At 47.2% G+C, this 116,125-nt stretch overlaps 2 protein-coding genes across 13 annotated transcripts; both read left to right on the forward strand.

Moving 5' to 3' along the window:
- Positions 1-6,137: 6,137 nt before the first annotated feature.
- Positions 6,138-27,548, forward strand: LOC123350936 (PILR alpha associated neural protein). Its single transcript, XM_044989912.1, has 8 exons — positions 6,138-6,162; positions 6,684-6,794; positions 7,681-7,801; positions 21,407-21,475; positions 21,711-22,276; positions 22,455-22,536; positions 22,854-23,081; positions 24,195-27,548. The coding sequence occupies exons 1-8, from the start codon at positions 6,138-6,140 to the stop codon at positions 24,214-24,216; spliced, it is 1,224 nt and encodes a 407-aa protein (XP_044845847.1). The 3' UTR covers positions 24,217-27,548.
- Positions 27,549-46,094: 18,546 nt separating this feature from the next.
- ZNF384 (zinc finger protein 384) lies at positions 46,095-84,049 on the forward strand. Of its 12 annotated transcripts, none has more exons than XM_045000678.1 (10): positions 46,219-46,233; positions 47,624-47,813; positions 50,884-50,954; positions 51,100-51,340; positions 51,737-52,049; positions 77,428-77,652; positions 78,384-78,566; positions 79,349-79,427; positions 80,330-80,488; positions 80,664-84,049. In XM_045000678.1, the coding sequence occupies exons 3-10, from the start codon at positions 50,889-50,891 to the stop codon at positions 80,934-80,936; spliced, it is 1,539 nt and encodes a 512-aa protein (XP_044856613.1). In that variant the 5' UTR covers positions 46,219-46,233; positions 47,624-47,813; positions 50,884-50,888; the 3' UTR covers positions 80,937-84,049. The 12 variants fall into 12 exon arrangements, with proteins under 12 accessions (XP_044856614.1, XP_044856613.1, XP_044856586.1 ...); XM_045000677.1 differs by lacking the exon at positions 46,219-46,233 and adding an exon at positions 46,302-46,316; XM_045000676.1 differs by lacking the exon at positions 46,219-46,233 and adding an exon at positions 46,622-46,671.
- Positions 84,050-116,125: the final 32,076 nt, after the last annotated feature.

The following is a 116,125-nucleotide window of genomic DNA, read 5'->3' on the forward strand; positions in this document are numbered from 1 at the left end:
AAAATGCAGAGCCCCCGGGACCAGAGGCCAGGACCCGGGAAGCGTGAGTGCCACTGAAAATCAGCTCGCGTGCCGCCTTCGGCACCCATGCCATAGGTTGCCTACCCCTGGTCTATAAGCACCTACATGGGGAACAAATCTTTAATAATAGGCTCTTCAATCTAGTAGAGACAGGTATAACATGAAGGCAGCTAGAAGCTGAAGCTAGAAAAATTCAGACTGGAAATAAGGAGTAAAATTTTAACAGACCAACTAATCAAGAATCGCGTGGATTCTCCATCCCTAACAATTTTTATTCAAGATTGGATGTTTGTCTAAAAGATCTGCTCTAGGAATTATTTTGGGGAAGTTCTATGGGCTGTGTTCTACAGGAGGTCAGACTAGATCAGGGGTGGGCAAACTACGGCCTGCAGGCTGGATCTGACCCATCAGGGCTTTGGATCTGGCCTGTGGGATTGCCACCCCCATGAAGTGTCCCTGCGGCCCCAGGAGCTTCGGGGGAGGTATCCACAGGCAAGGGCAGTGCGTGGAGCCCTTTGCTCCCCCTCCCCCAATGGCTGCAGGGACATGGTGCTGACCGCTTCCAGGAGCAGCATGGCATGTGCACCGCTGCCATTCCGGAGACGCTCCAGGTAAGCGGCACTGGGCTGGAGCCCATACCCTGAACCCCTCCTGCACCCAGCACCCCAACTCCCTGCCCTGAGCCCCCTGCTGCCCCCTGCCTGCACCCTGCAACCCTGCCTGCACCCCAACCCCCTGCCCCAAGCCCCCTGCTGCACCTTACACCCCTCCTTGCACCCCAACCCACTGCCCTGAGCCCCCTCCCACACCCGCACCCCTCCCTGCACTCCAACCCCCTGCCCTGAGCCCCCTGCCACACCCCACACCCCTCCCTGCTCCCCAACCCCCTGCCCCGAGCCCCCTGCTGCACCTTACACCCCTCCTGCACCCCAAGCCCCTGCCCCAAGCCCCCTGCTGCACCCCACACCCCTCCTGCACCCCAACCTGCCCCCTCCCACACCCGCACCCCTCCCTGCACTCCAACCCCCTGCCCTGAACCCCCTGCCACACCCCACACCCCTCCTGCACCCCAACCCCCTGCCCCAAGCCCCCTGCTGCACCCCACACCCCTCCTGCACCCCAACCCCCTGCCCTGAGCCCCCTCCAGCACTCCGCACCCCCTTCTGCACCCCAACGCCCTTCCCTGAGCCCCCTCATACATCCCTCACCCCTCCTCTGCCCCTACCCCTTGCCCTGAGCCCCTTCCTGCACACCACATCCCCTCCTGCACCCTGCACTCCCTCCTGCACCCCAACCCCCTGCCCCAGCCCTACATTCACGGCCCTGCATGCAATTTCCCCACCCAGATGTGGCCCTTGGGCCAAAAAGTTTGCCCACCCCTGGACTAGATGATCACAGTCATCCCTTCTGGCCTTGGAATCTATGACTTTTGATACTGTATAGTGCCAATTTTTTAACCAGAATGTCATGAAATACTAAGTCAAACACCATACAAAACTCCAAGTCTATTACATCTACACAGTTACTTTTATCATCCAAACCTATAATCTTATCAAACACTGAAATCAGGTTAGTTGGATAAGACCTATTCTTCATAAACTATGTTGACTGGCATTCATTATATTCCTATCCTTTCATCCTTCATCAATTGAATCCTGTACCAGCTTTTCTATTATTTTATCCAGGATTAATGTCAGGTTAACTAGCCTATGGTTATTCAGGTCATCCTGCTTGCCCTTTTTGAGTACTGGCACAACATTAGCACTCTTCCAGTCATATGGAATTTTGCCAGTATTCCAAGAGTTATCAAACGTTAACATCAGCAGGCCAGAGATCTCCTCAGCCAACTCTTTTAGGACTCTTGGGTGCAAGTTATCTGGGTGCTAATTTAAAAATGTTTATCCCTGGTAGAGGCTGTTTAACATCCTCCTTAGTTACTAATGGACTGGAAAGCAGTTAATCTGTTCCTCAAGTGATATGAGTACATCATCCTGCTCCTTTCCAAATACAGAATAGAAGTATTTATTAACACTTCTGCATTTTCTGCATCATTAACATTTTTACCATCTCCAGCTAGCAATGTGTCTATATCACTGCTAGGTTTTTTTGTTTGTTTGTTTTGTGGGGGGTGGTGGTTAGGATATATCATTGCCATAACAGATAGGGCATGAGCCTGATCTCACAGTACCACTATCACCCTAATCAATACCTTAATCTCACTCTGATCCTTTAACCTTTACACTACCCTAAGTTTAACCCCTTCCAAGTAATACTCTGTGCATAATGTCACCCTATCCACCTTCTCTAAACCCTAAGACTTAATACCTCATCCCAACCCCTTCATCCAAACTTCACAGTAACAAGCCCCTTCACCAATCTCACCCTAATCCCTTACTCTGTTGTCACTATAACCTTCTCACCTTAATCACACCGCAACCCCCTCACCCAAAGCAATCCCCTAAACCAGGGCCAGATTAACCTTTTGTGGGCCTGGCTCCAAACATATTTGTGGGCCCCCATGGAGACAATGGTGCATGGCACAGGGAGATCAGTCCCCAGACCGAGGGGCCAGCCAGGGGCAATGGAGCATGGCATGGCAGAGACCTCTGTGCTCTGCCCAGCGCAGTGTGAGGGCACTATTTACAAACCAGCAGTTGCCAGACACACAGTGGCCCACCCAACCCTGTGCTGCCAGCATGCCCCTTCCCTGTGGGGGCGGGCCCATGCCATGCCACACACATCCCCCACACCACACAGCCCCCACCCCCATGCCCAACACTGGAACCCCCCAACTTCCTTTGGCCAGAGCCCCCCTGGACCCGCTATGTCCAGTGCCTCCCCAGACCTCCTCCACAAATGTACAGCACCCTACACAACACCGCCCCTGCCCAGCACCCCCCTGCCCACAGCCCCACCACAACTGCCCAGAACCCCACACGGAACCCCCACTCCCTAGTGCCCCAACACACAAATCATCCCTGCCCCCTCACAGTCCACCCCCCCCAGACTCCCCAGAGACCCACTCCCCCACACCCTGCCTCCTGGCCGCACTCACTGGCCCTGCTGGGAGATAACTGTGTCTGCCTGGCTGAGCCGGCAGCGCAGCCAGGGCTAGTCCCGGGGTGGGGAATCACTCCGGCCCCTCTGGAGTGGCACAATCAGCCAAGCCAGAGTGCCTGCCCCAGCCAGACTCCCTCAGGACCCACTTGCCTGGAGGGGCCCAGCCAAGCCCCCCATACTGTCCCCAGGCATCTGCACCAGTCCCAGGAAGCTCAGCTCTGGGGAGACGGGCGGGGCCCCATAAATGATGGGAAGCAGAGACTGCTTGCAGCTGGAGGTGCACTGGGGTCTGCCCAGGGGGCAGAGATGCTGGGTGGGGGCCAGAGGGCAGATAGGAGCTCTCGGCCGGGCGGTGGGCAGGCCGAGAGGAGCAAGTGATGGTTGGGGGTGGGAAGCCAGCGGTCTGGCGGGGTCTCGGAGCGCAAGTGGAGCAGGCCGGGGTCTCTTCTGAGCATGACGGGGAGGGACAGCTCAGTGGTTTGAGCATTGGCCTGCTAAACCCAGGGTTGTGAGCTCAATCCTTGAGGGGGTCACTTAGGGGTCTGGGGCAAAATCAGTACTTGGTCCTGCTAGTGAAGGCAGAGGCTTGGACTAGATGACCCTTTGGGGTCCCTTCCAGTTCTAGGAGATAGGTATATCTCCATTAGTTTAAAAATTTAATTAATTTATTTAATTTTATGGGCCCGGCTCCATGGCACCATTGCAAACCCGGGACTGCCCTAACCTCCCTGGGACCTGCCCATCCTTCCCCCTTAAAATAAAAAGTCCCTTAGCCAGACATTAACTCCCCAACGCCCATCCCCTAAATTCACCATAACCCCCTTCAGCCCAATCTCACCCACATATCAGCCTAGCACCCTCCTGTCCTTTCTGCCTACCCCCCTCATCTGTCTGTCTCTCTCCTTTTCTTGACACTCTTGCATTATCTTCACCCCAGGCATGGCGGAGGGTGGGGCTTGCTCTGTGTCTCCCATTTCTCTGGCTCCTTCCTCCTATGTTTTTGCTCTTGGGGGGATTTTCAGTCTTTGCATCATTTGGATCTTTGCCCTTTAACTGACCTTTTTCCTGATTGAATTTTCTCCTCTCCTTTGTGCTTCCCAATTATAATAAATGCATTCACCAGAATTTGAAAAGGTCAGCAGGAGCCTGAGTGGCTGGTTTAGCCCCTTCTGGAGCCTCATACCCCTTAGTTAACTCCTAGGTCAGGAAAGGGGAAGGTAGGAGTGGGAGAGAGGGAGAAAGCATGCAGTCTTCTCCTGGCTAACATGCATAGGGTTAAGATGTCCGATTTTGGGAGAAGTGGTGGTGCCATGTCCCCCACCCACAGTGGGGTGTCCCTGGTCCTTTATATATTGCTGGCTGCATAAAGCAAGCATGGTGAGGATTAGCAGAGTGAGGGTTGTACAAATCATTTGCACAAGTCCCAGGAGGGCTAAAGGTAAAAAGGCTGGAGAATGGGAGAGCAGCCTAGTGGTTTGAGCAGTAGCCTGCTAAACTCAGGGTTGCGAGCTCAATCATTGAGGGGGCCATTTAGGGAACTGGGGTTAAAAAAAAAAGTCTGGGGATTTGTCCTGTTTTGAGCAGGGGGTTGGACTAGATGATCTCCTAAGGTCCCATCCAACCCTGATATTCTATGACCCCCCCACATAAAACCATGGGGAGGGAGGAGAGGTAAGGGGCTCCAAGGTACACATATGTGGATCTCTCTCCAGATGTACACACACTAAAATTCTCCCAATGCAAACACAAATCCTGACCTCCCCACCACAACATACACACTGACATCCCTCCAAACACACAAGACCTTACCATCAACCACACATGCATGCTAACACACACTCACTGATTCTCCAGACACAAGAAACACACACTGACTCTCCTAAACAGGCATGTTAAAGCACACACCGACCACATATACACACATGAAATAAACATACTGCCACCCTCAAACAACTGACTATGCTTTATTGGCATGACAATCTATAGAAGTGTTGACAAAGTGTAATAGACACAGTCTGTCAAAGGTGGGTATAGTCTATTCCAGGCTTCACACAGTTCTTGAGGTTTGATCCTGTGTGTCTGCTTGTCGTCAAAGTCCATTCCAAATGCAATGGCAGGTTGCTATATAGTGTGATGCTGTCCCTACCGTTTCTGTCTGTCTCCCAAAGTCAGGAAGAGTCTTTCCTCATCCCTTAGGAGATGAGAATTTGAGGAAATGGCTTTCTTGCTCCCTCATATTTCAGAGTCTGGAATGGAAAATGTCCTTCTGTTTTAGTCTCTCCTCTGTCAACTGTTGGTTGCACAGTTGCTCCCCTCTGGATTTAGACTGTTTTGTGTTTAGTACTTTGTGGAGAAGAGAATATTTGCCTGTTGATACCCAACCCCTCGGACACACACACCTGACCCCTCTAGCCTCAAACACAAGATTTACCGAAAACAAGCACAGATGCTTCTCCCAAGCACAGCTTTTCCCATACAGAAACAGCCAGGAATTGATCCAAATAACAAATGGACATAGGGAATCAAACACCAAATACAGGGTGAAGCCCTTTCCTAGGCAAATCATACTCTCCTCTGATGGACACCTGTCTCGATACATTTTGGCAACACTTGTATAGCTTGTCATGCCAACAAAATATTTAAAGTACTACTAAATTGGCACACACAAACACATTTTCATACACGGAAACATAAACATTTCCACAGACATCCCCAAATACACAGAGCAACACATCCAAATACACACTCAGACGCACATACACATTGACACACACAGCGTGGACACTGATGCGCTCCCCCAAACACACACTCTGACACACAATATATCTGTCACCCACACACCCTGCCATGCATAAACACCCCCAGACACGCAAACAATTCAATTCACTACTTCAGAAGGATAACAACTGTTGCCCAAGTTTGATGTAGAGGATGACAAATAGATTCTGAAGATCTGAAGTTTGGGGCAAGGGGAGTCCAGTGAGGATATTAGAGAGAGGAAGATCCCAGTGGCATCAGAAGAGATCTGAAGTGGGCATCTGGTAGAGGAAGAGGGTATGGGAGAGTGGCAGTCCTGTTCTGGTAGGGCACTATGCTGAAAGTGTTGGGTGGAGGGTCTCCAAAGAAGGGCTGCTGCAGAGAGGAGGGGTCCAGGATTTTAGAGGAGATATTGGGGAAGGGGGAGGGTTCCAGGGGTGACTCTTGGGAGGGTAATCCCTGGGTAATTTCTGCATGAGGCAAGGATCAGAAGATTCCAGAGGAGGGGAATGTCCTGGAGGTGGGATATTCTGGGTGGGTGTTGGGGGTCTTTGGGGAGAGAGAGGAGATTACAGAGGTGCGGTTACAAGATTGGGAAGGGGGAGGAGATTTGGGAAGGTTTATGGGGGAGAGGGCTCGAGGGGGCAGAGATGCTGCGAAGAAGTGAGGCCAGCGGGAAGATTGTGGAGAGGGGCTTTCCAAGGAGTGGGTCGGGGGGTTCTGCATCCCTCCCCCCAAGGACAGACCTTTCTGGCGTCTGACTTCACTGGCTAGCGCTCCAGCCACAAGCGACGGGTCCCTTGGAGACACCTCTCTCCATAGCAACGTAATCGCTTCCCGTTAAGATCCTGACAATAAGCAGCAAGATGAGCGGGGGAAAGAGACAGACAGACTGAGCCCGGGGAGGGGTCGGGTCTTGCTGCAGGGAGCAGGAGGGCTCGGCAGCGGGGGGGCAGGTCTGTTGGGGGCCAGAGGGCGGGGGGTGGCTGGGATGCGCGGGGGACAGGGGCGGCTCAGTGGCGGGGGCTGGGGGGCAGTGGTCGCTGGCCCCGGAGCAGGGGCTGGGCGGGGGCACCGGGGGGCGGGAAAGGGGGGAGCTCAGGGGCCGGGCGGGGGCCCCGGGGGGCGGGAAAGGGGGGAGCTCAGGGGCCGGGCGGGGGCCCCCGGGGGGGGGGAAAGGGGGGCGCTCAGGGGCGGGGCGGGGGCCCCGGGGGGCCGGGAAAGGGGGGAGCTCAGGACCAGGGCGGGGGCCGCGGGGGGCCGGGAAGGGGGGAGCTCAGGGGCCGGGCGGGGGCCCCGGGGGGCGGGAAAGGGGGGAGCTCAGGGGCCGGGCGGGGGCACCGGGGGGGCGGGAAAGGGGGGAGCTCAGGGGCCGGGCGGGGGCCCCGGGGAGCGGGAAAGGGGGGAGCTCAGGGGCCGGGCGGGGGCCCCGGGGGGGCGGGAAAGGGGGGAGCTCAGGGGCTGGGCGGGGGCACCGGGGGGGGCGGGAAAGGGGGGAGCTCAGGGGCTGGGCGGGGGCCCCGGGGGGCGGGAAAGGGGGGAGCTCAGGGGCTGGGCGGGGGCCCCGGGGGGGCGGGAAAGGGGGGAGCTCAGGGGCTGGGCGGCGGCGGGCAGAGGCAGGACCGAGGCTCCCGGGCTCCAGTCGCTCTGAGCTGCCCGCGGGGCCCCAGCCTCGGTTCTCCCGCCTCAGGCTCCCGCCCCCCAGCCCTGCCTGCACAGCGAGCCGCGGCGGGCCGGCAGCCAGGGGGTTAACGGCGGCCGGCGAGGAGAGACAGAGGCAGGACGGGGCTGGCCCAGCCCTCGGCAGCTGTTTATTTCCAGACGGTCTCTGCTCTCCTGCAGCCCGGGCTCAGCCCCGCCGAGCCGCCCGGCCATGCGAGGCACCGGCCGCAGCCGACCCAGCCGGGCCCCCCCAGCGCCGGGCCCCTTCGCGCCGGCTGGCCCTCGGGCGTCCGCCCGCAAGGTGAGCTTGTTCCCGGGCGCCGCGGGGATGCGGCTGGATGGGCGGGGCTGGAGAGCATCCTTCCTCCCCTCCCCCCTGGTCGCTGGCCTCCCCGAGCACCCCTCACCTGGCTCCGGGGCGGGGGCCTCTCGCCCCGTCCAGCACCCCCAGCCCTGCGGCCCCAGCGCACGCCCGGAGACCTGTTGTGCTGGAGCCGGCGCTGGAGGGAGCGTGCAGGGGAGACCGGAGAGCCGAGGATTTGGACATAGGGGACTGGGAGGGAAATAGGAGAGGCGGAGAATCAACATACTTGTTACACATGGGGTGGGGGGGATCATCACAACCCAGCCCCTGGGTGCCCGGGATCCGCACCCGCAGAGCGCTACCATAGGGGCTCACACTCCGGGCTCCCAAATGCAGATCTACGCCCAGCGCACAAGCACTGCCTTCATACCTCTGGCCCCAAGCACAGGGAAATCCATCCCCGAAAGGCACACCTCCCCAATCGTTCCCCCAGACAGTGGGCACCTGGGCACACTGGGATCTGTGCCCTAGGACACTTGCATTGGAGTTCCCATTGCCAGTCACTGAACGCTTCAGGATCCTTATCCCAGTGCATTAACATTGGGTTAACACTCCCAGCACCTCAGCACCATGGGATCAACACGGTGGGGTACTAGCACAGGATTCACAATCTCAGCCAGCACAGCATCCACAGACACTCATCACCCTGGATTCAAACTCTCAGCCTCCAAACACAGCTACATCCCACAGGATGAGGGATCCAAAAGTTCCCAGCCCCATGCACAATGACAGTGGAATAGCCCAAGTGCATTAGTACCATGATTTCAACATCCCCCTAGCTCCCCAGGGCACTAGCATTTGCAATTCACACTCCCAGCCTCCTAACCCCACCCAAGTGCAGCAGAATCCACACCTTAGGGCAAATGCCTCCTGTCCCAGTTCTCTAACACTGGGATTCACACTTCCTGCCCTAAAAACCAGAGCAAATCGTACCTTGAGCCACTAGCACCAGGTTTTGCACTCCTACTGATTAAGTATGGTGGGATTGGCACTCTGGCACATTAGCCCTAAGATTCACACCGCCAATGCCCAGGCTCAGTGGAGTCTGCTGCTAGACACTACCACTGGGATTCACAGTCCCAGACCCCAGTCTATCGAGGTTCTTATACTGATGGCTGCCACCACAGTATCTGAACACTTCTCAGTGACGCCATGATATCACTCTCTTCATTGCTGATGGGTGGGTGGGTCATGCTCAGTTTTGGTTTGTCTTTTTAAATTATTATAAAGAGGAGGAATTTGGAGTGGGTCAGGCTGGGCAAAGAGGGAGTTTGCCTTTAGCTCTCAATGAGGTGGAGTTAATAAGGAATGTTATTTTATCTGGTAGTGAGGTCCATAGTCTTGGCCCAGCTCCTATGAATGTTCTGTTCCTCATAATCATGAGCCTTCTCCCCCCCTCCCACCCCCTTTGACAATTCCACTATTTCAGTGGAAAGTATTTGTCATGTGAAGCCATAATTGCAGAGGGAGAGGTGATGGAGTGCTCATGTCACTGGAGTCAGTCCCATGGAGGGCTTTGAATATCAGGATGGAGAACCTGAATTGGGCTCTGTGTTCAATGGGGGCCCTGCGTGGGGTGCAGAGAACCAGGGTGATGCATTCCAGCAAAATGTGTTGCTGAACAAACAGGCTGATGCATTCTGAATTAGCTGAAGCTCTCTGAAGGTAACGTGCTTCATTCCTATATAGAGTATTGCAACAGTCTTATTTAGATGTTACAAATATACAGATCACTATGGCCAGAGCCAAGTCAGATAGAATTAGGTGCAATCTTTAGATCATCCCTGGCTACCTTCTTCCCACTAGCATGACCTGTCTTGTTTGTATTCAGCTTTAGCCAGTTGCTCATCATTCAGATGTTGTTCACTGCAAGACATCAAGAAAGCTGTGAGATTTATAGTTTCCAAGGCCACAAGGGACCATTGTGATCATCTCACCTGACCTCCTGTATAGCATAGACCATAGAATTCCACCAATTTTATTTCCTGCATCAAGCCCATAGCTTCTGGATGAGCTACAGCATATCTTTTAGAAATATATCCATTTAAAGACATTTCACCACAGTCCTAGGTAAATTGGTCTATTGTGGGATCCTTATTGTTAAAAATTTGCACCTTATTTAAATTTGTCTCACTTCAACTTCCAGCAGTTGGACTGTGCAGATAACAGCTGATGCAGAGTTGGCTATTATCTGCTTATTGCTGGCACCTCAGCCCTTGCCATCTCCCTAGTTCTCTCTACAGTTTTATATTGAATAGGAGAGCAGGGAGAATTGAGCGTTCTTGGCTCCCATCCATGAGAGGCATTGGCATGATAAACAGTTGTCCATAATGAGTTTCTGAGTTCCAACTGCATGCAACAAGATCTGCACTTCAGGACACTAGCAGTGGGAGTCATATACACAGCATCCAAGAGGAGCATCATGTCAGGTTCAGCCTACTAACACAGGAATGCACGCTTCCAACCCATGAGTGCAGTAGACTGCCCAAGGCATTAGTGCTGAGAGGCATATTGCCAGTTCCTTGGCACAGTGGAATCCATGCTTTGTGGCACAAGCACCAAAATTTACACTCCCGGTTTCCAAGAACTGTGGGATCTCTGCCACAGGAAACCAGAACCAGTGAGTGAATGCAGCTGGCTACACAACCCAGAGTAACAGCACTGGGATTCATGTTCCCAGCCTCTAAGCACAATGAGATCTGTTCCTAGTTAGTACATTAGCCCCAGTATTCACAGTCTAAGTCTGAGTGCATAGTGCGTGTAACGCTGCCTGCAGTGACTCAAGAGCATGGTACCAACCTCAGGGCAGATTGTTAAGAACCCGGGCACAAACGCCAATTCAGTTGTGAGTTCCACACTTAGATTTCAGCAACCGAGTGTCAAGTGGAAACTCCTCAGGCACTTTAACAGCCGTATCATGGAGTCACAGACAGTCCCCTTGGGTACACTGATCTATCTTGCCACCCAAGTGAGCCTACCTCTGTGATAGATGGTCTCTTACACCAAGAATCACAGCAGTATTCAAGCTACTGTCAGTCCCAAAGGACCAGTCACTTACCCCAGGTCAGTTGCACATTAGATCTCCCACCAAAGACAGCACTTGGAGCCAATCTTACAGTAAACTATATACAGATTTATTAAATAGGAAAGGGAAATTAAAGAGTTATTTACAAGGATAAAGCAAGTAAACAGATACACAAGTGAGTTACAATCTTACGTTTCATCAGGTAATAGAAGCTTCTGTAATAAGCAAACTCTATATGTCTGTTAGGGCTAACCCAGGCTAAGCAGCTGGGGATCTCTTGCTTATGCCTAGAAACACTGCCCCCCGTGAGTCCAAGCTGCATAGAGATCCCAAGTTCCTTTTATTTGGGGTTTTTATTCCCCTACTGACATATGCTCTGAGTTGCAAATTTAGCTGATAGAAGGAGTCCACTTGCATGACTCTTCTTCACAGGGAGAAGGGTAGAACAGTAAACGTTTTTTATCCTTTTGTTGATGGTACACAGGGAAATTACAGTCTCAACATCCCATAATAGTCCATCTGGTATCAATGGACCTTTCCTTTTGGGAAGGCTGTAACACTCTTCTGTTGAAGATCAGCAGCTTACACTAATTGATATCTCTCTCCTGTCTGGGGATTTACACAGTTCAGAGGTTCACAGTACAAATGCTCAAATATTGCCTAACAATATGGGTAGGGCCCTACCAAATTCACGGCCATAAAAAATGCATCATGGACCGTGAAATCTGGTCTGCCCCCATGAAATCTGGTCTTTTGTGTGCTTTTACCCTATACTAAACAGATTTCACAGGGGAGACCAGCGTTTCTCAAATTGGGGGCCCTGACCCAAAAGGGAGTTGCAGAAGGGTTGCAAGGTTATTTGCGGGGGGCTCATGGTATTGCCACCCTTACTTCTGTGCTGCCTTGAGAGCTGGGTGACCGGAGAGTGGCAGCTGTTGGCCAGGCACCCCGCTCTGAAGGCAGCGCCCCTCCAGCAGCAGCACAGAAATCAGGGTGGCAATACCATACCATGCCACCCTGACTTCTGCGTTGCTGCCTTCAGAGCAGGGTGGCCCAAGAGGGGCGGCTGCTGACTGAGGCCCAGCTCTGCAGGCAGCAGCACAGAAGTAAGGGTGGCAATACCATACCATGCCATCCTTCCTTCTGTGCTGCTGCTGGCAGCAGCTCTGCTTTCAGGGCTGGGCTCCCAGCCAGCAGCCACTACTCTCCAGTTGCCCAGCTCTGAAGGCAGCACTGCCAGCAGCACAGAAGTAAGGGCAACAGTACCGCAACCCTCACCCCAAATAACCATGCAACCCCTTCCCCCCCCGCAACTCCTTTTTTGGTCAAGATGCCTACAATTACACCACCTTGAAATTTCAGGTTTAAATAGCTGAAATCATGAAATTTATAATTTTTAAAATCCTATGACTGTGAAATTGACCAAAATGGACTGTGAATTTGGTAGGGGCCTAAATATGGGATACAGATGTTGTGAGATTAATTAATGCAGCAGCTCACAAGCATTCAATAGAGACTAAACATCCTTATAATTCTAATAGTAGTATTTTAACAATACTAACACACAGGTGAGCCAGACTGATTCCAGCGGTGTGTTTGTCAGTCTTCAGGTGAGACAAGGGGACCAGGGCATGAACTAGAACCTGATCTGCCAGCATCAGAGTGGGATCCCCACCAGTGGTTTCCCCAGGAATTGAAATTAGGGGGGGGTGTTCGAATTTACAGGGGGGGTGTCAGGACCAAAGAGATATGAATAAAGTAAATGTTTTGTTAGGATGATGCAAATTTAACATAAGAATAATGCAAGTTACACCAAAACGCATAACAGGTCTAGATTTCTAAAAAAATATAAATTTAAAAAAAATTTAATTTAAATTGACTTTTGAAAAGTAAGCCATCATGGGATAAGAGGGAAGTCTTCTCATGGATCAGTAACTTTTTAAAAGATCAGAAACAAAGGGTAGGAATAAATGATCAGTTTTCAGAATGGAGAGAGATAAATAGTGGTATCCTTGAGGGGTCGGTACTGGGACCAGTACTGTTCAACATATTCATCTGGAAAAATGGGTAAACAGTGAGGTGGCAAAATTTGCAGATGATACAAAACTATTCAAGATAGTTAAGTCCTAGGCAGACTGCGAAGAGTTACAAAGGGATCTCACAAAACTGGGTGACTGGGCAACAAAATGGCAAATGAAATTCAATGTTGATAAATGCAAAGTAATGCACATTGGAAAACAATCTCAACTATATATACAAAATGATGGCATCTGAATTAGCTGTTAACACTCAAGAAAGAGATCTTGGAGTCATTGTGGATAGTTCTCTGAAAACATCCACTCAATGTGCAGCAGCAGTCACAAAAGCAAACAGAATGTTGGGAATCATTAGAAAGGGATAGATAATAAGACAGAAAATATCATATTGCCTCTATATAAATCTATGGTACATGCACACCTTGAATAGTGTGTGCAGATCTGGTCACCCATCCTAAATATATATATATTGGAATTGGAAAAGGTACAGAGATGGGCAACTAAAATGATTAGGGGTATGAAACAGGAGGAGAGATTAAAATGACTGGGAATTTTCAGCTTAGAAAAGAGATGACTAAGGGGGATATGATAGAGGTCTATAAAATCTTGACTGGTGTTAAGAAAGTGAATAAGGAAATGTTATTTAATCCTTCACATAACACAAGAACTAGCAGTCACCCAATGAAATTAATAGGCAGCAGGTTTTAAAAAAACAAAAGGAAGTATTTCTTCACACAATATAAAGTCAACTCCGGGAACTCTTTGCCAGGGGATGGTGTGAAGACCAAAACTATAACAGGATTAAAAAAACAACTAGATAAATTCCTGGAGAATAGGTCCATCAGTGGCTATTAGCCAGGATGGGGAGGGATGCAACACCATGCTCTGAGTGTCCCTAGCCTGTTTGCCAGAAGCTGGGAATGGGCAACAGGGGATGGTCACTTGATGATTACTTGTTCTGTTCATTCCCTCTGAAGCACCTGACCTTGACCATTGTTGTAAGACAGGGTACTGGGCTATATGGACCATTGGTGTGACCCAGTATGGCCATTCTTATGTAAAAGTTAATTATAATAATAAAAATGTTTAGTACAGAAACTCCCCAACATAATGACCTCTCAAGATAGCAACAATGTGAGATAACAACCTTGGCAAATAATGCATTTTAAAAATCTTGGCCTACTAAGAAACATATTTATATAAGTTTCCATTCCCCGTCACAAATCTAGCATTCTGGAGCAAAGTGACTAAAATATAGTCCAACAAACAAATGTTTATTTAATGTGCCCCTCACTTTTCCCTCCACCGCACTCCACTCACTGGTGTTGTCCTTGGTCAGAGTTCAGAGGTGCTTTCACGTGAGTACACCTTCCAGGTGGGGTACAAGAAGGCACCTTGCTTGTTCCTCCTGCTGCTCACTGTTCACTCTTCACAGCTGTTCGTTGTGCCACCGTTCACTCCACCGCTCTGTTGCCAATGGCCCTGCGCAGTCACCTTCTCTTGCCACCTGCCACTGTGACCTCTGCGAGTTGGTCTCTTGAGGTTCCACCACCTCTCAGTGATTTCAGCTGAGCTCTCAGTGGGGAAACCTCACTGCTAGTGCAATCTGGACTGTCTCTTACACAAAAACGTTGTACCCACAGGAACACTGTCCCCACAACAGGACTAAGCACTTAGACCTGATTGTCAGTGATTTCAGCTGCAGTGGTCACTTAACAGAACAAAAGACTATCTATTGGAGCCTAATCAGCTCTGTCTTTAAACAGTGGAGAGGGACAGGTCCCCACCCTCTCTCTTGATGCCTTCAAATCATCACAGACTAGTTCTACTGCCCTTTACTCATATAATAAGAACAACATTTCATCCCCCATTCCCCCCACATTCAAGTGGTTTGTAACCCAACCCCAGCCAAAATCTATCACTTGGACAACACAGCTCTGTTTGCTGGATACCTAGGTAGATTAGGTGTGAATGTAAATATAATCTGGCCCTGAAGCCTTTCCCCGCAGCCCCAGCTCATAAGAACATAAGAAAGGCCGTACCGGGTCAGACCAAAGGTCCATCTAGCCCCAGTATCTGTCTACCGACAGTGGCCAATGCCAGGTGCCCCAGAGGGAGTGAACCTAACAGGCAATGATCAAGTGATCTCTCTCCTGCCATCCATCTCCATCCTCTGACGAACAGAGGCTAGGTACACCATTCTTACCCATTCTGGCTAATAGCCATTTATGGACTTAGCCACCATGAATTTATCCAGTCCCCTTTTAAACATTGTTATAGTCCTAGCCTTCACAACCTCCTCAGGTAAGGAGTTCCACAAGTTGACTGTGCGCTGCGTGAAGAAGAACTTCCTTTTATTTGTTTTAAACCTGCTGCCTATTAATTTCATTTGGTGACCCCTAGTTCTTGTATTATGGGAATAAGTAAATAACTTTTCCTTATCCACTTTCTCAACATCACTCATGATTTTATATACCTCTATCATGTCCCCCCTTAGTCTTCTCTTTTCCAGGCTGAAGAGTCCTAGCCTCTTTAATCTTTCCTCGTATGGGACCCTCTCCAAACCCCTAATCATTTTAGTTGCCCTTTTCTGAACCTTTTCTAGTGCTAGAATATCTTTTTTGAGGTGAGGAGATCACATCTGTACACAGTATTCGAGATGTGGGTGTACCATGGATTTATATAAGGGTGATAATATATTCTCAGTCTTATTCTCTATCCCCTTTTTAATGATTCCTAACATCCTGTTTGCTTTTTTGACCGCCTCTGCACACTGCGTGGACATCTTTAGAGAACTATCCACGATGATGCCAAGATCTTTTTCCTGACTCGTTGTAGCTAAATTAGCCCCCATCATGTTGTATGTATAGTTGGGGTTATTTTTTCCAATGTGCATTACTTTACATTTATCCACATTAAATTTCATTTGCCATTTTGTTGCCCAATCACTTAGTTTTGTGAGATCTTTTTGAAGTTCTTCACAATCTGCTTTGGTCTTAACTATCTTGAGAAGTTTAGTATCATCTGCAAACTTTGCCACCTCACTGTTTACCCCTTTCTCCAGATCATTTATGAATAAATTGAATAGGATTGGTCCGAGGACTGACCCTTGGGGAACACCACTAGTTACCCCTCTCCATTCTGAGAATTTACCATTAATTCCTACCCTTTGTTCCCTGTCCTTTAACCAGTTCTCAGTCCATGAAAGGACCTTCCCTTTTATCCCATGACAGCTTAATTTACGTAAGAGCCTTTGGTGAGGGACCTTGTCAAAGGCTTTCTGGAAATCCAAGTACACTATGTCCACCGGATCCCCCTTGTCCACATGTTTGTTGACCCCTTCAAAGAACTCTAATAGATTAGTAAGACACGATTTCCCTTTACAGAAACCATGTTGACTATTGCTCAAGAGTTTATGTTTTTCTATGTGTCTGACAATTTTATTCTTTACTATTGTTTCAACTAATTTGCCCGGTACCGACATTAGACTTACCGGTCTGTAATTGCCGGGATCACCCCTAGAGCCCTTTTTAAATATTGGCGTTACATTAGCTAACTTCCAGTCATTGGGTACCGAAGCCGATTTAAAGGACAGGTTACAAACCTTAGTTAATAGTTCCGCAACTTCACATTTGAGTTCTTTCAGAACTCTTGGGTGAATGCCATCTGGTCCCGGTGACTTGTTAATGTTGAGTTTATCAATTAATTCCAAAACCTCCTCTAGTGACACTTCAATCTGTTTCAGAGTAGCAGCCGTGTTAGTCTGTATCCGCAAAAAAAACAGGAGTACTTGTGGCACCTTAAATGAGCTTTAGCTCACGAAAGCTCATGCTAAAATAAATTTGTTAGTCTTTAAGGTGCCACAAGTACTTCAATCTGTGACAGTTCCTCAGATTTGTCACCTACAAAAGCCAGCTCAGGTTTGGGAATCTCCCTAACATCCTCAGCCGTGAAGACTGAAGCAAAGAATCCATTTAGTTTCTCCGCAATGACTTTATCGTCTTTAAGCGCTCCTTTTGTATTTTGATCATCAAGGGGCCCCACTGGTTGTTTAGCAGGCTTCCTGCTTCTGATGTACTTAAAAAACATTTTGTTATTACCTTTGGAGTTTTTGGCTAGCCGTTCTTCAAACTCCTCTTTGGCTTTTCTTATTACACTCTTGCACTTAAGTTGGCAGTGTATGTGCTCCTTTCTGTTTGCCTCACTAGGATTTGACTTCCACTTTTTAAAGGAAGTCTTTTTATCTCTCACTGCTTCTTTTACATGGTTGTTAAGCCACGGTGGCTCTTTTTTAGTTCTTTTACTGTTTTTCTTAATTTGGGGTATACATTGAAGTTGGGCCTCTATTATGGTGTCTTTAAAAAGGGCCAACACAACTTGCAGGGATTTCACTTTAGTCCCTGTACCTTTTAACTTTTGTCTAACTAACCCCCTCATTTTTGTATAGTTCCCCCTTTTGAAATTAAATGCCATAGTGTTGGGCAGTTGTTTTCTTCCCACCACAGGGATATTGAATGCTATTGTATTATGGTCACTATTTCCAAGCGGTCCTGCTATAGTTACCTCTTGGACCAGCTCCTGCGCTCCACTCAGGATTAAATCTAGAGTTGCCTCTCCCCTTGTGGGTTCCCGTACCAGCTGCTCCATGAAGCAGTCATTTAAAGTATCGAGAAATTTTATCTCTGCATTTCGTCCTGAAGTGAAATGTTCCCAGTCAATATGGGGATAATTGAAATCCCCCACTATTATTGGGTTCTTAATTTTGATAGCCTCTCTAATTTCCCTTAGCATTTCATCATCACTATTACTGTCCTGGTCAGGTGGTCGATAACAGATCCCTAATGTTATATCACTAGCTTTCAGGGAGAGCTCATTTAGACTTGCTTACAAATCATCATTTGAAATTATTAGGTTGGCCAACATCACCGAAATGAATGCACTGACATCATAAAAAACAACAGCTGTATAAGGAAGCAAGGAAGCTAGTCTATGTTCATACTTTTCAAATCTATTATACTTTTTCAGATACACATATTTTATCATACACTGTATAAGCTTTTGAAGTGTGTATTCATGTTTCAGTTTAAATTCAGATTTCCAAACAGTCACTAAATTGGTATGTAACTAGCTCACAAAACTGGGGGCGGGGGGTGTTGGGGAAATTCGGGAGAGGGGGGTGTAGGGAAATTACTGATCCCCACCCAAGGGCACCAGAACTCCTGCTTCCAGCCCCTGGGTAAAGCAGGATTCAGACTCCCAGCTCATGAGCACAGGAAGATCTGCACCTGAGGGTACCAGCCTGGGAGTCACATTTCCTGCTGCCAGAGGCAGTGGCATCCACACCCCCAGGACATTAGGGCTGGAATTCACACTTTCATGCACACAGGTACTGTGCTACAGGGTGCAAGCACCAGGATTTGCATTCCCAGATCTTTAACACAGCCTGAGGCATTAACACACAAATTCAAACTCACAGCCCCTAAGCACAGCAGGATCTGCATTAGAGGGCATTAGCACTGGGATTCATGCCACCTGCACCTAAACTCACTCATGCTGGGATTCCACTCCCAACATCCCCTCCCAAGTATAGGTGGAATGACGCTTCAGTTCACTAGCACAGAGATTCCCACCCCCAGGACAATAGCAGTGAGATTCCTACTCCCAGCCATTGAGCGCAGAAAGATCTGCACCAAAGAGCACTACCTCTGGAATTCACATTCCCAGCCCCTAAACACAGCACGGTCCTTATTCTGGGGCCCTAATGTCTAGTGCAGTCTGGGCAGGTGGTAAGCTGCACCTCAGAGGACTATTGCTAGGATTCACACCCCAACCTCCTGAGCCTGGTGGGATCCACACCGCAGGACATTAGCACTGGGTTTCACACTTTATTCCCAAAATACAAAGGGGTTCATACCCTGGGGCACTAGCATCAGGGTTTGCTGCTAGTCTCTCAAGCATGTTTAATCTTCTAGGGCAACGTGATAATAATCCAGATAACCTGGGTCCTGATAGGAATCCTTTGGGCTCTGCAGGAATCTCACCCCGTCTTTGGGCTGAGCTGCATTTAAACTCCTTCCATGCGAGTACTAAATTCCCTCTATCCATCACAGCTTGGGAGTAATATAACCCCTGCATCAATGAGATGCAGTGGCAAGAATGGCTACTGATCTCCCCCATTTTCATATCCAGGGGAACCAGGGCCGGCTCCAGGGTTTTTGCCGCCCCAAGCAGCAAAAAAAAAAAAAAAAGCTGCGATCAGGTCTGCCGCCGCTTCAGTCTTCGGGGGCAATTCAGCGGCTGGTCCTTTGCTCTGAGAGGGAGTGAGGGGCCCGCCAGCGTTGGCAGCCCCAAGCACCTGCTTGCTGGGCTGGTGCCTGGAGCCGGCCCTGAGGGTAACCCCAGGTTCTCTTCACAGGGTGATCCTGTCACGTGTGGGAGGGGGAGAGGTTGCATTAGCAGATGGATGAAATTTTTTTTCCTCTGTGAACCTGGTTTAAATATTTAGCAGAAGCGACCTAAAAATATCTCCACTTAAAACATCAGGGAGGGCATCTCCCTTGCCCCACAGCTCGTGTGACACTTGTTACCTACCAATAGGAAGGGACTTTCATTTAAAAGGGTGGGGGGGGGAGGTTGCTTTTAATTAATGATATGCCTGGGGGAGACTAAACAGGAGGAGATGGCAAAAACCTCCGAAGGGCTCTGTGGAGCTTGGGCAACAGATTGGACCTCGAGTCAGCCCTGGCAGGACATTCTCCATGCTCAGTCATTCATGAGCTTCACCCAGACATATGCACACACAGGCTGTTTTCCACCCCTCCAGAGGGTACCAAGACAGAGCATCAGGGAGCTATCAATGGGTCAGTCTCTCTCTCTCTCTCTCTCACACACACACAACTAGGGTGACCAGATGTCCCGATTTTATAGTGACAGTCCTGATTTTTGAGTCTTTTTCTTATATAGGCTCCTATTACCCCCCACCCCGTCCCGATTTTTCACGCTTGCTGTCTGGTCACCCTAACACACACACACACACCCATTGACCCTGGGGTTACTATTATGTAGCTACCACAAATAAATTCGCAGAGTATTCATATTGATTTTCTGTGTAAAGGTTTTGCTTTATAACGGACACTCAGTGTCAGGCACCTCCTCACCCCCCCATCTCAGAAAAGAGTCTGGGACTCCACTGGGCACTGCTTAGAGGGAGGGGCCTGAGAGATGGAGCATCTCAAGGGCATGAAGGGTAGCAACACCATGCCTCCTAGTGCCAGGCTAGAATGTAGGGAGAATGGGCATGGCCAGACTATAAATCCAATCAACAAAGTCAGCCCATAGTTTACTATTATCTATGCTAGGTAACAATATTTTAATAGAGAACGTGGGAAAGAGCGGCAGAAAGGAGTGTGTGTGTGTGAGAGAGAGAGACAGAGAAAGAGAAGAGACCTGGAACAGAGTGTATGGAAAAGCTAATTTCATGTTAGCCAATGGGAATGTAAACACTAAATATTTGATGGGCACACTTTTGCTCTTAAATTCTTTAGCAGGTCTGGACTTTTGTAGATGATTCACTCTCACTTTCATAATTTTCTTTATCACTGTTGTTTTTTCCCATTTTCTCTTTCTTTCTCTGACACACAATGGAAGAGTCTCTTTTGTTTAATAAATGCATTACTCACTCCACACTATAAACAAACATAGGAATGAAGATTCCAACTTGTTCTAGTGACAAGCGAACAAAGATACTGAATTCCTCTCTTGACCTTCAGACACAGCAGTCCCTGGGGAAACTGTGTGGTGTGTGTGTGCACATGCATGAGTGTTTGTGTGACTAAGTGTGTGCATATGCCCTTGTGTGTATTTTTGTGCAGTGTGTGCACATGTGGGGGAAGGAGGGTGTGCCTATGTGAGTCTGCAGCTTGTGTGTATTTTCAAGATGGGTGCCTGTGGGCTGTGTGGACTGAGGAGCCTCAGCAGAGCTGTTTGTTGGGGCCCAGGCCATAATAGCCAGGGATGATTGAAGGCTGCACATCAGTCCTGAGGGACACCAGGAGTGGTGGAGATGAGCTTATTTAGTCTGCGGAAGAGAAGAGTGAGGGGGGATTTGATAGCAGCCTTCAACTACCTGAAGGGAGGTTCCGAAGAGGATGGAGTTTGGTTGTTCTCAGTGGTGGCCGATGACAGAACAAGCAGCAATGGTCTCAAGTTGCAGTAGGGGAGGTCTAGGTTGGATATTAGGAAACACTATTTCACTAGGAGGGTGGTGAAGCACTGGAATGGGTTACCTAGGGAGGTGGTGGAATCTCCTTCCTTAGAGGTTTTTAAGGTCAGGCTTGACAAAGCCTTGGCTGGGATGATTTAGTTGGTCTTGGTCCTGCTTCGAGCAGGGGGTTGGACTAGATGACCTCCTGAGGTCTCTTTCAACCCTAATCTGCTATGATTCTATGATGTGCACTGAATCTCCTTTTTTTTGTCTTTTAGTGAAGAATATGAGACGAGGTGGTTGCTGAGTGAAGAAACTGTTGCCTCTGCTATGGAGTCAGGTACCTGGTAAGTTCACAACTTCCAAAGTTAACTAATAATGTAGAAGGCACAACACAGAATGGGAAAGGAGCACTGGCTAAGTGGGGAGCTCCCAGATACTTCCGTCACAGCCTTTCCTTGCAAGAGCCACCGTAGGAAGGGGGGTAGGAATGCTGGCTGTGGTGGGAGCTCTCAGCAACTCCAGTCCTGACATCTCCCAGCAGGAGGTGCTCTTCTGATCTCTCTCTCTCTCTCTCCACAGTGTAATGCTCCCACTGGTTTCCTGCCTCCACTCCCTGCAGCTCTGGACCGTCCTGCTTGTGGCCTTAGCAGTCTCTTCACATGGTGTCTGGTCACTTCGTTCCCGGAGTCCCCTTGCTCCTCGGCCACTCTGTGCCCGTCGCAGCCCCTCAGCTGCCAGGCCTGTTTGCATTTGGGACAAGATCTCACCGTCAGAGAGAGACTCTCGCTTCATCACACTGCGCCAGCGATCTCTGATGCCACGGGACGGGGAGCTGCGTCATGTGATGCGGCTGAGGCGCCAGGCCCCAGGGGCCCGGCCTGCCACCCCCTCTGGGTTTGAGGAGGGGCTGCCTTCATCCCAGTACCCCTGGGCCATTGTATGGGGCCCCACAGTGTCAGATGAGGATGGAGGTGACCCCAACTCAGCCAATCCAGGCTTCCCACCTCTGGGTTACACCTTTGTTTCACCACATGGGATGGCGACAGCACAACCCAACTCCCACTCACTGCTGCACAATGCAGGGCTCAACCTGCGGGAGACCCCCGCCACGCTGAGGCCCTTCTTGTTTGGGCCCCGGGGGGAAGGTAAATCTGCTCCACATCTCTTTCACCCTGCTCCTTATGGCACCTCCTGCTGGGAAAGGCCAGGAGTGCACTGGGGGGGGGGAGGGCTCCACACACCAAGCCCTCTTGCCCCTTCCCCTGCAGTGCCTTTGGCTGGATGCCAGATGTGGCTCTCACACACTCTCTCTGTCTCTCTCAGGTGTGGATCCTCAGCTGTATGTTACTATCACAATCTCCATCATTATTGTCCTAGTTGCCACTGGGATAATATTCAAGTTCTGGTGAGTGAGGTTTACGGGTGTGGATGTCGTCCGCTTGGGCATCTGCAAGACTGCTCTGGGAGTGAGTGGAATCCACTAGTTCTGGGGGCTCACAGGGCCAGAGACACTGCTTGGACTTGGGGGGAGGGGCTTTAGGGACAAGGATCTCACTGTGCTCAGGGGCTGTGTGCATGAGGAAGGTTTGGACATGGACCCCACTGTTCTCAGGGTTCTGGGTGTATCAGGGGCTTAGGGGCACAGACTCCACCGTTCTCAAGGTTCTGGGTACCTTAGGGGACGAGGCCTCCCCCCGTCTCAGTGACCCTCTCTCACTGCAGCTGGGACCGTAGTCAGAAGCGTCGTCGTCACTCTGGCCAGCGGAGTGGGGTGCAGCAGCAGGAGAGTCAGCAGCCACTCACAGACCTGTCGCCCACCACAGTCAGCATCCTGGGACCCTACGGAGACACACTGGTCCCGACACCTGAGACAGAGGAGCCCAGGCAGGTCCAGGAGGGTGTAGAGAAACTGGGGGGCCAGGGGAAAAGCAGGACCTTCCAGCTCAACCGGTGAGTGACAGAAAGGAGGAGAGTGAGATGGGGGTAGAGACAGGGGAAGAGAGGGAGGATGAAAAGAACGCTGGAACAACAAGAGACAGAGGGAGAGAGAGTGCAATTCTCTGATGAATGTCTTTGAAGCCCAGGGCAAAGGGAGATTGTTTAGTGGGGGAACCAAGTGGGGAAAAGAGCCAATCTGGGTAAAGGAGCTGTCCAGTGCTCAGGGGTCTGTGAGCCCGGGTTGTCCTCTCTCTAAGGAGAGGGCCTGGAGCCCTGTCGCTTGAGATGCTAGGAACTAGGAACCTTGGGGAGAAGGTGGGAATAGGAAACAGTCCTAGCCAGGAAAGAAGAGGGCAGAGGTGAAAGTAAGCCGATACGCCCTGGAAAGGTGTACCGGCAAGAGCCAGTTTGCCGTACCGGGATGGCCTGGCTTCCCCAGGGGGCAATTTAAAGGGCCTGGGGCTCCCAACAGGGGCTAGCACCCCAGGCCATTTAAATTGCCACCAGAGCCCCACTGCTGGAGCCCTGGGATAGGGCTGCGGGGCTCTGGGGGCTATTTAAAAAGTCTGGGGCTCTGGCTGCTTCTACCGCCCCGGCCCTTTAAATAGCTGCCAGAGCCCCATCGCCACTACTCCAGGGCTCTGGTGGCTATTTAAAGGGCTGGGGCGGTAGAAGCAGGGGTGCCCCGGGCCCTTTAAATAGCCCCCGGAGCCCAGGGGTAGCGTGGGACTCCAGGGGCTATTTAAAGGGCCTGGGGCTCCAGCTGTCTCTGCCACACTGGTCCTTTAAATAGCCATGGAAGCCCCGCCACTTCCCCAGGGCTCCTCAGCTATTTAAAGGGCCGGGCGGTAGAAGCAGGGGAGCCCTGGGACCTTTAAATAGCCCCCAGAGCCCTGGGCTGCTGCTACCCCGGTGGGGGGGCACTTACCTTACAGGGTGGGTTGGGGCTGGCTCTGACTCCCTCAGCCACACCCCTTCCACCCTAGGCCCCGCCCCTTCCAGGGGCCAAAGCTGGCCCCAGCATACCAGTAAGTCACTGGACTTACTTTCACCCCTGGGAGAGGGGGACCTGAGGAGGCATCTTCCATCTCTGATTCTTTTATTTCACTCTCTTTTTCCCCCCAGGATCCCACTGGTAAATCTGTGAGAGCGGCGGAGCTGGCTTCCACAACCCCTCTTGTCACATCCAGGGAGTGTTCTGTTGCCTCTGCTACACCAGGAATGATTTGCTTGTGTCACAACTTTCCACCACCATCATTTACTTAACCATCCCAGGATGTACTCGGGCAATGGACAGACTGGGCCTCACTGGTCCCATGCCACGGGGGAGAGGAGGCAGGGGGGTAACCCACAAGATGGGGTGACAAAGGAGCGGGGGGCACAAGAGCAGTTGTTGATGTGAAATCTAAACCTCCTGACCCTCCCCCAACATATACACACGCACTTTGATCTCTGAGGATAACCCACCAGTGCATGCCTAACATGGGGGTAGGGGAGGTGGAGAGGCAAGGTCCTACCCCCAGTCCCAACCCCTCTGTTCCTTCCTGTGTCGTGTGCTTTGAAGTGTCTTTCGACTAGCTGGAGCTCCGTGGTTGCAGAATTCCCAGCCTTAGGCAGGGATTCCAATGGAGTGGGGGGGGGGTGTCTTCTGCTAAGGCCTTGACCTCTCCTGAGGGATCCAGGTGCTGGCAGCAGCTAGTGGTGGGTGTTGGGAAGACCTCACTCAGCACCTTCCCCCCATTCCCTGGGGGAACCTTGCCTCTCCCTCTGTCAGTTCTGTCTTTTTGTTTTCTCTTTCTCCCAATGTTCCTCCTTCTCTCTCTGTCTCTTCCTCTATCACCCGGTCATCATCATCTTCTCTTTCTCACTGGGAAAGGCTGCAGAATAGTTTCCATGCTCGCCCTGCTTCCAGGCACTCAGATCTTTTCGACCCCACCTCACCAAGATTTGGTCTCCACTCCAAGGTGATGTTTTCAGAAAACTTGAGGCAAAATCCTCTGGCCATTTTGTAGTTCAGGAAGTATGAAAAACAAGCCTGAGCAGGGTAACTGCCCTGCATACAATCCTGTGCAAGACTTTTATAGGGCTACTGCAAAATCAGTTGAAGCATGGCACGTGGAGATGGACGGCTGGGAACTGAGGCCTTGGCTAGGTGTTGGGTGGGGAAGTGGTTTGGATTTAACAAAGGTCTGATGATGGTTTCAGCTGAGCCTTCTATCAGGACCCAAGCATCCCAAATGGGGTGAGGAAAGGGCAGTGGAGGCAGTGAGGGACTGATGCCACAGGACTGGCAAAGAAGGGACCCACCCTGTCCATGTTGCAAAAGGGAGCAGTTCAGAGGCCACATATGGGAATGTTTTGAGGGTGCTATATACCATTCAGTTATTCCTGGACTGCCCCCAGCCCGTCAGACAGCACTTCTGAGAGATGGAGAGAAGGACAGAGAGAGGTGGGATATTCACAGGCAATTAGGATGAGGCCGAATACCTAGGACACAATGGCTATGTCATCACTGCCAGAAAAGGTGTGTTTGTACAATCCTACTGGAGACAAAGCTCTGGAGTCTCTGTCATGATGGAGCTAGTTGAGGTCAACTATTGGTTGGGGGTATAACATTGACCTCATCTACCTGTCTTGCAGTAAATAGTGCCTGTGCCTTGTCCCCACTAGGATTTTACAGTGAGCTAGCCACGAAAGCTCATGCTCCAATATGTGTTAGTCTATAAGGTGCCACAGGACTCTCTGCTGCTTTTACAGATCCAGACTAACACGGCTACCCCTCTGATACTTTTCTAGTATAGATGAGGCTTAAATTTAGGTTATCAGATCTTCAATCCATTTACTTGATGAGCTAGGGATGACTGTTATGCCTTCCCATTTGCAGCAAGAAATGACATAAAAAATGTTTGTGGCACATACTGCTAATTCAGTGCATGCTGATTGTTTTAGGGAATTTACAAGCTCTGCTGGCAAGAGGTCTGTTAGTAACTCGAGTGAAATGTTTTTGGCAAATTGTAATTTCACCAAAAATGCATTTTTGGAGCATGAAAATGATTTGCAAATCCAGTTTGAATTAAATGAATAATTTTGACTAAAAAAAGAAAAAGTTTAACCATTTTGAAATGTTTTGTTTTGACTTTTCAAAATGGCTTTTCATTTTCAAATTTGGCCAATTTGAGAAGGGTGAAAACATTCTGAAAATGGCCAAATAAAAATGAAATGCCTTACCCTCCCCACAAGTATATCATTTTGAGTCAACTACAGCAGTTTGGTCTATGCAAAATGACATTTTTTTTCAGATTTTCAATTCGACTTTTTTTTTTTAATTGGTTTCAGTCTGACTCAAACTGAATATTTTTTCTGGTTTGGCCTCCCAAACTGAAAAAATCTGTTTTTTACTCACTTCTGTTTGTGAGCTCTGCAAGCTCTCAGTATATTGATTTCCTTTATTTAAAAGAAAAGAAACAAACCTAGGAAATGCAAAAACTTTGTGACTACAATGTTAAGTTGGCACAAAAAATCAGTAAATGCGGAAGAGAAGTCTCCTGTAGCAACATTACCTCAAATATATTGCACATGTAAAATGTTTTCTTAGTCCAATTTTTCTAACTAAATATTTAGTTTAATATGCTACTGTTAGTATCATTCACTCTCTCACCTGAAACATACAGGATGTGCTATACAATCAAATTAACTGTCCTGAACAAACTTTCTCTGCTGCATTTTAGGACTTTAACTGAACAATCAAAAAATGTGTTACTAAAACTTCTTGCATTTGGTAAATAACCTCACTGAGCCTGATTGTTCCCTGCCTGGAGCCTTCTGAAGTAACCATCTTCAGCTGTGTACACTGAGGCTGAACCACTCCCACATCCAATTGTGCACTTGCTCATGCCCAGTTGGCACAGGTGTAAATGACAATACAAGGCTGGGAGAACCAGGCCTTCTCTCTCTCCGGATCTAGCAGTTTCCCCCTTCCCCACAGATGAGTTGAGTCCGGCAGTAGGAAATCCTGAGTGGACCCTGGCCTACGCTCCAGATCCCCTAGCACACATCAGTCAATGTTTCCTTGCAGCCTCAGCCCCCCCTCAGGCAGGCGGGGTCAGAGAGAGAGCAACAGGCCAGCTTCTTTCACTGCCTGCCAGTCCCCACTTCCTTGGCCTGCTGTTTTTCTTACCTATCTTTTCCCCTCCTCCTACTCTCACTTCACGCTCCCACCCCACGCATCTCTTCCCTCCTGCTGTTTCAGTCTCCCCCTTCTTTTCTTGTTCGCTCTCTCCTGCTCCGTCTTGTTCTGTTTCTTCCCCCACCCATTTCTCTCTATTCTTCCCTTTGTGCCTTCCCCCTTGACTTGCTCTCCCCCTCCCCCACCCCTGTGCGCTGTGATATATATTTTTGTAGGATTATCTTCTCCTTGTGGTGAAATATTCAGTTCTTGTGGGATGTAAGTTTCAACATTTTTAAATAAACCTTTACAAAATACTGAAAACAAAACTGCTGCAGCTGTGTCTGGTGTCACGGCAGGGAGCCCAAGCGGGCCATCACCCCAGGGAGACTGGGATGGGGGCATCACACATACAATCCTCTGTCCTGGGCCATAGAGGAGGCAGAATTCAACCCCATTCAATCCTGGGCTTCAGCCCTCTCCTCTAACACACATGCATTGCTCCCTGCTCTTGTGGGATCTCCTGCCTTCCATGCAAAGTGCCCTCTCTCTGCCACGGGATGCAGGCTCCATGTTCAGTCCCAGGGTTGTTGTTTTGCCTGTTACATGCAATTTCCCAGCAATGTTCATGGACTTTTCATTGCATGATGATTTCTGATTGAAGCAGAATGACAGTAAGAGGAGAGACAGAAAAATTGAAAGAAAGGGAGGAAGATGGAGATATGCTGGGAGCAGAAAACTCGCTTGCTCCGTTCCCCTCAGCTGCCTCCGCGATTTCTATTTACGGCCTTGCTACCTCCCCTCCTGGCCACGCTGCTGCTGTTGCTGGTTTCCAGGGCTGCTCTGTAATTAAGCATCGTTGTATCCTTGTACTCCCCCACTTTATTAACTCTGGCAGTGATCACTGGAGGGGTGGCAGAAGCATGTGGGGGAAGAGAAAGGCTGCAAACCACAGCAACATGTTGTGGCAGATTTAGATGGTTATTTTCCCTGGCTACTGTCCTAGGGCCTCTACCGATTGGAGATAGACCCAGGCCCACCAGTTACTGTCCTGGGGTCCCTTCCCGCTGGAGATGGGATGCAGCCCCCACCCCCAGTTACTGTCCCGGGGCCCATTCCCACTGGGGATGGGATGCAGCCCCCACCCCAGTTACTGTCCCGCCCTGGGGGGTGGGGGTGGGACACAGCCCCCCATTGCTGTCCTGGGTCCCCTTCCCACTGGGGATGGACTCCCCCACACCTCCAGTTACTGTCCCAGGACCCCTTTCCACTGGGCCATTCAGGGGCCTCCACCTGCTGGAGATGGGAACCTGGATCCCCCAGTTAGTGTCGCCATGGCCCCTTCCCACTGGAGATAGGACCCAGGCTCCCCAGTTACTGTCCCATGGCCTTAACCCACTGGAGATAGGATTCAGGCCCCCTTAGTTACTTTCCCAAGGTTCTACCCACAAGTAACTGGGGGACTTGTGTCCTGTCCCGAGTCCTCTACCTGCTTGAGATGGAATGTTAGCTTCAGACCCCGCTCCTGCCCTGCAGTTCTGTATGCTGGTTTAGGAGCAGAAGTTTACTCACTCCATGACTCTTCAGCCTCTCTGTGAAATCCGTTCCCCTCTAATCAAACACATATTAAGAGCTAGGAGCTGGGGATGCCTGAGGGGCTTCCATTGAAGATGTTCTAGATTCTCTCTCCTGAAAATGCCTCCCAAACTCAACTGTATTTAAGGATGGCTTATAAAAACCCCAGCTACCACCATCACTGCTCCAGCTCTGCCTTCTTGGGCATCAGCTGATTTTTCCCCTGTTGTCCTCTCAGCTGGAGCTAACCTGCAGGGACTCAGTGAAATATTCCTCTGCTCCATTAGGGCCTGTTCACCACAAAACAGATGCCCTTTCGACACCCTGCCTCATTCACTGGCTTATGGCTGTTCCCTCATGAGTCCTTGCCGTACCCCATCTGCACTCCTGCTTCCCCACACCTCACTTCCTACTCCACCTCCTCTCCCACTCCCTTTCTTCTTCCAACTAGTAACTAGAAGAGGAAACATCTTAAACGTGGAGGAAAAAAGGGAAGAAATAATTCTGAACATTGCACGTTAAAAAGCACACCCCAAAATCCAACCCCCAAACCTTCACTAAATTGATAAGAAGCTAAACATGCACAGAGTGTGTTAGGATGGTACACTTCTGCCCCGATATAATGCTGTCCTCGGGAGCCAAAAAAAATCTTACCGCGTTATAGGTGAAACTATGTTATATCAAACTTGCTTTGATCTACCAGAGTGCGCAGTCCCCCCTCCCCCGGGAGCGCTGCTTTACCGTGTTATATCCGAATTCATGTTCTATCAGGCCGCGTTATATTGGGGTAGAGGTGTATATAGTGTCTTCTTTAGATTTAAAGTTCCCCAGGGCACACACAGGTCAGAATGGGTCGGCTCATGGTAGCTCAGGCAGCCAGTACTTTCTCTGCTGGGTGCTTTTTATGTCTCACAATCTGAACTTCAATTTACAACAACGATACAAACATTTTCCAGAAGTGGCCACTGATCTGGGGTGCTCAACATGGGGCCTGGTTTTCAGAGATGAGCAGTTTCAGCTCCCACTGACTTCAGCATGGGATATGGGTGCTTCTAAAACTCCCCCAAACTGGGACACCTCATTTGGACTGACTCTAGCCCTAAGTTGGAAAGAAAAGCTTCAGTGTGTAACTAAGTCTGCAGAAAGCCTGAGGTTATGGCTTCACTGCAGAGTTCACTTGAGTGTCTGGACTCACATTACTTCTCCCAGGTTAGCCGAGCTCAAGCAACAACTGCCAGCCTGTGAAATAATACTTCACTACTGTGTCCATACTGGCACTGCAATCACTCATGGTTGGCACTAAAGGGTAAGTCAACACTGTCATGGCTTCACTGCTCCGGTACCCATGATAGCTATGTTATAGCCCGTGATTGCAGTATAGACATCTGAGGCACATCCCATGTTCATTAACAGTCATGTAATAAGCAGAGTCACACTATGAATTCTTTCACTGTGGAAGAATGCACTGGAAAACTAGTGACACATGCCTGCATCCACATTGCAGCATTGGTATGTTAGCAGCTGACAAAGCTGGGCTCACGCAAGCCTTAGCCTAAATCCACCTGGCCAGTCAACTTGAGTTCAAAGCACCACCACACTTGAGTTTTTTGTGTGCAGACTGGAGTCAAGTTTAGGGTTGCCAACCCTCCAGGAGTGTCCAGGAGTCTCCAGGAATTAAAGACTATGTCATGTGATGAAACCTTGAGGAACAGTCAAGCTAGGGGCAATACACAAGACATATCTGGCTTCAAGACTAAGCTTGATAAGTTTATGGAGGGGATGGTATGATGGGATAACCTAATTTTGGCAATTCATTGATCTTTGATTATTATCAGGTAAATATGCCCAATGGTCTGTGATGGGATGTTAGATGGGGTGGGATCTGAGTTACTACAGAGAATTCTTTCCTGGATGTCTGTCTGGTGAGTCTTGCCCACATGCTCAGGGTTTAGCTGATCGCCATATTTGGGGTCGGGAAGGAATTTTCCTCCAGGGCAGATTGGCAGAGGCCCTGGAGGTTTTTCGCCTTCCTCTGCAGCATGGGGCACAGGTCACTTGCTGGAGAATTTTCTGCACCTTGAGGTCTTTAAACCATGATTTGAGGACTTCAGTAACGCAGACATAGGTCAGGGGTTTGTTACAGGAGTGGGTGGGTGAGATTCTGTGGCCTGCATTGTGCAGGCGGTCAGACTAGATGACCATAATGGTCCCTTCTGACCTTAAGTGTATGAATCTATAACTCAGGGTGGTAAATTTTGCAGTGAACATGAGCCCTGAAACAAGCCTTTGTAGTATCTCAAATAATAGAACTTGAGTAGGTACCATCGTTCCATTTCCAATCTGGTCCTGTATTCTAATAATTCAGAGGTCAAAAGAACATCCTATCATGTAAATGAATTGTAAACACGGGATCTCTCCGTATTCATCTCTTTGAAATGTACTGTGAATGATGGAGGAACAAGCAAATGGCCTTATGTTAATTTGTGTAGCTAAGTACCAGTGATGAACCTCTTTAAAGTCATCCTAATTACTTTTTGTTCCCCAAGGAACTCCCAACTTGTCAAAAGACATGAAATTGTATAAAAGATCCTTGGGTCCCGATTCTGTCATCTCAGATCTGCTTAGGCTTCAACAGGGGAAGTCTGAGTCGCAAGACTGAGGTCCCAGTTATGCTGGTATGCCCTGAATATGAGATTTGGACATTGGACTAAAACCTAGGAACTGAATTTCTAAAGAAATTCTTTGGAACTCTTTGGAACTACAAAGCTCACCATCTCTGCTATGAATCTGCACCTCAATGAATTGAACTCATGTCTGTATGAATATTGATCTTTTAACCATACTCTCTCTTTTGTTTTTTAATAAATTTTAGTTTAGTTAATAAGAATTGGCTATAGCATGTATTTGGGTAAGATCTGAAACATTCATTAACCTGGGAGGTAATATGTCCAATCCTTTGGGATTCGTAGAACCTTTTCTTTTATATGATGAAATAAGATTTTCAGAAATCATCATAATTGACATAGGTACCTGGATGGAGGCCTGAGGCTGGATCACTTTAAGAGAACTGTGTTGTTTGAACTTCTGAGTAACCAGTAAGATAATAAAGAAGCTGTTTTATGCTGGCTTGGAAATGTAAGTATTGGAATATCCACCAGCTCTTTGGGGTTAAATCCCGGGCCCGGGCTGGGCCTGGGATTTAAAGGGCTCAGGGCTCCCCGCGGCTGCAAGGTAATTATGAAAAGTACAAATGTTTTCTTTCAACAGAACAGGTGTTTTTCATTTTTCCATGATTCATAAAAAAAAATTAAAAAATTGTTTGATTTAATTGAAAAATTCTTAATAAAGTATCACGCACACCCCCACCTCCAACCTTCCTTTTTAGCCCACAGCTGCTTTGGTGGGGCGGTGCTGGGGAAGGAGGGTTTGTTTCCGCAGGGCAGGGTGGCGCTGGGGCAGGGTGTTTCCGTGGGGCCGGGCGGTGCTGGGGGGGTGTGTTTCCGCGGGGCAGGGGTTTTTTGGCCCTCAGCTGTTTTCTTTGGAGTAATGTGGCCCTCGCCGCTTTATGAGTTGTGCAGGCCTGGTCTACACTGAGCATGCTCTATCTCCTTACAGTTCCTACCTGCTCACTGGACTGAATGTCTATCATCCCCACAGAGCATGCTCAGGCCCAAGACTTTCCTTGCAATTGTTGATGTGGGCTGGAGTGGGACTGGGCACTACAACTGAGAGATGGGACGATGTCTCTCCTGTGCTCTCAATGCTCCCGCTGCTGGCATCCAAGCAACATGGTGGAGAGGAATAAACAGTCTAACTCACAGAGCAGGGGCAGGGGTGGGAGCCTAGAGGACAAGAACAGAGGCAGGAGCCAAGAGGAGGGGGTGCAGATATGAGTAGGCACTTGAAGGGGAGTGTGCACAGGAGCAAGAGCTAGGGAGAGGAGGAATTGGAGCAGATGGATGGATGGGACAGGAACTGAAGTAGGATGGAGAGGAGGAGGGGACTGGGGCAGGAGCTCATGGGGGAGATAGGGATAGGAGAAGAGGAGTGGAGAGGGGCTCAGAGAACAAGGGTACCGAGAGAAGGTTACGGTAACAAAGCGGGACAGGGCAAAAGGGTTTATAATAGGGCTGTCTATTAATCACAGTTTACTCACACGATTAACTTGAAAAAATTAATCAGGATTAAAAAATTAATTGCACTGTTAAACACTAGAATACCAATTGAAATGTATTAAATATTTTGAATATTTTCTACATTTTCATATATATATTGTATTCTGTGTTGTAATTGAAATCAAAGTGTATCTTTTTATTACAAATATTTGCACTGTAAAAATGATAAACAAAAGAAATAGTATTATTCAGTTCACCTTATACAAGTACTGTAGTGCAATCTTTTTGTCATGAAAGTGCAACTTACAAATGTAGATTTTTTTTTGTTACATAACTGCACTCAAAAACAAAACAATGTAAAACATCAGAGGCTACAAGTCCACTTAGCCCTACTTCTTGTTCAGCCAATCACTAAGACAAACAAGTTTGTTTACATTTGCAGGAGGTAATGCTGCCCTCTTCTTATTTACAATGTCACCAGAAAGTGAGAACAGGTATCTGCATAGCACTTTTGTAGCTGGCATTGCAAGGTATTTATGTGCCAGATATGGTAAACATTCATATGCCCCTTCAAGCTTCTTCCACCATTCAAGAGGACCTGCTTCCATGCTGATGACGCTCATTAAAAAAAAAAAAATGTGTTAATTACATTTGTGACTGAACTCCTTGGAAGAGAATTGTATGTTCCCTGCTCTGTTTTACGCATATTCTGCCATATATTTCATGTTATAGCAGTCTCGGATGATGACCCAGCACATGTTGTTCATTTTAAGAACACTTTCACTGCAGATTTCACAAAACACAAAGAAGGCACCAATGTGAGATTTCTTAAGATAGCTACAGCACTCGACCCAAGGTTTAAGAATCTGAAGTGCCTTCTAAAATCTAAGAAGGATGAGGTATGGAGCATGCTTTCAGAAGTCTTAAAAGAGCAACACTCTGATGCGGAAACTACAGAACCTGAACCACCAAAAAAGAAAATTAACCTTCTGCTGGTGGCAGATAATGAAAATGAACATGTGTCGGTCTGCACTGCTTTGGATTGTTATAGAGCAGAACCCGTCAGCAGCATGGACGAATGTCCCCTGGAATGGTGGTTGAAGCATGAAGCGACATATGACTCTTTAGCGCATCTGGCACGTAAATATCTTGCGACACCAGCTACAACAGTACCACGAGAACACCTGTTCTCACTTTCAGGTGACTTTGTAAACAAGAAGCGGGCAGCATTATCTCCTGCAACTGTAAACAAACTTGTATGTCTGAGTGATTGACTAAACAAGAAGTAGGACTGAGTGGACTTGCAGACTCTAAAATTTTACATTGTTTAATTTTTGAATGCAGTTATTTTTGTACATATTTCTACATTTGTAAGTTCAACTTTCATGATAAAGAATTTCACTACAGTACTTGTATTAGGTGAATTGAAAAATACTATTTTTTTTTACAGTGCAAATACTTGTAATAAAAAATAAATATAAAGTGAGCTCTGTACACTTTGAATTCTGTTTTGTAATTGAAATAAATATATTTGAAAATGTAGAAAACATCCAGAAATATTCAAATAAACGGTATTCTATTATTATTTAACAGTGCGATTAATCACGATTAATTTTTTAATTGCTTGACAGCCCTAGTTTATAATCATTAAACACCTTTCTTCAGAAGCTAGGCTTCCTGTGTCACAGCATTTCTCTGCTATCAGCAAATAATCATGTAGCCCATTGTCAAAGTGTCTCAGCCACCTCTACTGGCTGCAGAAGATAAGAGCCTTCTATTGCTACCAGTCAATTAGCTCAAGTGGCAGAGACCTGTGCAGTTACTTTAAAGCAGTAGTTCTCAAACTTTTGTCCTGGTGACCCCCTTCACATAGCAAGCCTCTGAGTGTGACCCCCCCCCTTATAAATTAAAAACACTGTTTTATATATTTAACACCATTATAAATGCTGGAGGCAAAGCAGGGTTTGGTGTGGAGGTGGACAGCTCGCAACCCCCCATGTAATAATCTCAGGACCCCCTGAGGGGTCCCGACCTCCAGTTTGAGAACCCCTGCTTTAAAGGTTCCAGAGCTGCAAATGAACCATGTATGTGGGTGTCAATGTTGCCAAAGGATGGCATTTTTTGGTCAGTTTCCTTTTTTTGTTTGTTTTGTTTTTTAAACACTAACTGTGTGTCCCTCATTTTCTGAGTGCTTAACTTGAGACACCCGGGGGCTGATTTGCAGAAGTGCTGAGAACTCACAGTTGAGTCTGAAATCAATGGGAGGTGTGCTCTGTACATATAAAATATCCAGACCAGAGTTAGGCATCTCTGCTTGGGCACTCATAATTAGCATGACCTTGAAAACTGTGGCCTCCATTTTCTATGTGTAAAATGGGGATATTGCCTCCTTACCTCACAGGGTGTTGGGAAGGTGAATTCATGAACGTTGTGAAGCCCTTAGATATTACACAAATAACCCTAGAAACGCCAATGGGGAAGTCAATAATTCTGTAATCAGTTCAGGTTTAGGAAGGTCTGCAGTAAAATAAGCTTGGGGCCACATTCAATGAGGAGGATAAAAGAAACATTGAACTGCTGCCTCATTCCCTGAGCACTTTCCATCCTGTGCACTGAGTGAGGCAGGAGTTCTATTGACAAAACAGCATGTGATCAAAGGCTATCCTAATGCATACGCACAAGAGGGGCCAAATTGAAGTTGTACAGGCAACCTTAATTCTGGCAGTTTCTAACGTTCCAGGGCTTGGTGTTGCAACTTCAATGCTTTTACTGTAGGGTTTTTGGTATGTATGTATGTATGTAAGAATTATACAGATTGCTTTGGCACAAAATGATTCAATGTCTCCAAACTGACTATGCTTTAATTGTGTTTTGCCCACATAACTGCCAAGTTTTGTGCAGCTCCATGGGTGATATTTTATGCAAAATGTTTTACTGAGCTAATTTGTGTATTTAAAACTAATTTGCATATAACCATAAACCGTAGCTTTAAAAAGTTGTTTGGGTTTAGTACTCATACACTTTGGTGAATGAACCCGTTTATCTACAGGATAGCAGCTGGGGAAGCTTCCCCCCTACACTGCCTTGCCAGCCTATCTCAGACGTGATCTGCAGCGACTTCCTCTAGGAGTAGTTCAGCCTCCATGGTCCATGAAGTTCTTGGCCTCTCTGGTGAGCCTGCTAATCAGTGTAAAGCGTAGTGGTGAGGCCATCTGGGCAGGGAAAGGTCATGCTGTTTCATGGAAGATTTTGATATTTTCAAAATATAGTTCTGTTCCCATTTAGAAAAATATTTCCTGGGAATTTTTCCAAGCAGGTCGAGCTGAGTCTGTAACATGAGAGCTGGAACTCAGACCCACCAGCTCATCTCATAGAGACGCCACCAAACCTCCACTAGGTGAGAACGACTTAATCCCTACAGAGCCGGGCTGGGTCCAAGTTGGTGATTAAGAGGCAAAAGGCTCTGTAGCTCATTAGCAATGCCTGGAGACATCCAGTCCCCCAATAAATTTTCATGTTACACTTTCAGGAATAAAGCTTGCTTTCTGGAAAAATACATGTCTTAGTGCTGACCTTTCTGGATCTGACAAAGGCAGGGTCTGCTCTCTGGACACACAGGCAAAATCTTCCACACACTGTTCTCAGTTTCAATGCCCACTGCCATCCTGGAGGATCCTGTATGCTCTGGCTCATATAGCTATTCCCAGACCAAATATACTCAGCTAGATGATTTAGCCACAGCTGGAACAAGTGCAGGATTGGCTGAGTATGCCTTGGGGAGGCCAAAAGCCAGATGGAGACATCTGCTCAGAGGCAATGATTTTCAATGGCTCAGGCTACTGTTGTCTTGGCTGCCCACTGCATTTTACACAGCATTTGGAGAAGCAAAGGTGGAGTAAATAGCGAGAACTGAACCACCCACTCCAAACTTCCTGTCTCTATTTTTAGGCAGCCAGAAACATGAGCAGCAGGATTCAAGACCATGAACATTACTTGCAGAGGGTGTGCAGCACACACTGCAATGTTCTGTGCACATCTAGCGCGTGTTTATGGTGTGGATATAGGAGAGTAATAATGATGGATTTCCTTCAACGAATTTAAACCTTAATTTTGCTCCAATACTCTAGGGCAAGATTGACAAAGGGACTTAGGTGCCTAACTGCCACTTTAGGGGCCTAAACCCAACATTTTAGGCACCACTGAAATCCTCAACATCTCCACTCAACTGCTGCCTAATCCTAGGCATCAAAACTTCCACTGTTAAAGAGCCTGAAAATCTGCCAGTGAGCATACACATGGGTGCTGTTGCATGCCTAAGCCGCAGCAGAATCCTCAACCTAGGCATACACTGGGGACCAACTTCAACAGGAGATTGAGACACCTCTGTCCTAGAATACCCTGCAGCCTACTAGCTAGAACATGCTCCTGGCAGGTGAGAAACCCAACTTCAAATTCCTTCTCTACGTGAGACAGAGAGGGGAACTGAACCTGGGTCTCCCACATCCTGGGCCAGCAGGCTAACTGCTGGACTAATGGTTGTAGCACCACCTCTTCCTTGACTGTCTTTTCTTGAGAAAGGGCTGACCTGGCTTAGACACCTAACTCCAGAAGAGATTCAGAGCTGCGAATCCCAAGTAGACTTAAGGTATGTCTACACTTAAAACACTGCAGGAGTGCAGCTATGTTGTTGCAGTGCTTCAGTTTACCCAGTACCTATGCCAACAAGAGGGCCTCTCCAAGCAATGTAGGTAATCCACCTCCTTGCAAAGCGGGAGCTAGGTCAATGGAAGAATTCTGGTCTAGGCTTGGGGCTTAGGTCGGCATAGCTACATCTCTCAGGGATGTGGATTTTTCATACCCCTAAGAGACATAGTTATACTGAAGTAAATTCCTAGCGTAGACCAGGACATAGGCCAGGAGTGGGCAAACTATGGCCCGAGGGCTGGATCCGGCCTGCCAGGGCTTTGGATTTGGCCCACAGGATTGCCACCCCTGTGGCGCTGCAGGCCCCGCACCACTGCTGGAAGCGGCCGGCACCACGTCCTGCGGCCCCTGGGGCGGGGCAGAGGACTCCGTGCGCTGCCCTCACCTCCAGGCCCCACCCCCCTCAGCTCCCATTGGCCAAGAACGGGTAACCGCAGCCAATGGGAGCTTTGGAGGAGGTAGAGAGTAGAAATGCAAAGATCAGAGAGGTTATCTTTCAAAAGAAAAATTAATTGTGGCTAGCTGCCATAACAAAACAAACCCGGCATAAACAGAGAACATTGTTTTTATTTTAACAAAAACCCATGACATCAGGGAAATTGTTCTCTCCCTCAGTATGCCGTTGTGGTGAGAAGTCCTGGATCTGGTTGTGAGAGCCTATCAGGCCCTTTCTATACACTTAAGTCTTCCAACTTTTGGAGGGCATAGTACAGTGCAGGAGGGGCAGGAGTTGGGAGCCTGTTGAGGCAATACATTAGTAGTAGTACATTGGGTGTGGAAAAACCTTTGAAACAGTTGTACCCTATTTGTAATTTCTTCTCATATCTGTGCATGTCTTCATCATGTTGAATGGCTACAGTCTTACCCTCTTGGCTACAGTCTTATCCATTCCTCTATTCTTCCTCTTCCAAATATCAGGGACTAGTCTTATTCCTGAGCCATCTTTTTCTGAAAGCCCAATAGCAAGCAGATCCTCCCTGTTTTTGTGGCGTCTGCCCTGCATGGTGGTCAGTCTGACGGTGATGACACTGGTCCCAGGTTGTCTTGCCCAAAGCCTGGACTGCCAATCAGGAAAGGAGTGTTGGGGGGATTTACTTCTGCAAGCTGCGTGGAAACTTTTTAAAGACACCATAATAGAGGCTCAACTTAACTGTATACCCCAAATTAAAAAAAAACATAGTAAGAGAACCAAAAAAGAGCCACCAGGACTAAACAACAAAGTAAAAGATGCAGTGAGAGGCAAAAAGGCATCCTTTAAAAAGTGGAAGTTAAATCCTAGTGAGGAAAATAGAAAGGAGAATAAACACTGACAAAGGAAGTGTAAAAATACCATTAGGAAGGCCAAAAAAAGAATATGAGGAATGGTTAACCAAAGACTCAAAAAGTAATAGCAATTTTTTTTTCTTTTTTTTTTTTTAAGTACATCAGAAGCAGGAAGCCTGCTAAACCACCAGTGGGGCCACTGGACAATCGAGGTACTAAAGGAGCACTCAAGGACAATAAGGCCATTGCGGAGAAACTAAATGTATCCTTTGCATCTGTCTTCATGGCTGAGGATGTGAGGGAAATTCCCAAACCTGAGACATTTTTTAGGTGACAGATCTGAGGAACTGTCCCAGACTGAGATGTCATTAGACTTCAATCATATCTCCCCTTAGCCGTCTCTTTTCCAAGCTGAAAAGTCCCAGTCTTATTAATTTCTCCTCATACAGAAACCGTTCCATACGCCTAATAATTTTTGTTACCCTTTTCTGAACCTTTTCCAATTCCAATATATCTTTTTGGAGATGGGGTGTAAGAGAATGGACTCACGCCTGCGGCGCCTCCTGCTGGTCGTCCATGGGAATTAGCTCTTCCAGCATCATGGAGAACCATCTGCAGGCTGGTGATCCACCTTACCACTGGCCCCCCGTCTCCCTCCCAGGACCCCGGTGCCCCTTTCTCCGGGCTGCTGCCCTAGCAGGACCCCCACACTCTGGGTGTCCCCACTCAGGGGAACCCCCACCCACTAACCCCACCACACCTCAGTGTAAGGCTACTGCCAGTCACCATCTAGCCCCACTCCCTGGGGCAGACTGCAGTATACGCCACTCATCACAGGCAAGGTTGGGTTGGACCTGCTGCCACTCTCTATAGTTGGGCTGCCCCTCTACAGCCCTAGTACTGGTCTTAGGCCCTCAGCTAGGCCCACAGCCTGGGGCTTTCCTAGGCCAGAGCTCACCAGCTTCTCTAGCCTTACACCAGCCCTGCTCCACTCCCAGTACCCTGCTCAGCTCCCTAGCAGCCAGGCCCTTCTCTCTCTACAAGCAGAGAGAGAATCCTGAGCTTCTGGCGGCCCTGGCCTTCTTATAAGGCCCAGTTAGTCTGTTTGGGGCATGGCCCCAGCTGCAGCAACTTCCCCCAATCAGCTAGGGTTTTGCTCCCTTCCCCAGCCCTCTCCTGGGCTGTTTCAAGCCCCGCAGGGCAGGAGCAGGTAACCACCCTGCTACATGGGGCAACCACAGGGGGCAGATCTCCTCGCGGAACCCCTGCTACACAACCCCCAGCTCCGTGTGCAGGTGGTGGAGTCCCCCGCGGTGCGCCAGAGGTTGGTCCTGGCGGGAGCTACCAGGGTCGGAGACCTCCTGGACTACGACCGGGAAGACTGGCTGGATCCCCTGACGCTCGCTCGGCGGATGGGGCTCTCCAGACCTTGTACTCCCCGGCTCGTACTACAGGAGGTGAAGGCCGCTTTGCCGCCCGCTGCTCGGGCCTACCTCGACCAGGTCCTGCATGAGGGCTCGCCCCGCCCACCCCGAGCCCTCCAGACCTTTTAATCGGGCCTCTGCCCCGAGGACCCGACCGGCCCCCCCGCCCCTTCTCCGCCAGCCGGCTGCACGATCTGCAGCCGGTCCGTTTTCAAACCGCGCCAAGGAAACAACTCTACGCGCTCGTGCTCCACACCGTTCACTTCCTCACCCTCGTGTCCCGCCCCGACACCAAGTGGCGGGACCTCTTGCCACCTGTGGAGGGTGAGGAGCCCCGGTGGGCCAGCCTGTACTCCACCCTGGTCCCAAGGCCCGCCGGGGATATCAGCTGGCGGCTCCTTCACGGGGCCGTGAGCACGGGCGTGTACTTGGCGCGGTTCACCCCTGTCCCGGACACCTGCCCCTTCTGCGGCGTGAGAGAGACCCTGGCGCATGTTTACCTAGAGTGCGCCAGGTTGCAGCCCCTCTACCGGCTCCTCACCGACATTCTGTTACGTTTCTGGCTGCACTTTTCCCCTCACCTCCTTATCCATGCACTCCCTATCCGTGGCCCCACAAAGTCGCGGGACCTCCTGGTCAACCTCCTCCTCGCCCTGGCTAAAAAGGCCATCCACGCAACCAGGGAGAGGAGGTTGGCCGACGGAGACTCCTGCGACTGTGGGGCTTGTTTCCGGTCCCTTGTCCGCTCACGTCTCCGGGCGGAGTTCCTCTGGGCGGCGTCCCCTGGCTCCCTTGACGCCTTCGAGGAGCAGTGGGCGCTGTCCGGGGTTCTCTGCTCGGTGTCCCCGTCAGGCTCCCTCCTTATGACCCTTTGACCTCACTCCTGTCCCTGTTCTTTTATTAGTTGTCCCCCGTACTTAGTGGGTTTCCGTGGCCCTGTGGATCCTCCCCTTAGGCTGGGGAGGGGAACCGTTAGCATGGGGCGGGCTTCTGCCCGCCCCCTCTCCCAGATAACCCAATAGATACATGGGGCAACCACAGGGGGCAGATCTCCTCACGGAGCCCCTGCTACACAACCCCCAGCTCCGTGTGCAGGTGGCGGAGTCCCCCGCGGTGCGCCAGAGGTTGGTCCTGGCGGAAGCTACCAGGGTCGGAGACCTCCTGGACTACGACCGGGGAGACTGGCTGTCTCCTCCTGGGAAGAGGATAAGAGAGAATGAATCAAACGTGACAGATGTTAGTCATGTCCCTTAATGCACTATTGGAAGGTGCTCAGGAGTGACGAGAGTGGTATAAAAACTGGTATAGAATAAAACAGAATTCTCTCTTTTCCTCCTCAATCCTTTAGTCAGTATTTAAGAAAATGAATTTGTCTGGCACAAAGCATTTTCATAGGGCAACCCAGCTGCTCAGCTTGTGACAGCCCTCCCCCTGCAATTGACTTTCAATCTCATCCCTTCCTTGGCAGGGGAGTGGAGAGTCCCCAGTCTGGTATAGCAGGGGCTGGGGATGTGTGTCTGGCCTGAAGCATAGTAAGGAGGGTAGGCAGGAGTACCTGGCTCCAGCCCCTCTGCACAAAGATAAGATTTGGGCCCCTAAGATCCTAACTCACTTGCTGGGTCCTGGCACAGAGGGAGCAATGTCACCTTCAGGGTTGAACTGTCAAATATAGAAATAAATTACTGGATTCATGAATATTCATGAGGCAATTCAAACAACCCAAATTAACAAGGACATTAATTACCAAACTGATTAGGCTGTCAATTCCCTTTATTTAAATACATCAACAATTCCCCACTCATGATGTATCCTACTGAAGACTGCAGAAGTAATCTCAGTGTTTCCCTGTAGGAGGCTCCCTAGGGAGTATAGTGAGATCCCAGTTACTTGGGCTGTCAGAGAGCGAGAAAGGGAGTTGCTGTTCAAGTGTCATCTGTCCTTTGTACCCACTGGTATTTTTTTTCCTACATCAAGAGCTCCTTCTCAATACTGTCCCGCAATAAGGTTGCTGCGCATGCAGTCAAGCTGTCTAAGAACATGTGCTCATTCCCCTGTCCTCCAGATTCCATGTTAACAGCACAGACAGGGGAGGGAAGCCAGTTTTGCTACAGATGGCCTGCAAATTTTAGGATCTCTTGCCCACTATTCTCTAGACTCCATTTCTGCTGAGATCCCTGGTTGTTCTCTGTCCCCTATGATTTGGATTATTGCAGCTCCTTATCTGGCCCCCACTAAGATTCTCCCTTATGCCTCTCTGGCAGCCTCACCTGCCACCTCTTTTGCAGCTCAGGACCCATGTCACAATTTCAGAGTTAACAGTACCTTTGACCCCACTACTGGTCTTTCATGAGGGCACCCACTTAAGGTTTGACACTCCCAGCCATCACACCTCTTGGGAGGAGACCCATGTCTCTCTCTCTCCCAGCAGACCAGTGGGTTTACATTTGCAGTCCCTCTGCACCTCACTGATATCCCCAGCAAGTCTGACTGGAGAATAGCACCTGTAGCTACCCCTTCTTCAGGGGCCACACCAATGTTTACCAGTTACCAACCAGCCCTCACAAAGGAAGATACCTTTAAGAATAAACGTAAAAGCACTACAGAGAAAACATAACAATCAATAAAAGTTCCTCTATGCATGCTAAGAGCTTACCAGAGGTTACCAACCAGCAGTCTGATAGGGCTCTAGCAATCCAAAGTTCTTGAGCCCTTGAAGTCCTGCTTGTTTGCTGAATCAAAATGAAGCCTTGTATCAGTTTCAGCTCATCTCTTTATACCAGGACTGGCCAAACTTACAGACCCTCTGAGCTGCATATGACAATCTTCAGAAGTTCAAGAGCCAGGGCGTGCCGGCCAGGGTCTTGGGACTTCAGCCCTGCTGGGAGGCACATGCTGGGCCCAGGGTTTCAGCCTCATGATGGGCTGGTGGGGTTAGGGGCTTTTGCTGTGCAGGGTGTGTGCGTCTCGGGGCTTCTGTCCAGCGGGGCGGGGGTCTTGGTGCTTCAGGAGGTGCCCGCTTGGGCTCAGGGCTTCAGCCCCACTCCTGCTGAAGCTCCGAACCCTGGCAGGTCACCACACAGGGCTGAAGCCCTGAGACCACACCCACTCTGCTGAGCAGAAGCCAAAGGCCATGTGTGAGGGGGCCACATGGGTCATGTGCCCCCCCGGTATTTACCACATTTGCTGGCCCCATTCAGTCACATGGTGCCACTGGACCCCCTTCCTGCACCGCAGCTGCTGGAGCTAACAAGTTGGGAGCTGCAGCCATGGGTAGAGGCAGCATCAGCTGGGAGAACCACTGCTTTTGCTGCTGCCTATCCACGTGGAGCTGCAGGAAGGGTGTGTGCGCCTGTGGGGGGGGGGGGCATGACTCAAGCTGTTGGGGGAGGGGGCCCGAACCTTTAAATTGTGCCTCCCACCCACACTTTCAGTAGGCACCAGTCATCTCTAAGCCCCGAGCCACACCACTCTGCCTCAGAGCAGGAGCCCCAAGCTCCTCACAGCAGTCTGGTAGGCAGAGAATGTGGCGGGGGTGGTCTGTGAGCCGCTGTTTGGCTACCATGTTTTATACCAAAAGCCTTTGCTTAATCTATGGAAAACCCAGCTTGAACCACTAATGCACTCCTTTTTCTCCAGGGTGGTTTACAATCCCCCAGGGTAATCACCCCTACTGTTTTTAGTTCGTGGAGGAGCTGGGGAAACCTGTGGAGTAGAACACAATCATACAGAGAACTTTCATGAATGTAATACAGTGGTTGTGACAGGTTTAGTCACAGAGACCCCCATGGGATTGTCACCTGATGTGCTGAAATTACCTCTGAGCCCGTTTTCTGTGCCAGTTTGGGACTCCAGAACCCTGCTTTGTTGAGTCAGACACACTAGCCTACTGCAGCACAGAGCCAGGTCTGGTCCACGCCCCCAAAGCTACAGACTTTAATCAGAACGGCTCAGCAGGTCACCTATCTCCAGCACCCAGTTCCCAATGGGATACAAACCCCAAATAAATCTGTTTTACTCTGTATAAAGTTTATACAGGATAAACTCAAATTGTCCACCCTCTATAATACTGATAGCTGTGCATATCGCTCTGTTTGCTCCCGCAGGTATTAATCACTTACTCTGGGTTAATAAAATCACTTCTATTTATTAAGTATAAGAAGTAGGATTTAAGTGGTTTCAAGTAATAACAGACAGAACAAAGTAAGTTACCAAACAAAATAAAATAAAACATGCCAGTCTAAGCCTAATACATTAAGAGACTGTTTACAGATAAATCTCACCCTCAGAGATGTTCCAATGAGCTTCTTTCACAGACTCCTTCCTAGTCTGGGCCCAATCCTTTCCCCTTGTACAGTCCTTGTTAGTTCCAGCAGGCATCTTAGGTGAAAAGCAGGTTTTTTTTTTTTCATGACTGGGATCCTCCTTTGTTCTCTTCCACCCCCTTTTATAGCTCTGGCATAAGGTGGGCATATTTTGTCTGTCTGGATCCCCACCCCTCCTTCTAAATGGAAGAGCACCAGGTTTAAGATGGATTCCACCGTTCTTCCTGGGCTGGCTTACAGGAACACAGGAAGGTTTGCAAGTAAACAGAGCCATTTACAACCAATTGTCCTAGTCAATGGGAGCCATCAAGATTTTAAACCATCATCAATGGCCCAAGCTTTGCATAATTACAATAGGACCTCAGAGTTATACTTTATATTTCTAGCTTCAGTTACAAGAATGACACATGCATACAAATAGGATGAACACACTTAGTAGATTATAAGCTTTGTAATGATACCTTACAAGAGACCTTTTGCATAAAGCATATTCCAGTTACATTATATTTACACTCATGCGCCTATTTCTATAACACATGATGGAGTGCAATGACGCAGCGGCCCCCAGCGATATGGCTATAGCCCCCACGCTGGCTCCAGGCAGCATCTTCCCTGCCCAGCACATGAAGCCCTCGGGCCCCAAGGTCCCTGCGTACCCAGACAACCAACAGAAGAGGATCAAGTGCAGGCAGGGACGAGGCGCAGGGAGCGAGGAGAGTCCCCGTCCCTCAGTCCAGCCCTCTGGCACGTACGCAGGGCCTGGGCCCAGCTCAGGGTGTATCTCGGGGGGTGTCACGCCGGAACGACCAGACGCTCAGCCCAACCCCGGCAGGAGCCCCCGCAGGCCTAGGGGCGGCGCTGCCGGCACAGGCAGGGAGCAGCTGCAGGGCCGTGACCCGGGGGCACGTTGGCACCAGCTGCGGGGCTGCTCCGCGGGCCGCTCCCCCAGGCCGGCACCGAGCCGCCCCCCCGCCGCCGCCGGGCTGCGCGTGGGGCCGCGCCCTGCCGCTCGGCAGCGGGAAACCGGCTCAATCCGCCGACAGTCAATTATTCATGAGCCTCATGACTATTCAGCAGGTGCGTCATTCCGATAGCGCCGCCCCTAGCGGAAATGACATCACGGACTGGGAACTCGAGTTATTTCCGCTTCTGAAAGCGGAGCATCATCCGCCGTCAAAAATCGTTACTTCAGCCCTCACTTCCGGCCTGGAGTCACCCCTTCGCCGGCCTCGTTAACCACTTCCGGCCGGAAAATCTCACCTCGTCCTGAGAGGCGGCTGGTGGCTCTGATTGGTCAAAGGCGATTCCCGCCCTCCCACGGTTGGCGCTGCTGCCGGTCCCGTGCGGCGCGAGCGCCGCCTCCCTCTCCCGCGCCCATGATTAGCACTTCCGGTTTGAAAGTCCGTTCATTCATTTCCACCTGCACGGCAAAAGTCTCTGTTTATGACGTCAGTTCCGGCCTTTCTAGAGCCCCGGACGTACCAAAACACGCCCCGCCTCCTGAACCGGAAGTGACTTGCCGCTCCCCTTTCCGGTGAGGAGGTTGCCGTCGCCGCTGGAGCCGGGGTCGGGGTCGCAGCTGGGGGGTGGTGTCCGGTAATCGGCGGTGGGCGAGACTCTGAAAGACCCGGGGCAAGGGTACTTCCGGGTTAGAATGACCCGGAAGCGGAAGCGGGGAGGTGCGATTGGGTGTCGGTGCAGAGTGCCGTCAGCCTCCGGGCTCCGCCGCGCGGGGATTGAGATTCCGGATCGGTTCGGCCCCTCCCTCGGGCTCGGCCGCTGCGCAGCTGGGGCTCGGCGCCCTCTGTGCCTGCGGGGGGGGGGGGGGCGGGCTGGGGGCTCCCGCGGGGGCGGGGCTGCCCCCTGTGGGATGTGCGCGCGCGGGGGGGTGTCCCCGTTTCCCGGTGTCCTCCCCCACCGGCGCCGCCGCCGCCATGCGGGCCCCCGAGCCCTGGTAACGCGGGTAGTTTGTTCCCAGAAACAGCCCCGGAAGGAGGAGAAATGCGAGAGGCGGGAGAGTGAGAGGGAGCGGGGGTAAGACACTTCCAGGAAAACGCGAGGAGCTGCGGGTATGAGTCAGTACTGGCTGCCCCCGCCCCGCCCCAGTCCTGTAGGGTGGCCCTAGTGCCCCGCTCTGGGATCTGGGGCCTTTCTTCGGGGAGTTAGTTCCGGTCCAGGGACTGACCTGTTCAGAGGCTTGGCTATAGGGTGCTTCGCCTCTAGGGCATGACTTCCTGTCTAGCTTCAAGGTATGGGGGAGGTGGGATTGGATGTCTGAGGGAATGGCACGAAGATTGTTGACCTCTAGTGTATTAGTAGTGGTTGGGGAAGGAAAATCCAGTTCTTTTTTCTCCACTATAGTTAGGTTATTGATGGCATGGGACCAAAGATGGCTTTTCAAATTGTTACATAGAATTCCTTAATTCTTCTTCCTCAGAGCTCTGTGAAGATGCTTTTGCATCTCATCAAATGCCCTGTGTTCAGTGTGTGTTTTTCATCATGAATTGTTTCCAGCATCACATGGGCCTAAAACTTCCCCACCATGAAATCAGGTCTTGTACAGATATAATGATGCTTTAGGTACCACTCCCATGTGTCATCCTCAGGGTTTGTTTTTTTTATTATAATAAAGTTGGAAGTGGAACATCACAATAAATAAATTAGCTGTGTGAAAGTAAGGACAATTATATTTAAAGTCTACTTTATCTATTCTTGCATATTTAGCCTTAATTGTACCCCCTTGTAAACACCATTTCTCCACTCTAAGTCATTGCTACGCTTTTCATGTATGTGCCAGTGATTCAGTGCAGTAACTCCATGAAATGTAAGCCCGGCCTGTGAAGTGTGTGAATCTGTGAGAGCCATAGTGATGATACCTTGTCCCTCATGATGAGCAGTAATCGAACTATCTTGTTTGTTCAATTGTTTGTTCAGTGCATGTAAATTTGGCCTGTACATGGAAGGTATTGTTTCTGGTTTATATCAGGAGGGTACGTTGACATCTGTCTGATACTAGACTGGTGAATGGGAAGAAGGTCCCATCTGTGGCCTGTTTGTGGAAGCTGAGATGATGAAGGCGCTTCAGTGGGAACATGCTGTGGTACAGGGTTGACGCTCCATCCCGTATGTGATAGTGGTAGAGCAATTGGAAAGGTTACATGCAGAGTTCTGGTAAAGTAAGTGTGAGCTGTGTTAAGGGGGTGGGATGGTGAATAGGGATTCATATTTCCAAAAGGGTTATTAGACTACAATGGGTGGCTAGCTGTGGGTAGGAGGACAGAAGTCTGGTGGAGGAATTTTATCTTCAAATTTCCTCACTTTGAAGGGTTGGCATGCCGCTGAAATTGCATGAAATCTTCTGTTGTGACTACTCCCCCTCTCCCACACCTCGCAGTTCATAATAACTTTGTCAAGCTTTCATCTTTTAAACTGAATTTTTCCAAGCCTCATCTCTCCCCAAATGTGAAGGGTTTGGGGGGTTAGCCATATTTTGAGTACCAGTACAGTGGAAAATATACTTTTACCTTTATAAATAAAATTGTGACTATATAACGACTCTAATAGTGGACTAGTTGCGGGTAGGAAGTTATTGATTGTCGCCATCAACATTGGTTTGGATTTGAGTTTGAAAACTGAATTGCTTTTAACTATCTTCCAATTTTCTAAATGAAAGAAGGCTGTATGTTGTGTTGGGGGAGGGGGCAAAATCAGGATTTTACTTAATTTTATGAGCCCTTGTCTTCTACACCTAAAACTTTACAGGTGAAATGGTGGGACTCTGGCACCACCGTCAACTTTGTTTGCATAGTGCATAAAAACCTCAATTATTGTATTGTACAAACCCAATTTCATTTTGATTTTAAGATTCTATCTGGGCAAATAGTGAAGGTACTTAAATCTTGTGGGTTTTTTTAAAATGCCTTGATAAACTATAGAAATGCCATAGGAATCACTCAGAAGTCACAAAAGTGCATGAACTCTGCCCCCTCATATACTTGCATTATGATTATGTTCTGTCATGTAATTAGACACAGGCCCCTGCTTCAGTCATGGGCTGAGTGGTGTTAAGGAAATGAAGATGAGATGGCTTCTGTAACTCCCTCATGTTCTGGACCAGGTTATGATTGAATGACAATAGTGTAAATCCATAGTAATTCAATCAAATACAATTAATTTACAGTGAATTTATATTGGAGTAGCTAAGATCAAAATTTGGCCTTTAAGTATACACCTCTACCTCGATATAACACTGTCCTCGGTAGCCAAAAAATCTTACCATGTTATAGGTGAAACCGCGTTATATCGAACTTGCTTTGATCCACCGGAGTGCGCAGCCCTGCCCTCCCGGAGCACTGCTTTATCGCCTTATATCCAAATTCGTGTTATATCGGGTCATGTTATATTGAGGTAGAGGTGTACTTGTTGGACAGTAGGTAATGAATGAGGCAATGGGTGGGTTCACTACACAGAAAGGACGTAGTTGATTTAAAAAAATTACAAGTAATTGGGTTTATTTAAAAGTCTTTGATTTTTGGCTGATATATAGGAATTGTAGTGTGTACAGTGTTCATCTTCATTTTGGTTTTATTACATTTTTTAAAAATGTCTTATTTCTACATTATTCATTGCACACTGCTCAGCAACCTGTCTATTTAATGAGATGGGCCCTAGAGAAAAATAAGATATGGTCATGTAATTAAAGACTGTATTTCATAACTGATGTAGAACTGTAGCAAGTTGAGGCTGCACTAGTAACCTTACCCTAGACACTTTCTAACTACGAGCACCTCACTTTTCAAACTTAATGTTATCCAAACTTAGTTTTTATTGAATGGAATTTAATTATCAAGTGATCAACGTATATTTAATTATCAACATATATTTGAGTGAATAGTCTCAGCCTTCACTCTGTCATAACGCAGTTTTTGTATAGGAATGTCCTTAGTTTTGAAATAGTCATTTCATTGGTGTTGAAAGCTTTGCCAGCTGAGCATATTATCCCAGGGGGTGGATTTTTTTTATATCTCTCCCAATTGCTGTGCTCATAGAGGTGAAGCTCCTCCAGTCTGGAGAGGGCTGCCATTTGGTCTCTGGCCTGGTCTACACTTAAACATTAGGTCAGTATAGCTACATTGGTCAAGGGTGTGAAAAATCCATACCTCTGACGGACATAGCTAAGCTGACCTAACCCTCAGTGAAGATGCAGTTCTGGCGGTGGATGAATGCTTCTGTTGACATAGCTACCATTGTTAGAGGAGGTTGTGTTCCTACACCAATGGAAAACCCCTTTCTGTTGATGTAAGCTGCAGCTACACTACGGGGTTATGCTGGCATAGCTGTGCTGAGGTAGCTAGGATGGTATAGTCTCTGCAGTGTAGACATAGCCTCGGGTTGGCTTGAGAGCTGGTGTTGGGCAGCAGTGACTTAAGGGATGGTGATATATGATCGTGTGCCCAAAACATGGCTGAAGGATGGTACTAAAAGGGGGCATAGTGAGTCACTCCTTCACCCCTTTTGAAAGGAGGAGAATGTGGAAATCAGGACTCCTGGGTTCTCTTCCCAGGGGAGGACAGTGGAGTCCACTTGGACTCGGGATCCTTAGGTTCTGTTTTACACTTTCCCATAGGAGTGGGGTCCAGTGGATTAGAGCAGTAGAAAACAGGAAATTGGGAGTCCTGGATTTTATTTCCTGATCATCTGTTGGCTCGCTATGTTATCTTGGGCAAATCTGTTTCCCTCTCTGTCTCTTCCCCCCTGTGTAACACTATGCTAACATTCTCCTGCTACCTGTGGGTGAGGGGTAGTTAGTGCCTGACGTTACGTTAGGATGAAGGGGCAGGCAGGATCTGGAATTCACAATATTTGGGGGTTGGGTTATATGCAATGTTGTGAGAATTTGTTTCCACCTGTGAGGGTCATGGCTGCAGAAACAAAACCCACCCACCCCTTCCTCACAGGGGAAATTAGTCATCTTTGGGGTGGGAGACTGTAAGTTCGAAGCTTCTGTCAGGAGGTAATTGAGAGGAACCTAGTCCGGGTGAGTGGTGAGAAGCAGCCTCTTTTCCTTGCTGGGAGACAGGGTCTTGGCAGAAAGATCAGAAGAGGCGCCATGTTGCTTAGTTTAAAAAGGGAGATCCCACAAGGGTTACTGCATTAGGCTGAGCCAGTTCCTTATCACAGTCTCTCTGGGTTTAATGTTTTCCTTTTACATGTGTTTCTGTCTCTCGTCTTCCCCCCTCTGCCCAGCTAGGATGGAAGAATCTCATTTCAACTCCTCCCCGTACTTCTGGCCAGCAGCGCCCACAGTCTCGGGACAGGTAAGGGCCTCTGTATTCCACCATGGTCTGTTTGGTTCTGCTCCTTGCTGGGACCAGAGTGTTCCTGATCTATTTCCTACAGTGCCTACTGCTGGGAGGTGTCAATTCTGGGGTATTCTAAAAGAACTCTTTCACACTCATGTAGATCGAGAATACCATGTTCATTAACAAGATGAAGGAGCAGCTATTGCCCCCAGAAAAGGGCTGCAGCCTGGCTCCCCCCCACTACCCCACCCTGCTGACAGTACCCACCTCTGTGGCCCTACCCACCGGCATCTCCATGGATTCAGACACCAAGTCGGAGCAGCTGACCCCACACAGCCAAGCCCCCGTGACCCAGAACATCACTGTGGTGCCAGTACAGTCTGCCGGGCTCATGACAGCAGGTAGGGAGCACCATGGGGTTGTGGAGGAATGGAAGGGGTAGTCTCAGCTTTTGGAGGGAATGAAGTGCATAGGGTTCTGAATGTTTTCCTTTGGGGCTGTAGATTGACTCAGGTCTCGGATAGCAGATGGCATCGCAGGTCCTGGCCATACCTCTTAATTGTGCTCAGTGTACTTCTGGTGTTTCTCCTCTCCAGGTGTTGCTGAGCATTTGACGTCCAGTATTGGACAGAGGGATGGAATAGGGAGGAATAACTACTGATCCTTGTGGATCAGGGTTAAAAATGAATTTGGAGGCCCCACTTTATTGGGGTGGGGGATCTGAAAGGTGATCGGACTCTGCCCCTGATGTCTGGAGGGGCTGATGTCTGAGCTCTTTCCCCTTTCTTTCCCTGCAGGTCCTGGCCTGGTGATTACTTCCCACTCAGGTTCCCTGGTGACCACAGCCTCTTCTGCCCAAACCTTCCCCATCTCAGCCCCAATGATTGTCTCTGCACTACCCCCTGGCTCCCAGGCTGCCCTCCAGGTGGTGCCTGACCTGTCGAAGAAGGTGATAACCTCCCTCTCTGAAGGTGGGGGAGTTGCCCCTAAACCTCCCCGGGGCCGGAAGAAGAAGCGACTGCAGGAGGCGGGGCTGCCAGTGATGAGCGATCCGTTTGTGTTGTCAAACGAGGATGATGAGGACCAGCACAAGGATGGCAAGACGTACAGGTGGGGAGTAGGGCTCAACCATGGCTGTTTCACTGCGTGGGGTGAGGGAAGCGGTTACATGGGAAAGAGTAGATTTGTGCTTTCTCCCTATGAAGTCCCAATGTGCAGACACTTTCAGCTGCAGAAAGAGTTGAGATTTCATCTCCTTTTCTCTTTTAACAAATCAGGCAAATTAAAAAATGCAGATCAATCTGATTTTAAGGATTGCTGCAGTATCAGGAAGTAATGCTCCTGGAGCAGCTGGTTAATGAGTCTAATTAGTCTAAACCTCACCCGATAATGTGTGTAGTGTGCCAGCTGTACTGCAGGGTGTAGTACCACTTGCTGCAACTAGGAGCTGCAGTACACCTGCTTGCCACTGGGGTGGGACTCCTGCCTCTGCAGTACATAGACCCCAGACAGCAGAGGACAGAGGCTCAGTGAGCAAGGAATAGACTTCTGTGGGGTAATTTCAGGTAGCATGCTCCTTGATGGCTCTGCTCCTACTCTTCCACCCCAGCAAAAGGTTGAGGGATTTCTGAGCTAGGTGTTGGAGTGTTTCTGAGACTGGTGGTGAGTGTCAGATAAGGACTGGGGGAGAGTTATGAGCCCAGAGATGCACTTTCTGAGCTTGGGAGGGGTGTGTCTTTTATGTTTGAGGGATTGGTGAGAGAGGGGACTGGCTCTGAGCTGTGGAGAGGATAAGTAGGAAGAGGAGAGGGTCTCAGTCTGGGGGAGGGTAGAGCGTAGGTGTTTCTGAAAAGGTGAACATTGAATGTTGTTGAGGCCGGGGGTGTTTCTGAGCTGAGTGGGTTGGGTTGACGGGTTGAATGGGAGGGTGAATAGTGGTAAGTAGGGAGAGCTGAAAAGGTCATAAGGCTAAATATTTTCTCCCACCCTGGTCTTTACAGCAGTGTCCCAGTTCTGTATTTGGAGTGGAAGAGGGAAGAGGTGGGGCTCTTTTCCCCACTTCCTTACTAACCTTCTTTAATCCCTTAACAAAACCTGTCCTTTGGGCTTCTCCGGATAGTTTTTGTACCAATATAACTCAATTTCTGTAACTAAGCTATTTCAGTACAAGCACCTTTTGCTGTATAACTGTGTCCAACATGGGGCTTGTATCACTTTAACTATACTGATATGTGAAATTGATACAAAAACTTCATGTGAAGCCAGCCCTTTGACCAGTGTCCTAGTTTTTCACTTTGAAAATATGATCAACCTGCAGGAAGTGTGGGGGAGTCTGGTACTTGCAGCCCCACCATTTATTTTGGGCATCGACCACAACGCTATGCGACTCGAGCGTCATACGTTCTGGGTCGCTAGTTAGGTTGTTGAAGGTGTATTTATAAAGGATGCACTTGGCAGTGAACACTAGAATTAAAGCTACACCGGGACTTTAATTATAGCCCTGTTTGCTTGTAAGTCTGAAAAATGCCTCTAAGCAGGTGGAATGACTCCGCAAAAAACAACATGCAAAGTTTGGGCTTTTCTCTCACAGTCCAATGTTTAGAACAAAGGAAAAGTTGATAACCAGGTACCAGTAACCAGACTGAACTCTACAATGGGCAGATTTCTGTGGGTGTGGAACCTACCTCCTCTCCCATGTCCCAAACAGCCCTTCCTTGAGCATTTGTGCGAGGGGAGAGGGAAACTGAGGTGAGGTTCACTGGTGATCAGGTAGTAGCTCTGCCCCCTTTGCAGTCTCTTTGCTGCCATCTTCCATGCTTACTCTCAGCCCAAAGGTAGATTTTTTGAAATTTTGAGCAAAATCTTATCTTCTCTTTGACCTGTGGCAGAGATGGAAAAAATGTAACTTTTCCCTCTGTAAAAATCATATAGTGCAAATATGGCCAAACTTTTCAAGCTGGAACTTTCCAAGTGGCTCATTCATTGAGGACTCCTGGGTTCTGTTCTTTGCTCTAGAACTTAAGGATCGCAGACCACGAATTATAAAACTGTATAGTGCTCATTGCTATAGTATCAAAGTGCTTGTTAGGTATTTTACCTCTGCCTGATGAGATTCCTAGTGGTCTTCATGAAGTCTCTACTCTCCTCCTTTCCTGGTTGGAGGAAGCTTTGCTTGGGGTGTGGATGTACATGTGTGTGGTGTTTTCATAAAAACACTGATTCTGGTAGAAATGTTTCATTGTTGAGAGTTGGCCGGGTGCTCTGAAGAGGTTTAAACTAGATCAGTCTGCTGTCTAGGAGCTCATTCTATAACTCCAACCCCCTGCTCTGAGATGGCTTAATGTTTGGCTTCCATGTGTTTCTTCCTAGCCTTTCTGAGATGCCTTGCTGTGCAGGTTGCTGATAATACCTAGCTTCTAACTCACTGAAGAAGATAGAGACTAAGGCCCTGAAGTGGCAACAGAAATAGGCTGGAGCCTGTGGAGGAACCATAGCTTAGAGGTGATGTACTCACAGCACATCAGCCCACGGAGGAATGGGCAGCCTTCACCCAGCAAGTTATAGTAACTCGGTCTGAAGATGATGAATGTGAGGCTCCAGAGTGGCTAAATCCTCCTGTGGGAGGAAAGGGTGGAGTTTTCAGCAAGCTAGGGGTCGAAGGGATCATCTTGGTATTAGCACTAACTGCTCATCTAGGGTTAGCGATGAGTCCAACAGAACCCTATGGGTTTGCGTTGTACTGCTGGGGAATGCCTGCCGAGACAGAGGATAGTGTCTAAACCAGTTCTTTGAAATGTCTTCCTTTCTGAATAACGTCACTTCAGTCTTGCCTGCATGCAGTGTCAGCCAACTGTTGCTTCAGGTATGTGCTGATTTCTCAGCATTGTGACATCCTTGTGATTGTGATGGCTGTGTTCGTGGGAGATGAGCTGGATAGCTGGTTGTGGAGTTCAGTGGAGCACGTTGCTTCTCACCACATCCTCAAATGGTCTGCCGTAGGTGTTAAAAGAGAGGGAGGGCAGCATAGATCCCTGTGGGTACTGGGGAAAGAGGAGCTGTTAGAATCATAGAATATCAGGGTTGGAAGGGACCTCAGGAGATCATCTAGTCCAACTCCCTGCTCAAAGCAGGACCAAACCCCAAATGGTCCCCTCAAGGATTGAACTCACAACCCTGGGTTTAGCAGGCCAATGCTCAAACCACTGAGCTATCCCTCCATGACTACTTGGGGGCCTGTTGGAGTGGAATTATAAGAGCCATTGTAAAGCTGTACCTTGTGTTCTAGTTGTGTTATGTACGCAGTCAGCAGCACCTTGTAGTCAACTGTTGAAGTTAGCAGGGAGGCCAAGAGGTAGCTGTGCCTTCTTTCCATTGACATGAGGAGGTAATTATTTGGTGCCTCTAGGGGTTTCCCATGCTGTTCCCTAGTCTGCATAGCAACACATCCAGGATCTGGGTGACTTGGTTATCACAACTTTGTTTAAGAACGGGTGGTTTGAAACTGGACAGTAGATGAATTTCTGCACCCAGGGTTGGCTTTTCTGATCAGACTGAGATTACAGTATTTTTCAGGGAGATTGAGGGGTTCATTTTTCTGAAGGAGGCAATAATGATTTCTGTTAGGAAGGACATTTTATGTTCACTCATGGGCGGGCTTTCATTACACTGGGACGTAGATCAGTTCACGGATGGTGGCTGAAATGTTTCTCAGGGCTTCTGAGTTTCCTGGTGTGTGATATGGCACAGCTCTGCCAGGGCTGGTGAGGCAGTTACTGATGTCTGGTCCAGTTTAGTTCTCTGCCTTGGCAAGCCTCTCTTCTATGTGGCTCATTTTTCCTCTAAAATAAAATGAAAGCTCTTTGCATGTGGTGGTTGGTTCTGATGTCTGGATTGTGCAGACCAGGATGATTAGTCAGTTCGTTATATGGAATAGCTTCGCTGGTTGTGAGTTTTTTTTTTTTAAAGAGGGGGGACAAAAAAGCCTTCCCACTGTTCCCTGCCTTGGGGTCCTGTACCTCCCCCTGCCATTTCACTGGTCCCTACCTTCCATTGCTCTTTGATCAACAGCTTTCTTAGGGCTAGGAGAGATGGGCGACTGGAAAACAGATGTGCTGGGAAGACTGAGATGGGGGGACAGAGTGAGGAGCACAGAGAAATGGGGGCACAGGAGCAAGATTGACTTTGGGGGATGGAGGGAAAGTTGAGAGTGGCTAGGGAAGCCCAGGGTCCAGGAAAAAGGAGAGGACAGGGCAGAAGAGCCACAGGCTCAGGTACAGTAGTCATACAGGACTTCATGCTTGCCAGCTTCTCTGTGCCACCTCAAACTCCAAGTTCCATGTCTCTGTTCCCATCCCAAGGCTTCTGCTTGTTTGATCAGAGGGGCTAGAACCCGCAACCCAATGAACTTCTGTTGGCTGGTTGTCGCAGAACTCCTCATCTGGCTACCCATGCACATTCATCAGAAATGGAGCTCTGCTTGACAAAAGACTTTCTCTGCCAGTTCTCCTCTCTTTCACCCTGTTCGGATGAGGACAATTGCAGAGCATCAGAAAGGCTGGAGAGGCAGGAAATCCTGGGGCCTGGAACTCCCTGTCAGCTAAAAATACAAGGAAATGATAAGCTTTGTTTAAAAACCAGTTAGTTTCTCAACTGATATTTACTCGAATGCAATCCACAGAATCATTGAAACGAGTTAAGTCCTAATTTGGTGTGGACACTCTCATAAGAACATAAGAATGGCCATATTGAGTCAGACCAATGGTCCATCTAGCCCAGTATCCAGTCTTCCAACAGTGGCCAATGTCAGATGCTTCAGAGGGAATGAAAGGTATTCTATACCCCTAATCATTTTTGTTGCTCTTCTCTGTCCTTTTTGCAATTCCAGTATATCTTATTTGAGATGGGGCAACCAGAACTGCATGGTGGGTGTACCATGGATTTATATAGTGTCAGTATTATATTTTCTGTCTTATCTATCTCTAACATTTTGTTAGCTTTTATTGGTGACCGCTGAACACTGAGCAGATGTTCCCAGAGAACTATCCACAATGTCTCCAAGATCTTTTTTTGAGTGATAAATTAATTTAGATCCCATCATTTTGTATGTATAGAAGGAATTGTTTTCCAATTTGCATTTATCAACACTGAATTTCATCTGCCATTTTGTTGTCCAGTCACCCAGTTTTGTGAGATCCCTTTGTAACTCTTCTAGTCTGCTTTGGATTTAACTATCTTGAGTAATTTTGTATCATCTACAGATTTTGCCACCTCACTGTTTACCCCTTTTTCCAGATCATTTATGAATATGTTGAATAGTACTAGTCCCAGTACAGATCATTGGGGGGGTACCGATGTTTACCTCTCTCCATTCTGAAAACTGACCATTTATTCCTACCATTTGTTTCCTGTCTTTTAACCAGTTACTGATCCAGGAGAGGACCTTTCCTTTTATCCCACGACTTCTTACTTTGCTTAAGAGCCTTTGGTGAGAGACCTTGTCAAAGGCTTTCTGAAAGTCCAGGTACACTATATCCACTGGATCATCCTTGTCCACATGTTTGTTGACCCTCTCAAAGAATTCTAATAGATTTGTGAGGCATGATTTCCCTTTACAAAAATCATGTTGACTCTTGTCCAACAAATCATGTTCAGCTATGTGTCTGAAAATTCTGTTCTTTACTATAGTTTCAATCAGTTTGCCTGGTACTGAAGTTAGGCTTACCAGCCTGTAATTGCAAGGATCCCCTCTTTAGCCTTTTTTTAAATTGATGTCACATTAACTCTCCTCCAGTCAAGTAATACAAAGGTGATTTAAATGACATACCACAGTGAGAAATTATGCAGTTTCATATTTGAGTTCCTTCAGAACTCATGGGTGAATACGATTTGGTCCTGGTGACTTATTACTGTTTAGTTTATCAATTTGTTCCAAAACCACCTCTATTGACACCTGAATCTGGGATAGTTCCTCACATTTTGTCTACACTACAGACTTGTATTGATATAACTGCATCGCTCAGGGGTGTGAAAAATCCACACCCCTAAGCGACATAGTTATACCAACCTAACCCCCTGTGTAGACAGCACTATGTCAGCAGGAGAGCTTCTCCTGGAATGGAACCCAAAATTCCCGAGTCTCACCATTCCTCTGCTGTCAGTAAATATCTGTGAAACTCATTGGCAAAATGTCTCATTCCTCCTTTAGTGCTAGTCCTTACAGGGGATGACAACCTGCTCTTACTCTCAGTTACTTGGTTAGTTCAAGTATCAGAGGTCTGTGCAGTGGCTCTAATGACCCATGTGGATGGCAATAGTATGCTGCAGAGTGGAATTCTTGAGATTTTTTCAGTTTGCTTTTTAAGAAACAAAGGAAATTTTTATACACACACACACACACACACACACACACACACACACACACACACACAGTTAAAAGAAAATTAGGGTTGCAAAGTAAGAAATGCACAGGCTTAATTCTGGCAACCTTAGTGTAGAGAAGTTCCTCATCTGTAGGACCCCGTCTCGTTTGTTGCGGAAGTTGGAAGGTCTGTAGTGAATGAGGCAGGGGGCTGCGGGAAGAAAGAAGATGGTCTTATGGTTAAGGCAACTGAATGCTGTCCTAGAAAATTGGATTCTATCCTTACCCTGCCACAGCGTTCCATCAAGTCACACCAAACCTTTCCCAGGTGGTGACTAATTGTGTGTTCCTCGTTTTCTGAGTGTCAAATGTGAGACTCTGGGGTCTGATTTGCAGAAGTAGTGAGCATTCCTAGCTGCAACGGAGATCAATGGAAGCTATGCATTGAATATATATAATGCTAAGTACTCTATAGAAATCAGGCCCGTGGCGTTTCAAATTGGTGCCTCTTAATTAGTGGACATTTTTTACCTTTACCTCTGTGCCTCACCTCCAGAGAATGGGGATAATCCCTCACCTGAGAGAGGTGTTGTGAAAATATATTCATTAATGTTTGTGAAGCACTTAGATACTATTGTGATGAGCGCCCTGGAAAAGCCTGTGAGAAAATTAGTAATTCTGTTTTAAGAGCAGGATTTTAAAGGGCCACATATTAAACAATGAGGACAAAACAAAATAGTGAACACTGTTCCCCCGTATGTTGAATGAGGTCACGGTCCTTTGGAAATATGTGACAATGGAATTAAAGGCTTTATCATAATGCATATGCACAAGAGGGCAAATTAACATTAATACATCCTAAAGCCAGAAGGAACCATTATAATCATCTAGTCTGATCTCCTGTATAACACAGGCCATAGAAGTTCCCCAAAATAATTCCTAGAGCAGGTCTTACAAAAAACATCCAATCTGGATTTAAAAATTGTCAGTGATGGAGAATCCACCATGACCCTTGGTAACTTGTTCCAGACTCTTTCATCTTATTTCAAGTCTGAATTTGTGGAGCTTCAACTTCCAGCCATTGGCTCATGTATACTTTTCTCTGCTAAACTGAAGAGTTCATTATTAAATATTTGGTCCCCATGTAGGACTTATAGACTGTATAAGGTTACAGACTTATAGACTGTAACCAAGTCACCCCATAGCCTTCTCTTTGTTGAGCTAATTAGATGGAGCTTCTTGAATCTATCACCAGCAGGCAGGTTTTCTAATCCTTTAATCATTCTTGTGGCTCTTCTTTGAACCCTCCCAAATTTATCACCATCCTTGAATTGTAGACACCAGAACTGCACAAAGTATTCAAACAGTGGTTACATCAATGCCAAATACAGGGGTGAAATAATCTCTCCACTTCTACTGGAGATTCCCCTGTTTATGCATCCAAGGATTGCATTAGCTTCTTTTGGCCATGGCGCTGCACTGGGAGCTCGTGTTCAGCTGATTAGCCACCATGATCCCCAAATCTTTTCCAGAGTCACTGTTTCCCAGGAGAGAGTCCCCCATTGTGTGAGTATGGCCTACGTTCTTTGTTCCTAGCTGTATATATTTACATTTAGCCATAGGAAAACTCAGTGTTTGTTTGTGCCCAGTTTACCAAGTGATCCAGATTGCTCTGTATCAGTGACCTGTCCTCTTCATCATTTACCTCTTCCCCAATATATGTGCATCATCTGCAAACTTTACCAGTGATGATTTTGTTTTCTTTTTTTAAGTCATCGATAAAAATATTAAATAGCATAAGGCCAAGAACTGATCCTTGTGGGACCCCATTAGAAGTCTACTGGTTTGATGATGATTCCCTGTTTGCAGTTACTTTTTGAGACCTATCATTAACTCCAAGTTTAATCCATTTAATGTGTGCCATGCCGGTTTTATACTGTTTAGTTTCTTTAATCAAAATACCATGTGGTGCCAAGTCTATTATGTATCAATGCTGTTATTTCTATCGATCAAACTTGTTGCAAAGGCCTCCTTAATGCTGACATTTCCTATCTTTCAAGTGCTTGACTTTGCAGTCTCACTCTTCTTTAAATGTATTTTTTTGTGTGTAATTAGTATACTGGTTAACGTCTAGTTCCACATCAGCAGTAGGTTAATGAGTCACCATTGCCTCTGCCAGCTTCCCAGTACTGAAAGCCCAAACTTGGTACTGCATGACATTCTGATTAAAAATCTGATACAATACAAAACAATAGTGTACACATTAAATGGATTAAGAATTGGCTAACTGATGGATCTCAAAAACAGTGGTCAGTGGGGAATCCTCATCTAATAGGGATGTTTCTAGTGGTGTTCTGCAGGGATTAGATTTAGGCTCAGAACTATTCAATATTTTCATCAATGATCTGGAAAGTAAATATAAAATTACTGCTGATAAAATTTTCAGATGACACACAGATTGGCGGAGTGGTAGATAACGAGGATATTGCAGTCATACAGAGCAATCTGGATCACTTGGTAAGATGGGCCCATTCAAATAAAATGGATTTTAGTACAGCCAAATGCCAAGTTATACATCTAGGAATCAAAAATGCAGGCCATACCTACAGAATAGAGGACTGTACCACCGAAAGCAGTGACTCTCTAAAGGATTGTGTCATAGTGGACAAATAACTTAACAGGAGCTCCCAATGCAACACAGATTCAAAATGGCGGCCCTGATCCTTATATGTATGAGCAGGAGTAGGGAGGTGGTTTTACTTCTGTCTATGGCAGGGTTTGGCAACCTTTCAGAAGCGGTGTGCTGAGTCTTCATTTATTCACTCTAATTTAAGGTTTGGCGTGCCAGTAATACATTTTAACGTTTTTAGAAGGTCTTTTTCTATAACTCTATAATATATAACTAAACTATTGTATGTAAAGTAAATAAGGGTTTAAAAATGTTTAAGAAGCTTCATTTAAAATTAAATTAAAATGCAGAGCCCCCTGGACTGGTGGCCAGGACCCGGGCAGCGTGAGTGCCACTGAATATCAGATTCAGCACGCGTGCCAGAGGTTGCCTACCCCTGGTCTATGGCATTGGTGAGAATGATCCTGGAATAGTGTATCCATTTCTGGCATCTACACTTTGAAAGGGGTGTTGAAAAAATTGAGGATGTTGAGTGTTTGGAGAAAAGTCACAAAAATTATTTGAGGGCTGGAAAAAATGTCTTGTAGTAAGAGACTTAAAGAGCTCAATCTGTTTAGCTTAACCAAAAGAAAATGTAGAGCGCACCTTATAGGTAAGAAGCCTCTCCCAGAGCTTTCCCATGCACTCCAGAAATGTGAAATTGACATCTTCATAAGTTTCACTCTCATCCACTGTCACAGGCTGGGTTCTGAATAACAGTCCTGAGCTGACAAGAGTGGTGGTTAATTTCACTTGATTGTACTGCTACTTAGCAAAGCTCTGAATAGCAGCAGTGACCAGAACCAGTTGTTTGGAGATTCAGGAAAGTGACACTACATTAGTAACTTGAGTCACATATGTAAGATCAGATGGTGATTGGGGCAGTTTATATACAGAACTTGGGTGCTAGGGTGACAGGCACAACACATAGATATCTAACTTTTTAAATAATCAAGAGCTTAAATTCTGCAGTCATGGGGCCTCCTCATTCACCACTTACAAACAAGTGGAGTTGTTGAGCCTAGCAGATTTCTGTGATCAGCATCAATGTAGTGCTGTAAGTTGATTTTGACTGCTGTGTTGGAGGCTTCATCTGAGGACTTCCAGAAACCTACAGCCTCCTTAACAAAGCTAGATATGTTGGCTCACATTCTCCTGACTTTATATAGCAGGATTGAGGTCAGGCTTGACAAAGCCCTAGCTGGGATGATTTAGTTGGGGATTGGTCCTGCTTTGAGCAAGGGGTTGGACTAGATGATCTCCTGAAGTCCCTTCCAACTCTGATATTCTGTGATGTATCTAGTTGGACCAGGATGATATACTTATTTTATGACATCTGTAGCCCCAGGGAATCCAACCAAATGCAAACAGAAAAGTGTTAACGTGTTTGTAGTTTCCAGGAACTGATGTGACTGCTCAGTAGTGAGAAGCTAGCATAGGTGTTTGGCAGGTCACTGGTGTGTTTACAAAAAGCAAGCAGGTATTAGTGTTGCGGTCTTGTGAGGAAGGTGATGTAGGGTATTGTCTGGTCTTGTCAAGCCACCTCAGGTGATAGGAGGACTGGACATGGCTGGGATGGCTAGCTGGGTGTAGGTGGCACATATAGATTTGATAGTATGTACATTAGTAGGATGACTGAACAGTGTAATTAAGAACACGGATACTATACATGCCCTGCCATGTGCAGGCATAAAATTTAGTCTTTAGTTTGAATGAAGGGTGGCTTGGGAGACAGTTAAAGTTGCTTAAGCTACTTTAATTTTGCATTTCCTTTCTTTCCAGTTTTGTTCTTAGAGTAACCTCCGAGTTGTCTGGCTTTCAGACGTTATTTTTAATCTGCAATGCTCTTTTGTCCTCCTCATAAACTACTATTATGTATATGAAACCTTGAGTCAAGCCCTTCTTTTGTCTGCTGGACCATGCTGACTTCCTAAAGCTCATACCAGACCCAGAGGAACATTTAGAATCATGTAAAAACTGGATTTAATAACTAAATACAATACATTGTATGGTTAAGCACTTGAATCAAAATCCTTGCATAGCATTACTATCTGGTTCTGTTTCTGCAGGCTTCTTGCCTCATACAGTTAAACAGGGCCCAGTAAGTGAGGCAGAGGAACTGTTAATTGAACAGTGAGCAGGCAAAAGTACTGTTCAGTTGTCTCTGGGCACCAGATGAGGCAGGGGTCTCGTGGATATAAGTGTGATTGTGTTCTTGAAGATAGTGTCACAATCACCCAGATTTATGGGGACAGAGTTAAGGTTGCACATCCACCCTTAACTTTGGCATTTCCATGTTGTGAGGGCTTCTGTGTAACTACACACTGTTAAGGTGCATACTGGAAGGAGTAATTTGAACTCCTTTGACATGTTGGGAACTATATTAACCCTAACCACTCAGGAAAAAATCCTGGGCTCTACTGAGAATAAATTTTCATTGAAACTCTACAGTGTGCAGCACCAGTTAAGAAAAACAAAACTGTTGGAACACACATACAGTGCGATGAGTAATAATTTTGGGAATATTTGTGTCGTATAAAGGACTTCGCCTGCAATTTCTGGGCCTCCCTCTCAAAAAGGACATACCAAAATAGTGGTGGTTCAGAGACGGAGTGAAAATGATTAGAGGCTTGGGGAGATTGGGACTGTTCAGTTGAGAGAACAGATGAGTGAGAGGAATACAAACTAATGAATGAAGTAGAAAAAAGGTTGATTAAGTTGCCCTTATTAAACTTTTATCATAATGCAAGGGCAAGGAGACCTTCAATGAAATTGAGAGGCAGCAAATTCAAAAATTTTATAAAAGGAAATTATTTTCTTACCTAAGGTAACTTGAATTTTTTCATTATCCATATAAATAACCTATTTTGAATCCAGCTAAGCTCTTAGTCTCAATAGGATAATAAGTTCCACTGATTAATCATATATGTGTGTATATAATAAATACAAATGTATTGCAAAGGTAGATAACTCCTCTTGCTTCAGGCATAAGCCAAATCACTGCTTGGGGTTTGGAAGAAACTTCCCCTTTGGGCAGATTATTCCATAATTGTCCACTAGGTGGCTGCTTACATCTCCCTCTGAAGCATGTGGTACTGGTGGCTGTTGGATACAGGACACTGGTTTGGGTGGACCATTGGTCTTACGCATTGACAATTCCAGTTTCCAGGTAATATGAAGCTGTCTGGAATACGGATCACTGCCTTCTTGCAGAATTTCCCAAATCTTTTAATACAATTTAGAATTCCATACAAAATTGTTACACCCCCATGTGTGATACAGTAACTCCTCACTTAAAGTCATCCTGGTTAACGTTTCATTGTTACGTTGCTGATCAATCTGGGAACATGCTCGTTTAAAGTTGTGCAATGCTCCCTTCTAACATCGTTTAGCAGCTGCCTGCTTTGTCCACTGCTTGCAGGAAGAGCAGCCCGTTGCAGCCAGCTGGTGGGGGCTTGGAACTAGGGTGGATCGGCAGCCCCCCTATCAGCTCCCCGCTCCCCTAAGGCTATCAATTGCAGGCTATCAATTGCCGGCAGTTCAGCTGTCCCTCCCCGCACTGCCATGTGCTGCTCCTGCCCTCTGCCTTGGGGCTGCTCCCAGAGACGCTTGCTGTGCGGGGGGGGGGATAAGGGGAGGGCTAATGTCAGGGTGTCCCCCTCCCCCCACCCCTGCACCCCACTTACCCCTTCTTCATATAGAACAGGGAGGGTATACAAACGGAGAGTGATAGAGAGAGCTTAGGGCAGCACTTGCTGTCTCAACTTCCTGACTCCCTGACTTAAAAAGACAATGTACTTAAGAATAGGTCAGCTTACTTAAAGGGGCAGTGTGCATCTTTCTCTTCTTCCCTCCCCCCCCCCCACCCCCTCCGTCTGCCATGCTGTCTCCCCTCCCTTGTGGTCATGCTGCCTTGTGTGAGAGGCTACATCAACAACAATGTGTTAACCCTTGAGGGCTCAGCCGAGTGCTAGTTCATCATTTAGCAGCAAGGCATTCCCTGGGAAATATCCCACCTTCTTACTTCACCACCTCAACCAAGCTTCACAATCATTATAGCTATGAACAGTATTAAATTGTTTAAAACGTATACTGTGTGTATATCTATATAATATTTACACCCCTACCTCAATATTACGTTGTCCTTGGGAGCCAAAAAATCTTACCATGTTATAGGTGAAACTGTGTTATATCGAACTTGCTTTGATCCACCGGAGTGCGCAGCCGCCGCCCCCCCCCCCCCCCCCGAGTGCTGCTTTACCACGTTATATCCGAATTCGTGTTGTATCAGGTCGTGTTATATCGGGGTAGAGGTGTAGTTTTTTGTCTGGTGAAAAAAATTTCCCTGGAACCTAACCCCCGCATTTACATTAATTCTTATGGGGAAATTGGATTTGCTTAACATTGTTTCGCTTAAAGTCGCATTTTTCAGGAACATAACTACAACGTTAAGTGAGGAGTTACTGTACTATTAAAATAGTGGGAAACGGTTGTTTACAAAAACACCCAGGAATTATTTTAAATATAGCATGGATGAAATACTATCTTTAAATGGTTATAACTGCTAAATGCAGACAGATTTTTCACCCAAACACCAAAAGGGCATGTGACCTAAGGATAATCTCTTTCCTCAGCATCAAGTTTCTACCTCCCCTTCTACTCAGGTGCCAGAAAGGCTTTTTAAATAAATCACATTTTTTTAAATTATTTTATTCTGAAAATATGGCAAAATCGTTTTCAGTCTGACTTTAAAAAAACAAGCCTCCCTTGGGCGGAGACCGACTTGGAGAATTTCTGGCTTTAAGGTGAGCATTTGACAAAGTTTATAAATAATGGAAAGATTAAAGGAGATCCCTTCAGCAACCTTTATTGGAGATGTTGCAACATACTCTGACTATAAGAGATATGTTGGTCCAGGTCCATGACCGGGAGTTTGGCAGCTCCACTGCTGACTTGCTGTGTAATTTTGGGCAAGTCACTTCATTCAGCTCTGACTGCCTCAGTTTCTCTTTGATGAGGATGATACTGACCTTTCTGTAAAGCTTTCCTAGATTTGTAGATTAAAAGCCATTATACAAGAACTAAAAGTCAACTCCTTTAAGGCCATGGGCCTTGGTGAGGAAAGCAGAGCAACTAAATGAGTTTCTATGCCACACTGCTCTGATTCATAATATTTGGTGCAAAAATATTTGTGAAAACTTTTCCTAAAGTGAAAAACATCCCATTTCTCAAACTAATTAACTCTTTACGATGTCCCCACAAACTTGCCTTCTAGCCAAGGATCGCACGTACAAAATTTCCCATTGATCAGTTTCATTTTGTCTGAGTGGTAGAGACTCTTATAATGGAAAAAGAGTTTTTCCAGTGATTGCACATGTGCATCCTGTTCTTGGTGTATGTGCACACAGCACATGGCCATCAGAAACTTTTTTTTAACCCGTAGGACAGCTTGAGCACCCTCTGCTCCCACACATTAGTGTGTGCAGGTATAAAGGGCAGAGCTGCCCCTATCCTCCCTCAATTCCTTCTTACTGCCGGTGACAGTTGTTGGAGCCCCTGTTCATTGCCAGAATGGTTTTCTCTGTGCCCTGGTCACTGGGCTTCAATCAGTGCACTTCTTGCTCAAAGCCTATGCCATTGAGCGACCCATACAATAGTTGTCTTAAGTGCCTGTGCGAAGCATACATGAAAGAACAGGAATTCAAACCTAGAATGAAAAAGCATAGGGAGATGGCGTTCAGACCACCATCGGAGCTGCCCCAGTCCAGTTTGGTGCTGAGAGCTGCAGCTTCAGTGAGAAGCATGCCTGGAACATTGTCAGAGTCCTGGCACTGATCATCTTCACACATGCCGAAGAAGAAATAAATCTTCCAAAGAGGCTCTGACCAGGAGAAGATCTCCACCCTCTAAGGGTACGTCTACACTATGGGACTATTCCGAATTTGCATAAACCGCTTTTGTAAAACAGATTTTATAAAATCGAGTGCGCGCGGCCACACTAAACACATTAATTCGGTGGTGTGCGTCCGCGGTCCGAGGCTAGCGTCGGATTCTGGAGCGTTGCACTGTGGGTAGCTATTCCCTAGCTATCCCATAGTTCCCGCAGCCTCCCCCACCCCTTGGAACTTCCGGGTTGAGATCCCAGTGCCTGATGGGGCAAAAATCATTGTCGCGGGTGGTTCTGGGTAAATGTCGTTAGTCACTCCTTCCTCTGGGAAAGCAACGGCAGACAAGCATTTCGCGCCTTTTTCCCCTGGATTGCCCTGGCAGATGCCATAGCATGGCAATCATGGAGCTTGTTTTGCCTTTTGTGACTCTCACCGTATGTGTACTAGATGCCGCTCACAGAGGCGATTCAGCAGCGCTACACAGAAGCATGCTTTTGCTTTTGCATGACAGCAGAGATGGTTACCAGTCATACTGCACCATCCAAACCCTTCCATAAATTGGAACTGGTGAGGATGATTATGGCTACCAGTCCTTTTGTACCATTTGCTGCTGTCATAAGTGCCCCTGGCTGCTCTTAGCCAGGGGCGCAAAAGCCAAAATTGGGAATGACTCCCTGAGTCAATCCCTCCTTTTTGATATCTAAAAATAGAATCAGTCCTGCCTAGAATATAGGTAAGTGTACTAGATAACCACTGTATCATAGAACCAGAGAGCACAGCTGCTCTGTGTCAGATCCTGCAGAAACTTGATATGTATGCTATTCACAGGGGTGCTCCTGTAACAACCCCACCTGTTGATTCCGTTCTTCCCCCAGCCTTTCTGGGCTACCGTAGCATTGTCCCCCCACTTGTGTGATGAAGTAATAAAGAATGCAGGAATAAAAAGACATGGTGACTTGTTAGTGAGAAATGAGTGGAAGGCAGCCTCCAGCTGCTATGATAGTCCAGACAGGACATTAAGCAGTGTGGAGAGAAGCCCAGCATCCCTCTGCTAGTCCAGGGGCAACTGAATCTGTTCTTTACACATGAAGGGTGGGGGCTGATGGAGCTCAGCCCCCTGTTGCTATGATGATGATGGTTACCAGCCATACTGCACCATCCACCAGAAAAAATTAGAGCCAGGAGCCCTTGATCGACCTGACGGATGCTAGTCAGCATGGTTACTGCCCCATGTGCCAATAGGCTGATGACGAGGACGGTTACCAGTCCTTTTGTACCATCAGCCACCCATGGCAGGGGGGGAGTGAGGATGTTGGTGTTGACGGCTGCAGCATCATGTCTATCTGCAGCATTCAGTAAAGATAGGGTGACATGTAAAAGAGTCAGAGGATTGTTTTCCCTTTCGCTTCTGGGGGGTGGGGGTGGGGGTGAGTAGATTGCCAAGCTATGCCCTGACCCACCGCGGACACTGTGTTTGACCCTAGAAGCATTTGGAGCTCAGCCAAGAATGCAAATACTTTTCGGAGGCTGCAGGAACTGTGGGATAGCTTCAGTCCTCCAGTCCATGAGCGTCCATTTGATTCTTTGGCTTTCCGTTACGCTTGTCACGCTGCAGTGCGCTGAGTCCCTGCTATGGCGTCTGTCTGGAGATTTTTAAAAAAGGATTCTGAATTTCATCTTCTGTAACGGAGCGCTGATAGAACGGATTTGCCTGCCCTTACAGCGATCACATCCGCATGGTCCGTGCTGGAGCTCTTTCTTTATTTTGATTTCGGACTGCATCGCCACCCGTGCTGATCGGAGCTCCACGCTGGGCAAACAGGAAATATTCAAAAGTTCGCGGGGCTTTTCCTGTCTACCTGAGCACTGCATCCGAGTTCAGATTGCGGTCCAGAGCGGTCACTGCTGCACTGTGGGATACCTCCCGGAGGCCAATACCGTCGATCAGCGTCCACACTAACCCTAATCCGATATGTTAATACCGATACTAGCGTTACTCCTCTCGTTAGGGAGGAGTACAGAAACCGGTTTAAAGAGCCATTAAAATCGATATATGGTGCCTCCTAGTGTGTACGGTTGTGGCGTTAAATCGGTTTTACGCTCCTAAAACCGGTTTAAACGCCTAGTGTAGACCAGGCTCTAGTCTGGTAGGAGAATGAGTTGAATGGAGTGCATTTGAAATCTAAGCACTCTCCCTCCAAGTCAGTGCCTAAGTCGGCACACTTGGCTCCAGTACCTTTGAGCCCATCCACCCACCAATTTCAGCGGCACCACAGCAAGGTACAGTCTCCATGCTGGCTACCGTGGAGGGATTCACAGTGGCAAAGAATTTGCACTGCCTTTTGGTGCTGATGCTGCTGGCAGTGCAGGAGTTGGATCCCCCAGCACCAGCACTGCAACTTGCAGGATTACGCCAGGTGCTTAATTCCCAAACAGCCCAGTAGTACTGTCTAAGGGGAAGCCAGCAATGATGGTGACACTTCGTCCATCACCAGGTTCTCGGTGCTGGTCCCCAGCACCAACTGAAGCAGCCCCTCCATGGTCAGAGGAAGGGGAAACTTTGTCATCAGACTCAGAGGTTGGATCTTACATCTCACAATCCCAGAGCAGAACCCACCAGTCCCCTCTGAGATGCTCTCTCTCTGCCTACCATTGTGACCCCATGATGGGAGCTACCATGGGAATTGTGTCAGGAGGTCACTGGGGTCCAGCCTCATATCAGTGGCTTTTTTGGAACCTCTGGGATTTCCTCCATAGCTTCTAGATCCTCCCCTCATCATGCCTACTCCGTGCCCTCATCTAGGCAGGTGGTGTCCTCACACTGAGCTGCTCCATCTTCAATGTCCAGTACCAGGCCTGGTACTGAGCATCAAGAAGAGGCACTGGAAGCAGAGGAACAGTCTGTGGAAGAAATTCAACCCCCTCCAGTCTTGGCTTCCTCCTCGTGCTCTCTGGACGAGGCAGTTTCCTCGGAGGCAACTTCACCCCTCCTGGTGACTTTCAGGCTTATCCGGAATCATTAGAGGGTGGCTTCAGACTTGGGCATCCATGTTTGAAAAGGTCAGGGAGTCCTCACGTCTGACATTTTATTAGGGATACGTCCCTCTAGGGTAGCACTGCTAGTTAATGAGGCAATACTAGATTCTATGAAAGCTCTGTGGCAGACCCTTCATTGCCTCCCAGCTCAAAGCAGGCAGAGAGAGAGTCCTATGTGCCGTTCCAAGGCTTTGAATATCTTTACTCCCACCCACCTTCAGGATCATTAGTCGTTACAGTAGCTAATGAGTGTGCGTAACAGGGCATCTGGCTGTGTCCTGTCGTTCCCCTCCCCCCACCCCCAAAATCAAAGGACACAAAGAGATTGGACTTTTTTGGAGGAAGATTTATTCAACTGGGGTATTGCAGATTTGAATTGCCAACCAACAGGCTCTGCTGGGGTGGTATGATTTTAATTTCTGGGGCTTCATGGAGAGGTTCAAAGAACTGCTTCCTGAGAACGCTAGGCAGGAATTCTCTTCCTTGGTGAACGAGGGCAGGCTCTTAGGTCTGGTCTACACTATGGGGGGGGGGGTCAAACTAAGGTACGCGACTTCAGCTACACGAATAGCGTAGCTGAAGTCGAACTACCTTAGTTCGACTGACTTACCCGTCCAGACGTGGCGGGGTCGAACTCCGCGGCTCCAAGGTCGACTCCGCCACCGCCGTTTGCGGTGGTGGAGTTCCGGAGTCGACCGGAGCGTGTGGGGAGTTCGAACTATCACGTCTTGATTAGACGCGATAGTTCGAACTCCGAGAAGTCGAACTCACCGTGTCGACCCGCGCGGTAAGTATGGACCTACCCTTAGTGAGAACATTGCTGCACACTGGACTGGACGCAGCATTCTCAGCATCTAGAACCATGGCTTCTGCGGTTGCTATGTGGGAGATCCCTTTTGGTTACAGTCTTCTGGTCTTCCCTGCAAAGTCCAGAATACTATTCAAGACATGTCTTTTGAGAATCCTTCTCTGTTCTCAGACCAGGTGGACAGCAAGCTTCAAGGCTAAAGGACCACCTTAAAGATCCTAGGTTTGTACACTCCTGCTCCAGTCAAAAAGCACTGTCGACCTTAGCAGATGCTCCTCTGGCAGGACCTGTCAAAAAAAGACCAGGGGTCATAGGTGCAGGCCTCCCCATCCTGTTGATTTGGGTCCAGCTCCAGGCCCTTCAAGACATCCAGAAAGTGCCAAACAGTCATTTTGGTGGACCTGTCAAGGTCACCATACCAGTCTCCATCTCTCCAGACCCAAATTTCCCCACATTTGCAAACACTGTCCCACTTCCTTGGTGTTTGGTCCCAAATTACTTTGGACCAGTGTGTCTTGAGCACTGCGGAGGTGGTCTGTACCTTCCAGTTTGTTTCAATTCCTCCGTCCCCGTCCCTCTTCAGGGACCACTCTCACAAGGAACTCTTCCAGGATGTACAATCTCTCCTTCCGTGGGGGTCTTAGAGGAGTTCCATAGTGTCTCAGAGGGGTGGGGTTTTATTCCCTCTATTTTTCTAATAGCAAAGGGATGGGGAGCAGTTCTGCAATTTTAGTTCTGCGTCAACTTAACAATTTCTTTAAAATGATGGTGTTGCATGGTTTGCATGGTTACCTTAGCTTCTATTGTCCCCACAATTCAGGGAGGAGATTAGTATGCTGTCCTCAGCTTTAAAGATGTCTGCTTTCATGTGGCAGTCAACCAAGCTCACGGGAAGTACCTCAGATTTCTGGTAAATCAAAATCATTACCAGTTCACTGTACTACCATATGGCCTGTCACCAGCTCCCTGAGTCTTTACAAAAGGTATGGCAGTAGTAGCTGCATTCCTCAAAAAATTGGGAGTTCAAGTTTAACCCTACCTGGATGACTGGCTTGTCAAGGGCTGATCTAGACTTCAGGTACAGTGCAGTGTATAGCTCATCCAGTCAATATTCAGTGCTCTGGGACTGCTAGTCAATGCCGGCTAGTCTCTCCTCTCCCTGGTCCAGTTTTATAGGAGCTGTACTGGACTCTACTCAAGACAGAGTTTTTCTTCCAGACTAAAGGTTTCAGGCAATTTGATCAATTGTTATAGATATGGAAGCTCAGCCGGTCACAACAGTATGAAATCATTTGAAGCTCTTGAGGCATATGGCCTCCTGCATTTTCTTGGTTCAATATACCAAACTGCTCCCTAGAATTCTACAGGGTGGGCTGATGTCAGTCTTTTTGCAGAGCTGTCATCTAGACTCAGTGGTGAGGGTGCCTTCCTATGTCCTCACCTCCCTATATTGGTGGATAAGTTCCCTTTGCTGGCCCACAGCAGACACTCGTGTTAGTGATGGACACATATGCCCTTGGCTGGGGAGGCCAATCAGGGTTCTCTATAGACTCAGGGTTTATGGTCCCCAGAGGACTTACCTTTACACATCAGCATCAGAGAGCTGAAAGCTGACAGACTGGCATACCAAGTTTTTCTGCCACCTATCAAGGGAAACAGCCTGTTAGTCCTCACAGACAACACAGCAGCAATGTTCTACCTCAACACGCAGGGAGGAGCCTGCTGTTCTCTACTCGGTCAAGAGTCAGCTCTGCTTTGGGAGCTCTGCATTGCCAACTTGATAGATATAGAAGCTTCTTGCCTCTTGGGGGTCCAAAATAATTTAGCAGACTGCCTGGGTTAATCATTTACAAGTTACCACAAGTGATCTCTTCATCCAGATATGGCAGATACATCTTCCATCACGGTGAGTTTCTCTAGCTAGATCTAGTTGCATCAAGAACCAGCAGAAAAAGTCAACAGTTCTGTTCCCTACAGGATCACAGCCCAGTTCCCTGACAGACATGTTTTGCTGCAGTGGTCAGGCAGGCTTCTCTGTGCTTTTCCCCCCAATCCTGCATATTCATGTGGTATTACTAAAGATAAGACAAGATAGGACCAGGCCAGAGTCTAACTTATATCCCCAGTGTGAGACTCCCAACACTGGTTCTCCACTCTCTTGGCATTGTCAGTGAATCCTCCAATCTCCCTTCCACTAGACTTGGACCCAATCTCCCACAATCACAGTTACCTATTCCACCTGAGCCTACAATCCATTCATTTAACTGTATGGATGCTCCTGGCTAGATATTAGAGAGCGGCCTTACTTGAAAGAGATTTAAGAGAACCTGCTAAATAGTAAGTGGTGTTTTACAGGAGCTACTTACCTCTCTAAGTGGAGACTTTTTTGCATCTTGTCTCACCAGTATGTGATACCACTGTCCCGTTCTTTGGTTCAACATATTCTGGACTAATTGTACCTGAAACACGAGCTGTTGGCTGTTAGTTTGATCAAAGTACACGTGGCAGCTGTTTCAACCTTCGACCCAAGGGTGGATAATTGCTGTATTTTCTTTAATGACATATCCATAAGGTTTTTGAAAGGCCTAATCAAATTAGATCCTCAGGTGCAAGACCCTGTTCCTCTGTGAGATCTAAACTTAGTGTTATCAAGCCTTACTGGTCCCTTGTTTGAGCGTTTAGCTACTTGCTCTCTGCTGCATCTATCAACAAAGGTGGCATTTTTGGTTGCCATCACCTTGGCCAGAAGAGTAGGAGAGCTCTGTTGCCTTAATGTCTGGGCCTATCTATACTATATCCTTTAAGGACAAGGTTTACCTGTGTCCTCATTCGAGGTTCATCCCAAAGGTAGTGTCATCCTTCCATATCAGCTAGCCAATTTATTTGCCTGCGTTTTACCTGAAGCCATATTAGAGCAGGGAAAAGGAGTGTTTATATACCCTTTATGTCACGAGAACCTTGGCAGGCAAACCTGATGGCTTTTTTGATTGCATTACAAAATTATTTCCAAATGGGAATGCAGTGAATGTTGCTATTTAGATTTGATACTGAGACAATATTCATTGATTTTTTTTTAAGGTCTAAAGGGACTGTTGTGATCGTAGAGTCAGACCTCCTGCATCAAATCCAATAACTTACGTTTAAACTGGAACAGATCTGTTAGAAAGATATCTAAGGCCGGATTTTCAAAACGGCACTAAGCACACCTAAAAATTTGTCCTCCAGTCATGACTTAGACTCCAAATGACAGAGTATCTACCACATGCTTTTGTAAATTGTTTCAATGGTAAAATACCCTCACTGTTGAAAATTTGTCTTATTTCCAGTTTGTATTTTTCTGACTTCTGCTTCTGGCCTGGGATCTCATTATGCACTTATTTGCTACTTTAAAGGGTCCTCTACTATTGGATATTTTCTCCCCCATATAGTTACTTAGAGACAGTGATCAAATCACCTCTTTGCATAAGCTTTGAAACAAGCTAATACATTGGACTCCTTCAGTCTCTCAGGCAAACAGGTTTTCCAAACCGTGAATCATTCTTATAGAGTCATAGATTATCAGGGTTGGAACAGACCTCAGGAGGTCATCTAGTCCAGCCCCCTGCTCAAATCAGGACCAATTCCCAACTAAATCATCCCAGCCAGGGCGTTGTCAAGCCTGACCTTAAAAACCTCTAACGAAGGAGATTCCACCACCTCCCTAGGTAACCCATTCCAGTACTTCACCACTCTCTGAGTGAAAAAGATTTTCCTAATATCCAGCCTAAACCTCCCCCACTGCAACTTGAGACCATTACTCCTTGTTCTGTCATCTGCTACCGCTGAGAACAGTCTAGATCCATCCTCTTTGGAACCCCCTTTCAGGTAGTTGAAAGCAGCTATCAAATCCCCCCTCATTCTTCTCTTCTGCAGACGAAACAATCCCAGTTCCCTCAGCCTCTCCTCATAAGTCATGTGCTCCAGCCCCCTAAACATTTTTGTTGCCCTCTGCTGGACTCTTTCCATTTTTTCCACATCCTTCTTGTAGTGTGGGGCCCAAAACTGGACACACAACTCCAGATAAGGCCTCACCAATGTCGAATAGAAGGGAATTATCACGTCCCTCGATCTGCTGGCAATACCCCTACTTATACAGCCCAAAATGCTGTTAGCCTTCTTGGCAACAAGGGCACGCTGTTGACTCATATCCAGCTTCTCGTCCACTGTAACCCCTAGGTCCTTTTCTGCAGAACTGCTGCCTAGCCATTCAGTCCCTAGTCTGTAGCAGTGCATGGAATTCTTCTGTCCTAAGTGCAGGTCTTTGCACTTGTCCTTGTTGAACCTCATCAGATTTCTTTTGGCCCAATCCTCTAATTTGTCTAGGTCCCTCTGTATCCTATCCCTACCCTCCAGTGTATCTACCACTCCTCCTAGTTTAGTGTCATCTGCAAACTTGCTGAGAGTGCAGTCCACGCCATCCTCCAGATCGTTAATGAAGATATTGAACAAAACCAGTCTTCTCTGAGCCCTGTCCAATTTTTTCAACATCATTTTTGAAGTGTGAATGCCATGATATGACATGATATTCCAGTAACAGTCTCACCAACGCTGTATGGAAGTAATATTACTCCTACCCAGTATTCAGCACATCTGCCTGATAACTTGTACAACCTCTAGTCACATTAGCCCTCCTAGCCACAGCATTGCATTGGGAGGTTGTGTTCAACTGCATGTTCCTTTCAGCATCTGTGTTCAAGGATGTGGTGAGCCATCCTATAAGTATGAGGTAAAAATTCACCCAAAATTTCACATGCTGTATCTAAGTCCAGGGTTGAAAGTCTTTAGAAAGTTTGTGGCAAATTGGATAAAACATTTGGGTTAATAAATGAGCTTTTGGTTCTTGGAAATCATTCTAATGCTTCTTTTGGATCTTCACATCTTCAAAACAGTTTAATGTTAACATTCAAAATGTCTTCCGCTCTGTTGGTCCTGGAGGAGAACACTGATGCCTATGATTGTCTGAGGAGATATTTAATAGCGCACTCAGGTAGCGTGTGAGTTAGATAGCCGAGTGCGGTGTCAGTGCATTCTTTGGATGCATACCTTATACTAGGATCCAGAAAAAAGGTTGGATGAGAAGCAGGGGAAGATGAATGTGAGAATGACTGAAAAAAGGAGTTAATGAATGGTGGGGGAGGAAGGAGCTCTGAGCAGTGGTAGGTATCTGCACCAGGGAGGTGGGACTTCAGCAACTGGAACAAGGGCATGGCTGGATAGGGTCTGTGGAGGTGTCAGGTAAGTGTCGGATAAATGCTTTTCTGCACTGCATATATTAATCAAACTGATGCATATTTCATAACCGCCTCATGGCCTCAGTGTGAATAGGCGTGTGTGTGTGAGAGAGAGTGATGGATGGATGGGGTAGACACAAACACATGGAGGGGAAGGGATCTTCTTGGGGAGAGGGAAAAGCCACATCTGAATTTGAGGGGATGTCTGAGAAGAATGGGTTCTAATTCCTGCTGACTTACAGTATCTACTGGGACTCCTGTCACCAAGCAATTCTTAAACATTTTTTAATACTTAAGGAAATTCCCAGACAAAAAAGTCATCAATCTGAAGTGAAAGTTGGAATAATCTTTGGGTTAGTGAAAAATCCTTTAGGTGGCCTTCTAATTTTCTCAAACATTAGCCTGGAAGTTCCAAGTGCACATTCCATGGGCGTTTCATTTTGCTAAAAACCCCACAAAATATTGAAAAGTCTACAAATGAATAGTTAAGGTCACAACATACGTTACTGTGCCCCTGTAGTGGCACCCAGAAGAGTAGCCAGAGACTTAGACAGTCTTACCTTTCCATTGCAGCAGCAATCATTAAAACTTTTAGACACTATTAGACAAATGGTGTCTTGGAGCCATGTGCAGTCCTTGGAAAAAACCTTTCTTTATCAATTACTGATAAATAGCAGACAGAGGTCAATCATTTCCCCCTGTTTAAAGAGCCCATGTGCCACCAGATATACATATAACCATAGTGCTAATGTGTCCAAACTCCTAGAGCAATATAATGAAATATGGCAGGGCTACGGAAACAATAAAAGTGTTGAGGTGATGAAGTATCATGTTTGGTATTCAAGGCACATGTGAAACCAGTTATAAAAGCATTCTCTGTACTTCTCATTTTCAACATTCTACTGAAACTGTACAAGTACAATACCTTCTCCAAAGAGGGGGCAGAGTTAAGGTGGTGGTGATCTTAACTGCTTTTGCAGACATTCCAGCACTTCCTGCTCAGCTTTTATTGTGAAGTGGAACCTTAACCAGGAAATCCCAGGTTTTCTGTCCTTTTTTCACCCCCCCAACAAATAAATAATAGATGAACAAAGTTTTTTGTCTGGGAATTTTTATTTCTGTTCCCATCATACCTATCTGCTTATGCCCTTTCTAGGGTGCTGTCTTGTCTCCCATTTCTCATCCCTTCACCAAGCTAAGTGGATTTAGCTCTGACTCTCCCAAGAACTTGACCAGCCTGGTCCCTGGAGTGTGTCTGTCTCTTCTCTGATCTCCCCCAATCTGTTGCTCTTTTTCTGAGATTGAGGAGCCCACAGCTGAGCACAATATCCCAGGTGGGGTCTCCCCAGAGACACAGAGGGACATTAAGCCTCTGGTAGTGAGGACCCCACCCTGTTAATTTTGGTACATGTTGGGGCCTGCCTCATATGACACTCTCTCTTCCCCTCATCCCGGTCCCAGGTGCCGGATGTGTTCGCTGACGTTCTATTCCAAGTCGGAGATGCAGATCCACTCCAAGTCTCATACGGAGACAAAGCCACACAAGTGTCCTCACTGCTCCAAGAGCTTTGCCAACAGCTCCTACCTGGCCCAGCACATTCGCATCCACTCAGGGGCCAAGCCCTACACGTGCAGCTACTGCCAGAAGGCCTTCCGCCAGCTCTCCCACCTGCAGCAGCACACACGGTAAGGGTGGAGAAGGCTGGGGCCTTGCTCACTGCATGTTGCCGTCATCCCAGCATGCTGCAAACACACTAGGCTGGGGTAGGTTTCAGGAAAAAACGAGGAGTCCTTGTGGCACCTTAGAGACTAACAGATTTATTTGGGCATAAGCTTTCGTGGGCTAGAACCCACTTCATCAGATGCATGCAGTGAAAAATACAGGAGCAGGTGACTGGGGCAGTCACTGTGTCCCATAGGCTGGGTATCTCCTACACACACCAGTTCTGTAGTGGTGCTCCCAAACACGTGGGGACTGTTGCCACCGTGAAGGTCAGGACAGCCTGTTCTTAGGGGCATCTGAAGAGAGGTGATACTTGCTGTGAATCCTAGCCTGACATTACCAGTAGGAGTCTTGAGTAGGTATAGGGTGGTCCACTTCCCCCTCACCCCCAACACAGCTCTGCCTGTACCACCACCTGTCTTGCCACCCCTCTGCTATTCCAGTCCTGGGCTTCCCACACACAGCTCTGCCAATGCCCCTCAGTCTAGACTGTCCAGCTCCTCTCTCTGGCCCCCTGGTGCAGACAGGCCTTGGTTTCGTACACCCTGGGGGCGTGTGGGTTCAGTCCACGTCTGGAGTTCCTATGTAGCCAGGTAGCGTGGTGCTGTCCCACCCCCTTCGTGCCCTCATTCCATCCACACTAGCCAGATGGTGGTCGTGTCCAACTGCTGCTGCTCCTCCTCCTCTTCGGCAGGATCCACTCCAAGCTTCACACAGCGATTGTCAAGCCGCACAAGTGTCCTCACTGCTCCAAGAGCTTCGCCAACACGTCCTACCTGGCCCAGCACCTCCGCATCCACTCGGGGGCCAAGCCCTACACCTGCCGCTACTGCCAGAAGGCCTTCCGCCAGCTCTCCCACCTGCAGCAGCACACACGGTAAGGGCCACAAGAGGCTGGGGCCTGGCCCTGGCCCCGCCCCCCCCGCCCACCGCCGGCATGCACCTGTGGAGTACGCGCGCCGAGCATGCAGGGGGGCGGGCAGGGGATGATGCGGCAGGCTGCACCCCCAGGAGGACGCGGCCCACCAGAGAGAGGATGGAGTGGAGGCTGCGCAGGAGACACTGACCACGTCAGGGCAGAGGTTGGCACATTCTGGCCTTGGGAGATCCTTGGTCTTGCACCGTGGGGGGCACAGAGAGAGAGACATTGGTCATGAGGGATCCCAGCCTGGCACTATGGGGGTTGGGCACTGAGACTGAGTGTGTGGAAGCTTTCCCTGGCATTGCAGGGGGCGCAGAGACACAGATATCACCCTGAGAGGCAGAGATTTTGTGTGCGCCCTGAGGAGGAGCATGTCTCCTGGCACTGTATGGGCAGAGATGCACCTTAGTCATGTGGACGCTATGCTGGGGACAGAGAACCTGAACATACAGCCACTTCTCCCAGCACTGCTACAGATACCAAGCTGGCCTGTCACTCCTGTCCTGTCATCCTCTGTACCCAGCCTGATCCTGTATAATCTCCCCAGTTTCTCTTCTAGCTGGGCATAGGAGCAGAGCAGGGCCCCCTTGTCTCAGTGAGGTTAGAATAGTGTCTGCGGGTAGCATCGCACCCATTCCTGCTTGAGTGGCTATGGGATCTTGTCAGGGCATCAGGCCATGGGGATCCATTTTGACTTCTTGTTCACTGCTTCCTATTTGTGTCTTCCTCCCTGACAGCATCCACACTGGGGACCGACCCTACAAATGTGCCCACCCAGGCTGTGAAAAGGCTTTCACTCAGCTCTCCAATCTGCAGGTAAGGGTGTGAGCTTACCCCAAGCCCCAGTGTGGGGAGCACACGGGGCTCTAGCGGAGGAGAGCAGGGAAATCCAGGGAGGCTGCTCCAGGTGTGGTGGAGTTGCAGCAGAGGAGGAGACTTGCAGCATTGCCACCCCCCAAAAAAGCCCTATAATAGATTTTGAAAAATGTTGGGTTCTTTTCATTTGCTGTCTGGCTTTTGAGGTCACATGTTCAACCTTGTCTTCCCTATGATACTCTGGAGCTGGGGCTCTCAGGAAAACATCAGATATTCTGAAACGTGGTAAAGTCACAAGAGTTGGTAGCACTGCCCTTGCCCCCATGGCGTGGAGGGAAAAGAGAAGAGCTGGGGGACCAGAGGGATCAGAGACGTCACGGTTCATGGGCTGGACTGTTGGCTTCTTTAGTGCCCTGGAAGAGGGGGTGAGCAACATGTTAAGGGAGGTCATAGGCGACCCTAAATGGGGAGGAGCTGTAAATAACAAGGAGGGCCAGGAATAAAGGGGCTGTGGAGGAGGAGTTGGGTGTATAGGGTTAAAGTGAGTCAGGCAGTGGTGAGAGCCTAGGAGAGCAATGTGGGATATAAGAAAGGAGTTGAGAGGAAGGGGATGGGGGTAGGGAAGGACAGAGGAGTGGGGCAGGAGTGGAGCCTGCTGAGGGTTGGGAGATTCCCCTCTTCAAATACAGCCAATGAACCAGCAGGAGGAAGACTGGGATGGTGGGGGACAAGAACTGAGAGCTCCTCCTCAAGGAACGAGCCCAGAGCCCAATCACCTGGGATACTGGGAATAAGGAGGCCTGTGGCCTGAGAAGTAGGAGGTCATGAGGGGGCATCTTCAGCTCTAACATCCAATTCCCCTCCCCTCACTCTCTCTCCCTCCTTCCTCCACCCCTCTGCAGTCCCACAGGCGGCAGCACAACAAAGACAAACCGTTCAAGTGCCACAATTGCCACCGCGCGTACACAGATGCTGCCTCGCTGGAAGTTCACCTGGCTACGCACACAGTGAAGCACGCCAAGGTCTATACCTGCTCCATCTGCAGCCGGGCCTACACCTCAGTGAGTATCGCTGAAGGCAGGGCAGGCATGGAAGTACTCCCCCCGTGGGCAGAGGTTTAGTCCTCATCCCCGAGGAGGTGCCGGGTGGGAGAGGTCTTGAGATCTGTCCCCAGTGGATCACTGATGCCTGCTTTCCCAGGAGCTCGCTCTCACCCTGATTCCTTCCCCCCCACAGGAGACGTACCTGATGAAGCACATGCGGAAACACAACATCCCTGACCCACAGCAGCAAGTGGCACAGGCTCAAGTTCAGGCCTCCCAACAGCAGCACTTCCAGCCGCAGGGTGGTGGGGCAGCGGGGGGCCCTTCTGGAGACACTAACCCCCCCAACCCTCCATCCCATTGCTCGTTTGACCTGACCCCTTACAAGACTTCAGAGCACCACAAGAACATCTGCCTCACTGTCAGCACCAGCACCATCCAGGTGGAGCATCTTTCCAGCTCCTAAGAGCGACTTTGACCTAGGGAGCAGAAAACCTCTCGTGCATAGCCTATGCCCAGGGGCAGTGCTTGTGCAATGGCCCCTCCTTGTGCAACAGCCTCTGGCCTCTCCTTGTGCAACAGCCTCTCCTGGCAGTGTACCCTGTTAATGGCAGCCCCTGGAGTGATAGCGTGTCTCCACAGGCATCTTATGCAACAGCCTGCTCCAAAGAGGGGATACTCTCACCTGCAAGAGCCCCTTTCCTGTGCTGGGAGACAGCTCCTCACACATGAGCCCCTGAGTTCACACACACAAGAAAGGCCTCATTTTTGCCTCCTGTATAATTTTAAAACGTGTCTTGAAGGCTGGTGGAGGGGGCACCCTCTGGGCCACACATGACGGGATGGGATGGAAAGAGGCTGTTTTTGTGCAGAGGGGCTTGAACGTATGCTGGCAGCAGGGCATTGACGGTTCTGACAAGGTTCACTGTGTGGGTTTTTTTTAGGATTTTCTAATGTGGCTAAAGGAAAACATTAATTCCCCTCTCCTACTTGTGGAAGTGAGGAGGGGTCAGTTCTCCAGCCCCAGGCTAGGATAATTCCCCTGTTCCCTGGGTGAAAGGGAGAACTCTTGGGGACAGGGGAGGTGATGCGTATTCCCTGGCTTTGACATTGCCTAAGCTGTTGGAGGATGTGGGAGGGCTGCAATTTCTCTTCTCCCCTACTGGAGAACACAGGCAGGGTCTGTGTCTGGTCCAGCTGCCCTGTCTGCCACCCAGCTGTAGGAGAGAGACCACCCCACAGAGATCCAGGGGAGTGGATCCCAGGTCACTGCTGGGCCTGCCCTTTGTGGATAATGCAATAGTAGCTCAGTCTCCATCTCCCCCCAAAAGAGTCTGCAGGCAGCATCAGGAAACCAAAAAAGCAGTGGGAGGATAAGAGACTGCCACAGTGCTCATTGCCCACCCCTCCCATGTCCCCTTCCCAGGAACGAGGGGCAGGGGTTCTGACCCTCACCCTTCCTCTGCTCAGTTCAGCAGTCTGGCTTCTGGTTCCCAAAGCAGGAGGCGAAACAGACCAGCCTCTTCAAAGAGGCAGGAAAAGGCTAATTCCTCCTGCTCGTGTCTCACCATGGGCATTCTTCCAGGCTCCCTCTTGCCAAGACGGGCTGGACTCACATGGTAATGGTGGCCTCTTTTAGAAACAGGACCAGCTGGATTCCCCAGAAGGTGGACAATTGAGGGAAGGGAACAGACACCCCAACAAGGAGAGACCAAACCAATGAGAAGGGGGAGCCGCCAAGAATAAACTGAAAGCCCCTTGAATTTATTAAAAAAAAATCTATTTCCTACCCCTGGCCCGCTCTGTTCTTGCTGTAACTGTTTCTATCTCTGTGTTTATAAAATGCATTATCCAGGCAAATTTTTATTTTCAATCTTTGTGTCTTCTCCCCCCCCCCCTTTCCTCTTTCTCTTTTTGTCTTTGAGTTATTTTCAACGTCCCCTTTTTTTGGTCCATATGGTTTCTGGATTATCATGTAATTATTTGTCTGGCTTTTAATTGGATCATGAAGGCTGGCTCAGAAGAAAGAGAACAAGGAAGTAAGAAAAAAATTATTTATTGATATTAAACCCAAAACCCCCAAGACCCCAAGCTTCTGTATAAACTACTGCGAGAGGGTGGGTGTTTTACAACATTGTATAGAAAGAAATTGGTGTAAAAGGCTTACTGGGGCACGGAGGTGCTGGTGTGAGCATGAACATCTTTCTGCCCCTATGCACAAGGTAAGCGAGCAAGAATTGTGTGTTCCTGCCTGTGTGCACCAGTGTATCTATGTGAGCAGCTGTATAAATGTGCATCTCTACTTTTGAGTGTGAACAGTTTTGACAGAGGAACATACTCCTCCCTCTGTGTGCTGGGCATGAGTGGGCTGGAGTTGTGAGCGTTATGTCCTTATGCTCCTATGCATGCATTGCTGCAAATGGCTGTGGGATTGTATCATCAAATTTTAGGCCAGAAGGGACCATTAGATCATCTGGTCTGATCTGTATATTGCAGACCATTACATTTAACCAGTTACCCCTCTGTGCAGCTCAATCACTTTTGTGTTTGGCTAAAGTCTATCTTCCAGAGAGGCATCCATGCTTGATTTGAAGAGGTAGAGAATCCACCACTTCCCTTGGTAGTTTGTTCCACTAGTTACCCTCACTGTTAAAAATTGTGCCTAAGTTCTAACTTAAATTAGTCTAGCGCCAGGCTCTAGCCAGCAGTTCTTGCTAGATTAAAGACCTCTTTAGTACCCAATATTTTCTCCCCATGAAGATACTTTGATACTGAAATCAAGTCACTTCTCAGTCTTCTGTCTGAGAAGATAAACAGATGGAGCTCTTTAAGTCTGTTACTGTAAAGTATTCTCCACAGCCCTGAAATCACTTTTGTGGCTCTTCTCTATGCTCTGTCCAGTTTCTCCACATCCTTGAAATATGGACTCCAAAACTGGATGCAGTATTCTGGTATCAGTCTGACTAATACCGTGTACAGGGGTAAAATTACCCTCTTACTTCTGCTCAGTACTCCCCTGTTTATATATCTAAGGATCTTATTGGTCCTTTTTGCATCACTGGGAGTTGCTTGTCTATTGTGACACCTAAATCCCTTTCAGTGCCCCTGCTTTCCAGAATACAGTCTGTAGGTGTGAGCAATCATTCCTTGTTCCTATATGTATAACTTTGCATTTGGGTGTATTAAAACACATTTTGTTTGAATGGGCCCAGTTTACTAAGCAATTCAGATTGCTCTGTAGAACTGCTCTGGCCTCATTCTGCCAATCTTTGTGTTATCAACAAATTGTGCAAACAGTGATTTTTATATTTCCAGATCACTGCTGAAAATCTGGCCTAGTAGCAATCCCTGTGGAACCCCTCTAGAAACACTTCTCTTCAATGATAATTTTCCACTGCCAACTATTTGAGATCTGTCAGCCAGTTTAACATGTGCTCTAGTGATATTATATAGTGCTATTTTTTAATCAGAATGTTCTTGTGCTGTACTAAGTCAAACACCTTACAAAAGTCTGTCTGATACATATATGCAGTTACCGTTTATGAACCAAAATTTTAATCACAACAAAGAATGAAATCAGATTTGCATGACAAGACCTGTTTTCCATGAAATCATCTTGACTGGCATTCATGATCTCTCCAACCTTTAATTCTTTATTAATAGAATCCTATTTTTAGTTTTTCTATTATTTTTCTTGGGATTGTTGTCAGGCTAACCATTCTATAGTTATTTGGGTCAATCCTGTGACATTACCCAGGGTACAGTCTGAACTGTTGAACAGCCGTCCCCCCTAAATTCTCCAACCTGGGATGCCTTTTATGCTGCTGTGAGAGCAACCACTCCTGGTCTGCTCTCTCACAGCCTCCAGCATGTAAATTACTTCGTTATACTGTATGAGTGCTATGGCCAGCCACTCATTAATACACGGCGAGGCAACACCAGCAAATTCTCAGTCCCAGACTTCCCCCAGAAATGTGTGTCTTGTACTGCCCAACCCTCTCCTGGACAACACAAGCTCATACAAAGTCTGTTATTTATTAATAGGAAATGATATGCACAAATCCTGTTATCTCAAATAGAGTTTCCCAAACACTTGAATCCAAGCACACTGGTTTAGATAAGACCATAAAACAAGTTTATTAACTACAGAAAGATTTTAAGTGATTACAAGTAATGAGGCATAAAAGTTAGACCTGGTTACAAAGAAATAAAAGGTAAAATACAACTAATACCCAATTTAACAAGCTAAGTGAATTGAAAGCAAAAGTCTCACCACATGCTTCAGCAGTCTTACTGGCTGACTTCCTCAGTACAAAGCAGTTTCTTTGTTTCTCAAGTGTTGCAGCTACTGTGGGTAGAGAGAAAGGGAGCATCTGTTCCTCATTCTGGTATCTTTTCCTATTCTTTGAGAATCATCTCGTGCTGGGGTTCAGGAGACAAGAAGTCTGTGGGGACTGGAACCTCCAGCTGTTCCTTTGCCAAGATGTTAATTTCTCACTTACACCCTTTTTCCTGCCAAAGAATGGCCACTCAACCAGGTGATAGTCCATTTGATTTCATTGACACCTGACTGAGGCATCAGTTTGCCTTTTGTCTCTGAGGAACTAGTTTGTACCTGCTTCCCCAGATTTGGAATGTCTTAACATTATACAGGCAGTGCTCAGACTTACGACACAATTGGTTCCTGATAATCTCATCTTAAGTTGAAAACGTCGTAACGCGAATTTCCCATAGGATCAATGTTGGATCAAGTGTCATAAAATTGAACCCGACATCTTAAAGTCGAAACACAATGACAATTTATAAACGTAAGTGCCATTTGTCGTAAATCAAATGTCATAAATTTGAGGACTGCCTGTACAGTAGAATCTTATAAATTGTTGCCAAACATATTTTGCCAGGACAGTAATGATCAGCAAATTATGAGTCTTTAAATGATACCTCACAGGACATACTTTGTACAAAATGTATCATAGTTTTGTAAAAGGGGTGAATATAAGGGTACAGACTGTCACACATCCCACTTCCCCTTCTTGAATATTGGCATGCCAATGTCATGCCAATCTTCTAGAATTTCCCTGGTATTCTGAGAGTTATTAAAATTAACCTTAATGGGCCAGAGATCTCAGCCAACCCTTTTAGGATTCTTACATGCAAATTATCCAGGCCTGCTGATCAAAAAATGTGTATCCCTTTTAGAGGATATTTAACATCCTCCTTAGTTATTAATGGATTGGAAAGTATTTTATCATCATTGTTACATCATCCTGCTTCTTTCCAAATACAGAACAGGAATATTTATTGAACATTTATCCTTTCCTGCATCATTAACAATTCTGTCATCTCCATTTAGTAATGGGCCCGTGCCATTGATTGGATTTCTTTTGTTCTTTGAGTGCTTGCTCATATCAATTCCAGTTAGGTGCGTGTGCGCGCCTTGTGCATGGATGTCGGAAACTTTTTCCCTAGCAGCTACCCGGTGGGCTGGCTGAGGAGCCCCTGGAGTGGCGCCGATATGGCACTCTATATAAGACCCTGTCAGCCCAACCCCCTTTCAGTTCTTCTTACCACCTGTGACGGTTCTTGGAACAGTGGGCTCTTGTTTATCAAGTGTTCTGCTAATTCCTAGCTTTCTCTTATCTTCATAGTTACCTGTGTTAGTTATTTGTTGATAGTTATCTTAGTTTTAAATGTAGTTTAGTGGTTACTGTAGTGTTAAGTGTAGTTTAGTAGTTGGGTGCAGTTCCGCCCTTCAAATGACTGCCCTGCGGGACTCTGGGGCATGCCATCCCAGGGCTTCAAACCCTGCCGTTCTTGTAACAAGCCCATGCCCACGGGTGATCCCCAGGACTCCTGCCTTAGGTTTCTGGGGGAGGGCCGTCAGGCTGACAAGTGCAAGATCTGCAAAGCGTTCAAGCCCCGAACAAGAAAAGAGAGGGAAATCCATCTCAAGCAACTCCTCATGGAATATTCATTGTGTCCCTCCCAAGACGTGGGACCAAGCGCCTCGGTGTGCAGTGCTCCCCCAATGGTACCGGCCATGGCACTGCAAAAGATCCCGCGCCTGCCTCGGGACCGACGAGCTCCTGGGCCCCAAAGGTGTCCATCCTGGCACTGCTCTCACTCCCCGGTCGCTCGAAAAAAGCAAGCCTTGGGAGGACCCTCCATTAGGCCCGAAGCAGTCGCTGCAGCCCCAACCAAGCAAACTTCGGACCAGGCCTCTAAACCTAACAAAGCCGCTAGACAAATGCCTTCCACTCCAGATACCCTTGAGGCCGCCAAAGGGCTCATTGAAATGATGGCACCCGTGTCCCCAATTCAAGCACCGGCTGCGGCCCAAGTCCCGGTACTGTCTAGGGGCAAACTGGTGATGTTTGGACTGTCAGCTCTTAGACCAGCATCTCCACACCACTCTGAGTCCCGGCGTCATTCGGAGTCTCGGCACCGCTCCACGTACTGGTCTGACTCACGACACTGGTTAGACTCGCGGCGCTGGTCCCACAGCCCCGACCTTCGGAACTGTTCACGCTCAAGGTCACTGTCAACTGCCAGAATATGGTCCCGCTCGAGGTCCAGATCGCGCTTGGCAACCTCATGGCACCGTTCGGACCAAAACCGTTCGGGGCACCAATCCCCCTGCTGGCTGTCGCCGGGGCACCAACCGTGTGGGCTTTCCTCCCCGAGGCTTGGTGCCTGGCTATAGCAAGCATAATTACCAACCTCTGCAGGTTTCCCACCACCACAGCGAGGCAGTGTGTCAGGTTGCTGGGTCACATGGTGTCCTGCACCTATGTGGTGCAATACGCCAGACTAAGCCTCAGGCCTCTCCAGACGTGGTTAGTGGTATATTGACCAGGCCACAACAATCTAGATATGGTGCTCACGGTCCCAAGATGCACACTCGACTCCCTACGTTGGTGGCTGGTCCCTGTATGGTGGGTGCCGGGGTCCCATTCCTGCCGAGTGTCCAGAATGTACTGTCGGACAGCTTGAGCAGGCGTTTTCTCATGCACGAATGGTCGATTTGCCCAGACATCATTCACTCTTTTTTCCGCATCTGGGAGTTTCCCAAAATCAACCTGTTTTGCTTCGCGGACCAACAGGAAGTGCCCAGCCTTCTGCTCCTTCCGGGGTCACAGCCTAGGCTCAATCGCAGATGCCTTCCTGATCACGTGGTCAGACCAACTGCTTTATGCCTTCCCGCCATTTCTGCTGGTCCACAAGGTGTTCCTCAAGGTCCACCAGGATAAGGTGGACGTCATACTGGTGGCCCCTGCCTGGCTGTGCCAGTGTTGGTACCCTATCCTGCTGGACCTGTCAATTTGGGCTCCCCTACACCTACCTCTCAGCCCCGACCTCATCTCACAGAACCATGGTAGTCTCCTACACCCAGACCTTCAGTCGCTCCACCTCACAGCCTGGAGGATCCGTGGTTGAACCAGGCTGAGCGTGCCAGTTCGGACTTGGTAAGGCAGGTGCTCCTGGAAAGTCGCAAGCCTTCAGTTAGACTTACTTATGAAGCTAAATGGAAAAGGTTTTCCAGCTGGTGCGCTCAGCAGCAGGTGCCCCCAACTCCAGGCTTCAATCCTGTGCATCCTGGACTGTCTGATGTTCTTGAAGGACCAGTACTTAGCTTTTGGATCCTTTCAGGTTCACCTCACAGCGATTTCTGCGTTCCACCCAGGGGCGGCCGGGCGCTCGGTGTTTGCACACCCGGTCGTGTGGCGTTTCCTCAAAGGCTTGGAAAAAATGCATCCTCCAAGGAAGCCGCCTGTGCCTATCTGGGACCTTAACTTAGTTCTTTCCTGCCTTATAGGCCCTCCTTTCGAGCTGCTGGCCTCCTGCTCACTTCTCTATCTTTCCTGGAAAGTTGCCTTCCTAGTGGCCATCACTTCGGCACGTCGGGTGTCTGAGCTACGGGCTCTCACATGTGAACCATCTTATACCATTTTTCATAAAAATAAAGACTTCACCAAGCTTTCCTGCCAAAAGTGGTGTCCTGTTTCCATTGTAAGTCAAGATGTTTTCCTGCTGTTTTTTTACCCAAAACCATATGCTAACCTTTGGGAACAACGCCTCCATTCGCTGGACATTAGGAGGGCGCTCACTTTCTATATAGACCAAACAAAGCCATTCCGTAAGACAACCCAGTTGTTCGTCGCCATTGCAGAGCGGATGAAAGGTCTCCTCCCAGCGGATATCTTCGTGGATCACCGCGTGTATTCATACCTGCTACAACTTGGCAAACGTCCCTCTGCCTACTGTCACGGCTCACTCCACAAGAGCTCAGGCATCAGCAGCAGCCTTTCTAGCAAACGTTCTCCTCCAGGAAATCTGCAGGGCTGCCACGTGGTCCTCAGTGCACACCTTCACATCCCACTACGCCATCATTCAGCACTCTCGTGATGATGCAGCCTTTGGCAGAGTGATTCTTCAGTCTGCGGTTCCTTGACTCTGACCCCACCTCCGAGGTAAAGCTTGGGAGTCACCTAACTGAAATTGATATGAGCAAGCACTCGAAGAAGAAAAACCTTTCTGTAACTGTTGTTCTTCGAGATGTTGCTCATATCTATTCCATTTCCCCCCACCCCCATCGGAGTAGCCGGCAAGAAGGAACTGAAGGGGGGTCGGGCCAGCAGGGTCTTATATAGAGTGCCATATTGGCGCCATTCCAGGGGGCTCCCCAGCCAGCCCGACGGGTAGCTGCTAGGGAAGAAGTTTCTGACATCCGTGCATGCGGTGCGTGCACGCACCTAACTGGAATAGATATGAGCAACACATCTCGAAGAACAACAATTACAGAAAGGTGAGTAACTGTTTTTTTCTCATATACTTTAAAAATGCCTTCTTATCCTCAGCTCTGCCAGCCATGCACTTTTCCTTAATGTTTTTAGATTCCCTTATCAATTGCCTAAATTTCATAACTTCTAATTTATATAAATTGCTATATATTCCACCCTTTTCCATTTTTTACATATATATTATTTCTAATTGCTGTCTTCACTTCACTGAACCAGGATGAGCTTTTACCCAAAGTTATTCTTTTTTGTGATTGTGGAATCGTGGCTTTTTGGCCATCAAATAAATTCTTAAAGAACTCCCAATTTTCACTCACGTTTTTCTGTCTGAATATTTCCTCCCAATCAGTTTCACTCATAGTTTTCCTCAGCTTTGGGAAATTAGCTCTTCTGAAGCACCAAATTACATATTACTGGTTAGGACCATCCTCTTTTTTCTTGTATTGAATGTAATCAGGTAATGATCACTGGTCCCTAGGCAACTGGCAACTTCCAGTCCAATGATTTGGGTGCAATACCTTGTTTGTTAGAAAATTATCATCTATAATGTTTAGAAACTAATAATTTCTACTGGCTATATGAGTCTTCTAGCTAGTGTCTTGCAAATTGAAGTTCCCTGTATCAACACAGTTTTTCTTTCTGTGCATCAGACAGATGTTTAAGAAGTAACATCCTGTTTGGTTTGATTCAGTGTTCTGTAGCAGACCACCTTTGGCCTTGTCAGGACATTGATTCCCCTGCATTCAAATTCAATTAATTTTTTGTGAATCATGTACTCCTTTTCTGTGTACTGGGCATAAGGGGCTGTGAAATTGTCCTGGCCCTCTATTGGGTGTGAGTATGAGCAGCTGCTAGAGAGGTGAGAATGATGTGCTGGGTGTCAGCCTGAGGCTGTGTGAATGTAAGATTTGTGTGCTCCTTCCCCTGTGCATGAATGGCTTGTTAGGAGAAGCACATGCTCTTGCCCTGCTCCCCAGAGAGGGAGTGAAATGGCTATGGGATTATGAGAACTCTGTGTTCCTGTGGATGGAGTCTGGGGGTAAATAGCAATGGAGTGTGATATTCATATGCTGCTGTTCCAGAAGTGAATCAGTGACTATCGGCTATGAGAATTATGCAGTATTGTCCCCCTTGCAGAGGGTATTAGTATGAATGAGTATGGGAATGGAAGGATACCCACATCTGTTAGTGGGTGTGAGAATTATGTAGCCACCAGAGTTTATGAATCATACTCCTTCCTCTGGCTGCAGGTTGAGTATGACCTGCCATTGAGGTGTGGGAGGAAGTAGGTGTAAATGAGAGAATTCATACGTTCCTGCTCTGGTGAACCCAGCATGGAAATGGACATCTGGAAGGGGAGTGAACTGGATGTTCTTGTCCATATGCACCGGGACCTGAGTATGGGCAGCTGTAGGTGTGTGGTAACCATGCCCTGTCCATGTGACCAAGTGTGAGATGTGTGTGCATCTGCTGCTGTGAACTGGAGCCTGACTGAGCAACATGGGAGAATCATGCACTCCTGTTTTTGTGTACCTAAGGACTGAGTGTGAGCCACTGTGGGAATGAGTTGTTCTGCCCCTGTGCACCAGCATGGGTGTGAGCATGGGAATGTAACAATTGTGTGTTCCTGCTCCTGTGCACCAGGAGCAGCCATTCAGAGACTTGCACACTGGACACAGGATTTTCTTCTGTTAAGATGAAACTGACTGCAGGAATTGGGAGTGACAGAACATCATGAATTGTTTTATATTCAGTATAAAATCTCTCAGTTAATGCAGTGTTAAGGGCATCTGACGGATGTGCACCAAGTCACAGAAAAGTGTAGGGCTGGAAGGGACCTCAAGAGGTCATCTAGCCCAGCCCGCTGTGTTGAGGTAGAACCAAATCTACCTAGAGCATTTTTTTGTCCAACCTGTTCTTAAAAACCTTCAGTGATGGAGATTCCACAACCTCCATTGGAAGTCCATTCCAGTGCTTAACTATACTTGTAATTAGTAAGGTTTTTTTTTACTAATATGTAACCTAAATCTCTCTTGCCGCAGATTAAGACCATTACTTCTTGTCCCACCTGCAGTGGACATAGAGAACACTTGATCACACTCGTTCTTTATAACAGCCCTTAACATATTTGTAGACTATTTTCAAGTCCCCCACCTCCCCCAAGTCTTCTTTTCTCAAGACGAAACATACCCAGATTTTAACCTTTCCTCATAGGTCAGATTTTCTGAATATTTTACCATTTTTGTTGCTATCCTCTGAACTCTCTCGTTTGTCCCCATTTTTCTTAAAGTGGGGTGATCAAAATTGGATACAACGTTAGCTGAGGCCGCACCAGTGCTAAGTAGAGGGGATGATTACCTCTAGCATCTTGCATACAACAGTCCTGTTAATACACCCCAGAATGACATTTGTCTTTTTCCAGCAGCATCATGTTGTTGACTCTCATTCAATTTGTGATCCACTATAACCCCCAGATCCCTTTCTGCAGTACTTCACCTGGCTAGTTATTCCCCATTTTGTATTTGTGCATTTATGTTTTCCCTCCTAAGACCTGGTCTACACTGGGGGGGGGGGTCGAACTAAGATACGCGACTTCAGCTACGTGAATAGCGTAGCTGAAGTCGAACTACCTTAGTTCGACTGACCTACCCGTCCTGACGCCGCGGGATCGAAGTCTGCGGCTCCCCCGTCGACTCCGCCACCGCCGTTCGCGGTGGTGGAGTTCCGGAGTCGACGGGAGCGCGTCCGGAGTTCGAACTATTGCGTCTAGATTAGACGCGATAGTTTGAACTCCGAGAAGTCGAACTCTCCGCGTCGACCCGGCGGGTAAGTATGGACCTACCCTAAGTGTAGTTCTTTGAAAGATAGGAAATGTTAAAGGTCTGAGCAGTATACACATGCCACATTGCACTTACTGGGCCATATACTCTTCTTTGCATCTGCCTAACCTGACTGAAACCACTGGCTGTGGAGTTTGCCCAAGGTATATTACGGGCTCACTTGACAGCCTGGTTCATGCTTAAAAATACTGCATAGGTTCAGTGAGGCTGCACTTCAGCATGCTCTGATAACCTTTCACATTTCCTTTCTTGACTCTGGGGTATTTACATTTTCATATGCATATTTGTATTTCAATTTCAGTAGGTTTTTTTATTATTATTTTTAAGAAAACCGCTCATGCCCTGATAAACCTGGAAAGCCACTTCCTAACATGTAGTGTTTTTTGTAACTCAAGAACAGGTTCCTTTCAAAGGACTCTCTAATATCAGCACTAAACAGATGTTTTAACACTGAAGACATTTAAACACCTCCAACAGGCAGATCTTACGCTGATGGGAGCCAGATAGGTACCAAAATAGATGGACACAGTGAAGTCCAGCCAGCTATTTAAAAAAAAGAAAGGAGGAAGACCAAAAAAGTGCTGTATGGCTAAAGTGGCAAAGTCTGAGGTTCGTCAAGCCAAGCAAGTATCTTTCAGACAATGGAAATCCAACTTTACTGAAGCCAATGGAAAGGAGCACAAATTACAGCAGACAATATGTAAGACAGAAAGCAGAAGAACTAATGTGATCTTGGGATGCACAAATGGAATCTCAAATAGGAGCTGAGAGGTTATTTTATGTGGACGTGACCGCTGCTGGAATACTGTGTCTATTTCTGGTGTCCACAATTCAAGAATGATTGTGATACATTGGAGAGGATTCAGAGAGGAGCCATGAAAATGATTAAAGAACATCTCTACCCCGATATAATGCTGTCTTCAGGAGCCAAAAAAAAAATCTTACTGTGTTATAGGTGAAACTGCGTTATATTGAACTTGATTTGATCCGCAGGAGCGCGCAGTCCTGCCCCTCCAGAGCGCTGCTTTACCGTGTTATAGCCGAATTCGTGTTATATCAGGTGGTGTTATAATGGGGTAGAGGTGTATTAGAAAACCTGCCTTATAGTGATTGAGCTCCTTTAGTAACTATGTAGCTTACCAAAGAGAAGATTAAGTGGTGACTTGATTACAGTCTGTAAGTACTTACATGTAGAACAAATCTTTAATAATGGGCTCTTCAGTCTAACATAGACAGGTATACCATGACCCAATGGCTGGAAGCTGAAACTAGACAAATTCAGACTGGAAATAAGGTATACATTTTTAATGGTGACGGTAATTAACTATTGGAACCATTTCCAAGGTTCCCGGTGGATTCTCCATCACTTACCATTTTTAAATGAGGATTGCATATTTTTCTAAAAGTATGCTCTAGGAAGTACTTCAGGGAAGTTCTATGGTTTGTGATATATGTTAGACTAGGTCACAATGGTCACTTCTGGCATTGGAATCTATACATCTACGAGGTAGATTATGAAGAGCAAATAACTAAAGACCTACAAGCAAGGATTTCTTAAGGATATGAGAAACTGAAAGACAGCCTGTAAGAGAATCAGTGGGCCTGCTGGAATATCTGGAAGTAGAGAGATTAAGGGCACTGCAAAGTAGCTACATTTTTTTGCATTGTTTTTTGCCATGGACGTTAACAGGAGATCTACTCCGAACCTACTTTTTTCAGTGAGAAATGTATTCTTTTCCACTGTTGAAAGGTAGTGTTGAAAAAAAGGTGCTGAAACACACGCAGAGAGAGCAACAATACAGGATTTTATTTGTATTATAGGGCAGCAATAGCTGCTCTGCAATTAAAATTGTAACAGTTCCTGTTGAAAGCTGAATTTTGCAGGATGTATAAGACATGTTGCTGCAGTGTTCTTGGTGAGCACTAGTGCATGGTGTCATGCTGAAGGTCTATCATTTGGCACAGAAATAGTTGTTAGACTTTGGTTTTGGATTTAGGGAATGTAATGCTGCAGCTGGCATGCCACTATAGATCTCCAGCACACTATGTAAACTCCGGACATGAGCTGTTACACCCATAAAATATCCTATAGATCAGTAGAAGGTACACTGAGTCACAAGCTAGGACCCCATGACTTTTAGATTAACCTCATACAGTGACTTACCATTATCATTTGTATGCTTTGCAACCCTCATTATTGAACAAAGCCTGAGGTCCCAACTGGGATACAGGCTGGTAACTATAGTTCCTTCTATTTTATTCATAGGTATTAAGTCCACTGTGATGTTAGTTTTCCTATTGCATAACACAGATCATAACACTTTGTTCAGTAGTTCCTGTGTCAAGTTTACAACTTATTAACAGCCCAAAAACTTCATTAACAGAGGTAAAGTTGCCTAATCGTGCCTCATGCCTGCTCTTATTTATTAATTTAAATGGCTGGCTAAACTTAATCTGCTGAAAACCAGGAAAAGAGGTAAGATGCATTCCACCTTAACAATACAATCTTATCTCTGCCCCTTGGATCTGAGAGTGGTTCAGTAAGGGTGGTACCATAAGAAGATGACATGAGGAAGGACTATAAGAATGTGTCATTGTTTGTGTTGTGCTCCACTGAACTGCTGCATTTATCTGCATGCATTGCAGTTGTGTCCACTGTCAGGTATAGCAATACTGAATGGTGGAGAGATTAGTTGGAGCAGATTGGCAGAACTGTCAGTGAGATTTGAGAGGTGCATAAATTCTCAGCCAGAAGGGACCACTGTGATCATCTAGTCTGATGTCCTGTAGAACACAGGCCATACAACTTCCCCAGAATAATTCCTGTTTGAACTAGAGCAGATAATATTAAAGGGCAAGCAGTATCAGCCCTCCTGGGCCTGTACCATGCACTGAGCACGCTCATTCTCAGCTCCTACTCTAGTCTGAGCACTATGTGCCTGTCCCATTCACTCAGAGAGAGGGCTAATGTTCAGAGCAAAAATTGCTTGAGTGGAGGATTTGAACTCATCCTTGGATTCTAGCAGTCCATACTATAAATTTCATGAAGATTTGTGTCTTAGATTTTCCCTAGCTCTACATTCATAATAATTATAAAAATCTGAAAATGTTAAAAGCATCACATGTTGGAGGGGGTGGGGGGAAGGCTGTATATCATGAACCCCTTGACCAAATGATTTGGTGGTTGGTTGTATGGGTGTGGGGGAGGGGTTTGCAGTATTACTACCCTTAGTTCTGCACTACTGCTGGTGCTATCACTGCCTTCAGTGCACCAGCTGCAGGCTGGGAGTCCAGCTCTGAATGCAGAGCCACCACCAGCAGCAGCACAGAAGTGAGGATGGCATGGTATGGTATTGCCACCCTTACTTCTGCACTGCTGCCCACAGACCTGGGCTCTCGGTTAGCAGCCGCCACTGCGCGTGTGAGGAGCTGGGAGGAAGAGGTGTAAGGAGCTGAGAGTGAGAGGGTGTGCTGCTGGAGGACTGAGGAGTACAAGTGTTATCAGACACCAGGCGGAAGGTCTTGTGGTGAGGATAAAGAAAGTGTTTGGAGGAGGCCATGGGAAAGTAGCCCAGGGAGTTGTAGCTGTCATGCAGCTGTTACAGGAGGCACTATAGACAGCTGCAATCCACAGGGCCCTGGGCTGGAACCCAGAGTGGAGGGCAGGCCCGGGTTCCCCCCAAATCCTCCCAACTCCTGATCCAACACAGGAAGATCTCCGAGGCTAGCAAAATCTGCCAATAAGTGCAGGACCCACCAAGGTAGAGGAGGAACTTTGTCACAAGGGTATAACACAATACAGTAGCTGGAAGTTGAAGCTGGACAAATTCAGATGGGAAATAAGATGTAATTTTTGAATGCTGAGAGTAACCATTGGAACAATTTACCAAAGGTTGTGGTGGATTCGCTATTACTGACCATTTTAAATCAAGATTGGATATATTTTTAAAAGATCTGCTCTAGGAATTATTTTGGGGAAGGTCTGTGGGCCTGTTTTCAACAGGAGGTCAGACTAGATGATGACAATCATCCCAGGTCTCGGAATCTATGAATACGCCGAGTTTATGAAGCGATTTCAGATCACTCTGTATGACTACCCTGTCCTCCTCATTATTTACCATTCCACCAAACTTTGTCATCCATACATTTTATCAGTAGTGATTTTATATTTACTTCCAGAACATTGATAAAAATGTTGAATAGTACTGCTTGCTGTAGAACCCCACTAGAAATATTCCCATTCAATCATGATTACTCAGTGACTGCTACCTTTTGTGGTATGTCAGATAGCCAGTTCTTAATCCATTTAATTTGTGTTCTGATACTTAATAGTGGGAATTTTAAAATCAGAATGTGTGGTGCAAAATCAAATGCTTTACAGAAGTCTGCTACAACTATGCAGTGACCTTTATCAACTAAACTTGATCTCAAAGAATGAAGTCAAGTTTGTTTAACAAGTCATATTTTCCATTAAAAGAACAGGAGTACTTGTGGCACCTTAGAGACTAACAAATGTATTTGAACATGAGCTTTTGTGGGCTACAGCCCACTTCTTCGGATGCATAGACTGGAACATATATTGAGGAGATATATATACACATACAGAGAGCATGAAAAGGTGGGAGTTGTCTTACCAACTCTGAGAGGCCAATTAAGTAAGGGGGAAAAAAAAACTTTGGCCTCTCAGAGTTGGTAAGACAACTCCCACCTTTTCATGCTCTCTGTATGTGTATATATATCTCCTCACTATATGTTCCAGTCTATGCATCCGAAGAAGTGGGCTGTAGCCCACGGAAGCTTATGCTCAAATAAATTTGTTAGTCTCTAAGGTGCCACAAGTACTCCTGTTCTTTTTGTGGATACAGACTAACACGGCTGCTACTCTGAAACCTGTCATTTTCCATTAAAATGATGTTGACTGGCATTAATTATATTCCTATTCTTAATTAATTGAATCCTGTATCAGCTTTTCCACTATTTCCCTCAGGTCTGATGTCAGGCTATCTGGCTTATAGTTAACTGGTTTTTCCACTTCTCCTGTTTGGAAAAGTGTTATTGTATTGGTATTCACTCTTCTACAATTTCCCTCATATTCCAAGATTTATTAAAAATTATCATTAGCAGGCCAAAAATCTCCTCAGCCAATTCTTTTAGGACTCTTGGGTGCAAGTTATCCAAGCCTGCAGATTTAAAAAACATTTATCCCTAGTAGAAGTTGTTTAACATCCTCCTTCATTACTAATGGAATGGTAATCCCTTCGTCATCCTCATATATACGAATACATTATCCTGTTTCCTTCCAGACACACAACAAGAAATATTTATTGACCACTTCTGCCCTTTCTGCGTCATTATTAACAATTTTAACATCTCAATCTAATAATGGGCCCATACCATTGCTGGGATTTCTTTTATTCCTAATCTATTTTAAAATACCTTATTGTCTTTAATTCTGCAAGCCATGGACTTTTCCCTGTTTTCTTTAGCTTCCCTTATCAATTTTCTACCACTTCATAAATTCTAATTCATATTAATTGCTATTTATTTCTCCTTCTATTTGTTATGTTGCTTTTTTTATTTCTAATTACTGTCTTCACATCACCACTGAAACAGGATGGACTTTTTAACCAAAGTTGTCCTCTTTCGTGATTGTGGAATTATGGCTTTTTAGCCATCTAATCTTAAAGAACTTCCAATTCCATTCACAACATCAGCCCATTTTGGGTGTCAGCAGAGCTTCCGTGTGCTGGAGCTGGGGCTGTGCATCCCCCCACCATGGCTGGGGCTGTCAGCACCCCCCCCCCCGCCCCATGGGGCTCCAGCTGTCATTTCTCTCCCAACCCTGACCCCTAGTTATTTTTAGCAAAGTCACAGACAGATCACAGGATACTGTAATTTTTGTTGATTGCTTGCAACCTGTCCATGACTTTTACTATAAGTAACCATGACAAAATCTTAACTTAATCAGTACTGATCAAATATGTTATCTAGGGCCCTACAGTATACTGAGGAACCTAGGTCCCCATCGCTGTCAGGATCCTTTGGTACATGAGTCTAGGATTTCAATGGTACCATCCTCCTCTCTGGTACCAACTCCATTCAAGGGTTATGTCCCACCACCCCTACTTCTCCTCCTTCTGACTCTCAACATAGTGCAAGCGCTTTGCCCATCTATTCTCCTAGAGCTCACTCCCTAGATTATGTTGTAGAGAGGGATTGTAGGATGTTCCGCTACTCTAAACACAGTAGGGATTATCGAGTTTCCCATGTGCCCTGGTACTCATCCCCGTGGGCCCTTTTTTTCTTTCCCTTATAGTGCCCCACCATGGCCAAAATGGAATCCCTCAGACATTATTGGCAACATACTTCCAATCACAGAGTGAGAGAGTGACTTGGGCATAAGTCTACTTAGCCACGGGAGCTTTCTGTTCAGATTAAACAACCTGGAGTACCCTCAGAGGAGGAAAAGCAGCCCAGGGAAGAGGAAATTCAGGCAGTGGTGGCCATCTCCTCTGTCTTTGGATGAGGTGGTGATTCCTTCGACATCATCTTATTCAATAACTTCAAGTTTCATTAAAAGAGTGGCAGAATCACAGTAGCTCCACCTTAAAGGGCTTCAAGAATCTCCATATAAATTGTTAGATATTCTGTACACATCTTTGCTGGGATGAGTTGCTCTCCCAATTAATGAGGCTCTATTAGAATCTGCAAAGAATATCTGGCATAGAGAGTACACTTATAAAGTTTTGTGGATGATACCAAACTGGGAGGGGTTGCAAGTGCTTTGGAGGATAGGATTAAAATTCAAAATGATCTGAACAAACTGGAGAAATGGTCTGAAGTCAATAGGATGAAATTCAATAAGGACAAATGCAAAGTACGAACAATCAGTTGCACACATACAAAACGGGAAATGACTGCCTAGGAAGGAGTACTGCGGAAAGGGATCTGGGGGTCATAATGCACTACAAGCTAAATATGAGTCAACAGTGTAACACTGTTGCAAAAAAAGAGAACATCATTCTGGGATATATTAGCAGGAGCGTTGTAAGCAAGACACGAGAAATAATTCTTCCACTCTACTCCACGCTGATTAGGCCTCAACTGAAGTATTGTGTCCAGTTCTGGGCGCCACATTTCAGGAAAGATGTGGACAAATTGGAGAGAGTCCAGAGAAGAGGAACAAAAATGATTAAAGGTCTAGAAAACATGACCTATGAGGGAAGATTGAAAAAATTTGGTTTGTTTAGTCTGGAAAAGAGAAGACTGAGAGGGGACATAAGTTTTCAAGTTTGTACAAGGTTGTTACAAGAAAGAGGGAGAAAAAATTGTTTTTCTTAACCTCTGAGGATAGGACAAGAAGCAAGGGGCTTAAATTGCCACAAGGGAGGTTTAGGTTGGTGTGGCAAATTGCCGGCACTATTATGATGGGTCTCTTGCTTTCTCTTCTTTGGGGGGGAGGGCACTCAGGGTGCCATTTCTTGCCCCTGAATTGGAATATTAATTGCCCCACTAGTGTCCTTGAGGAGGGGAGTGGAGAGGGAGGGACCTGGGCCCACCCTCTACTCCAGGTCCCAGCCCAGGGGCCCTGAGGATAGTGGTGAACCACTTGAACTGACAGTTCCTTCCCCGGGCTACTTCCCTCTCCTGCCCTTCAGCTTGTGGGGGGGCTTCCTGCCCTCCCTCTGCACAGGCCAGGTGCCCCTTACCTAGGGTCTTGGACTTCTTAGCCCACCACAGCACTCCTCCAAACTTTCCTCTGTTTTCTCTTCAAACTGTTCTTTGCTCCAACTCCTTCAAACTGTTCTCTGCTCCAACACCAATCCTTTCTGCTCCTACTCCCACACTGTCTGATTGAAGCAGTGGTTTTTATCATGTGACTGACTGCAGGTGCTCTAATTGGCTTCAGGTGCTCTAGTTAATCTATAGTAAACTTTCTTCCCCTTACAGGGAATAAGGCTCCCTTCTAACCCTCTCCTGCTGCCCTCTGGCCATGCTGTATCACAGTTGGACATTAGGAAAACTTTCTAACTGTCAGAGTGGTTAAGCACTGGAATAAATTGCCTAGGGAGATTGTGGCATCTCCATCATTGGAGATTTTTAAGAGTAGGTTAGACAAACACCTGTCGGGAATGATCTAGATAATACTTAGTCCTGCCATGAGTGCAGGGGATTGGGCTAGATGACCTCTCAAGGTCCCTTCCAGTCCTATGATTCTATGAATTGCATTAATCATGCTATCGTCATTTAATTCTTAACTGATTGTATCCTGAGTCAGCTGTTTCATGATTTTGCGCAGCATCAGTGTTAGGATATTTGGCCTATATTTATCTTTGATCCCATTTACCCTTTATAAATATTGGCACAACATCAGCTTTCTTCTAGTCTTCTAGTACCTGTCCAGTGTCGTAAGCTTTGTTAATCCATATAAATATTTAACAGAAATCCTCAGCCAATTCTTTTAAAATTCTTTGGTGCAAGTTGTCCTGTACATTTAAAAATGTTTTACTTAGTAGCTGCTGTTTAACAGTCTCCCTAGTTACTATTGGAATAGCAAATATTTCATTATCACTGTAAGATATGGCTACATCATCCAGCTTCTTTCTGTGTTTGGAAATTTACATATTTACTCAACACTTCTGCCTTTCTCTATCATTATTGATGTTTATCACCTCTGTCTAGCAAAGGAACTATACCATGATTAGGATTTCTTCCTAGCATTTTACAGATAATATACCTAAAAGGTTGTACAAGGTCACTTCTAGGAGAGCCAGACTAAAATTCAAGTTTCCTTATATAATAAATGCTTACCCATTTGGCTACTTGGACTCTCAGAAAGATTAGGTCAAATCTATGTATGTGGCTATAATTCTGTGTAATGGGTTGACTACTCCATCCCTGCATCTACAAAGAACCATGAGATACACAGCTGAATTGGCTCATTTCATGGTATTTCTAGTGGTAATGAACAACAAAGAGAGCTGCAGGAAGAAAAAGGATGGTCAATACAATAGAACATAAGAACGACCATACTGGGTCAGACCAAAGGTCCATTTAGCCCCGTATTCTGTCTTCTGACAGTGGCCTATGCCAGGTGTCCCAGAGGGAATGAACAGAACAGGTAATCATCAAGTAATCCATCACCTGTCACCCATTCCCAACTTCTGGCAACAGAGATACCATCCCTGCCCATCCTGGCTAATAATCATTGATAGACTGTGTGCTTGATTGTTTGAAAAGTATGAACTGGGAGTGCTTTGTTCCAGGTGGGCCTTGAGTGGGCCTGACCCTTATAAAAAGGCAGTCAGCTGTGAACCAGTGGAGCGGTGAACAGCGGAGCGGCTAACAGAGGGAGTTTGACTGGGGAGAGCCCACTGAGGCGTTCGACTTGCAGGCTCCTCTGAGTAGTTGCTGCAATACCTGAGGAAGCTCTTAGAAGGAAGGTGATATGGATGGTGAGCGATCAGCTGTTGTGACCTGCACAGGATGTGCCATGTTTGTCTTTCTTCCACAGGACAGAAGCAACGTTGTCGGTACAATGTGCAAGTGGTCTCCATATTGGAAGAGAAGATTCAAGGTCCGTCGAAACAAGTATCAACACTGCGTTGCATACGAGAAAATGAAGATTTCCTGGACAGATGTCAGGATATGCTTCTGCAGTCACAACATTCTGAGGAATCAGAGCATGCTGTGCAGAGGGACAGAAGGATGGTGAAGAAAATTGGTAGCATGTGACCTCCAGAAGAAGAAAGAGGAGCATCCATGTACTAGCAATGCAGATACAGCTGAGCAACCATTTTCATGTTCTCTCCACAGGTACTAATGTGGAGAGTGGACTAGATGATACAGCTGAGGGAAGGGAGCAGAAGGAGACTCCACCGATTGGAAGGCATGAGATGCATTGTCCTAGGGATGGGAGTTCCACAACCACCACTCCCAAGAGAAGGAGGCAGGTGGTGGTGGTCAGGGACTCCCTTCTCAGGGGACTGAGTCATCTATCTGCCATCCTGACTGGGAAAACTGAGAAGTGTGCTGCTTGCCAGGAGCTAAGATTCACGATGTGATGGAGAGACTGCCGAGACTCATCAAGCCCTCAGATGGCTACCCTTTCCTGCTTCTCCACGTGCGCACCGGTGATACTGCCAAGAATGACCTTAAGTGGATCACTGCAGACTGTGGCTCTAGGAAGAAGGATAAAGGAGTTTGAGGCGCAAGTGGTGTTCTCGTCTATCCTCCCTGTGGATGGAAAAGGCCTGGGTAGAGACGGTTGAATCGTGGAAGTCAACGAATGGCGACACAAGTGGTGTCAGAGAGAAGGTTTTGGATTCTTTGACCAGGGATGGTGTTCCAAGAAGAAGGATTGCTAGGTGGAGGAGCTCAGGCCCTGCCGGAGGCACGCAGCTGCAGCGCTGTCAGGGACACTCCTGGACGTGCGCGCTGAGGTGCTGGGGGGATGGCGGGGCTGGGGGGCGAACCTCAGCCCTTCTTGTGGGGGCCCCTGCAGGGCCTGGGGCCTGTGGCATATTGCCCCACTTGCCCTGCCCCCTCTGGGCGGCCCTGGTGTAAGATCTAGGGTACCTGTCGAGCTGGGGTAAGTGACTGGTCTCCTGGGACTGGAAGCGACCTGAATATGCTGTGATTTTTTAAATAAGTGACCAATTATCACTAAGCCCAGTCTGCTTGAATGGCAAGATAGACTGGAGAGTCTAAGGGGACTGTCGGACTCCATGGTGAAACTGTTATCGTAGATCCAGGAGTTCACATTTGTAACTGGTTTGGTGACATCTAATTATAGAACATACCACCAATTTGGGGTATCTGCCCCGTTTCTGAGTCTGCCCTGAAGAAGGAACTTATAGTCGTGAGCCACTCCTGACAGTGTGACAATCGCAGTGGTTCCTCCTGGCCTTGGAATCTGTGAATCTTCTAGTTTGGGAATATATGAACTGACAGTAGTGACTGGGCTGTCTCATTTGATGTTAGCTCTTAAGAGCCACTATGTATGCAGGCTCTCTCCAGCAGTGGATTTTTTGTGAAGCACTGTCATCAAAGATGACACTGAGGGAAAGTTGGAAACTCAAGGCAACATCTAATATGGTCGGTGAAAACTTTATATCCCATCCACAAGTGAATAAACCCATTTTCCTGACATGTCAGAACCCCTGACAGCCTGGCTCATTCATATGATTAAAATACAAATAAAATTCACTTACAAATAACTTCCCCAAGACTGAGTTAAGGTTGCTGCTCAACCAAGTGCCTTCTGCTCCTTCCACCTTTCTGAAATGTAGGATCTCAGATCCCCAAACTCAAACATTAGAAAACCTGGAATACTTAGTTAAGCTCTCCTTCCCCACAAATCTCTGGCAAGAACTACACAGATCATGCTGGACACAATGAACTGATTGTTTCCAGCTTCACAACCACAATGAAAGAGGGTAACTATGCATTATGAGTTTTCCTAAAATTAGTTCCCGGAGTTTAGGGAAATATTAATCACTCCAAAAGGGATGAGTTTGGGATTTTGAAATCCCACATCCTGAAAGGGTACAATGAAAAGGCACTGCTGTGTGACAACATCATCATCCTTTTTAATTAAGATTTTTTGTAAGTGAATTTATCCAAGAATTCTGAAGGAATTGAATTAAAGGGCTCATTAAAACCAGCTGTTGTAATGGGGGTCCTGGAAAGAAGCAAATGCAGCTAATTTTATTAAAGAGGCTAGGGATGAGCCAGGAATTAGCAGTATCTCAAACTCAGGAAAATTAAAATAATTAAAAACAGAATTGTAAAACACATAGACGAACATGATATGCTAGGGACTATACACTACAGTATCTGCAAAGGAAAACCACATTTCTAATCTATAAGATTTTTTTGAATGTGTCAGCAAAATAGTTGATAAAGGAAGAACCTGTTTCTATAATTCATTCGGATTTCCAGAAAGATTTTGACAAAGTCCCATGTCAGAAGCTACTAAGGCTTGTCTACATAGTGTGGTAATGCACTCTACAGGGGTGTGATATCTTAAGTGCACTAACATGCTGCACATTTGCTTATCTGTGTAGACCCTGCTGCTCTGCACTAAAGGTTCCAGAGTGTGCTTTAACACTATTTCAAACAGCACTACATTAAAGCACACCAGCAGGGTCTACATGGACCAATTAATGTGCAATACATTAGTGAATTTAAGAAATCACACCCCCATAGAGTGCATTACTCCACTATGTAGACAAGCCAAAGAAAACTAAGTAATCGTGAGATGAAATATGTAGTTCTGTCATGCATTAGAAAGAAGCTAAGAGAGAAAACAAAGAGAAGAGAAAAAGAGCTAATTTTCATTAGCAGTGGGGTGCCCTGGCTCTGTACAAGGACCATTATTGTTTAATATATTGATACAATTTCTGGAATAGGAAGGTGGGCAGTGAGGTTACAAAATTTTGCAGATTACACAAAATTATTGTTTAAATTGAGTTTACTCAAGACCACAGAGAATTATGCAGAATATCAGAGGAACCTAAACATGGTAGGGTGACCAGATAGCACCATGAAATTCAGTGCAGACCAATCCAATATAATGCACACTGAAATATATAATTTGAACTTCTCATAAACCTTGTAGGGTTCTCAATTAACTGTAATTACTCGAGGAAAATACTTGAGCATTGAAAAGTCACAGATTTTAAAGACCAGAGTGACCATTATGACCACACACCACAACCTTGATCCTGACCTCCTAGGGAAGCCGCCTTCCATCACCCTCCTTACCAAACTACCTCCTTTGAGCCCAAGACATTACTACACCAAACATTCACAACTAACAGTGAAGGTAGTTTGGTTAAAGAGGTTTGTGGTAAAAGCTAGATTGAGGGAGCTAGTGTTAAGGTGGCAGTGCTTGATCTGGGGCTTATGGCACTTCTGGTAATGGTAAGGTGAATGACTTTGGGCAGAGGAGTAGAGAGTATGTATTGAAAATGATTAGGGGGCTGGGGCATATGGGTTATGAGGAGAGGCGGAGGGAACTGGGCTTACTTAGTCTGCAGAAAAGAATATGGGGGGGGGGATTTGATAGCATCCTTCAACTACCTGAAGGGGGGTTCCAAAGAGGATAAAGCTCAGCTGTTCTCAGTGGTGCCAGATGACAGAACAAGGAACAATGGTCTCAAGTTGCAGTAGGGGAGGTCTAGGTTGGATATTAGGAAAAACTATTTCACTAGGAGGGTGGTGAAGCACTGGAATGGGTTACCTAGGGAGGTGGTGGAATCTCCATCCTTAGAGGTTTTTAAGGCCCAGCTTGACAAAGCCCTGGCTGGGATGATTTAGTTGGGGTTGGTCCCGCTTTGAGAAGGGGGTTGGACTAGATGACCTCCTGAGGTCTCTTCCAACCCATATCTTCTATGATTCTATTATCCCATGATTCTTGCTGTATATTCCATCTGAATCATTATGGAGACAATGAAAACCTCTGCTCGCTGTGCTGCAACTGTCAAAAAAGACAATGAATTGTAGAGAATGGGATGGAAAAAAATACTGACACTATTGTGCAATTACATAAATGAATGGGACACCTTCACCTAGAACATTTTAATTCAGGCTACCATATCTCAAGAATGATATGGAAGAAATAGAGGAGATTCAGTGATAAAAGACCAGAAGAAACTTCCATGAGACTGAAAAGACTGGGACTGTTCAGTTTAGCAAAGAGATGAATGGAGGCAACCAGGCTAAAGGTACTAATGAGCAACCTAGTGAAGGTAAATTGGGCACCCATATTTACCCACTCATATAATAACAAGGAACAGTCACTGAAATAGAAAGGCAGCACATTCAAAACTGATAAAAGGAAACTTTACTGTCCCATGAGTTCATGGAGACCAAGAGCCTAGCAGAGGGGTTTCCCTCATTCTGTATAACATAAGAACGGCCGTACCGGGTCAGATCAAAGGTCCATCTAGCCCAGTATCTGTCTACCGACAGTGGCCAATGCCAGGTGCCCCAGAGGGAGTGAACCTAACAGGCAATGATCAAGTGATCTCTCTCCTGCCATCCATCTCCATCCTCTGACAAACAGAGGCTAGGGACACCATTCCTTATCCATCCTGGCTAATAGCCATTTATGGACTTAGCCACCATGAATTTATCCAGTTTCCTTTTAAACATTGTTATAGTCCTAGCCTTCACAACATCCTCAGGTAAGGAGTTTCACAAGTTGACTGTGCGCTGCGTGAAGAAGAACTTCCTTTTATTTGTTTTAAACCTGCTGCCCATTAATTTCATTTGGTGACCCCTAGTTCTTGTATTATGGGAATAAGTAAATAACTTTTCCTTATCCACTTCCTCAACATCACTCATGATTTTATATACCTCTATCATATCCCCCCTTAGTCTTCTCTTTTTCAAACTGTAGAGTCCTAGCCTCTTTAATCTTTCCTCATATGGGACCCTCTCCAAACCCCTAATCATTTTAGTTGCCCTTTTCTGAACCTTTTCTAGTGCTAGAATATCCTTTTTGAGGTGAGGAGACCACATCTGTACACAGTATTCGAGATGTGGGCGTACCATGGATTTATATAAGGGCTATAATATATTCTCAGTCTTATTCTCTATCCCCTTTTTAATGATTCCTAACATCCTGTTTGCTTTTTTGACCGCCTCTGCACACTGCGTGGACATCTTCAGAGAACTATCCACGATGACTCCAAGATCTTTTTCCTGACTCATTGTAGCTAAATTAGCCCCCATCATGTTGTATGTATAGTTGGGGTTATTTTTTCCAATGTGCATTACTTTACATTTATCCACATTAAATTTCATTTGCCATTTTGTTGCCCAGTCACTTAGTATTGTGAGATCTTTTTGAAGTTCTTCACAATCTGCTTTGGTCTTAACTATCTTGAGTAGTTTAGTATCATCTGCAAACTTTGCCACCTCACTGTTTGCCCCTTTCTCCAGATCATTTATGAATAAATTGAATAGGATTGGTCCTAGGACTGACCCTTGGGGAACACCACTAGTTACCCCTCTCCATTCTGATAATTTACCATTAATTCCTACCCTTTGTTCCCTGTCTTTTAACCAGTTCTCAATCCATGAAAGGACCTTCCCTTTTATCCCATGACAGCTTAATTTACATAAGAGCCTTTGGTGAGGGACCTTGTCAAAGGCTTTCAGGAAATCTAAGTACACTATGTCCACCGGATCCCCCTTATCCACATGTTTGTTGACCCCTTCAAAGAACTCTAATAGATTAGTAAGACACGATTTCTCTTTACAGAAACCATGTTGACTATTGCTCAACAGTTTATGTTTTTGTGTGTGTTTGACAATTTTATTCTTAACTATTGTTTCAACTAATTTGCCCGGTACCGACGTTAGACTTACCGGTCTGTAATTGCCGGGATCACCTTTAGAGCCCTTTTTAAATATTGGCGTTACATTAGCTAACTTCCAGTCATTGGGTACCGATGCCGATTTAAAGGACAGGTTACAAATCTTAGTTAATAGTTCCACAACTTCACATTTGAGTTCTTTCAGAACTCTTGGGTGAATGCCATCTGGTCCTGGTGACTTGTTAATGTTGAGTTTATCAATTAATTCCAAAACCTCCTCTAGGGACACTTCAATCTGTGACAGTTCCTCAGATTTGTCACCTACAAAAGCCAGCTCAGGTTTGGGAATCTCCCTAACATCCTCAGCCGTGAAGACTGAAGCAAAGAATCCATTTAGTTTCTCCGCAATGACTTTATTGTCTTTAAGCGCTCCTTTTGTATTTTGATCGTCAAGGGGCCCCACTGGTTGTTTAGCAGGCTTCCTGCTTCTGATGTACTTAAAAAACATTTTGTTATTACCTTTGGAGTTTTTGGCTAGCCGTTCTTCAAACTCCTCTTTGGCTTTTCTTATTACACTCTTGCACTTAAGTTGGCAGTGTTTGTGCTCCTTTCTATTTGCCTCACTAGGATTTGACTTCCACTTTTTAAAGGAAGTCTTTTTATCTCTCAGAGCCAAGTTCTGTTTTTAATTATAGTGTGTGGGCTGGTATATAAACTTAGGATAAAATATTTGCCTCCATCCACAGCTGATCTCCCATTGATAACAGTCAGAGTTCTCCACAGAAAACCAGGGTAGAATGTTTATGTAGAAACTAATCTTTTCATTATCTGTATTTGTTCAATGCCTTACTCTGAGTAATACTGAATGAGACAATAAATTCTGTCCTCCATTCTTTCTTTGTCCCCTCTTCTGTCCTTGGGACTTTTCTTGTTTAATATTTCTGTATTTCCTTCCATGCAGTACCCTCCCAGTGGGTTTTATTCTCATTCATCTTCTAAAATTATTGGCAATGAAATAAGTGACATTTAAAACATAATGATTAGGCTTTAATGTTAACACACCATTGATATTAATGGAGGGTGAGGTAGTTTACACCTTTGAGTTTTTGTTTTAGGCTGTCTGCCGCCTCAGGATGAAATTCCTACACAGTTTACATCCAAGTCACATTTTCAATGTTTTATCTGAGGACAAAAAATGTATTTAAAAAACTAAAACTTAAATTGTACAGAATGTGAGTGTGCTGCGCAGACCACATACATCAATGTGGCCAGGTGTTTCACACTTCTACCTCTATAAGGCCATGGCTACACTTGCAAATTTGCAGCGCTGCAGCAGGGTGTGAAAACACACCCTCTCCAGCGCTGCAAATTGCGGCACTGCAAAGCGCCAGTGTGGTCAAAGCCCCAGCGCTGGGAGCGCGGCTCGTTATTCCCCACAGGGAGGTGGAGTACAGACAGCGCTGGGAGAGCTCTCTCCCAGAGCTGGCGCTTTGACTACACTTAGCGCTTCAAAGCGCTGCCGCGGCAGCGCTTTGAAGTGCAAGTGTAGCCATAGCCTTAGAGTCAAAACAGGGTTGGACATCTGAGCTTATATTAGACAGAATACAAAACAAAAGAGACGGTTATTCCGTAATTGTTCACTAGGGGGTTTCCTGCACCTGTTGTTGAAGTATCTGGCACTGGGTACTATTAGAGGCAGGATACAGAACAATCTATATATTAATTTATCTGTCTATATCAGAGGTTTTCAAACTGTGGTCCACGATCTCCATTCAGGTGATCTGCAGATAGTTCCTTCTAAGGGTATGTCTACACTACGGGATTACTCCAATTTTACAGAATTCAATTTTTGGTAACAGATTGTATAAAGTCGAGTGCATGCGGCCACACTAAGCACATTAATTCGGCAGTGTGCGTCCTTAGTACTGAGGCTAGAGTCGACTTCCGGAGCGTTGCACTGTGGGTATCTATCCCATAGCTATCCCATAGTTCCTGCAGTATCCCCCGCCCATTGGAATTCTGGGGTGAGATCCCAATGCCTGATGGGGCAAAAAACATTGTCACGGGTGGTTCTGGGTACATGTCATCAGGCCCCCCTCTCCCTCCGTGAAAGCAACGGCAGACAACGGTTTTGTGCCTTTTTTCCTGGGTTACCTGTGCAGACGCCATACCATGGCAAGCATGGAGCCTGCACAGCTGACCGTCAGCGTAAGTCTCCTGCGTGCTGGCAGACGTGGGACTGCACTGCTACAGAGCAGTAGCTCATTGCCTTTTAGCAGCAGATGGTGCATTAGGACTGAAAGCCATTGTCATCATACAGAGATTGGAGTGACTTAGCCAGGTCATTTCCCATTTTCTGCCAAGCGCCCAGGAGATGTTGAGGGCTTGCAGTCTTAATGCAGCATCTTCTGCTAAGCGCCAAGGAGATGACGATGGCTAGCTGTCATACTGCACTGTCTGCTGCTAGCCTAAGATGTAAAAGATAGATGGAGTGGATCAAAACAAGAAATAGATCAGATTTGTTTTGTATTCATTTGCTCCCCCCTCCCTCCATGAAATCAACAATCTGCTAAACCCAGGCTTTTGAGTTCAATCCTTGAGGGGGCCATTCTGTGTGGCAGTTGTGTTTCTCCTTGATGCAAAGCCTCCGCCTTTGTGGATTTTAATGCCCTGTAAGACATGTCATCAGTTGCCCCTTCCTCCATCAGAGCAATGGCAGACAATCGTTTCACACCTTTTTTCAGTGCAGACGCCATACCACGGCAAGCTCGGAGCCGGCTCAGCTCAACACAGCAGTCAAGAACATTGTAAACAGCTTGCGCATTATTGTGCAGTTTATGCTGAACCAGAACCTGGAAAACGAGGTGAGGAGGTGGCTACGGCAGCGCAGTGACGAGAGTGATGAGGACATGGACACACAATTCTCTCAAACAGCGGGCCCTGGCGCTTTGGAGATGATGGTGTTAATGGGGCAGGTTCATGCCATGGAATGCCAATTCTGGCCCCGAGAAAAACACAGACTGGTGGGACTGCATTGTGTTGCAGGTGTGGGACGATTCCCAGTGGCTGCGAAACTTTCACATGCCTAAGGGAACTTTCATGGAACTTTGTGACTTGCTTTCCCCTGCCCTGGAGCGTCAGAATACCAAGATGAGAGCAGCCCTCACAGTTCACAAGCAAGTGGCAATAGCCCTGTGGAAGCTTCCAACACCGGACAGCTACAGGTCAGTCAGGAATCAATTTGGAATGGGCAAATCTACTGTGGGAGCTGCTGTGATGCAAGTAGTCAAAGCAATCAATGAGCTGCTGCTATCAAGGGTAGTGACTCTGGGAAATGTGCAGGTCATAGTGGATGGCTTTGCTGCAATGGGATTCCCTAACAGGTGGGGCGATAGATGGAACCCATATCCCTATCTTGGCACCGGACCACCAGGGCAGCCAGTACATAAACCGCAAGGGACACTTTTCCATGGTGCTGCAAGCACTGGTGAATCACAAGGGACGTTTCACCAACATCAACGTGGGATGGCCGGGAAGGGTTCATGACGCTCGCGTCTTCAGGAACACTACTCTGTTTAAACGGCTGCAGCAAGGGATTTACTTCCCAGACCAGAAAATAACTGTTGGGGATGTTGACATGCCTATAGTTATCCTTGGGGACCCAGCCTACCACTTAATGCCATGGATCATGAAGCCATACACGGGCAGCCTGGACAGTAGTGAGGAGCTGTTCAACTATAGGCTGAGCAAGTGCAGAATGGTGGTAGAATGTGCATTTGGACATTTAACAGGTCGCTGGCGCACTTTACTGACTCGCTCAGACCTCAGCCAAACCAATATTCCCATTGTTATTGCTGCTTGCTGTGTGCTCCACAATCTCTGTGAGAGTAAGGGGGAGATGTTTATGGCGGGGTGGGAGGTTGAGGCAAATCGCCTGGCCGCTGATTACGTGCAGCCAGACAGCAGAGTGATTAGAAGAGCACACCAGGAAGCGCTGCGCATCAGAGAAGCTTTGAAAACCAGTTTCATGACTGGCCAGGCTATAGTGTGACAGTTCTGTTATTTCTCCTTAATGAAAACCTGCCCCCTTGATTGACTCATTCCCTGTAAGCCAACCACTTTCCCCCCTTCGATCACAGCTTGCTTGTACAGGAAATAAAGTCACTATTGTTTAAAAACCATGTATTCTTTATTCATTTATTATAAAAATAGGGAGAGAACTGACAGGGTAGCCTGGGTGGAGCGTGGGAGGAGAGAAGGAAAAGGCCACTTCAAAACTTGGTGAATGACAGTCTTCTATTGCTTGGGTTGTCCACTGGGGTGGAGTGGCAGGGTGTACAGTGCCTCCCCCACTGTGTTCTTGGGCGTCTGGGTGAGGAGGCTATGGAACTTGAGGAGGGGGGAGGGCGGTTAAACAGGGGCTGCAGCGACACTCTGTGATCCTGCTGCCGTTCCTGAAGCTCCACCAGATGCCAGAGCATGTCTGTTTGATCTCACAGTAGCCCCAGTGTTGCATCCTGCCTCCTCTGATCTTCCTGTCACCACCTCTCATCTCGATCGTCCCTCCTGTCCTCACGTTCATTGACCGCTTTCCTGTACTGTGATGTTGTGTCCTTCCACTCATTCAGATGAGCTCTTTCATTGCGGGTCAACTGCATGATCTCAGTGAACATTTCATCTTGCATGTTTTTTTTTTGCCGCCTTATCTGAGATAGCCTTCGGGATGGAGGAGAGAGGCTTGAAAAATTTGCAGCTGCAGGAGGGAAAAAAGGGAGAGAAGTATTTAAAAAGATACATTTTACAGAACAGTGGGTATACTCTTTCTTTCATGGTGAACAACACTATTCACATTACATAGCATATGTGATTTCGGTACAAGGTCGCATTTTGCATCTTAATATTGAGTGCCTGCGGCTTTGGCATTAGAGATCAGATGCAGGGCCGGGCAACACAATTCAGCTTGCATGTGGCCATGGTAAGCCATTGTCTTTCGGCTTCTGCAACCTTCATAAAAGCAGTGCCTACCTTTCCCATACCAAGCAAAGCCCGTTGAGTGCTGCGGTTTTCATGTTAACGTGCAGCAGCAGAAACCAAGCTAACCCCTCCCCTCATCCAATTCTCTGGGATAATTGCTTTACCCCTCCCCCCACCGTGTGGCTGGTATCAGGGAAGATCCCTGCTAGCCAAACGTGAACAGCTCAGTGCCAATGCCCACCCCCCCCCCCAACTTGGCTAACTGCAGGGAGGATTTATTTTCAGCCACAGGCAAACAGCCCAGTAGGAACGGCCACCTCTGTCCCCTTAATTAAAATTCCCGTATTTCAACCAGGTTACCATGAACGATATCACTCTCCTGAGGATAACACAGCGAGATAAGGAACGGATGTTGCTTGAATGCCATACGCTGTCAGGCTTTGTCATGCAATGATACCAGATTACTTGCTACTAGCATGGCGTGATAAAGTGTCCTACCATGGAGGACGGAATAAGGCAGCCCTGCCCAGAAACCTTCTGCAAAGGCTTTTGGAGTACCTCCAGGAGAGCTTCATGGAGATGTCCCTGGAGGATTTCCGTTCCATCCCCAGACACGTTAACAGACTTTTCCAGTAGCTGTACTGGCTGTGAATGCATCCCAAGTCCTCAGGGCAAATTAATCATTAAAAACCGCTTGCTTTTAAATCATGTTTTATATTTACAAAGGTACACTCACCAGAGGGCCCTTCTCCGACTTCATGGTCCAGGATAATGCCTTGGGAGGGTTGGGAGGCTATTTCAGTCAGGCTGAGGAAAAGATCCTGGCTGTTAGGGAGAACGGTGTGCTGTGTGCTCTCCGCAAGCTCATCGTCGTCCTCCTCCTCTTCCCTGTCCGCAAAATCCTCAGGCATGGCTGAGTACACCCTCCTTGGAATCCACAGTCAGGGGTGCGGCAGTGGTGGCCCCCCCCAGAATTGCATGCAGCTCAGTGAAGCAGCATGTCTGCGGCTCTGCCCCGGAGTGTCTGTTTGCTTCTTTGGCTTTCTGGTACGCTTGTTTGAACTCCTTAACTTTCACGCGGCACTGTAGTGAGTCCCTATTGTGGCCTCTCTCCATCATGCCCTTGGAGATTTTTTCAAATGTTTTGTCTTTTGGAACATAGTTCTGCTAGCACGGAATCTTCTCCCCATACAGCGATCAGATCCAGTACCTCCCATACGGTCCATGCTTGAGCTCTTTTTTGATTCTCGGACTGCATGGTTACCTGTGCTGATCAGCTCTCCACGCTGGGCAAAGAGGAAATTAAATTCAAAAGTTCGCAGGTCTTTTCCTGTCTACCTGGCCAGTGCACCCGAGTTTAGATTGCTGTCCAGAGCAGACACAATGGTGCACTGTGGGATAGCTCCTGGAGGCCAATACCATTGAATTACGTCCACACTAACCCTAATTCGAACCGGCAATGTCGATTTCAGCGCTAGTCCCATCAGGGAGGAGTACAGAAATTGATTTTAAGAACCCTTTTTGTCGAAGTAAATGGCTTCATTGTGTGGACGGGTGCAGGGTTACTTCGATTTAATGCTGATAAATTTGACCTAAACTCATAGTGTAGACCAGGCCTAAGGTGTGCGCTTGGGCAGCTGCACACAACAGAATGAAGGGCCACCCACCTAATTAGCGGAGCCATGCCAGCGTGGCACCACTAATTAGGTGCCTGGACCCTGGAGAAAACACACATGTAAGGTGAGATGGTGGCCTTGGGGGGAATAGGTGGTAGGTGAGAGAGGGTAATGGGTTGAAAAGAGCGGGTATGGGGAATTTGGAATGTGCAGGGCTGCGGCAGCCAGAGAAAGAGGCGACTTTCCCCAGCTCCAGGGCTGCAGCTGCCAGGGAGAGACGGCCTCCTTCCCAGCCTCTGCTCTGTGCCTGCTATGGCGGGGGAGAGGCCCCCCCTCCTTCCCGACCCCAGTTCAGTGGGGGGGGGGGGGAAGAGGGCACATTAATCACATTAGAAAGGTAAGACTACTGATATTAAAATATGAATTGTGCTTTTATCTGTAGAATTAAAAAAAATTAAGTTTTTATTATATAACACTTTTATCCAAAGTGCTTTACAATAGTTAGCTAACTGTACAAACAACATTGGGAAAGATCATTAAGTGGTCCGCCAAGACCCGCAGTAATTTTCAAGTGGTCTGGAAAAAAAATATTGAGAACCATTGGTCTATAGCCATTCAGTCTCTCAATCAGTCATACACCTCTCCAGGCCTTTCCCCTCTGCCCACCATTGCAGTAGTTACACACACACACTATTCAGATGTCCTGCTTACCCCAAAGTTTATTTTTCTTCCTTTTGGAGCCTTTATTTTACTGAATCTGAAATGCAACAGGCATTGTACTGTGTAGATTAAGTTCTGTGATGCAAGTACTAATGGTGTCTTTGAGGTCTTGAGCCAGCCCCAAGGGCTTATTCTACTGCCTTACTGATTCTTTTTACTAAATATCTCCCATAAAGCACTCAGTTCAAATGACATGGCTGTGTTAGTGTTTCCCTGGGAGTCCCTGTGACCTGAATAGGATTCATGATTCTTGTACTTTAGAAAAGGTATTGCATCCCATTTCACATACACATATTCCACCTGTTGCTGTAGCTACCATCTCAATATGCTCCTGTTTTGTCTGTATTCACCCCCTTTATATTTTTCTGGGCCTCTTTATCTCCCATCCCCAATGGAGCAGCTGGATGGCCACATATAAATCCCCTTTTGTACATTCCATATTTCCCTCTTGGTCTCCTCTTCTGTCCCTGGGACTTTTCTTCTTTCATGTCTGTAGACACCCTTTCCTCCTTGTGATGAGCAAAAAGCTCATTGGTGTGGAGGGAAGGGAAACAAGAGACACTTAGTTCCCGGGACACCTTGGAATTAGTAGAGAGCTGGTAAAGGGATATGACAGCTGCACTGGGTCTCCTGTAAAGTGACTATGAAGAGAGGAATGATTGGGGAATAATTTCAAATTTCTATCTAAGAGACAGACCTCAAAGATGTGAGTGCAGAGAACTTGTGCCTGGAGTAAAGTACATCTGGAGCAGCCAAAACATGTGGCCTGCAAAAAGGTAAGCAAAAGCCCCCAGGCTGCCTCAGGGTCTGGCTGGGCTGCATTGATAGCTAGGCTATGTCAGTTGGTATCTTATTGTCTGGCCTCCTCTCTCACCCCCCCCCCCCACAAGGTAATGGCTCCATTCAATCCATTTCCTGTATTAATGCTAAATCCCTATTCATCCTCAGATCAAACCATTGATTAAGAGCCAATGACTGAATCATCCACTGTCTGAACCAAGTAGCTACATTGCTCCTGGAGGGCATGAGCCAGGGTCACAATGTGGCACCTGTCCCACCCTGGGGATAGTGCTCACTGCTGAAGCCAGGAAAGCAGCCCCCACCCTCTACTCTCGGACCTGCGCTTTCCTCTCCCTGTGCGCTGCCAGGGTCCCCGACACTTCTGTGAGCGCTCCCGCCGGAAGTAGGAGGGGGAGAGTCCCACTCTCTTCCCCAGTGTGGCCAGGGCTCTTTAGTCCGATGAAAACTGCCCCGCCCCCCCCCGGAGCCTGGGAGGGGCTGAGACGAATCCCGACCCGCTCACGCTTGTTTCTGAGTGTGACTGGAGACCGGGCCAGCCTGGGCTGAATTCCCCGCTTCGTTCCCGCCGTTAGCACCT

This window comes from Mauremys mutica, chromosome 1 (genome assembly GCF_020497125.1).
Source record: "Mauremys mutica isolate MM-2020 ecotype Southern chromosome 1, ASM2049712v1, whole genome shotgun sequence".
Taxonomy (NCBI): domain Eukaryota; kingdom Metazoa; phylum Chordata; order Testudines; family Geoemydidae; genus Mauremys; species Mauremys mutica.

Coding starts and splice junctions, on each gene's coding strand:
- ZNF384 (XM_045000651.1), top strand. CDS start 46,292: ATGACCCGGAAGCGGAAGCGGGGAG. Junction 46,317..50,883: donor CCGGAAGCGGAAGCGGGGAG/GTGCGATTGGGT, acceptor CCCTCTGCCCAG/CTAGGATGGAAGAATCTCAT. Junction 77,653..78,383: donor CACCTGCAGCAGCACACACG/GTAAGGGTGGAG, acceptor CCTCTTCGGCAG/GATCCACTCCAAGCTTCACA.
- LOC123350936 (XM_044989912.1), top strand. CDS start 6,138: ATGGGAGAGTGGCAGTCCTGTTCTG. Junction 6,163..6,683: donor AGAGTGGCAGTCCTGTTCTG/GTAGGGCACTAT, acceptor CTTCCCGTTAAG/ATCCTGACAATAAGCAGCAA. Junction 21,476..21,710: donor GCTATGGAGTCAGGTACCTG/GTAAGTTCACAA, acceptor CTCTCTCCACAG/TGTAATGCTCCCACTGGTTT.